This window comes from Poromitra crassiceps, assembly GCF_964638095.1.
Source record: "Poromitra crassiceps genome assembly, chromosome: 16".
NCBI lineage: Eukaryota > Metazoa > Chordata > Actinopteri > Beryciformes > Melamphaidae > Poromitra > Poromitra crassiceps.
In genome coordinates, this window is record NC_139645.1 from 10,000,005 (window position 1) to 10,144,183 (window position 144,179).

The 144,179-nt window shown below is 44.2% G+C and overlaps 3 protein-coding genes across 3 annotated transcripts in view; 2 read left to right on the plus strand and 1 right to left on the minus strand.

Moving 5' to 3' along the window:
- Positions 1-37,109: 37,109 nt before the first annotated feature.
- On the minus strand, positions 37,110-97,915 carry LOC310791289 (CD151 antigen-like). The gene is made up of 8 exons (XM_083652976.1): positions 97,747-97,915; positions 90,631-90,715; positions 83,435-83,626; positions 59,600-59,674; positions 55,872-55,976; positions 43,072-43,230; positions 38,768-38,854; positions 37,110-38,640 (listed from the first exon to the last, which is right to left on the minus strand). Exons 2-8 carry the CDS (start codon positions 90,712-90,714, stop codon positions 38,578-38,580), a joined length of 765 nt encoding a protein of 254 aa, XP_083509102.1. The 5' UTR covers position 90,715; positions 97,747-97,915; the 3' UTR covers positions 37,110-38,577.
- Positions 97,916-102,635: 4,720 nt separating this feature from the next.
- Positions 102,636-110,618, plus strand: LOC310791429 (transmembrane protein 138-like; the record flags this gene model as incomplete). Its single annotated transcript, XM_083653127.1, has 5 exons — positions 102,636-102,667; positions 105,570-105,758; positions 106,322-106,493; positions 108,466-108,541; positions 110,491-110,618. The coding sequence occupies 5 exons, from the start codon at positions 102,636-102,638 to the stop codon at positions 110,616-110,618; spliced, it is 597 nt and encodes a 198-aa protein (XP_083509253.1).
- A 7,089-nt stretch (positions 110,619-117,707) lies between these two features.
- ddb1 (damage-specific DNA binding protein 1) overlaps positions 117,708-144,179 on the plus strand; it is a 57,825-nt gene continuing 31,353 nt past the window's right edge. Inside the window, exons 1-12 of the mRNA XM_083652693.1 lie at positions 117,708-117,832; positions 118,730-118,878; positions 119,003-119,119; positions 122,573-122,794; positions 125,097-125,211; positions 125,822-125,919; positions 130,182-130,340; positions 133,000-133,083; positions 134,214-134,330; positions 140,310-140,412; positions 142,850-142,925; positions 143,030-143,138. Of these exons, the coding sequence (XP_083508819.1) occupies positions 117,772-117,832; positions 118,730-118,878; positions 119,003-119,119; positions 122,573-122,794; positions 125,097-125,211; positions 125,822-125,919; positions 130,182-130,340; positions 133,000-133,083; positions 134,214-134,330; positions 140,310-140,412; positions 142,850-142,925; positions 143,030-143,138 (1,410 nt within the window). The 5' untranslated portion in view covers positions 117,708-117,771. The remainder of the gene's footprint in view (positions 117,833-118,729; positions 118,879-119,002; positions 119,120-122,572; positions 122,795-125,096; positions 125,212-125,821; positions 125,920-130,181; positions 130,341-132,999; positions 133,084-134,213; positions 134,331-140,309; positions 140,413-142,849; positions 142,926-143,029; positions 143,139-144,179) is intronic.

A 144,179-nucleotide genomic window follows, 5' to 3' on the forward strand; every position in this document is an offset into this window, starting at 1 on the left:
CCACCACACCTGATCTGTTGTCACCCCCACCACACCTGATCTGTTGTCACCCCCACCACACCTGATTAAAACCAGTAGTGAAGGGAAAAGACAGGCTAACCTTTGACAAGACTTTCCTTTCTAGATGAATTTCACGCATTTCCCCAAAGGTAACAATAAAGAAAATGTATATCGCAAGTTTTCTATGTGCCTATAACAACAAGTAGCATTATTTATGAATGTACAGAATGTCAAGCAGGACCAAGAAATGCAAAGAAATATACATGACATTAATTACATTATGTCATTTGGCAGACTTACAATATCACATTCTGTCAACAGTAGAGAGATCAACTACTGTATGCAACACAATCTACACACACACAATCTATGACAGCGATGACTTTTTGAACGAATAGATTAGCACTTGTACAAAGTAGTTTGAGAAGGAATATTAGTTGGATTTTTTAAAATAATAATAATATAAATATACCTAATCACAAATGTAACACAACATTGCACGCATGTGCACGCACGCACGCACGCACACACACACACACACACACACACACACACACACACACACACACACACACACACACACACACACACACACACACACACAGTTTAACAGTAACAGTCTTCTTTAGAAAGAGAGGGGGTGTGTGTCAATATTGGCAATTCTTTGCAGACAGACGTAAGCTGAGAAATGGCACCTATAGAGCAGTGTGTTGTTGTGTGGGAGGGAGTGCTGACACACCTTTGGGCCCTTCAGGTCAAACCTCAGATTCCGATCCAACATCTACAGTTACCCGAACGCCTTGCCAAGCCCAGCAGCAGCCTCAGGGGACCACAGGCCAGACCAAATATGATCAGTCTGGCCAATAAAACTGACCCATATCCGTCAGCTGCCAATGTATCATTTGCTGAACGACCAGTACCAGCTATAGTGATGAATGGACCCAGCCTCCTCGGCTCAATATGACGCTGGCAAGAACTTTGTAAACGTCTGCAGTTTGGTAATGTCCTGCTCAATACAGCTACCCCTGAGTTTCACCTATGTGTTGATATATATATATTGTCTTTGGCATTTCAGCTGTGTGTCCATCCAGCGAGATGAGTTTTCACCCTTTGGAGACGGAGAAACAAAATCCAGAGCGATTATTGGGGCCGTGGGGCAAAACGAAATCAATGGCCTTGAATGGGAAGGCTTAGGTATTGGCGCATATCCAGGGCGCTGCAGTTCTCTGACTGCCTTGTTGGTGGTCGGTTAGTAATATTGTACAGCGTGTTCCTGTATTATGTGTCAATAAACTGCTGCTCAAAGTTAAAGAAAATAAACACCCAGGTGTTGCAGCAAGTGGCGCAGGTTTAGGAGCAGTCATCTGAGAAAATCTAATAGAAGCTTTGTGGAAAAGCGATCACATTATTTCTGATGTGTGTTGTTTACCTGTACAATACGTTTGACAACAGTTTCGGCCGTAGCCTTTGTCAAGTCTCTGTGTCTCAACACAGTGCAAGAAAGCCATTATAAAGACAGGTGGGCTGATTGAATGGACAACACCTGTCCTGTGAAAGCACACCTGAGTGTGATTGCACTGACATCATAGGATCAGTCATGCAGTAATAGGCTACATTTAGACAGTAGATTGGTCAAAACATTGATGTCACAGGTAGGCTGTATACCATAATAGATCATGAATCTATGTGAATAAATAGATTTATATAAATAGTAATCACAGCCTAATGCATAGAGATAAAATCCTGAAACAAGATAAAATAAGAAAAGAGCACACAGTATATAGATATAAGGGTGTGTGGACTACACACAGTCTGACCAACTCTAAATACAGAGATGAAAAAAGTTGGTGTAATGTTTTGATTAATCTACTGTCTAAATGTAGCCTATTACTGCATGACTGATCCTATGATGTCATTGTAATCACACTCAGGTGTGCTTTCACAGGACAGGTGTTGTCCATTCAATCAGCCCACCTGTCTTTATAATGGCTGTCTTGCACTGTGTTTGTATGAGACTTGACAATGGCTATGGCTGAAACTGTTGTCAAATAGCGTTAAATTACACTTTCTTGCATCTGGAACCAGAGTGTGCGGCTTCCCCTTCTTCTATGACCATTGGCTCCGTTGCCAGCACCTCACTGACACTTTCTGCGGTGTGCGTTCTCTTCCTCTCCCACCTGTACAATACGGCACGGTGGATGAGTGGTTAGCACTGTCGCCTCACAGCAAAAAAAATAGTCCCTGGTTCGAACCCCGGTCCGTCCCAGCCGGGTCCTTTCTGTGTGGAGTTTGCATGTTCTCCCCGTGTTTGTGTGGGTTTCCTCCGGGTGCTCCGGTTTCCTCCAACCATCAAAGACATGTTATGTTAGGGTTAATACTCCTGTCAGTGGCAATCAAACTGGAGATGGTCCCCTGCTGATTGCTGCTAGTAGAGGATAGGTCAAATGCAGAGGATGAATTTCCCTCAGAGATAATATAGACGGTTTTCACCAGAGCGCAACCCCACAGCACTTCCTTTTTCTCCGCATTCGGCAAACTGCAGAAATATTCACTCGACATCGTTACTTTTGTTTTCGCTGCTCAGCTGTATAGACGGTTTTCACAGAATGGTCAGTCCTGCACTTGAATGTTATTTTTTCTTTTATGTCCATAGCAAACACTGCAACAGGAAGTGAGCGGGGGTTCAATTTACAATGTTTTTGTTGTCAAGTTAAAACCGTCTAAGAATTGATTCTGTGGCTAAAGCATGGCCCATCAAACAGTGAATATTTCTGGTTAGGCCTGCTTTTGGTGTTTTGCTAATCTAATGCGACGCACCGTTTCAGAAGCTCATAAACTCATAATATGATGAAGGGAAGATGAAAAACTGTCAAGTTATTCTCAGTGTCTCTCTCTCTCTCACACACACACACACACACACACACACACACACACACACACACACACACACACACACACACACACACACACACACACACTGCCTAGCATGTGAATTAAAAGGCCATGGTGAGTTTAAGTAGCAGCTATCTCCCCAGACTCAAATATTATGTTGAATCGCTGCGCTCCGCATACTACATAAGAGATCTACAGCGTGCAGTAATGTCGTAATGTATCAGCATAACAGCCCTCATGGGTCTGGTCTCTGGTGTTGAGAGACTACCTGGTTATGCCCGACAAGCCCTTTTCAGCTGCCAGTCTTCAGCTGGTACAAAACGCAGCAGCCAGGCTGACTGGTGGTAGATCTCACATCACTTCTATTTTAGCCTCACTACCACATCGGCTGCCAGTGAAGTTCACGATCGATTTAAGATTCCCGGACTTCTAATCACTTATGAAGGCACTACACCTACACAGCTTAGCTGCCTGCTTACATTACTGAGCTACTAAGCCCGGCCTTACACTACCATGCAGTCACTTACTGTAGGTCAACCAACCAAAACCTGTTGGCCATACAGCGTGCCAATCTAGTGCTAACACAACCAAAACCTGTTGGCCACACAGCGTGCCAATCTAGTGCTAACACAACCAAAACCTGTTGGCCACACAGCGTGCCAATCTAGTGCTAACACAACCAAAACCTGTTGGCCACACAGCGTGCCAATCTAATGCTAACACAACCAAAACCTGTTGGCCATGCAGCGTGCCAATCTAGTGCTAACACAACCAAAGGCAACTGTGCTTTTGCTGTCCTGGCACCCAGACTTTGGAACAATCTCCCCCCTCCCATGAGATCAGCCAAGACCTGCTAATTCAATGTATTTATCCTGGTTGCTGCTCCACCCTCTGCCGATCTGGGGAGAGCCGAAACTGGCTCCATGCTTCCTCCGAGACATGGGCAGTTAGCCAGCCGCTTCTTTTCACCTGACAGGGGAAGCTTCACCGGTAGGACATAGCACGTGGGAGGTTCACGCTATTCCAACCAGTTCCCCTCCCTCCGAACAGGCGCCCTTAACGACCAGAGGAGGAACCACATTAGCAACCAGGATATTGCATGTTTTTGGTGAAGGGGGTTCCTATATGAAGGAAACCCCCGGGAGGCACGGGGAGAACATGCAAACTCCACACAGAAAGGCCCTTTTGACGACCGCACCCGGGCGGTGGGCACTCGAGGACATGCGGACGGGCACGCATTCCTTCAGCGTTCACAGCGTCCCAGGTGGGAATCGAACCCAGGACCTTCGAGCTGTGAGGCGACAGCGCTGACCACTGCACCACCGTACCCCCTTGATCAGCCAAGACAGTTGACTATTGTTGGGTTTTTTTTTTCTGGTTTTACCCCATTTTCAAATGGGGGGGCTCCGCCTGGGGGGCCGCCAGGGGACACTAGTGGGGCCTCAACCAATTAATGGAATTGCTTAAAAAAACATCTTTATGGGGAAGGAAATTATTCCGTTATATGTGTTAATACTACATCATAAATCAAGAATATAATACATTTTTATTATATTTTATAATTATATTTAGTGCAGTATTAACAATAATTGAATACTTTCCTTCCACATGAAAATCATATTTGCTATCCCCATCTGTCTAATTGCCTGTCAGTCAAAACGCCATCAGAATCATTGTCATTTGCCCCTGGTGTGGGTAAACAATGTTTATAACGCAAAACAGAAATATTGAATATGAAGAAATTAGAAAAGATTTGAGATAGAAATGGAATTAGCTTTACATGAATAAAAGTAAGGAAATATATGAGGTTGTATGGATGTGATTTTTGACATTTTCAATTGTATTGTCAATGGGTTTCTTTCTTCTTGCAATGGGGAGGGGGGGGGGCGGTGGCCAAAGGCAAACGCTATTTGGGGGCCTACCTTGGCATGGAAAAAAATCAATACCACGATAATCACAAGTATTTCCCTCCCGACATATAACGAAATGTACATTCATGCACGTGAAATCACATTAACTAGATTAATGTTCACCCCATTAAACCAAATGTTATGTGATGTAAAAAAAAACATATTCACCTCTTACCGCAACAAGTTTTCAAGATTCAAGATATTTATTGTCACTATGTTGTATAAGTATACACGTGTGAAATTCTTATGCTAGGGGGCGCCATTACAAGACAGTGCAAGTAGAGTAGGTAGCTAGTCACTCAGTGATACGTACTGTAAACTGTATGTACATAAGGCAAACAGTGAAAAACACAATAGGAATAGCAATTAGTCGCCTCGGCGCCATCTTGTAGGATCTTGGAGTCTTCCCAGAAACGCCGGCGATGCCCTTATGTGCCCCAGAATCACCATGACACGCTATTAATCACATCCCGTCATTTATTATCTGTCACAGTCTGCCCAAGTGTCACCGAGTCCCTCAACACAGTCACACGGCACCTCTGGCTGTCTCCTCAAGTGTCACCGAGTCCCTCAACACAGTCACACGGCACCTCTGGCTGTCTCCTCAAGTGTCACCGAGTCCCTCAACACAGTCACACGGCACCTCTGGCTGTCTCCTCGCATGACTGTCTCTACCTTCAAACTAAACGCTGCCACATTCGGCTCATTCTGAAAGACATTCTTGACTCACCTCTTCTACTTCAGAGGAGGAGGATGGCACTCATCTGATTTACTTCAGAGCATGATGATGATGATGTCACTCACCTGATTTACTTCAGAGGAGGAGGATGATGTCACTCACCTGATTTACTTCAGAGGAGGATGATGATGATGTCACTCATCTGATTTACTTCAGAGGAGGAGGATGATGATGATGATGTCACTCATCTGATTTACTTCAGAGGAGGATGATGATGATGATGTCACTCATCTGATTTACTTCAGAGGAGGATGATGATGATGTCACTCATCTGATTTACTTCAGAGGAGGATGATGATGGTGTCACTCATCTGATTTACTTCAGAGGAGGATGATGATGATGATGTCACTCATCTGATTTACTTCAGAGGAGGAGGATGATGATGATGTCACTCATTTGATTTACTTCAGAGGAGGATGATGATGATGTCACTCATCTGATTTACTTCAGAGGATGATGATGATCATGTCACTCATCTGATTTACTTCAGAGGAGGATGATGATGATGTCACTCATCTGATTTACTTCAGAGGAGGATGATGATGATGTCACTCATCTGATTTACTTCAGAGGAGGATGATGATGATGTCACTCATCTGATTTACTTCAGAGGAGGATGATGATGATGTCACTCATCTGATTTACTTCAGAGGAGGAGGATGATGATGAAGTCACTCACCTGATTTACTTCAGAGGAGGATGATGATGATGATGTCACTCACCTGATTTACTTCAGAGGAGGATGATGATGATGTCACTCACCTGATTTACTTCAGAGGAGGATGATGATGATGATGTCACTCATCTGATTTACTTCAGAGGAGGAGGATGATGATGATGTCACTCATCTGATTTACTTCAGAGGAGGATGATGATGATGATGTCACTCATCTGATTTACTTCAGAGGAGGAGGATGATGATGTCACTCATCTGATTTACTTCAGAGGAGGAGGATGATTTTAAGGGAAGTGGTGCAGTCTAACACCTGACTAACACAGAGGACTAGTGTGATGGTGTGTGTGTGTGTGTGTGTGTGTGTGTGTGTGTGTGTGTGTGTGTGTGTGTGTGTGTGTGTGTGTATGTGTGTGATGGTGTGTGTGTGTGTGTGTGTGTGTGTGTGTGTGTGTGATGGTGTGTGTGTGTGTGTGTGTGTGTGTGTGTGTGTGTGTGTGTCTCAGCTCTCCTCTAGCTTCCATTCAGTCTCTTTCGCAGCATCAGCACCGATGCAGTTTTTTTCCTCTCTCTCTCTCTCTCTAACAAGGTTATTTTTACAGGCATGCACGTCCATTGGGAAAAGCGATCTGATGTGCACAGTGAACACAGTGGTATTTTCAACAGGAATCAATGCGCCGTGCGTTCATGTGATTCTGGACAGAGGAATATATTGGCCTAAAACGGCAACCGAATTTAGACAAGCACACAGCGTGAAGAGCTCTGCGCCAGGTTAGCTGGGGCCGTTACGCGCATCACTACTAGTGCAATATTTCACACACACACACACACACACACACACACACACACACACACACACACACACACACACACACACACACACGCACGCGTTGGTATTTCCAGAGTTGCGAGGATTTTCATTGACTATATTCATTCTGTAAACCTTTACAGTTAGTCTTACCCCTAACCTTAACCTAAACCTTAACCTAAACCTATCCTACTTCTGGATAAGGGAACACTGCCAATTTTCAACCAGCTTTTGTATCATTACAAAATCAGTAGTATATCTGAAAACTTTGTGCATGATTGAGATCACTGGTCCACAACTGAACTCAAATCAAGTCTCAATGACCGTCAAACTCAATTAATACCTGCAAAACTAGTTCTAGTCTGTGATCGCCTCTACTCTCTAAGTGATTTCCATGAGGGGAATCCCCCAAGGGAAATCTCCCCTTTGAATAAATGCCTTCAAAGCAGAGAGCCGTTTGGATTTCAAAGTGGTTCTTTAACTAATTTAAATCAGCTTCAATAGTAGTGTCTATCTCGTCTATGGCGGCCGCCATTGGCTGAGTTTCCCAACAAAGAAGCTTCTTAAGAGTTAAGAAGCTTCTTAAGGAGTTAAGAAGCTTCTTAAGGAGTTAAGAAGGCTCCAAAGAAGTGTTTCCCAAACGCCTTCTTAACAGAAGAGAAAAATAAAAAAAATAGAAGGCTCTTAAGAAGCATCTTAACTGGAGCGGCTCACTTGATGGCACTCTGAGCCCAGCAGTAAGCCACGACTCAGTGGTTGAGAAACACTGTTAACACCTAATCATGGTCATGTTAAACTTTATTAAACATTATTTATTTCAGACATGGACTGCAGTTCAAATTGCTTTATATACACAGCATACAACAAAACAGAGAAACACTACAGAATTTAAGCGACCTTGGGTTCTGTGAAAGGTGCTATATAAATCCACAACATTATAAAAGGAATCCATTCTGATTAGAGGAATATAGCCTACGGTAAAACATTTAAAACACAAGTAACCATACATACAGGGGAGATTTTCAAGTGTTCCCTAATTTTAAACACTAAAGGGTACATGAAAGAAAGGAAAAAGGGAAAAACACAAGAGGAACAGTGGACACAAGTATCTCCTTTTGCCTGACGTGGCTGGATCTGCCAGTGTTTTGTCATTAAGAAGGTGTTAAGAATGCCCCAGACCCTTCTTACAAAACCTTCTTAACGAAAGATCATCTTAGCGCTAAGAAGCTTTTGGGAAACGCAGCCTTCTTAACGGAAGATAATTGGAAGATAATTTTAGGCTAAGAAGCAATCGGGAAACACGTTGGCTTCGTTGGCTTCTTACGGGAGCCTTAAGAAGGGTCAAAGAAGCTTCTTAGCGCTAAGAAGCTTTTGGGAAACGCATGCCTTCGTAAAGAAGCAATTGGGAAACGCGTTTGCTTCTTAAGGGGGCCTTAAGAAGGGTTAAATTAGCTTCTTAGCGCAAAGAAGCTTTTGGGAAACCCAGCCATTGTTTGTTAGGTCACCGTCTGGCACACTTGACAAGAGCATTAGTCCCGCCCGTTGTGCTGTTTATTGATGCTGATTGGCTAAAAGTTAGTCCCCCTCGATGCTCATTGGACCAGTCATTTTCTCAGCAGAGGAAATCACTGTTGCGTATCACGATGCCAGACCAGGAGCAGCCAAAGCTGGGCAGATACACCCAAGGAAGCCCCTTGTGGAAGTGAGGACCGTCAAAATGTCCTCATATTGGAGGATTTTCCTCGTTGGTCCTCAAGTACAGCACGCACACACGCAAACAACCATCAGATGATATGATTATTTTGATCTGGGATGACTCAAATCTCGACCAAATGTTCATTCAAACACGTCTTCTGTAGCTGCATAAACACTCTTGTGTTTCCCCTTAAAACAAAGTGAGTCACTACCCCTCAATAAAACGTCTGTCTAAAATAGTCCATCATAATTAAATCTATGTATAACTCAACACAAGTCACAGTTTTTTTTTATTATTATCACTTCGGGAGGCTGTTGGCCCGGGGTAAAAGTGAGATGACGTTACATCGGGAAGCAGGTCCCAAACAGGCAGTGCTGTTACATTATGATCCACCAAGAAAGCTTATTATATCATATTATATTATATATTATAAAACGGCTCTCTCAAATCAAGCAATCTGATTGGTTCACAGCCATTGTATAAATCCAGTAACCCACTCCAATAACCCATGGCCATGGGTTATTGGTTGCCATGGCAACTCTCTTACTAAAAGCCTTTGGTTACCTCAAAAAAAACAAATGGCGGAGACAGCTGTCAGATCCTTGTGAATCGATCTTCGCTTATAACTTTACTAATACTTCGCAGAAAATTATGTTTTGTACAAGAATAGATGCGGGCTAATGTCTTCTTTGCAAAAAAAAGGCTGTTAACCCCGCATTTAACCCCGCATTTAACCCCGTAACGTTAGTTGGTGTCGGGCTTTGCAGAAAGCACTCAGCTTCTCAGCAAGCGCTGAGAATGCAGCGCTGCGCTCCAGCTGCGTGTCGGGCTTTCCAGAAAGCTCTCAGCTTCTCAGCAAGCGCCAGGATTGGCCAATGTCAACTTCAGTCTCGAGAACGATCCAATCAAATCACCCGCACGTCTATCTTCTTGCTAGAGGTCCCGCCTTACAGTAGTGTTTCAACTGACTATCAGAATACCATGCCAGTCGGACTTATAGTATTATTATTATATTTATATTATCATATTTGGAAACCGTTTTATAAAAGCAATATAGCACTCGAGCAGCGTGTGTTGTGGCATATATCCCGCTGATCAGTTGTTATCCCACGAGGCCGCAGGCCGAGTGGGATAACAACTGATCAGCGGGATATATTTGCCACAACACACTAGCTCTCATGCTATATTGCTTAATTATATTACATCATTATCATATATATTTTTTTATGTTTCTTCCCCGATTTTTTATCCCATTTTTATCCCCCATTAGTGCTATTTTTAATTTATTTATCCTGGTTGCTGCTCCACTCTCTTGCCAATCTGGGGAGAGCCGAAACTGGCTCCATGCTTCCTCCGAGACATGGGCAGTAGCCAGCCGCTTCTTTTCACCTGACAGGTGAAGCTTCACCGGTAGGACATAGCACGTGGGAGGATCACGCGCTATTCCAACGAGTTCCCCTCCCTCCGAACAGGCGCCCCCTAACGACCAGAGGAGGCACCAACCACTTCAGCGACCAGGATATTGCATGTTTTGGTGAGGGGTTCCTATATGAAGGAAACCCCCAGGGGGCATGGGGAGAACATGCAAACTCCACACAGAAAGGCCCTTTTGACGACCCCGGTGGGCACTCGAGGACATGCGGACGGGCACCCACTCCTTCAGCGCTCACAGCGTCCCAGGTGGGAATCGAACCCAGGACCTTCTAGCTGTGAGGCGACAGCTCTGAGCCACCATGCCCCCCTATAATCATATTATATTAAACGAGAAATATTTTCTCATTTCTAACGTTCCGCACACTGTCCTGTGAGTGAGTGATCACCGTCCTTCGAAAAGGTGCGTTAAACCGAGGTCCTGTGATCAATAAAGATCTCATTGGCACATCATCGGCCTGGCTGAATTTCACACACAGGCCTTGCTTCCACCATGGCCACCTAATCATCCTTAAATGACTCTTTCAAGCCATCTACTCTCCAGTGAGATAGATGATGTGTGCTGAGCGTTCTGGCGGCTGCTGCACATCAGTGGTGGATGACTTACTGAAGGCTAATTGAAAATTGGAGATAGATGCATAAATAAATAGAGCTTATTTAATGTTTGTATTACAAAATGTGTTCCAAACTTATCTCATTATAACATTAAAAATTATACTTACCCACCAGAAATACTGAAAATATAGCCTGACTGACTCACTGGAAGCAGGCTGCGGGGATAAGATCTGTCATTGGCTCTGACCGTTTCAGTCAGAGCAAATTTAAATATCTTCCGCTCCCTGCGTGTCGCTCAAAAATGCCTCCGTCGCTGGTAAACAATGCTAGCTAGCAAGCTAGCAACCTACACGCTGAAAATGGTAAGTTTTGACGAAGATTTGGATTGTGCAATAAAGCAGGCCTGCTTGGTGCTTTCGGTGGATTTTTGTAAAGATAACAGAAACTTTTCCCCCCGCTATACCAGAGTGAGAGTAAGACTCTCTCCTGCGCTGGTACAGCGTGAAACAGAGATAGCCTAGCAAGCAAGACTACTAGAATCCCGGCTCTCTAGCACCTTCCTATCCCTATGGCCCCTTTTCCCTCCCCCCCAAAAACACCACCCATATCTTGACTCTCTAGCACCTTCCTATCCCTATGGCCCCTTTTCCCTCCCCCCCAAAAACACCACCCATATCCTGACTCTCTAGCACCTTCCTATCCCTATGGCCCCTTTTCCCTCCCCCCCAAAAACACCACCCATATCCTGACTCTCTAGCACCTTCCTATCCCTATGGCCCCTGTTCCCTCCCCCCCAAAAACACCACCCATATCCTGACTCTCTAGCACCTTCCTATCCCTATGGCCCCTTTTCCCTCCCCCCCAAAAACACCACCCATATCCTGACTCTCTAGCACCTTCCTATCCCTATGGTCCCTTTTCCCTCCCCTTCAAAAACACCCCCCATATCCTGACTCTCTAGCACCTTCCTATCCCTATGGCCCCTTTTCCCTCCCCCCCAAAAACACCACCCATATCCTGACTCTCTAGCACCTTCCTATCCCTATGGTCCCTTTTCCCTCCCCTTCAAAAACACCCCCCATATCCTGACTCTCTAGCACCTTCCTATCCCTATGGTCCCTTTTCCCTCCCCTTCAAAAACACCACCCATATCCTGACTCTCTAGCACCTTCCTATCCCAAGCTACGGCCATTTTCCATTTTCCCACTAAAGGTCCATGAGTGACTGACTGTCTGGACTTTTCCATCTCATGACCCTGCCATGGTAAAAAAAAAAAAAAAAAGACTAAAAGCAAAGCAAACTGAAATGGAAATAAAAAAAGGTGAAACTATACAAAAATGAAAGACTGATGAAAAATCCAACCCTGTTAATAGAATAACTGTGCTACCGAGCAGTGCTGCAGAGAATAGCGGTATATGAGGAGAAATAGTCGTGAAAGTCCTCAGAGATCATTGTGCAGAGAGAAGAGATGGGCCTCAGCAGTCTTCTAACTATGTGCTCCAGAAGTCACACCCCATTGAGAGTGTCTGTGCAGGCGTTCGCCAAACACCAAAATGGATTTTTTTGCAAACGACAAAGTGGCTGGAACCCACATTGTTCTATCATCATTCATTGTTTCAGAGCCATCCAGATTAATTTGCTCACAGCAGCAGCAGTCAATCTAGCCCTAATGTAGTTGTAATACGGTCGACGACATCATGTCCTATTTCCAACCGCACAAGAATATAGGCAGGGAGGATGCGGGGGGGCAGGGGGGCAGGCAGGAGGTGAGAAGTTTCACCGATCAATACATGCAAGGTGAGGTTTTGGTACAATACTAACAGTGCAATGTTTTTTTTTCAAACCAAACTTGGGAGAATCCATTTCAGGTTTCTTGTATCAAAGTTAGGGGGAGAATGTACATCTACAACTTGCATTCGGTCTCCTCATCCTCTTCTTCAGCAGCAAGGAGATCAATTGCTTTGACCTTTGACCTTATGTAGCAGTATAACTAGTTGAGCTTTAAGCTGAACAGAGATAACTGTACTATGCACTGAATCCATACTCCATAACTGTATTATAGATTGGAAATACAATAACAGGATTGTTTGTTTGCTACAAATGACCTTATGTCTCATCAGAAAGTAAATGCGTTGTTGTACTTTGCTGTCTGCACTCCAGGAGAAAGCAGTGTCCACATAGATGCCCAAATATTTATAGGAGGAAACTGTGTGTTATGGAGAGTAACTACAAATTCAATGGAAGACTGACTTTTTTTTTTTTATAATGGTGTTTTCAGATTCCACCCCCCCCCCCCCCTTTTCTCCACAATTGTGCTTGGCCAATTACCCCTGCTGTCCCGGTCATTGCTCCACCCCCTCTGCTGATCTGGGGAGAGTTGTAGACTAGCACATGCTTCCTCTGATCCATGTGCAGTCGCCAGGTGCTTCTCTTTTCACCTGATAGCAAGTTTCCACCCCCAGGACGTAGCACATGGGAGGATTCGCTCCAGTTCACCTCCCCCCCGAACAGGCGTCCCGACGCCAACCAACCAGAGGAGGTGCTAGTGCAGCGGCCAGGACACATACCCTTAATACAGCTTCCCACCCGCAGACACGGCCAATTGTTGATGATGAATAGAATACTAGGATCATCTTCGGTTCATCTTCATAAGGACCTAAAGGTCCACAATAAAGTGTCCCACCCAGCGCACAGTGAAAAGATCTAGACCCATATCCTCCATCGCTTTGCCACCAGACTCAATGGCTGATCGACCAGGATGTGGGAGATACGTGTGTGTGGAGGTTCGAGTTCCTGCTCTCACTGCCACCTGAGACGAGCCCTGCTGCCTCCATGATGTGACAGAAGGTGGTTGAGCAGACTTGTACATCTCTCCTGGGAAACCACCTGTCCTCTCCAAGAGTTCCACTCCAGCTTAGTATGCTGTGTGACAGTGCTGCGGCTCTCTCTCTATCCTCACCTGATGATTTGAAAAGCATTATAGTGCAGAGGACAGATGCCTACAAGAGGTCAAGTTTAAAATCCTAACTATGCAATTCTCTATATTCGAGGGTCATGAAAATAGTTGACCATTTAGTGATGAATACAGAGAGCGTGAATATACTTCATATTTAACTTGCTCCTGAAACCTGGTATAGCCTTCACAAGTGCATCACGTTGAAGGACGTCTCGGAGCAATTTTTACACTTTGGCAAGTCATGCAGTGGGCCAGATTGGACCCTGGATGACAGCGAGAAGCGAAAAACCTTGATAGACAGATGGTTCATCCAATCACCTGCCAAGTGCTTTTCGAAAGTGCCCGCCCTGTGTTTGGCCGAGCAAGTTCCCAGATGGTTGCATGAAAAAAACCATCTGGCAGCATCAGGTTAACTGAGCATCAGAGGTCTTCACGGTTCCAAAAAGAGTCGTGTCCAAACCCAAAAAGACCTGAAAATGTAGTACCCAGGCCAGAACCGAACCGGACCCGTCTATTATTAGAAAGCTGAGTCCGTACAGAACCGATAAATGTCGGACCCAGAGTCACTTCTTTTGAATGGACCCGAGACCCGACCAGGTCCAGGTCGGAGCCGACCATAGAGACACTGCATGAAATAGGCCACGCCCATCACGGGGGAAAGGCTCCGTTCATTTCCACACACCAGCGTCATTTTCCTTGAATTAAACATAGCTAAAAGCTGTTGTGTGGTGGGCTGCACAGACAACAAATGTAAAAAATCGCCAGTTAAAGTTTTTTTGTACTCCTGAGCAAAACAAGGAAGCCATTGAGAATTGGCGAGAAGAAAAATGTGGATCTAGCTGTCAAGGAAGTAAGTTGGAGTGTTCATCTTCCGTATATACGATCTTTTTGTGCAACACGCAACCATGCACGTGGCATAGGGCGTGGTTTCTGAATGACGCGTTACGCAGTGTCTCTATGTCCGGGTCAGACCCTCGGGTATTCGGGCATATGAAGACCTCTACTGAGCATCCCACTTGTTTGAACTGCATAAATAGTTTATGGATATCTAGGCAAAAACATTTGTGGAGGGTAAATCAATATATAGTAGTATAGTATTATATATAGTATATATAAAGTTTAAAAGTGACTAGTAAAACATCTTCTGGGGTAAATGAGGAAAAATAAAGCATAAAGGTATTGTACACATGGGACTTCTCTGATGCATATTTTTTGATAACTACAGCTGTTCATCCATTCTTTAAATTTGTAATAATAATAATGTATTTACTGCTTTGTGTATGGGCTAATACCTAGCCCCAAAAATGCTATAATAAAGCATAGACACGACATTGAAATTGCGTCTAGTGCTCAGAAGGATAAAGGCCGTTTCACACCGGTGCGGATCTCCGTGCGAATAATCGGCACAGACATTCGCAATTTTCTTTTTTAATTAGTTGTAATTGAAGCTTGCACACCGCGGCCGAACCATAGACATATATAAAGGCTAGATGGCTTACCCGCGCTGCCGGTCAATGGAGAGCGACGTCGTCGCATGGTGGCCATCTTGCTACGGCACCACGGCTTTATATATATCTATGGGTTAAAAAAACGCTAACATTTTATTATTATTTTTGGCTCCAAATTACACCAAACTTAAACTGAAGCATCATCATCATGAGATGAATTCACGCACCTAGTTTCATGCAGTTTCATCCATTTTGCTAGGAGCTATGAGCATCTGTTGTTGGGTTAGTATTATCACATCAGATGATCATAACTCCTAGGGAAATGGATGAAACTGCATGAAACTTTGTGCCTGAATCCCTCTCATGGCATAGATGCTTCGGTATAATTTTGGTGTAATTTGGAGCCCATCAAAAATATAGTGTTTTTAGTGTTTTTTTTGTTGTTGTTGCCATATCTCGGGAACGGAATATGCTTGTAATAAACCAAACCGTTTGTAAATCCGTCAAGATTTCAGCAAGTTATGAGTATTTTTGTCTGTGCACCCTCCAACAGCTACCAGAGAACGTACCAGAAAGCCTGCCGTAGCAAGATGGCGGCGCTTCAACGACGCTGGTGACTCCGCCTTAAGCCATCTAGCCTTATATATGTCTATGGGCCGAACATTCGTGCGGCATTTTATTTTTCCGGATAGACATTGACGTCCGCGGATTTCCGCCTGCGGAAAATACGTTTGACCAATGAAATCCTTTGTTTACAGCTGACGTCATACCTCCACTACTCTTGCCGAACCTCATCAATTTGGTTTCTCAACATCCAATTTTATATGACAAACACCATGACGATCAACACCGAAATTAAGGACAATAGATCTTCAGATCGCCCAGCAGCTGGGATTCACTGAAGATGGTAATGTAGCTGAAACGAATTCCTACTTGCTAACCTTGTAAACCACTGTTGTAAATGGATGGAGCTAATGTTAGCCACTTGTATCCAAATGCTAACTAGCAGTTTAACATCAAAATTGGGGTCCGCTGCTCCTGCCTCCATTTCACTGAAATGGACGGCAATTTCACTGCCTCCAGTTGCTTTTCATGGCTCGTCTCGCTGCTGTGTCTGTCTGTCTGTGTCTGACGTTAGCCGACTGGTAGCTAGCTTGCGCAAGTAGATGGTGCTGTCCTACTAGACGGGAGCCGGGGAGGGACATTAACTACTGGTTACATTGAACACTGTTTTTCCGCTGCGGAAAATTAATGTGGGACTGCGAATAATTCGCACCGGACCTGTGTGTATAGGTTGCAATGTGGAAAATTCGCACGGAATTTCGTACCACATTCCGCCTCTGCATTCGCACCGCATCTGTGTGAAACAGCCTTAACTCTGTCTATTCTTGACCATTTTCAACCTGGACCCTATTTTTCTGTCGTTTTTCATCATATCAATCAATTTCTGACTCAAATCTTGTCAACGGCTTCACTACAGAGCGACTTAACGTCTTGCTTGCCTGGGTGCGGCTCGTCGCCAGCACACTCGTAAGGGACAACAGACGCAAAGCACCAAAAGAAAAGTCTATTTTTTGCTCTGAATTGGACGGTTACCGTAGGCTTCATCAGGTTCAAACAATGATGTCAAGTCCCATCCAGCTCCGTGGCCTTTAGACCTAGCATTGCTGCGACGGAGAGTTTGTAAGGTCAGTTACATCACCGCCCGGCACTCAACCTCATCAAAACTGCCCGAGGAGAAATGGCTCCAGCAGACTAGGGCTCTGCCTGGGTCTGTACATACAGTATCATGTACGAACAGATCAAGAGAAGCACTGTGCTTACATAAGATCTCCAATGTAACAGTTTAAATCACTTAACACGTTAATTGCCAAGAACGAGTTGAGTCGTCAAACACAATCCAGCTGTTCACTGCCAACGACGAGTTGAGTCGTCAAAAAAATGATTTTTTTTTTTTGACCGTGGGATGTGCATCTAACCCTTTTACATCTCTTATATAATTATTGGAGCCACCGAACGTTTACAACCCATTCCACCAACCCACTAAGTGGCAACAGTGCTCTCCTGACTAGAGGAAGGCAAGCATTTTTTTAACTTGTCACGCCATTCTCACCCCAGCCATTCTCATGAAAATGGATGGGGGAAAACGCTTTCGTTTTCGCGCTGATTGCTGGCGATGCGGGATTGCAAATTTACATAATAGATTACAGGTGGAACACACTTTGAAACACGCAGCATAAATATGACCAGAATCGCAAAAGCTTCTCTCAACCAAAACTCCAAGAAGCGAGCGAGTCCATCCAGACTTCCTCAAACAGCGGCCGTGCAGACAGGCACAGGACAGCAGCAAAGCACTGAGACTGGAAACAAGCTTGTGACGGCCGCTGCAGCCAAGAAGAACGCCCACGGAGGGAGGAGTTGAAGCAACTCTCCCTCTCGCTCTCTCCCTCTCTCTCTCTCTCTCTCTCTCTCTCTCCCTCCCTCCCTCCCTCTCTCTCTCTCTCTCTCTCTCTCCCTCTCCCCCTCTCACTAAGATTAAACCTAGTGCGTCTCCCTCCCGAGAGGGAGGGAGAGAGAGAGAGAGGGAGGGAGAGCGAGAGGGAGGGAGAGAGAGAGAGAGAGAGAGAGAGAGGGAGGGAGAGCGAGAGGGAGGGAGAGAGAGAGAGAGAGAGAGCGAGAGGGGGAGGGAGAGAGAGAGAGAGAGAGCCAAAAATGAATGGTTAAAGTGACTGTTCTATCGAATTTCACAAAAAGCCGTTTATCTCTGAATATTTTTTCTGACGCTAAAACCATGCTGTATTCAACTGCTAATGCTTACATAACTACTAACTCTACAAACTAACTCTTTTAGACAGAGAAAGCACACATTCTATTAGTTCTTTTGAGATATTGTGTGTTCACAAAATCTTAGCAGAAAATAATCCTCGGCTGTTGAAAGATGAGCCAGAATCCTCAAAAAACCCCTCTGGCAGAAGCTAACTACAGTAAAAAAAAAAACGTCTGGCAGTGAATGTGTTAAAGGGATACTCCACTTCTTCGGGAGTTTAGCTCATTTGCCACATGCCCCCCCCCCCCCCCCTCACATAACCAAGATACACCATGCCTTACCGGCACTGTCCGCTCAGTTTACAGTGAGCTACAGTTGTGAAGTTAGTTAGTATTGCCATAGAATGGAGGCTAAATCTGAATTTGTTGTTGTTTTTTTGTGTTGGTTATTTGTGAAAAAGAAAATAGAGGGAGACTGTACATTCTGAGTTACTTATTGTTTCATTGGAGATTGTGATTGTCTGATTACAACCAATGTGTACTGTACTCTACCTTGCAAATAAAAACACTTAAATATAAAAATCTGCCAAAACACACATCTCACGGCACCAAAATACATGTTGTGCTTCGGGTACTCACCACACGATGAAATATTAATCCAAAATGCACATAATCTGTCTTTTTGGAAGGAAAAGAGGTAGCTGGCACTACTTTCCAAACATGGCCGCCGACCTCTTATCATATCTATGGCGATACTAACTAACTTCACGACTGTAGCTCAGTGTAAACTGCGCGGACAGTGCCGGTAAGGCATGGTGTATCTTGGTTATATGGGGGGGTGTGTGGCAAATGAGCTAAACTCCCCAAAAAGTGGGAGTATCCCTTTAATTTGCTGTTTCAACACATTCACTTAAATGGCTTTGCAATGGGCATCACCATGTGTCAGAGCTTGTGCCGCAAAGCACCATTTCTGCGTGTACGGTAAAGCACTGGACAAATATTACAGTTAGGAGAACTTCAACTGTCACAACTAAAGTGAGTAGAAAGTACTAAGGCAAATTGCACTCACTGTCATGTGGGGATGATGTTAACGAGCACGTCTGAACGAATAGAAAACGGTCCACCTGCTGATCGACAGCTAGAGCCACGTCACCGAGAATCACAGCGGGCCAGAACAACACTAGCATCTTCTGACGCCTCTCAATTGAGTGACTGATTTAGCCCTAACCCCGTTTCCAAAACGAGCGTCTGGGCAGGAGGACCTTTGGTGTGGCGGCAGATAGGACGACGGCACGGAGACGTGGACAAACGGTGAGGGCAAACAGAAAGAGACAGGGAGAGATAGCCGGGGAGACGGAGGCGGAGGGAGAGGAGGCACCGCGCTGGCTTATAGGCATCTCTGTTGTGGTGCTTTTTGTTTTGCAGCGATGACTTGGCTATGAATCAGCCGGTGACCTACATCCAAAGCACCCGGGCTGAGAGGAAATTGAATAGATATCATTAAGGCGCCTGCTTCCTATCCCACTTGTTCCAAATTACAGCCATTTAATAGTGCTCCTTCAGGGAGGCTCCAGCCTGGCTGTTGAAGGAGAGCGCATGTGTGTGTGTGCGTGTGCGTGTGTGTGTGTGTGTGCACGTGTGTGTGTGTGTGTGTGTGTGTGCGTGCGTGTGTGTGTGTGTGTGTTTGCCTATATATACGGCACCAGTCAAAAGTTTGAACACAGCTTCCCATTCACTTAAATGAGAAAGTGTATCCATACGTTTGACTAGTACTGTACATGCATGTGTGAATGCAAAATATGGATGCAATATCCCACATGCTGATATTCTCAAACTCTTTTGGTCGATTGCCGATATCGATATATGCGATTATGCATGCACCCCCCCCCCCCCCACACACACACACACACACACACACAAGTCAGTACCGTATACGAGGGATCAGCCGAGCAGCATTTTGGTAAACAAACGGCGTCACTGGGTGGAAACGGCAATGGAACCCTATGGAGCCTGAGCTTGAGTGTCTGACTCTAGCCGGCTGACCCTGTTTACATTTTTAAAACGGCGACAGTTCACACAACTTTAACACGACATGCATGTATTATACATCAAACTCTTGAGCTACTTCTGCTCTCACTCAGAATGTCAAAATATAAGCGATGTGATGTCTAGTTTTTGAGATGTTAACGTTTGTTTGGAACGACTCATACTAGTTAACTGCCGCGGGGTTCCGCATTTCTGGGTGGCAAGTGACGTCCCGCTGATTCGTCCTATATCTTAGCAAGTTACAGAACTATAAAAATAAGCACGAGATTCTCATCTTTAATTTAAGACATTTTAGAAAGGCAATTGACCGAGTCAACTGACTGAAATACACTATCTCAGCTTTCCAAATGTCCCTCCATGACTTTCCCTACCCGCTTCCTGTCTAAAATCATGCCAGCAAATAGTTATAATTATAGCTACTTATATTTATCCTCTTCAATTGAGGGCTTGTGGCCGTCTCGTTATCCTCTAAATCCACTGGCCTTTCTAGTGTGTGTGTGTGTGTGTGTGTGTGTGTGTGTGTGTGTGTGTTTTTCTCCCGTCTTGTCCCGGTCGTTGCTCCACCCCCCTCTGCCGCTCTGGGGAGCGTTGTAGACTAACGCTTCCTCCGATACATGTGCACTCGCCTGCTGCTTCTTTTCACCTGACAGCGAGGGGTTTCACCGGCAGGACGCAGTGCGTGGGAGGATCACGCTACTCCTCTGTCCCCCCCTGAACAGGCGTCCCGACTGACCAGAGGAGGCACTAGTGTGCAGCGGCCAGGACTCGTACCCCACCGGCTTCCCACCTGCAGACACGGCCAATAGACCCTTTTCACGGGGGCCATTTTGTGTCGAAAAGGCAGGGTAAACACAGGTGCAAGCAAAACACTAATGGGGGTTTCCAAATTCCAATCATGGAAGTTGGACACCCTCATTAGTGTTTTGCTTGCACTTCTGTTTACCCTGCTTTCTTGACACAAAATGGCCCCCGTGAAAAGAGTCTATCGTGTCTGATCAAGCCGGGAAGAAGCGCTGCTGTGGTAATCGAAGTAGTTGACCCCGGCGGGTCTCCGCGTCGCGGCGGCAGGCGAGTGCTTTTTACCTCGACGCTCCCCAGACGCCCCGACCTTTGACCTCTACACTACCCCCAGACGCCCGAGGCGAGATTAAGTTGACCCCCCGAAAAGATAGTCGCACTCGACCCCCGGGGGTTTGGGTTCATAACAGATAAATAGAAAAATCAAAAGATGTATTAAAGTGCAGGGGGAAAAAGGCACGCTACCCCCTCAGCCTCAGGACCGCAGCGGCACATTTTCATTTCAGGACCAATGAGTGATCATAATGATGCCTCCGTGTGTATGATGATGTGTATGGATGACAAGCATGCTGCCAGCCGACCTGAGGCTCTGTGGAGATACGCTGTGTGTCTTCGTGTGAGTACAGCTTTAGAGTTGACTGAATGATTCTGCATCACGTGCTCTCCTCGAAAGACCACTGGACATGATGGAGGGGAGGCGGCCAACGCTCACAAAGCCCAGTTCAAGCAACACGATAGACCCTTTTCACGGGGGCCATTTTGATGCCGAAAAGGCAGGGTAAACGCGGGTGCAAGCAACACACTAATGAGGGTTTCCAAATTCCAATCGTGGACGTTGGAAACCCTCGTTAGTGTTTTGCTTGCACCTGTGTTTACCCTGCCTTTTCCACACAAAATGGCCCCCGTGAAAAGGGTCTATTGTGCATGAACTAGGGGTGGGAGTCACAGAGTAACTCACGATACGATACTATGACGATACGTCGCCCATGATAACGATGATATCACGATACAGTGATTCTGCGATACTCGATACATTTCAAGACAATTCATCTTACGATACATCACGATATCTGTGTAACTGAAGATGGAAATATATGCCTAAAAAAGGCAAAAAGCAGAAATTATATATTTATTCACAGAATTTGACAACTGAGATGAAACAACGTACAACAACGTGCATAGTCTTATATTAGCTTAGTGGCTCTTTACACACACACACACACACACACACACACACACACACACACACACACACACACACACACACACACACACACACACACACACACACACACACACACACACACACACAGACTGCAACTTGTGCCATTGTTCCAATGTAAAAAAATATGTAAATGTGAATGTCATAAAATGGCAAAAGGCCAAACTGCAGAAAGCAGAACAGTTCTTCAGTTAAAAAGTTTAAAGCAGACAATTATGTTTACCTCAACCCGGACACATTTCAGTGCCTGCATGTTTTAATCAAAAATATCGATATTTGGCACCAGTGTATCGATAATGTATCACGGTATATTCCGGTATCCATATTTTGTCCCACCCCTAACGTGAATATCCATCTAATACAGTGGCTGTAGTTCATTCTGATGAAGGTCTCATGACCGAAGCGTCATTCTAACAAATAAAACTGTGAGTTAAGTGGATGCAGTGTGCGGACTTCACTTCTTTTGCTACTTCAACGTTGTAGTTCAGAGTAAGCCTGTGGTCTGAAGCACAGTGTGGAGTGGAGTCCAGGAATGGATTACAATTAAATTTGGGGCAACTGTGATCAGGTTTCCAGTCCATAGCACCTCCAAACATTAAACTACTGTACCCCTCGATCCAAATATAAACTCACTCCCTCGCCTTCTCTCTCTCTCTTTCAAACCCTACTGCCTTTCTCTTACTCTCATGCATTACACACACATGCCCGCATGCACACACACACGCACACACACACACACGCGCGCACACACACACACACACACACACACTCTCTCTCTCTCTCTCTCTCTCGCTCGCTCTCCTTTGCGCTACATTCAGTCTGAGCCAGGCAGCTTCCAACCCTCCAGCTAGTATAAAGCCACGAGCAAACAACAATAGAGAGCCAAAGTGAACGTTGCTTCAGCACTGTACCAGAGATGTTCTATGGCGTCTCCCGATTCTAAATATAGATTCAAGATTCAAGATTTTTATTGTCACTCCATGGTACAAGTATCACGTGTGAAATTCTTGTGCTGTGGACTCCGTTTACAACATAGTACAAATATAACAGGGCATATGAGTGCAAAAACAACAAGAGACACAACAAGCAATAAGGCAGTAGAGTGATAAGACAAGCCAGAGACAGTGGCATATTCACTGCACATAGGTGCACATGTCATGTGCATACTTTAGACGTGCTTAAACATTTTAAATTCGACGTATTTGACGTACAGGTGCAAATAGCATATACCTAATTAAACATACAATTAAACATTAGACATACATAATGGTAGCAGCTACAGTACGGTACAGTACAGCTACTACACTATTTGTGTATGTTAAGGAGTCTCGTGGCCTGCGGGAAGAAACTGTCCCTCAAGCGATTTGTGCGTGCTTTTGGGACCCTGTATCTCCTCCCTGAGGGTAACAGGGAGAACAGGCTGTTGTGGGGATGGTTTGTGTCTTTGATGATCTTCAGGGACCTCCTGAGGCACCGCTGGTTATACAGTTTACCGTTTGGTGTGACCAAGTAAAACTATTTTTTATAAGTATTTTACAAAATGTCTATGGGAAAATAAATGGCGGATGGAAATCTCTGGTACAGCGCTGAAGCAGGAAGTGACGTTCACTTTGGCTCTCTATGATAACGACACATCTCTGCACATGCAAGCAAGGAGCCTGCCTGTGTCCATTGCAGGCTTCTTTACTGAGTCACATGACACAAGAGCTTCCCTGAAGATACTCATAACCATAACCATAACCATAACCACGCTGGGTTAGACGGGATGTGGTCGGCACTGTGCTGGGTTCCTGAGCTGAAGAGTAATTGACGACTGACTCTGCCCAAACCTCTGCCGACACTGAACAATCCTCCAACTTGCTGTTAAACCCAAAAGAAAGAAAGAAACCCCGAAACACCTTTCCGATCACTCCGATTTGAAGGTGAATTGATCTACGGATTAGGAATCACGTCAAACAAATGGCAGGGATCCCAGATCCAGATCGTCTCCGAAATCTCGTCAATTGTTCCTTGGCCCAAGGCCTATCTGTCCACCAAATCTGAGCGATATCCCTGCTTCAGCGGCTTTTGAGATATCCAAAAGCAAAAGTAAACACTGCCGTAACACAGCAGCAACAGAAGAAAACTGAAGAAAAACGGAAGAAAACTGTGGGTTTGTTTTCACATAACCATCTGGGAAAGAGTTGCTCGGGAAACGGTTTCAAAGGGCAAGCACTTTCAAAAAAATGATTGGCGGGTGATTGGATGAACCATCTGTCATCTGCTCGCTCGTCACACCAAAGCCCGCCCCTAGCTGCCTCAGAGGACGCCGATTGGTGTGAACCACTGGAGGTTCAGATTCAAACCAATAGGATTGGAGCGTGTCAAGATCGATTTGTCGTGTGATCGCGATCTCCTGATCTCACACGAATCCAGCTGCCTCGCAAAGGTTAACTCGCCGCCGTTCACACGAAAAACCCTGCATTTAGAAACCCCCAGACGATCGGTCGGCGTGAGACTACTTTCCAGTTGATGAACAAATGGTAGCAATGCTTCCAGTAGAACCATATATAGGGTTCAGTGATTCGGGGGGAAGATCTTTGTTATTATAAATGTAATTTATTATAACTGTAAAAATGTCATCAATTATTATTTCCTGCTAGATACAAAAAGAGGAGAGCAAGAATAACACATATTGACCTTTGGAAATTAGACTCTCTGAAGCAAACCGCCACCTCCGTAATCCTCACACGAGCAAAGTCAGGATGCGATTGTGAATAAGAGGAACTGAGTTTGCACCCACACACGTCACACACACACAACACACACACACACATACACGCACGCACACACACAATACACACACACACACACACACACACACACACACACACACACACGCACACACACACACACACGTCCTTTTCCACTCCCTCAGTTACGTAACCTTAATGCAAGAGACAGCTTGACTAAGACATCCCAGGCCCTCCTTGTGATGGTCGTTTAATTCAGCATGCTGTGGAATTCAGCCATTCATTACCATGTTGAGCTGATGGCCTGTGTGTCGGGGGGGTGCATCATGTGGAAACTGGCCTAGGGGAGGACCAGTGTAGTGTGTGTGTGTGTGTGTGTGTGTGTGTGTGTAGTGTGTGTGTGTGTGTGTGTAGTGTGCGTGCGTATGTGTGTGTGTGTGTGTGTGTGTGTATGTATGTGTGTGTGTGTGTGTGTGTGTGTGTGTATGTATGTGTGTGTGCGTAGTGTGCGCGCGTGTGTATGTATGTGTGTGTGTGTGTGCGTGTGTGTGTGTGTGTGTGTGTGTGTGTGTGTGTGTGTAGTGTGCGTGCATGTGTGTGTGTGTGTTGGATGCGAGCAGCCCTTTTATATTGACTATTATTCCTGCAAACCCACACACACACACCCTCTCAAATACAATACGAATAGACACTGTGTGTATTCCTGCTAATGCAGTGGTTCTGCTCAACCCTGGGCTCCAGGAAGCACCGGGGGTCCGGCTCGAGGGGCTTCCAGCAAACTGTTAAACTTCAGTTTTATTTAGCCTACATTTACCAGAACACACTATTAGAGAGAATGTAGAAGAATAGGCCCTTTTCACAGCAAACCGTTTCGAGGCGGTAAAGCAGCCAGGAAGTAAAAGCCGGTGTCACCACTAACATTAATGAGGTCCCTGGCTGGCACTGGATGGAACACCGAAATGCAATGGAACCCTCATTAATAATGGTATTGGTTACACCTGCTTTACCGCCTCAAAACGGTTGCTGTGAAATGGGTCTATCGCTATTTTGATCATACTGTAGTTTCACAGTTATCTTACGATACAATGGAATTCTGAACAAAATCATATCTAACAATAACAATGTTCTCAGATTTGAGTCCGAGAGGCCAAATCCAATGAAACGGTGGCTCTGTGGGCCCCATGTAGGCTAAGTTAGGGCTCCTTGATATGAACAAGATCATCTGCATCCATCTCTCTGTTTGCTGTGTGCAGCACTGCATGTACTTTTGTGCAGCGCGTTAACGCAGGTAGATGCTAATTGTGATGCCCCTCCACGGGCGCGCACACAAACCCCGCCCTGTGGCCCCGTGCGTCGGGGGGGAGGGGGGGGATCAACAGGCGCTCAGGTCGCTGCGTGGCAGATGCCCCGCGGTGAGACGCAGGCCTCCCAGAGGCCTTTGCGGCGGCGGCGGCGTGCGGGCGGCGCTGACAGCCGGGCGAGCGAGTCGACTGTGACAAATAGCAGTGGACTTGTTCCGCCCCAGCGACTCGCATCTCCCTCCCTCCCCCCTCCCCCACCCACATCTCCTCTCCACCCCCTCCCCCTCCCCCATCTCCTCTTCTATCTCTTTTCCCCTCAATGACACGTACACAGAGATTGGAGGTGAGCTCCATCGACTGGCTGGAGGAAAAAAATAAAATGCGCACACACACACAAACCTGCAGCAGTATTGTGCACTGTCACTGTCCAGCCTGTCTGGATGTGAGGGAAGGGGTGAAAGTCACGTTGGAGCTAGAGAGAGGTGAAGCGATGTGGAGGTACAGTCCCCTGGCTGTCAATTACAGAGTGCGGTACCAGTTCACTATATCGATCGGTGAACGACCGGGGATTAGATAATTGCAGTGGTTCTCAAACTCAAACTCATGTCAAGGACCCCTAAACTGACACAAATTAGACCACGGGTCAGACCCCCATTTGATCAGATTTTATCCCAGGGTCGTCCATCTGATAATGTTTTGCTTTTATGTTTTATTACAGAAAGTGTTGTGTTATGGATGGAATTATAGTGTAAATTAATTATTCCTCTTTTTTACTAGGGACCCCCTGGAGGTCCCCGGACCCCATTTTGAGAACCACTGTTAAGTGTGTATGTGTGTTGCTGTAGCATTATCTGTGCAATTGAGAGTCAATCCCAATAAGATCAAGACCAAAAATGTCAGAATCCAAATGCAATACCAATTCAAGAAATAGAAAACTCTCAAGAAATAGATCAATCACATTCTGAGGGAGAACGCTCCAGAATACCAAGTTCATTATTTTGCCATTATCGTGGCCCCTTCACAGACGCCATGGGGACTCTGCATCACCGCTGCTCATCAACCAGGAAGATTAGAAAGAGAAGTTCCACCAACAAATAGATTTTTGACCACAAACAGCAGATAGCAGATGAAATGACTGTTATATAACTTTTTAAGTTTAGTTGAGTCATTTCTCAGCTGCAAAGCTTTTCCACAACACCTAAAATCCATTGATGAACATTTTTATGATTTGCTTTAAAAAGCGTTACAAATGTATACGCTCTTAGAAAATAAGGTTCATTAGGGTTCTATATAAAACTTAAGGTTCTATATAATTGACCAAAGAACCCCATGTCTAAAAAGGTTCTATACAATTTCTGTAAGAGAACAAAGAACCCTTCAAAGAACCCTTCTTCTTCTTAAGGTGTCTGCTTGGTGGACCCCAAAGGGTTCTATAATGTTTAAAAAGTGGTTCTATATAGAACCCTGAAATGGTTCTATGTTTAAAAAGTGGTTCTAAATAGAACACCCAAAATAATAATAATAATAATAATAATACATCGGATTTATATAGCGCTTTTCCAAATGCTCAAAGACGCTTGGTTATATATAAATGAAATATGTTATTATATACATGAACCATCTGAAATGGTTCTACATAGAACCATTTGGGGGTTCCAAATACGTACCAAGCTATAGAACCCTTAAAGGTTCCATATAGAACCACTTCTTCTAAGAGTGTACGGTGAATGTAGAAAAGCGTCCCACGATATTTGCAGCAGACATTACCACACATATGAGCACATTACTGAACGCAGCCTGAGGATTGCAGCACGACTCCGGGAGGAAGTCATGGATGGGGTGCGTTCTGACGGAGCGCTCTCTGGTGGGTGGCGGCGTGCTTATTGGCTTTTGATCCACATTTCTCGCTCGGAAATGTACAGAATTCCGGGTCTGTTGGGACATGTACAAATTTACCCGGTCTGTTGGGAAATCTATACATTTCCAGCTTTTCTAAATTTACCGTAACATATATAGCCTACTGTATAATGTACCTTGGGCCCACACACGGTCTAGTTCAGTGATTCCCAAACCAGGGGTACTTGAGCAGCTTGCAGGGGGGACGTTGAAATAAATAAATAAATAATAAATAAATAAATAAATAAATAAATAAATAATTGTGTGTGTATATATATATATATATATATATATATATATATATATATATATATATATTCCCCCCTGGCAGGTGTCGACTGTTACACTACGTTTACACGTGTCAACACTGCGCGCAAACCAACTAGCTAGCAAAGATGGCTCAAAAACATCCAGTTCCTGTCACTCTGGGGAAAGATGCTAGGCCCAAACACAGGCAGTTCAGTGACAAATATATTTTGTATCAGTTTAATAGAACAAATTTAGGGGAATCCTAAAACATAAACATACATAAAACAAAAAAGGTTGGGAACCACTGGTCTGGTCTAGTTGACTTCAACAATATATATCAAGAGAACCACGAGAATTTAAATTATATTTAATACCAGCATATTTGACATATAGGCCTACATAAATTTCTACAAGCACGCGTGCACACACACAGGACGTGAGCTGCCTAATATTCTACCATAACTACCATTATTATTTATTATTATTATATTAATCATAACCAGTTATGCAACTGAAGTCATTCATAAAGCCAATTCATCTATTCATTTGCAAATATTTCTACGTCAACATTCTTGTTTTCACACAACACATGGGTGTATTAATATCAACTCTGTCTGCATCCTAAAGCATCACGGAGATAAGGATGAGGTTACCTCATTAGTATGCAAATGTATGCAGCAAGGTCCTCCAAAATGTAATCAGATCATCTACACACTACAACCTGCGGTGTGTTTAGTTTCTGTCATGTATTATCATGTAAATGTTTAGTTTCAATCATGAGAGACCAGTGGGTAAAATTTGACAAGCAAGCTTTATTCACAAATAGCATGGCAACTAGGTTTTGGCGTAACGACTCCGTGGTAAGATGCCCCTCTTCTTGTGGTGAGAGGGGAGGGCATCTGCTCAGACTAGAATAGAGAATCCCCCATTTCTTCCACATCCTTTGCATAGGGCATGCTACATTAAACTGAGACCACTGATGCTTTTAAAGCACCTGACAGTAGCAGGCTGGTAGCAGGGCACTGCCAAGGTGGCCTTAGGGATCTCAGGGCATTAACGGGCAGAGGGAGGCGCAACGGAGGCCATGGCCTCTGTGTAAATCCCACCCTGGCTATGGCCCCTATTACCTAGCACCGCCCCCTTCACTAAACATTCACGAGTGAGTGTCCTGAGTGGCCAGCTGCCAGCGCCGTGGGAGAAGGTTAGAGGTCAAATAAGATTCTGTTCCTAGTTTCTACCATGTTTTAATTGTGTTCAGAAGACGACCCCGATGTCCCCATGATAAACCATGTACCAAGCTGGTGGGATGGAGAAATATATATCTAGTTGTTGCCCAAGTCACATGCTCCAACCTCACCAACAGCTTTTCGTCTCCCCCCCCTGGTCAAAGCTTCAGATGTGGCCACCCATCTGTGAATGCAACCTGCCTTCAACCACAAAGAGCCACACCCCCCTCCCCCCCCCCCCCCCCGCCCCTTCCTGCCTCAAGATCAACAGAGCAGCTGGCCGAGAAGATCTGAACACCTCCGGACTCACAATCTCCTGTGCCAGAAGGCCGTGACCCGGAACAGGCCACAGGCCAGGACGGGGGAGCCAGATGTTGAGGCGCTATATACGCTTCACGAGGAGGCGAGCGAACGTGAAGCGGGCGAGCGACTGAGTGACGTGCGAGACGTTACGCCGCCGTACCTGCATCATGCACAGAGGGGATAAGAGCCTCCGACGCTCCTGTCAGCACGGGGAGATTTACCCCCCCAAAGTGCATCCTCGGTAGTGGCTCCTCCTCAGCGGCAACCAGTGACATCTTCTAACAGCTGAGACAGGGGGAGGCGAGGCAAGCTCAGTAAGAGGTTTTATTTCATAGCACTCGTGTGGAGCTTCCAGGAGCTTGAAAGCTGCCTGGGCTCAAAGTCTCTCACTTGCGCTGAGCCTGTCACTCTCCAGTTTGGAGAGAAAATGTAAATGACTTTACATAATCAGCAACGCACCCCCCGTCCCTCCCCGAAAAAAACCGTGAAGTCAGCGCTTAATAACAACCTTGATAACTGTGTAAAAATAGCCAAATATAATCAGTCATGTGCAGCAAGTCAATTTACAGTTTGACCGAGTGAGCAGAAGAAAACGGACAATTTATGTATCAGCGTTTGCTGCATAGTCATGTTGTTCCTCGTGTGACTTTGGTTAGTGGCTCCAGTCTTCTCAGTGTGTGGTCGTTCATCAATTTGTGCATATTGTGGATTTCAATATGGTGATTCGTGAAACCCCATTATACTGTAAGCGTATTGTAAAAAAGAAAGTGACCAAGCGTACTATTTGCCAACATATGGATGTGCAAGGACAATAAGTCTTATAGGGGCAGACAGTGAGAAAACCCTCCGGGAGAGAGTATCGATTTATTTCACGATTACAGTAGAGTTTTTATTTTCTCTCCACGCCGGATTTTACAATTAATTTCAATTTCAGCTGGCAGACCATGACAGCCAAAACTAAAGCCCCCTTCCATTTCATTGAGACAGATTGGCCAAGAGTGCTGCTGCCACCTACAGACTGAAGATTACAATGGTCCACACACACACACACACACACACACACACACACACACACACACACACAGACACGCACGCACGCACACACACACACACACACACACACACACACACACACACACACACACACACAGTCATGTAAATAGCCCAGGTCTTGAATGAAAATGAAATGTGGTGGGATTGGGGATTGCAGTGTGCAGTAACGAGACAGTTGAGATGCAGAGTATGTAGAAGCGACGCGGATAAACATGAGAGCAGATTAGATTTGCAGCTGCAGAATCAATGTGGGCACCCAGAGTCTATCTGCCTGACGACTAATACGACTCTGGAACAGACGCCCGTTTACAGTTCGACGACGTGACGTCTCATATTATGCAGCTACCTGTTTATAGAGATTATAGCCGAAATACAGTCTGGATCTAAAACACCCACAATCGGCCTTTTTTCACAGCAGCCATTTTGTGTCTAAAAGGCAGGAAGTAACACAGGTGCACCAAAACATGAATTAGGGTTTCCAACTTCCAGTCCATTCAAGGGCCATTTCTCAATACCAAGAATGCATTCTTGTTCTTGTGTTCTTGGGGAGAACGTTCTTGCTAGTCGTTCTTGGAAGAATGAACTTGCTAGGTCACAAGCACACATGACGCTGTTGGCAGTTTGAGACGATGCGTTCTTGAGGGTATTGCGCAATACCAGCGCAGAGGCAGCCTGCAGTCCTACACAAATAAAAAGCTCAGCTGATGTAGATGCAGCCAAATGTGCTCTGGAACTTTTTGCCATTTTTCGCCATAAATGTTCGTAAAGTGGCACTTATTGAAACCTACTACCCTGCTTGTAGGCATCAAACGTCATCAGAAATTAATTTAGTGATGAAATAAAACTTTAAATTGTAAAAAACTTTCCGGAGCTTATGGCGTCTTCTCTGCTGCGTTCTGCCTCTGCTTATGCCAAAATGCATGCTGGGATATCTGCCTTGCCAAGTTGACACAAGTCACCAACCAGAGCATCCTCGGTAAAGTGGGCGTGTCGAGAACACATCCGGGAATTTTAAGCGTTGTTGGCGAAATGTGAACTTTGTATTGGAACAGTACTTGGGCTGCGACTGATGACGTTTCACAGGGACACAAGAACACAAGAACGCTTATTGAGAAACGGCCAAGGTGTTCCAGTGCTGGGGCCCTAATTAGGGAGTTGGTTGCACCTGTGTTTACTTTACCCTGCCTTTTAGACACAAAATGGCCGCTGTGAAAAAGGCCCATCGATCAACTCCCAACTCCATTCTCGCGTCAATCGGAGTGTAAACAATGGCGGCAGCGCATGGGAGTCTTGGCGTGGACGTCGTCCGCTCTACACCAAGAAACACAGAAAAATCGGCCATCTGTCTTATTAGTCATCGACATGCCCGTAACTACCATTGAGGACACTTTGAGGTCATGACCTCTGTATAAAAAAAAAAAATGCAATCATAAAATCATAAATAACATGATATATGACATAGTTGATCAGAAATGCAAGAATTTGCTTCCTCTCTGTGTGCTATATAGAAGGAAGAGACATAACTCACCACAACGTTCACATTTTGCATTGGGGCTAGATTGGGGCTAGATTGGGGACAGTTCTATTGAAGTGAATGGGTAAGTAACTCCCCTGTAAGTGATGTTTGTGTAGATGGGCCTTTGTATTTAATTGAGCAGTATTCTGCCATATGTGACCTGTATGCAGAATATGAATTATGTTGGGAGACATTTATTTTTGGTATCATTGTAAAGCAACAGCACAGTAAAGAGGATATTAATCTAATATGATGTCTGTAGTTCTTTATAGATCTAGCCTCTTAATTTTGCTCTCAAAGTGCACCAGATTGAAGCCTTTGGTACTTTAAAATGGACAACATTTTCTAACCGTGCTAAAATCACCTCGGTATTTCTCAAACCCTGGCTACGGCCATGGTCATCAAAGTTATGTTTTGATTTGATTTCTATTGATCCTTTATTCATCCAGGAAGGTCCCACACATTGTATTTGAGATACAAGATCTCTTTTTCAGGGGAGTCCTGCTCCAGAATTGGACAGCAGATAAAAAACAACCTCTAAACTCTGTGTGCCCAGAGTGCCGCAGGATTCACCTGTATTGGCTGAATGTCACAGTCGTCGCTGTGAGCATAAGGTTCAGCAGCGCTAATTAAGCATTCTGCACACAGGTTTACCTATAGTCCTTCCCTGACAACACCACACGCGCACACACACACACACACGCGCACACACACACACACACACACACACACACACACACACACACACAACACACACACACACGCTGTACCCTTGCCTTGCTCTGCCTTTGGGGTGACCCTGGGACTGAATGCCTGCGTGTTCCTCCTGTCACCGGCTGCAGACAAACTGTAGGGCCGGTCCCCCTCCTCGCCTGTTTGTCCTGTAGCCACACAAATCAAACCACCTCAAAAGCAGGAAGGTGAAGCGCGTGGAGGGGGGGTCTTTGGGGGCCCCCCCACTCAAAATAGACCCGACCTCTTTGCTCGCCCGGGGGGGCCAGCGTGACCAAGACGCGTCGGGGCGTGTGACATGTGCATCGAGCGGGACAACTGCTGAGCGGGTTATCGGGGGGCGGGGGGGGGGGGGGAAGACATTTCGGAAATGTGCTGGAGCATTTATTAGCGTGCCGCCTGTGTCCGACCGTACGCCAAGTGTCACGGTAAAGCGAGGCGACCCGGCTAAGCTAAGTTGGACAGAGATTTATTAGGCGTTTCACCGGCAGGGACACAATTGCCTCTGACACACCGGGCCCGTTTAGGGCGCTCGTCAATAGTTCTGTCGGCTATTTAAAGGCAAACTCAGGCAAACGAGCAAAAGGCGACGACCGGACGACTTGCATTCCACAGATGTCTGTACCTTGGAAAAGTGCCCTATTAAACTCGCCATGTGTTGAACTACTTTCACTCCGATGGAAATGTTCACCGCTTAACCACCCACCCGACCCCCCCCCCCCCCCCCCCCACACACACCCAAAAAAAAAAAGCGCCCACTCACTGTGCAAGCGGTGACTCAGCGTTCACACGAGGTGCGCTCGCGAAAGCACCTTAAAGGGATACCGTGACTGTTGAGACAAATGTCACCTTAAAGGCATACGGTGACAATAAAAAAATGTGTGTCATTGATTCCACCATACGCCCCGTTACACAGAGGGGACATGTTTTTTTTTACACACTGCCGCTAACCGAGAAAAGCCTCGTCGGCATTTTGAGCGATCCTGCAGGAAGCCAATTAGCAGACCTCACTGTTAATTGGTCAGCCTCAGTTTGGTTTGATTTCCTTCACGGTGGCTATAAATGCTGACAAGCACTAATTCTTAGTTGACTGAACCATAGATCTTTTTGCTACTAAAAGTTAAGTAGCCAAGTGACATTTACCACCGTATGCCTACTCGCAAACACGTTTTCCCTCAATGGATGCCGTCTCCTGGACATTTAGTGGGATGCGACATACTTTCTTTATGCATTTCTGCCATCCTCATTCAGCAACGCAGAGGGAGGGGTTATCCTTACAGGCCTATGGGTCTTCTTCAACACACGCTCTTACCGGCTGTTCTCATCAATGTGCCTCAATGTGAAGACTGTGTAGTGTTGCACTGATGAAAGCCTGGCGGGTGCTGCCTCCCTGTGTTTACACTCAGTAATTGCTGGCAGTACTGACGGGACGCCCCCCTGACGCACAGCTGAGCTCCACAGTACGAGGGCTCAGAGGAGCCTGCTGTCCAGCCTTATAGCAGTCATGGTGTAGGACAGACAGGGGCGTCCACACCTTTTTTCGAATGGGGGCCAGATTAGATAATATGATAATACAGGGGTGCCAGCTGCTTCTCGCATCATATGGGTTTATATACCGGTATATATATATATATATATATATATACTGTCATCGTATATATATACCTCCCTTCCTTCCTGTGGTCTGGTTCGGGATTGGGGAGGCCAGTGGTAATTTATATTATACCCAACCCCCTTCCGTACCCACCCTCACTCCGACCCAACCTCCCTCCCCCGGCTTGCCCCCACCCCTCCCCTCATACCCTCCTACATATACACATACATATCCCGACACACTATGCGTCATGCCCACCCGTCTAACAAGAACCCCCCTCCCCCCAAAAATGGCCGCATGTTTGCACAATCACTGTCTCTCTACATTTGTATGTCTTGCATCTGATTGTTATTAGTTTGTTTTGTATTAAGTCTGTCCTGTTTATGTCTTTGGCTTACTTGTACTATTGTGTTGGCACAGTTTATGTCGTTGACTTATTTGTACTGTTATGTTTGTACCTTAACACGTTGACTGCCACTGACGTATATATACGTCAAAAAAAATCCAGCGGTTCACTGCCATTGACGTATTAATACGTCAAAAAAAAAATTTTTTTTTTACGGTGCTACGTGGATCAATGCCCCCCGCGTCTCCTATGGAGATATTGGAAGTATTGAATGTGTATAATCTATTTTACCAACCAGCTAGGTGGCGACGGTGCCCTCCCGACAGAGAGAAAGTCAACCAAAAGCAGCCGCCTCCCGCGGCTGCTTCCTCCATTCTCGAGGAAATGGCTTGCCGATTTTACAGTCATCAGTCACCAGACTCGCCGCTCTCGGGCCGCGCCAGCAGCAGCACACGGGGGATTGCAAATTTGCATAAGCCTAGAGTCGCACGGGGCTTCATCGGGGCTCTCAAACCCAAGAGACGAGTGAGACCTATCCACACTCGCTGCCAGGGAGGGAGGCTGCTCAAACTCGCTGCCAGGGAGGGAGGCTGCTCGAACTCGCTGCAGCAGCAGCAGCAGCAGACCACTCGCTTGTGACAAACGCAGGCTGAAAGCCACTAGACACGCCCACGGAGGGAGGAGTTGAAGGAGAGGGCGTTCGGAACTATATTGTTTGGATGTCTGATCTCTCACTGATGCCAAAAATAAATGGTTAAAGTGACTGTTCTGCCTGTTTGATTGAATTTCACAAAACTGCGATTATCTCCGCTTTCACTCTCAGACAGCTGAAACCATGCTGTACTCAACGGCTAATATCTACATAACTACTAACTCTACAAACTAACTCTTTTAGACAGAGAAAGCACACATTCTATTAGTACTTTTCTGAACTTTGTGTTCACAAACTCCAAGCAGAAAAGAATCCTCAGCTCTTTTAAAATGAGCCAGAATCCTCAAAAAACGGCCTGGCAGAAGCTACCTACAGCAAAAAAAAAACGGCTGGCAGTCAATGTGTTAATAAAAAAAAAAAAAAAAAAGTGAATGGAAATGATGTGAATTGAACTTGCTTGAATGTGCAATACGTTCCGCGGGCCTAAATCCCCTCCCCCCCCCCCGGGCCGGACTTTGGGTGTGCCTGGTGGTGTAGGTCAGTGGTTCCCAACCTTTTTTGTGTCTTATGTACCCCTTGAGCTGTTTTTCCATGACAATGGTACCCCTCACTCATGCGTGTTGATGATTACATACAAGTAAATCTATACAAAATGTGTTTCACTGAACTGCCGGTGTTTGGGCTTTTTAGTTGTTTTTTTGGCATTATCAGTAGCAGAACAGTGTAGCAGTTGACACTTGCCAGCAGAACTAGTTGCGGCACACACACATCACATTTTAACAATGGGCTTATGAAATGACTTGGAATATACATATATTTATTTATCATTTTGGAGGTAAATTGTATTCACCAATCATTCCAAGTACCCCCTGCAAGCTGCTCAAGTACCCCTGGTTGGGAATCACTGGTGTAGGTGATGCTATCCAACAGCTCCAGCAGCTACTGTGAGGAATATGGCTCTCATCCCAACCCTACAGGAACATTAGGGAATTGACTTTGAGGTAATACACTAATGCACCTGTAAGCTGGTGCCAATTGTATAAGGGCCACTGCTTAGGGGCACAGAGTATTATCCTAACACGATAATTTAGTGTGTGTGTGTGTGTGTGTGTGTGTGTGTGTGTGTGTGTGTGTGTGTGTGTGTGTGTGCATGTGTCAACTGTCATGATGGCAAAACGTGGTCCTGGAGACACCTTTGCCAGGTGTCTCAAATGTGTCTGTCTGTGGACAGATTTTGTTAGCACTACTTTACAGGTATGTTCATCACAATGAAGGCGGAGTTTGAGAATGGGTGTGGTCCTAGCAAGGGGGGCCACATTCGGCTTAAGTCTCCGGTGTCGCGGGCGGCTGTTGTGATCCTATCGCAAGATGGTGTCTCGTTGCAGTTGCATTTGCATTCGCGCAGTGTTGTTGAAATATTCAGTGTATATTTGCCTGCACTTTTACATGAATCTTAATCGCTCGCACTGGTTATGAAATTGTTAAGACGTTGTATCGTCCATTTTGCTAACTGCCACCTGAGAGAACATACTGCATGGGCAACGTATATTGTGTTGAATGATGTTTATTCAAACTAAAATACCTCCTGGATGACCACCAGGACAACAGTTACAGCAGATTGAGTCATTTAGTGGTATCTTCGAGGCACACATGGAAAAGAGTCATACTAATAGTGAGTGACGATCTCCTCCCACTATTGTCAGTTAAATACAATAAAATATTTATGGTCTATAGAAAAGTAAACGGAATCTTCATTTTTTAAAAAGAATCTAAAGAGGTAAAGAAAGACATCCGTAGATATGTGGAAAAGGCTAGAAGGAAAACTCCTTTAGATACAGTAGATCGCTACACAAAGTTACTGTTGACAACTTTGGCATCAGTGGATAAATCCCTTATATAAAAAGACGACGTAAAAATTAAATAGAGGCACCTGCTTATGAACAATATTGGTAGCATTGCTATTTGTATCATTAACACAGTCATATGTAATAAGGCAGAATAACCATCAGCTGACCTTCCTCATAGAAGTTAGCTTGGTGTTTGCTTGTTTAAGTCACTGAACTGGTGGCGTAACTGTACATCGGATAGCAAAGCATTTAACACAAGTCAAACGTCACCAGTATGCCATTGAGCAAGACATTGTGTATCTCTGCTCTCTGGCTGTACTGTTGTTACGCTCATACATGTATTTTGAGTTGCGATATGAAAATGACAAAATATTAAGACGTCACCATGAACACTCATCGGCAATAAAGGCAAGAATAATAGCTCATAAGGAAGCACCTCAAGTGTTACAGGAAGAAAAAAAAACATTTACAAAAACATAAAAACAGTTCAAAATCTTAAGAGCCAGTATAAAACAAAGATTTGAAATGCATGATTGGCTACTTAACATGGAAGTCAAATGTTGTTGTTGTGGTTGCCGTGGGCCCCAGAGGTGGACTCGAGCTCCTTATTAAAGCTACTGGGAAAGGGAAGCTGCTGAATTAGCAATTAATTAATTCGTTAATTAATTGAATTAGCCAGGATTAGCCATTTCTGCAAAGTGCAGTTTTAGCCCACTGATTTTGGCGCCACTCTGTCTGCCTATTGGTTCCACAAACATGAATGTATATCGACAGGATCGGCTAGGGTGGAAGAAAACTACAACGAGGCTGTCCCACACTGATATATGTAGAGAATTTAAATTCATAAATACAATTCAAAATCAGTTTCTCTCAAAGGCTGTTTTCACAGTGCCGCGATCTTGAAGCTGTAGCTGGGACTAATTTTGGTGCCTAATAATTACTTCGAGAAACGTTGTAGTGTGTTTCCACCCCGAGATCCTCAAAGAAATCAACCTAAGGGCTACTTGAGTTAGCCTGGGTAAACCCAGCCTTCAATGTCACAGGCTATGCCTGTAGCGTACGTTTCTTTGTGACCGATAGTACATATAGGTCACGTGGAGGCTGGGTTTACCCAGGCTATACTTGAGTATGGCATGTGGTGGCGAAGAGAAGTTACCTCCCTCATCCACAAACTAGTCTTCTTCTTCTCTTAGTAGGGCTTCTCTGCTTTTAGACTTCGGTATAGGCAGCAGGTGAACACCATCCCTATGATCTGATGGGATGGAGAGCGGAAACGTAGACATCAGTGAGACCGCAATGTGTAAATGTCTGTATCAACTTCATCTTTGTTTATGTGTGAGCAGATTGTTGAAATGATCAAAATAGCGTGCGTTCCTCACCTGTACACAGGCAATCCCGACACCCACCGCGCCGATGATCTTCAGATGATCCAGGATGAAGTTCTCCAGGTTGGTGATGCAACCACCCTAAATGGAAAATGAAAACAAATGAAAGCTATATACATTTCCCCATTAAAATATCTAAAAACGAGTAAACCAATGTTATGTTATGTATGTCATCATCAGTGATGGTATGACATCATTGATGACATCACTATGACATCATCAGTTCCCTCAATTGCTCAATTGAGAGATAAATACCGTTTAAAACTATATATATATATATATATACAGTATATATATATATATATATACAGTATATATATATATATATATATATATATATATTAGTTGTGTTCTTATTATCCCAAATGTTTCCAACAATGTTCAAACCCAGAGATATCCGTATTTTTATTCAAGGAGAGGGAGCATTTGATTTCACTTTAGATTCACTGGCTCACTCACATTTACAAGACCCTCTCTGCCTGACACCCCCCCTACCTGCATCACACATGACCTTCTCTGCCTGACACCCCCCTACCTGCATCACACATGACCTTCTCTGCCTAACACCCCCCCAACCTGCATCACACATGACCTTCTCTGCCTGACACCCCCCAACCTGCATCACACATGACCTTCTCTGCCTGACACCCCCCTACCTGCATCACACATGACCTTCTCTGCCTGACACCCCCCTACCTGCATCACACATGACCTTCTCTGCCTGACACCCCCCTACCTGCATCACACATGACCTTCTCTGCCTGACACCCCCCTACCTGCATCACACATGACCTTCTCTGCCTGACACCCCCCTACCTGCATCACACATGACCTTCTCTGCCTAACACCATCACACATGACCTTCTTGGCCTAACACCCCCCCTACCTGCATCACACATGACCTTCTCTGCCTGACACCCCCCTACCTGCATCACACATGACCTTCTCTGCCTAACACCCCCCCTACCTGCATCACACATGACCTTCTCTGCCTAACACCCCCCCTACCTGCATCACACATGACCTTCTCTGCCTGACACCCCCCTACCTGCATCACACATGACCTTCTCTGCCTAACACCCCCCCTACCTGCATCACACATGACCTTCTCTGCCTGACACCCCCCCTACCTGCATCACACATGACCTTCTCTGCCTAACACCCCCTACCTGCATCACACATGACCTTCTCTGCCTAACACCCCCCTACCTGCATCACACATGACCTTCTCTGCCTGACACCCCCCTACCTGCATCACACATTACCTTCTCTGCCTAACACCCCCCCCTACCTGCATCACACATTACCTTCTCTGCCTAACACCCCCCCCTACCTGCATCACACATGACCTTCTCTACCTGACACCCCCCCTACCTGCATCACACATGACCTTCTCTACCTGACACCCCCCCTACCTGCATCACACATGACCTTCTCTACCTGACACCCCCCTACCTGCATCACACATGACCTTCTCTGCCTGACACCCCCCCTACCTGCATCACACATGACCTTCTCTGCCCTAACACCCCCCCTACCTGCATCACACATGACCTTCTCTACCTGACACCCCCCCTACCTGCATCACACATGACCTTCTTGGCCTAACACCCCCCTACCTGCATCACACATGACCTTCTCTGCCTAACACCCCCCTACCTGCATCACACATGACCTTCTCTACCTGACACCCCCCCTACCTGCATCACACATGACCTTCTCTGCCTAACACCCCCCTACCTGCATCACACATGACCTTCTCTGCCTGACACCCCCCCTACCTGCATCACACATGACCTTCTCTGCCTAACACCCCCCCAACCTGCATCACACATTACCTTCTCTGCCTGACACCCCCCTACCTGCATCACACATGACCTTCTCTGCCTGAAGCTTCTGGCATACTCTTCGCGCCCAGCCAAGCGCATAGGGCGCACGGCGATTATGACGACATCGCACGGGGCGTGTCGGGGGTTGAGGCCTGAGCGCAGCGCGGCGCGTCCATGGAGATTTTTCTATCAGCGCGTCGGTTTTGCTGCCTGTGCCTGAGATCTCCGTGGTAGGCTATCAGCGGATATCTGCTGTGATTGAGTCCTCACCGTCGTAAAGTCGCCTTCAAAGCATGCTGTTCGATTATAACGAACTAGTTGTGTGGCTTAGCCTTCCCAAATGTGGAGGGGTCGTTTTTTATAATTTAATACATAGAATTGGGAACGTTACATTCAATTTCATTCAGACTGCCTGGAGCCTGGAGCTGCGCACTGAGTATGTTCTGTTTTGGCCTGCGCAGAGTGCGCGCGCCCTCCTCTGAGCCCCGCCTCCAGCGCGTGCGCGAAGAGTATGCCAGAAGCTTGACACCCCCCCTACCTGCATCACACATGACCTTCTTGGCCTAACACCCCCCCCTACCTGCATCACACATGACCTTCTCTACCTGACACCCCCCCTACCTGCATCACACATGACCTTCTTGGCCTAACACCCCCCCCCTACCTGCATCACACATGACCTTCTCTGCCTGACACCCCCCTACCTGCATCACACATGACCTTCTTGGCCTAACACCCCCCCCTACCTGCATCACACATGACCTTCTTGGCCTAACACCCCCCTACCTGCATCACACATGACCTTCTCTGCCTAACACCCCCCCTACCTGCATCACACATGACCTTCTTGGCCTAACACCCCCCCTACCTGCATCACACATGACCTTCTTGGCCTAACACCCCCCCTACCTGCATCACACATGACCTTCTCTGCCTAACACCCCCCTACCTGCATCACACATGACCTTCTCTGCCTGACACCCCCCTACCTGCATCACACATGACCTTCTCTGCCTGACACCCCCCTACCTGCATCACACATGACCTTCTCTGCCTAACACCCCCCCTACCTGCATCACACATGACCTTCTCTGCCTAACACCCCCCTACCTGCATCACACATGACCTTCTCTGCCTGACACCCCCCTACCTGCATCACACATGACCTCTGCCTGACACCCCCCCTACCTGCATCACACATGACCTTCTCTGCCTGACACCCCACTACCTGCATCACACATGACCTTCTCTGCCTGACACCCCCCCTACCTGCATCACACATGACCTTCTCTACCTGACACCCCCCTACCTGCATCACACATGACCTTCTCTGCCTAACACCCCCCTACCTGCATCACACATGACCTTCTCTGCCTAACACCCCCCTACCTGCATCACACATGACCTTCTCTGCCTGACACCCCCCTACCTGCATCACTTGTTGCACACACAACACCCAGTGAGGACCTCACTGCATATTTATAAATTCCCAAAACCAACACCTCCCTCTTGCATCATTTCAATCTGCTGCTGCCTGTGACTGGACTGCTCTGCATCAAACCCTCAAACTGGACAAACTCATTCTCATTGCTGCCTTCAAAGACGCCGTCTCAGACATCCTCACTTATTCTGTGAGGACTGAACTGTTTTTCCATCATGTAATATTCCCATAACTCTCTCTCTCTCTCTCTCTCTCTCTCTCTCTCTCTCTCTCTCTCTCTCTCTCTCTCTCTCTCTCTCTCTCTCTCTCTCTCTCTCTCTCTCTCTCTCTCTCTCTCTCTCTCTCTCTCTCTCTCTCTCTCTCTCTCTCTCTCTCCATATTGCATTTGTTGATTTGCTTGCCTGTGTTTGATTGTGCCTATGTTTGTTGTTATTATCAGTGTTGGGGGTAACTCATTACAAAAGTAACATATTACATGTAATATATTACTTTTAGCAGTAACTCAGTAATATTGGTATATAATACCAATAGGATTTCAGTAATATTATACCAGTTACTTTGCGAAGTAACACAAGTTACAAATTTAGTTCAATTTTTTAAAATCAAAGCATATAAAGATACAATCATTTCCTAATCAAACCTACTGTATATGAGAATAACAAAGGAAAATTATAACATTTAGAATTTTCAACGGTTTACACTGGCTTCAAGATGGTTATTGTTCATCGCAGCAGAAAATGACATATTGTACATTTAAACGTGTCTTCATGTTGCATCAGTCATCGAGAGAGCAACGCCAAAGTCTCACAGCAAAAGAATGGGTTTGGATATGACAGCTCTTCCTTCTCTCTCACCTTATACCTTCTCTGTCTGCCTTGATCTTGAAATACTGAGACATGACAGAAATATTGATGGAGCGCGCCCGCCCAGCTGCATTGAAAATTCAACCTTTGGCAACTCCCCCACCCCCACCCCCACCCCCCAACCCCACCCCCACCCACACCCCCAGGGGGGGCGGCGTCCCTCACCTCCACCTTGTAGATGTTGGAGGGGTGGCCCCTGCGGCCGCAGCCCTCGGAGGGGCTCTTACAGCAGCTGTCAGGCACCACTCTGCCCTTCGCCTCGCTGGAGCGGATCCAGGCACTCTCCGCCCAGTCCGATGAGTTGTGGCTCCCACAGCATTTGAACTGACAGGGATACAGTCAGAGACAGAGGAAGATGGGAAAAGTTACAGCTGATAACCGAATGGAATCATCAATTTCATTTGGAGTAAGGGTTGATGATGATGACGACAACTTCTTATGCACAGATGAATGGCAAGGCGAGAAATGTATGCAACCAGGTGGGGGCGCCTGTTCGGGGCGGAAGGGAACTGGTGGGAATAGCGTGAGTCCTCGTCCACGTGAAGCTCCCCGCTGTCAGGTGAAAAGAAGCGGCTGGCAACTGCGCATGTGTCGGAGGAAGCATGGTGCAAAGCAAAGGCTTAGTCTGTGTTCACACCTGGCGCTTAACATGCACAGAACTGAAGCTTGAGGCAGGCTTCAAGCTGAGCCGACGCTCAACCGGTCACACGAGAAGCCTTCTCTTTTCCCTTCAGCGCCTCGCTCGGCACGCCTTGAACCCGCCCACAACTCCCATTGACTTCATGCGTGGCAGCTTCACGGAAAATAGGACTGAATCCTGAACGATCTCTTGAGCGCGGCTTGAGCAAGGCACGGCTGGTGTGAACGGCTTCGCCTGTTAACAAGGACGCCTAAATGAAACTTGTGTGTTGTTCAGCGTAGGTTGAGCTTAGGTTGAGCGTTGCTTCGGCGTATGGTATGAACCATATGGTGTAAGTCATGCCCTCTTCCGGGTTCGGCACATTTCACTCGACCAACACCGTCTTTTTTTCTTCCCAGAGTGAAATGTTTTATGGTCTGTCGTGATTCTGAATATAGTTGAATCGCTTGGTTTGTCCAAGTGAAACTCTTTAAATACGCATTTTAAGAATCGTCTCTAGGGAAATGAATGGAAAATTCACTTCTTCAAGTCCTCCGGGCAATCTGGTGATGGCGAGACATACTGTAGGCACTCTACCCTAAACGAACCACGCCGGTCAACATTCCCTCTGTCTTTTGGATCAAACGAATGGTAGGTGTGATCATTCTTTTTTTTTTTTTTCCAAAATGTTTTTATTTACAGTTTGTTATCTTTACAATACATAGACAAAACAACACCTACAACACAACAACAACACCAACACCCACACCTCTGCTCCTCCAATTTGTACATGGGTAATCTTAAACCACTTTTTTTTTTTTTTTTTTTTGCATCATACAAGTAAAGAAAATAAATAAAAACAATGTATCAAAAATACATTCAAGCTTCTGGAACTGCACTGCCATCACAAAACCTTATTATGCTTCATCTTCTGCTAAATTTAAATTACCAACATAACTTATGAATGGCGTCCAAATATCTTCAAATATATGTTGTTTAGCCTTCAATATGTAAGTAATCTTTTCAAGTGGAAGATTTAACAGCATCTGTCTAATCCATTGGGTTGAGCTTGGTCTGTGAACCATTTTCCACAACAGTGCAATACATTTTTTAGCATTGGGCAAACCGAGATCTATAAATTTCATTTCACTTTTACTATATCTGTGATTCTCTGGGTATAAACCTAGCAGAAAATGTTTAGGGTCCAGTGAGACTGGTTTTGAAATAATCTCCTCGATCATGCTTCTTACCTCTTCCCAAAATAACTGAATTTTCCTACATTGCCACATGCAATGAAAGAGAGTTCCTCTTTCCTCTGTACATTTTGTACATGTGTCAGGTATGTTTTTGTTATATCGATTTAGATCCATTGGGGTCACATACATCCGCATTAACCATTTGTATTGTATCAATTTAAGTCGTGAATTTATAGATAGAGTATGAACTTCCTCACAAGCTGTTTCCCAATCTTCCTCTGAAATTTCAAGTTCTAAGTTTTCCTTCCACGCATTCAGCTTATAACGTGAGTTCTCAGGTGAGCGAGATGTAAGTAGACAATAAAAACCTGATATGATTCCCTTTCTCAGACTGTCGCCTGTCATCATTTCTTCTAAATTTGTTTGTAGAGGTTTGGTCAATATATTGTTTTGATTTGTTCTAACAAAATTTCTAATCTGAAGATATTTGTAAAAATGCCTTCTATTAAGATCAAATTTACTCTCCAGCTCTTCAAAAGACATCATATCATCTGAATCGTGCATATAAAGGTCTTTGATAGTTTTAAGTCCCTTAGAGTCCCATATTTTGAACGTTGCATCTGCCCTTCCTGGTATAAAAAATTGATTCCCCCATATCGGACTAAATTGAGACAACACTTGTGGTTCATTTAGATATTTTTTAACCTCATACCATACCTTTATCATATGTTTTACAATTGGATTTTTAGTTCGTTTTTTTAATTTTTTTACTGTATCTGAATATATATATGAGGGAAGAGGTAACTTTAGACCGTGAGATTCCATCTCAACCCAATGTGGAGAATCATTTGTGGAAAAATAAAACATAATAGATCTCAGCTGCACAGCCCAATAATACCACAGAATGTTTGGACATTTTAACCCCCCCCTATCATACGGAAGATATAATAAAGTCAAGCGGATTCTTGCCCTCCTATTGTTCCATATAAATTTAACAAACAACTTCTTTATAATTGAAAACAGGTCTGAAGGCGGTGGCAATGGAATGTTTTGGAACAGATAAAGTAGCTTTGGTAATACATTCATTTTTAAAACATTGATCCTCCCAATTAAAGATATTGGTAATGACATCCATCTTTCAATTGATTCTTTAATTCCTGCTAATATGGGTTCGTAATTAGCTTCAACAACATGCTCTAACTCAGGCAAGATTTGTACACCCAAATACTTAAACTGCTCCACCACATTGAATTGAATTACTTCTGGAAATGGGTTCCTTCTTTCATTTTCATTTAGAAGTAGTATAGAAGACTTGGTATTATTTACCTTATACCCTGACACTTCACCAAATGTTTTTATCAGCTTTGACAAGGTTGGAATTGATTGCTTTAAATTTGACATGAATAAGATTACATCATCAGCGTACAAGGCAATTCTATGTTCTGTCGGCCCTACCGAAATTCCACGAAATTGTGGATGTGAACGTATTGCTATTGCTAATAGTTCAATGGCTAACGTAAACAATAAAGGTGAAAGTGGACACCCTTGACGGCAACCTTTACTGATCTTTATTGGTTTTGAAATATTCCTGTTGGTTAAGATTTCAGCTGTAGAATTTTTATATATTATTTGAACCCATTTTATGAAGTTATTCCCACATCCAAATCTCTCTAATATTTTGAAAAGATAGGGCCAATGTACTCTATCAAATGCCTTTTCGGCGTCCAATGATAGTAGTGCTGTGTCTGGTGTTCCTCTGTTATAGTGAATAATATTCAATACTCTCCTCACATTGTGAAAACCTTGCCTTCCCATTATAAATCCATTTTGATCTTTATTAATAACAATTGGTAGTACTAATTGTAAACGTCTAGCTAAAACTTTGCATATTATCTTGAGATCAGAATTTAACAAACTTATGGGCCTCATGTTCTCACATTTATTAGATGGCTTGCCTGGCTTTGGCAATAAAGTAATTAGGGCGCCATTCATAGAAGATGGTAAGCTATCATTCTCAAATGCTTCCAGAAACATTTCCAAGAGTGGTGCTAGCAGCTTATTCTTAAATTTCTTATACAAATCAATTGGAAGTCCGTCAGGGCCTGCACTTTTGCCAGACTTCATATTATCAATGGCCCTCCCAAGTTCTTCTACATTAATTTCTAGTTCCATGTTTTCTTTATATTCATTTGGGATATTTGGTATAACTTGTCCATCTAAAAACACATTAAGACTTTGTAAATTAATTTCATTCTCTACCCCATATAATTCTCCATAATATCCTCTAAAGGCATTATTAATTTCGATTGGATCTACAATATTATGCCCATTGGATATAATGGTTGAAATCGACGTTTTAGTTTCTAATTGTTTAATCTGCCACGCTAATAATTTTCCAGATTTATCACCTTGTTCATAAAATGCCTGATTTAATCGTAATAGACTAGCTGCAGCTCTAGAGGTAGATAGCTTATCATATTCAGCCCTTAAAATAAGTAATTCTTTTTCTAATTGCGGGTTTCTGTTCTCATAAATTCTCTCTTGAAAAGCCTTTATCTTATTTTCCAACTTTAATCTCTCTTCTCGTGCCTTTTTTGATTTTGAACCAGTATAGCTAATAATATGTCCCCTAAGGAAAGCCTTAAATGCTTCCCATTTTATGCCTGCAGACGTTTGCGTAGTATTCATTACAAAAAACTCATCAATATGTTTTCCTATATATTCCACAAATTGTTCATCTTGTAACCATCTATGCTGAAAGTGCCATCTACTAGGGTCTTTGGTCAATTTTGCATCCACATATACTAAACAACTAGGTGCATGATCTGAAATCACAATAGCATCATAGAAACAGTTATGTATTTTGGATCGTAACTCTGAAGAAATTAAAAAATAGTCAATTCTGGAAAATGTCTTGAATACACTAGAATAACAAGAAAATGACTTATCTTGTGGTTTCATTTCTCTCCATATATCCATCAACCTTAGTTCTTTAATAAAATTATGAATAACTGCTCTACTCCTATTATGTGATTGATCTATTCCTGTTGATCTGTCCATACTTGGCTTCAGTGTGCAATTAAAGTCACCTGCTATTATATATTGTCCTACCAATGTTGAGAGAGTAAGGAACAGATCCTCAAAAAACCTAGGCTCATCGGTATTGGGGCCATACAAGTTTACTAAATTTAAATTTTCTGAAAGCATAAAACCCTGGACTATTAAATATCTTCCCAATCTGTCTTTAATTACGTTTTTTACCTGAAATGGCACTGTCTTATGGATAAGTGTCATCACTCCCCTGGCCCGAGATGAACATGATGCCATGTATACGCTACCCTGCCACCTCCTCATAATCTTTTTATTATCCTCCTCTAAAAGATGAGTTTCCTGTAAGAACACTATTTTGGAATCCATATCACTTAATTTATTCATGACCTGTTTAACTTTCCTAAGCTGTTGAAGGCCTCTGCAGTTCCAAGAAACAAAATTAAGTTTTACTCCCTGAGACATTTTTAACAAAAAACATTAGATTACCTAGTAATATGAAAATAATAGTAAGATAGAGCAGCCTAACACACATGAATGTTACAACCCACATCCAACACCAACACCCCAAACACAAACTCCCCAATTCCCACCTTCGTGAGAACCCTTCCAAACACATAAACATGTCGACTTCCGTTATCACTATTGACCGTTCCACACCTAGTGAGGATCAGTCAGTCCACTCCTTACTTCCCACTCACCAAACAGTCCCCTCTGCCCCTCCTACTGCAAGGTCAATTTCCTCTCATCTGCAACCTGATCCAATTTTTACTTTAGGTCTGTACCTCATAAAGGCTTCACCTGATTTCCCCAATTTGCATTCCTTCAACCAAGTGCCAGATTTCGCGCTCTTAAAAAATAAAAATAAACTTAAACTCCACTCTATTTAACAACCTGTGCCTTTTTCTTTCTTTTTTACCGTGTTTACCATTCTTTTGCTTTTAAATGTCATATTTTCCCTTCTTAGAAACTCAAATTACACTCTTTTTACAACCCGTTACAGAGAAAAAGGAAGAGAAAAAATAAAATAAAATAATAAAAATCAAATTACACCTTTTTTTTTTTTTTTTTTTACCATGTGTTATTTTGTTCCTTATTTTTTACAGTACTTAAACACACTTTTACTTCAAGATGATATACTCCTTCTTAGAGTGCCAAACAATAACATTCTCAAAGAAAATAATACAAGAAGAAAAATTAGAAAGATAAGCCTTTCTCTAGTGCCAACACTTTTTTTTTTTTTTTTTTTTTACAGTGTAATTTACTTTTTTTTTTTTTTTTGAGTGTAGTATGTCCGTTTTGTAAGTCCGTATACCTATGCATAGACGTATATAGAGTGATAGTAACCTATGTTATATAAACCTCCCCAAAAGTGTAAACAACAACTGCAATTCAACTTAAATTTCAAGGCACAGTGTTACTGAGTTCTGTTGCTAAATAGCCATTAACGTTACCCCTCCTCATTCCGGTGCACCGTCACTTCAGCAGGCTGTCTCCCATGGCCACCGGCGTCCCCCTGAATCTTCTTGACAAAGTCCTCTACCTCGGCTGGGGTGTTGAAAGTGTGGGTCCGCTCCTTGTGTGTCACCAACATTCTCGCTGGATGGATCACTCCGTGTCGGATCCCCATGTTGCGCAGCTCCTGGCGGATCGGGTCGAATCGCTTCCTCAATTGGATTACTCCTGCAGCCAGGTCCGGGTAGAGCCGCACTCGCTGGTCTTTGTACCGAATGTCCCCTTTAGCTTTTGCCGCTTTGACAACCGCATCCTTGTTCTTGCTATTAAGAAACTTCATTATTAGCGTTCTTGGTGGCGCCGTGGTGTCTCTCATCGGGCCGATTGCCCCTCCGGCAATCAAACCTAGCCGATACCTACACCGCCCGGCGTATCGATAGTTCTACTCCCACTGAACTCGCTGATTTGTTATCGGGGCCGCTTTCCTCTCTCCCAGAGCGGATCGACTCCATTAATGAATTCACAAATCAATTTAATTCAATCTTACTCGCCTCGCTGGATTCTATCGCACCTCTACGTACTAAAATCCGTCACCCTAAAAAACCCTCGCCCTGGTATACTGACGATACACGCGCACAAAAATTAATATGCAGAAAACTAGAACGTAAATGGCGATCATCCAAGCTTGAAGTCTTTCGACTAGCTTGGAGTGATAGCCTACTAAAATACAAATGCATGCTCTCCGCTGCAAGAGCCTCCTACCTATCAGATCTTATTAACACTAATAAAAATAATCCTAAATTTCTATTTGACACGGTCGCAAATCTTACTCGCAAACCCTCCCCCAATACAAACTCTCCATTTACAGCTAATGACTTCCTTGACTTCTTTAACCGTAAAATTATCTGTATTAGAGATGAAATTAGCAACTCTCTATTACTCACAAAGGGTGCTAACCCCTCTCCTAGCCCTGTCCTTAGAACCTTAGACGAGAGTACTATACTCTCGAATTTTGAGACTATCTCTCTAAATGCACTTTCAAAAATTGTACTTTCATCTAAATCCACAACCTGTTTATTCGACCCTCTCCCTGCAAAGTTGATTAAGGAACTCCTTCCAATACTAGGCCCCCCCTTACTTAACATTATCAATAGCTCCCTCTCCTCTGGCATTGTCCCTACCTCCTTCAAATCTGCTGTAATCAAACCCCTACTTAAAAAGCCAAACCTTGATTCTGAGGTTCTTAACAACTTCAGGCCAATCTCAAATCTCCCCTTCCTCTCTAAAGTTCTTGAAAAAGTAGTCTCGACACAATTAACTGACTACCTCTCACATAATAAACTTCTCGATCCCTTTCAATCTGGTTTTAGATCACTCCATAGTACTGAAACTGCTCTTACAAAAGTAACCAATGACCTTCTCCTTGCGTCCGACTCTAATTTCTCCTCTCTTCTCATTTTATTAGATTTAAGCGCAGCCTTCGATACAATCGATCATAAGATCCTCCTAGACCGCTTATCTAACTACGTAGGTATCCGGGGCACTGCCCTATCCTGGCTAAAGTCATATTTGTCTGATAGGACACACTGTGTCTCATATAAAAATATCATGTCCACTTTCTCCTCAGTGAAGTTTGGTGTACCGCAGGGATCAGTCCTGGGTCCCTTACTCTTTGGAGTTTACTTACTGCCTCTTGGCGAAATCTTCCGTAGATATGGCATTAACTTTCACTGTTATGCCGATGATACCCAAATTTATATACCAATTAGACCAGACGATCGCTCTAAACTCGCTAATCTTGAATCCTGCTTAATCGCTGTTACAGACTGGATGTCAAATAATTTCTTACGACTAAACGCCAACAAAACTGAACTACTAGTTGTTGGCCCAAAAACCCAACTTCCATTTCTCACTGATCTTAGTCTGAACATTGAGAACTGCGTAATTACTCCAAACTCAAAGGTGAAAAACCTAGGTGTTACCTTTGATCCTACTCTGTCATTCGATGCTCACATTAAGGATATCACTAAAATAGCTTTCTTTCATCTCCGCAATATTTCAAAGATCCGTCCCTTGCTAAATGCAACGGATGCCGAAACCTTAATACACGCCTTTGTTTCATCTAGACTCGACTACTGTAACGTCTTATTCTCTGGCCTTCCACTCTGTAGCACAAATAAATTACAACTCGTGCAAAACGCCGCTGCTAGAATTCTAACTAGAACTAAGAAGTTTGATCATATAACTCCGGTCTTAATCTCCCTCCACTGGCTCCCAATTCAGGCCAGATCAGACTTTAAGGTGCTTCTGTTAACCTATAAATCTTTGCATGGGCTCGCACCTCCGTACTTATCTGAGCTAATTATTCCCTATGTTCCCACGCGTACTCTCCGCTCACAGGACGGTAATTATCTTACCGTCCCTAAAATTAAGAAAAAATCAGCAGGTAGCAGAGCATTTTCTTACCGTGCTCCACATCTCTGGAACCAGCTTCCTCTGTCAGTTAGGGAAGCTGGCTCCATTGAAATCTTCAAAACTAGACTCAAAACCCATTTATTCTCCCAATCATTTGGTTGTGCTTGATAGTTGTGTTTGATGATGTCATTCTCCAGAAATATTTATTAGCTCTTGAGTACATACAATCCTGAATTGCTGAGCGGGCTGTCTCAAGCCAGCAATATCATTATAAACTTATACTTGACCTAATTTAATAATATGGCATCAGTCGACCCAGTAGCTTAGATACAAAATCTAATAGCTGGTGAATAAACCTAGTCCTGAATTGCCGAGCGGGCAATCACAAGCCAGCAGTATCAGTATAAACTTAGACTTGACCTAATTTAGTTTTGTTTGTTGTAGGTCATGATTAACGGTCCGCATCAACAGGGCTGAATCATTGACAGTGGTGTTAGGTGGTACTTAGACCTGAATTAGCAGTATAGTATTAGTCATCCTAAAAAATAAAAATAAATATTTTTCCTAATAAATTTTGTTGTAGGTCATGATTTACGGTCCGCATCAACAGGGCTGAATCATTGACAGTGGTGTTAGGTGGTACTTAGACCTGAATTAGCAGTATAGTATTAGTCATCCTAAAAAAAAAAAAAAAAAAAAAAAAAAAAAAAAAAAAAAAAAATCCTAATAAATTTTGTTGTAGGTCATGATTTACGGTCCGCATCAACAGGGCTGAATCATTGACAGTGGTGTTAGGTGGTACTTAGACCTGAATTAGCAGTATAGTATTAGTCATCCTAAAAAAATAAAAATAAAAATCCTAATAAATTTTGTTTTGACCTAATTTTATTGTTGTCTATAGAGTTAGTTCCACCTCTGCGCAGATTCCCCCGCTCTCTTCTCTCTCTCCCCCTCAGGTGTCCTTCACTGGCCTGACGTACACCCCCGCCGCTGCAGCCCTAGGTCCGGCCGTCATCGCCCTAGCCACCTGCCGCTACTCCTTCTACTGTCTGACACCCCGGGCTCTTCACCACCACCGACCCGTATCCTCATCATCCTGGTCACCTGCCTGCCTAAGGGAAGGGGGGGGGCGCCCCCCCAGCCCCCCCCCGCCGCCTCATCATCACCTCCAACTCCTATCCTCCCCTCCTCTTAATCATCACCTCCGACTCCTATCCTCCCCTCCCCTCCTCTTAATCCATGTCACCAACGCGGACTCATGGATTCCTCAGATCATCCTCATGGAACTCCCAATCTTGTTACCCTTTTTGTCACCTAGTTAATTAACTAGTATTCTCTAAACCTACGAACACTTAAAGACTGCATTTTCTATTTCTTTTTGGACTCTACTTTTTAGATTTTCAACTCCCTTCCCTGATCTTAGGATATTTTAAAAATTACATTTTTATATCCCTTCTGTTGGACTCTTTTTACGTTTTCAATTTTCTGTTCTCTTGTACATTTTATTTCCATATTAAGCCATTCACAGAGTTTCATTATCGGAAACTCTGTGCATGGTTTAGCCCGGCATCTCTCGGCCTGTCTCGGAGGGGAGTCCCCAGACGGGGGTCCGTTGCTGTGGCCTGGTGGGTGGGCCCGTCCCCCGCGTGGCCTGCTCTCACGCTCTCAGTCACTATGCTGGTGGCTGGGGGCTGGGGGGGCGGGTCGCGTGGGGGCTGGGTCCGCCTGGGCCGCAGCAATTGGCCCCTAACACAACGACCTCACAAGGTTCCTCCTCAGCCAAGTCACTGGGGCAATCCATGCGGCGATCCATATGGTGGAAAGGTTTTCTTGCGTTCACTGGGGGTGAGGGGGTGCCGCTGTGTCCCGGCCTGGCCTTCCCTCCCACGCCATATGTGGGCGGGGGCCGGGTCGGGGGGCATCGGTGCTCTTCATCACTGGTCGAGGGCTGCCGGTTGGTTTAGAACAGCTTAGGTAGGCGATAGATTAGCTACAGCCTAAGGCTGACCTGTTAGTGTTCAGGCTAAAATCAGACTAGAGCAGGGTAGGATAGGCCAGATTAGGCTGTAGATTAGCTAGATACTATGTCCCAGTTAGCTCTGGTTAATGCTTAGAGTAGTCAGTTGTCCCCCCTCTCTTTCCCCCTTTCCCCGCTTCTTCCCTTCTTCCCCCTTCTTGTTCTCCTCTCTTTCCATGCTCTTTCCTCCCCCACATCCCACCGCCCCCCCCTCCCTTCTCCTGCTCTCTCCTCATTCTCCCCCCCTCTGCTCCTTCCTCTTCCTCCTCTTCTCCCCTATTTTCCTGAATCCCTGCCACTTCCTGCTCTCCCTTCTCTCACATTCCCCCTGCTCTCCTTCCCCTGCACCCTCCCACCCCTCCTTCTCTGCCTCTCTGTCCTCCCCCCTCTCTCACATTCCCCCTGCTCTCCTCCCCCTGCACCCTCCCACCTCTCCTTCTCTGTCCTCTCCTCCTCCACATTTCCCATTTTCCCCCCACCCTCGCCCTAATCCGGGCCCGTATCCTACTCCCTCCCTCCACCCTAGACCCTACCTCTACTCTCTGTCCTCCCCCCTCTCTCACATTCCCCCTGCTCTTCTTCCCCTGCTCTCCTTCCCCTGCACCTCTACTCTCTGTCCTCCCCCCTCTCTCACATTCCCCCTGCTCTCCTTCCCCTGCACCCTCCCACCTCTCCCTCTCTGTTCTTTCCTCCTCCACATTTCCCATTTTCTCCCCACCCTCGCCCTAATCCGGGCCCGTATCCTACTCCCTCCCTCCACCCTAGACCCTACCTCTACTCTACCTCCCCTGTACCCTCACATTCCCACTGCTCTCCTTCCCCTGCGCCCCCCCACCTCTCCTTCTCTGTTCTCTCCTCCTCTCTGCCCTCTCCTCCCTCTCACATTCCCCCTGCTCTCCCTCCCCTGCACCCTCTCCTTCTCTGTTCTCTCCTCCTCCACATTTCCCATTTCTCCCCACCCTCGCCCTAATCCGGGCCCGTATCCTATTCCCTCCCCTCCCTCAACCCTAGACCCTATCCCTACCCTGGTTCTCCCTCCCCTGCACCCTCATCTCTCCTCCCCTGTTCTCTCCTCCTCCACATTTCCTATTTTCTCCCCACCTCCCCCCTCTCCTCCCTCCCTCCCTCCACCCTAGACCCTACCTCTACTCTACCTCCCCTGTACCCTTCCACCTCTCCTTCTCTGTTCTCTCCTCCTCTCTGTCCTCTCCCCTCTCTCACATTCCCACTGCTCTCCTTCCCCTGCGCCCTCCCACCTCCCCACATTTCCTATTTTCTCCCCACCTCCCCCCTCTCCTCCCTCCTCCCTCTCCCTCCCTCCTCCACTCTCCTGTTTTCTTCAAATGTTCAAATGTTATCTTTATTCTGTATATTCTTGTTATTGTGTGTTAGCTAGAATCAGCTAGACATACTTTCTGTGAAGCCCTCTGAGACATGCTTGTGAATTAGGGCTATATAAATAAACTTGACTTGACTTGACTTGATCCGATGTGCCCTCTCCAACATAACTGCGGTACAGCCCAAAGTTTCTGGGATCCACTTTTCCAGGAAAGCACACGTCTCCCGTCCCTCGGCACCTTCGGGTAAGCCTACCAGTCTCAGATTGTTCATACGGGATCTAGACTCCAAGTCTAAGAGCTTGTCTTCCATTGTTTTGGTTTTTGACTCGAGTGTGATTACTTTAGCCTGCAGGCTCGTTAGCTCGTCTTCAGTGCTTGATACCCGTATTTCTGCCCGTGCCACTCGCTCCATACAGTCACTAATCTCCTTCCTCATGCTGTTTATCGCCGTGCCAATTCCATCAAATCTTAATGAAAAGTCAGCCTTCATGGAGTTTATTGCTGCCAGTATAGCATCGGCCTTTTCGCCAGCTAGCCCTTCTTCTCCAACCCCCGCCATTGCTTCTTTAGCCGTCTGAGCTTCTTCGCTAAATGTAAACTCAGTTAACTTCGGCTGCCTCGTCGTTGGTGGCGATGAGCGTCTATTTCTAGCCCTATTCCTGCCCCTTCTCGCTGACATTACTTTCACGCCAGCTTTTTGATCCTCTTTGTCGCCAATGAGAGTGTTTTCAGTAGTTTTATATTTAGTTAGCAGCAGAGCGGTCTGAGACACGTCCTCTTACGTGGCCGCCATAACCGGAAGCCCAGGTGTGATCATTCTAACACAGGATGTAATCCACAGTTCACGTTTTGTGATCCGGAGAGGAGAGTCTCACCTCCTGCTGCAGCTTGTCCACAGCTCTGGTGATGTGCGCCTGGTCTTTCTGCTGGTACTTCTGGACCATGGTGTCCCTCAGGGTCTGCTTCAGCTCTGCATTCAACTGTTAACAGACACACACACACACAAACACACACGTATGTACTAGCAGCCCGACTACAGAGCATAGAAAAGACCTCAGGTGTGCTACGAACATGAGCACAAATTATAAGCGATAAATTAGTTGTCATACATTTTTTCTTATTTTTTTTTTCCGGATCTAACCTCCCTCCTGACGAGAAACGTCACCAGGGTTGCAAACTCAGATATCAGGGCAGACAAAAAACAAACAAACAATCGGTCATCACCTAGTGGCCTATTTTGGCATTAAAAAGGTGACCGTCACCTAAAGTTGACTAGTCTGCATGCCTGGTCACAGACTGCGGTTGTAAAAAAAAACAGGGGAGCAGCAGAGGAGGAAGTCTGCGTTTTTTCGTTCTGTAGACCAGCAGCAGAATACGCTCACTGGGGGAAAAGATGGCAAAGTCTGCGGGGCTCAGCCTCAGTTTCTATGGCAACAAGCCAGCTGGGAAACCAGGCTAAATCAAAGCATGAAGGAGAGATAAAGGGAATGAATGACAGAAAGATGGAGGGAGGAGAGAGAGAGAGAGAGAGAGAGAGAGAGAGAGAGACGAGAGACAGGAGGTGCATTGTATTCAACGCAAATACATGCAAACTTCAATTCGAGCTTCCATCCATGTGATTCACACCATTCAAAAACATACAACAGCAAAATAGCAGAAGCTCTGGAGATTTCGGGGCAACTTCATTCATAACAGTCCGCAGCAGACAGCGAGGGAGAGGGCTTGAGGTAGGGAGGGAGGGAGATAGAGAGAGATAGAGAGACAGAGAGAGAATGAGAGAGAGAGCTCAGTGGCTATTCATGCTCAGAGGAGTTGTGTATTATGAATGAGGCAGTTATAATGATAGAAGTGCACCTCCAGACTGAGGAGGTATCCTGTTGCCGAGCTACGAGCCACCAGGCCCCGAAGACGTGTCTGGATGGGAGTGACACCGGCGCTGGTGCAAAGCAATGTCATGTAAATGTAATGCCTGCCAACACCAGGAGGGGGAGGAGGGCGGGGGGGGAATAGTCTTCTCATTTGCACCTGCTTGCGATGCAGTCAGCCTAAGTCTCTACACCATTAAAACTGAAAGTGTGAATATATTGAGGTTGAGATTGCCTGGTTCTTTTTTTGGGTACATGAGCCACGTGAGATGAGAAAATAAGTATGTGATCGCCTTTTCCTGACAAAATTGGGTGTATTTATTTTTTTAGAAGTTGAGTCCTGGTAGCTACATTTCACGTTTTTATCCTCTAGTCATTCATCGATGTTTTTAATTTCTTTGTTGGCTGAGGAAAGGAAAGAGAGATAAGGTGTACTATTATTTCACTTGAAAAACATATGAGGTACGTATTGCTAAGACTTTTGAGTGACGCAGTGTCTTTATCCCTGATAATATGTGTGCAACTGGCTATGTATCTATACTAGGCATCTCGTGCGCTATGCGCGCTTGATTCCTAGGCTCGCCCGCTATGCGGGCTCGGTCCCTGCAGCTCGCTGAGCTGGCCCTGCAGCTCACATACGCAGCTCGGCCTCGCCCACAGCTCGGCTGCTGCTCGGCCTCGCCCGCAGCTCGGCCTCGCCCGCAGGTCGGCTGCTGCGTGGCCTCACCTGCCCTATTGCCGCGCACGCAATGTCTCCCTCTCTCTCTCCCTCAGTCTCTCTCGTCCCCTCTCTCTCCCTCTCCCTCAGTCCCTCAAGTCCCCCTCTCCTCTCTCTCGTGTGTGTGTGTCATGATGACATCATCAGGTCATCATTGATGACATCACTGATGACATCATCAGTTGCCCCAATTGCTCAAGTGACATCACTGATGACATGTTCCCTTTTATTATATATATATATATATATATACTGTATAAGAATTTGCAGTAAAGAAATCTGTGGTAGGCTATATGGTAGACTTACTGTATGTCCACTAAACTAGTTTTCAGTCGTTGAGTGGAGTGAAAATCAATTGAGGATACTATTTCAAATGTGCACGCCTCGTCAAAGCCAGCATGTCTGCATACAGCAGAGCAGATCCAGAGCTGACTGTTCATCAACACAACATGAAGAAGGCAGCATGTCTCCATACAGCAGAGCAGATCCAGAGCTGACTGTTCATCAACACAACATGAAGAAGGCAGCATGTCTGTATATAGCAGAGCAGATCCAGAGCTGACTGCTCATCAACACAACATGAAGAAGGCAGCATGTCTGCATATAACAGAGCAGATCCAGAGCTGACTGTTCATCAACACAACATGAAGAAGGCAGCATGTCTGCATATAGCAGAGCAGATCCAGAGCTGACTGCTCATCAACACAACATGAAGAAGGCAGCATGTCTGCATATAGCAGAGCAGATCCAGAGCTGACTGCTCATCAACACAACATGAAGAAGGCAGCATGTCTGCATATAGCAGAGCAGATCCAGAGCTGACTGTTCATCAACACAACATGAAGAAGGCAGCATGTCTGCATATAACAGAGCAGATCCAGAGCTGACTGTTCATCAACACAACATGAAGAAGGCAGCATGTCTGCATATAGCAGAGCAGATCCAGAGCTGACTGTTCATCAACACAACATGAAGAAGGCAGCATGTCTGCATATAGCAGAGCAGATCCAGAGCTGACTGTTCATCAACACAACATGAAGAAGGCAGCATGTCTGCATATAACAGAGCAGATCCAGAGCTGACTGTTCATCAACACAACATGAAGAAGGCAGCATGTCTGCATACAGCAGAGCAGATCCAGAGCTGACTGCTCATCAACACAACATGAAGAAGGCAGCATGTCTGCATATAGCAGAGCAGATCCAGAGCTGACTGTTCATCAACACAACATGAAGAAGGCAGCATGTCTGCATATAACAGAGCAGATCCAGAGCTGACTGCTCATCAACACAACATGAAGAAGGCAGCATGTCTGCATACAGCAGAGCAGATCCAGAGCTGACTGTTCATCAACACAACATGAAGAAGGGGCCAAACGCCTGGGTGTGTGTGTGAAGCTGATCGCTGGTCTACTGAAGTCAAGCTATCTGTCCTTCTACAAATGAACACAATTCATCTCTTATTTTCTGTGAAGGAGCCTCAGCAAAGAAGTCTAGCAGAGAAACTATTAAGGCCAAAACAACATTCATATTAAGTTAACATTTACCTGCAAAGAGGGGAATAAAGAAATTATAGATTGGGGGGAGGGGAAGACAAGAGAAGCTTGGTAACTTAGCTCCCACATAAGATGCTTCTATTACTGAACTAATTGACCCGGACAACATGATAGAGGAAAAACAGAGTCACGCTTCTCTCCCTGTCCAGACAGCAGCATCTGCTATTGAACATCTTTTAATAGCTGAATGGAAAACAAACTAAAAGAGGGGAAGTCAGCTCATATGAGACTTGCTGACTTTTGCATTTTGACAAAAATGCAAAAGTTAAATTAAGACTGTATTTTTCCCCCATTCAGACTAAACTCTTAGTTTCTGTCACTCATTCCACTTCATTCACTTTTTCTGTCATTTGAAATGAAAATCCGCTCATCCCATACACAGTATGTCACTCACTCCCACGGCTTTCTCCAATACACAACGTACCTTTTATCAAATACATTCAAATGAAGCATTTTTTGCATTACCTGCTGGTAGTAGATGTAAGCCAGGACGCCAGCCAGGATCTCCAGCAGGAAGATGCACAGCAGCAGGACAAAGTACTGGTGGGGACACAGACAGGGACAGTTAGAGTGGATGGTAATGTGATGAACGAGACGGATGGCTTCCAATCCTGCCTCTTCGGCACAATCTCTTAACACATTCACTGCCAATGACGTGTTAATACGTCAAAAAAAACGGTGGGACGGTGGGACGTTGATCTAACCCTTTTACATCTCTTATATAAATATTGGAGCCGCCGAACGTGTACAACCCATTCCACCGACCCACTAAGTGGCGACAGTGCTCTCCACACTAGAAAAAGCCAAGCCAAAACTGCAGGGGAACGCGCGATGAAACCATTCTCTCATACTGTAAAATGGATTGGCGAAAACGCTTTCGCTTTCGCGCTGATTGCTGGCGGTGGGGGATTGCAAATTTGCATAATAGATTATGGGTGCAACACACTTTGAAACACGCAGCATAAATAAGACCAGAATCGCAAAAGAAACCCCGTTTCTTGGGGTTTCTCAACCGAAACCCCAAGAAACGAGCGAGCCCATCCTCGCCCAGCGGCCGCCAGCAGACAGGAGCAGCAGCAGCAGCAGCAGAAACGAGCTTGTGACACGCCCGCTGCAGCCAAGAAGAACACACACGGAGGGAGGAGTTTGAAGTAGAGGGGGGTTTCCTGCTGTTATGGAGGAAATTACTGTTCAAAACTATTGTTTAGATGTCTGACGTCTTACTGATGCCAAAAATGAATGGTTAAAGTGACTGTTCTATCGAATTTCACAAAAAGCTATTTATCTCAGCTTAAATTTTCAGACGCTGAAACCATGCTGTATTCAAGTGCTAATGCCTACATAACTACTAACTCTACAAACTAACTCTTTTAGACAGAGAAAGCACACATTCTATTAGTTCTTTTGAGATATTTTGTGTTCACAAAATCTTAGCAGAAAAGAATCCTCGGGTCTTGAAAGATGAGCCAGAATCCTCAAAAAAACCCTCTGGCAGAAGCTACCTACAGTAAAAAAAAAACGGCTGGCAGTGAATGTGTTAAAAGAACAGCTTGGACAAAATAGGATATAAAATTTACATGAAATTGTGCTTTAAATTGTTCCCTTGGTCAATGCTCGCATTCCACTCAACGGAATAAACAGTTTAATTCTAAATAGAAATTGTCCATGGAAGGTTTGCACAGTCATTCAAAAAGAAATGACTGAGGATGAAAACTATATTGTTTCTTAGTCGCACGCTCCTATAATTTCCTGTTGTTTTCAACTATTTCCATGTATATACAGTAGCTCGGCAGCACCTAGTGGTGGTTTTTGGTGCTAAACCGAGCGCACAGCATCACCTGACCTCACATCTCAGGTGTGCTGAAATGAGTTGACTGTGGAAGACACCACGGACATACCACAGTCTTCAACCGCCGCATTTTTTTTTAATTATGATTTTGTTTCGTTTAATCTTAGTTTTACTTGCTGAATTTGTTCATTGCCCACTGGTTTTGATTTATTTAATAAATAAAAAAGGCCTGTTTATTTTGGGGAATGTTTGTTTTGGGGGTGGATCATCAAACGGTTAACCAAAGTACAGCACGTTGTTCATGTCTGTGGGCGTCATGGCGTCTGTGGGCGGCTTAAACATGTTCCCAGAAGAAGAAGAAGCCGCAATACTGTTCATAAATCCATTGCTAAAAAAATGTGGGTTTCCTCCACAAGTCCTCTGATGTTTCTCACATATGGTGCACAGTGTCTAAGGCCAAAAAGACACTGGTAGGAAGGAGGCTTATGAATATTGACAATGGCGTAATTAAGTCGAGCACAGGCATTGAAAGTGGCAAAGAATCACATTAAACTTGGAGCTGAAGGATTTCGCAAACTCAATCACTTTGCCTCCCGAGGCAACAATGGCTGAAGGATTTTGTGCCCTTTGGTTGCAAACACAAGTCCCGCCCCCCCAGACGATTTAAAGGAACACTCCGCCCATTTTCAACCAGCTTTGTATCATTAGAACATCAGTAGTATATCAGAAAACTGTAAACGGTTTTGAAGTCTGTCATTTAATTTGACAGTTATGGAGTGTTAAAGTGTGGACCAGTGACATCACTGGTCCTCATTAACTCAAACCAACTCTCAATAACTGTCAAACTATTCATCATTCATCTAGTTTGACAGTGATTGAGAGTTGATTTGAGTTAGTGAGTTATTAATTCGAGTTAGTGTGGACCGGTGATGTCACTGGTCCACACTTTAACACTCAATAACTGTCAAATTAAATGACAGACTTCAAAACCGTTTACAGTTTTCTGATATACTACTGATGTTCCAATGATACAAAGCTGGTTGAAAATGGGCGGAGTGTTCCTTTAACTGACAAAAACGTACAGTGTACAATACAGATGCTAGTTTGGTGGTTCTCCAGGGCAGTACGTTTGCAGCAGGACAGTAAATGGTTCTGTCATCAGCATAGAGATGATGATGAAGATTTCATGTTGTGGCTGAGAGACTACAGTAATATAGATGGTAAATAAGTAGAAATAAATGAGACTTCTATCATCTGTTTTCCAAGTCAGTCCCTGAACACTGACTGATAAATGTGCCTGGTGTTGGCCAACAAGTCAGTGTAGCCAACTGTGTGTACAGATGGGCGGTATTTACATAAACTCTGCATCCGAAAACAATAAGGAGCGGAGTTATAGTAGTTTCATGAAATTCAGTTTTTTCTTTATTCATTTCCGTTCCTCGCTATATAATACGGGCGATTATTTTCCAGTGCGATTGAAAGGAATCACTGACGACTGAAACAATCCCACAGGCCACTTCAACAACGGCACAATAGCTCACGGACTGACTGTGTCTTTAAGCACCGGGTTTTCTCTCTCTCCCGAGTTTATCTGATCCATGGGAGTTAGGCCCATCAGAGTTAGGGGATGGGGGGGGGGGGGGGGGGTCTGCTTTTCAAGTCAAGCTCTTTCAGAATTAAGGACAAGAAGAGATCTTATCTGCGGAGAGAACCTTGGCCCAAATTCCTCCGGCCCCGTTGCTATCGGGGAGAGAAAATCACCCAGTGAAGTGGACTCGGGCTTTCATTTGATAGCCGGAGCTGATTACATCTTCCCGAGCGGCTCTGGGCCTGAATGCTGAGCGAGCGCGGAGTGTAAAACGCATTCTGATGCAGAGCCCCGGGGCTCGGTGCAGGAGGATGGCAATAAGACGCATAAAGCCACTCGTATATCAAAGTCTGATGAAAGACAGACACGCATAAGCGCACACATATGCACACTTAAGTTTCTCGCAGATCAGAGTCAGACCCCTCCAACAACAAACACACACACACACTTCCGTAACTCCGACCATAATTACAGACTAAAACTGTATTGTTATTTAACCTTTATGTAGACAGGTAATCTCACGACATGGGGTCTCATTCTTAAGAAAAACGTGTGGGACAGACAACAGCAGCAATACAACACAGAGATACAGATCTTCTCTGTTCAATACAGAGAAGATCAAACATAATCATAAAAGTGATAAGTGCAAAAGTGATAACCAGATTTTAACTGCTATTACAAGAGCAAACACGCACAGACGCTCTCTCCAGATTATGTAAAAGTTGTTTAAAATCCCTGATAGTGGAATCATGGCGGAGAACTTCAGTTGCTGCTGTAGCGTGTTCCAGGTTGGGGGGGGCAGGTCTTTTATCAAGTTCTGACAGACTGAGGGGATGGCTGTGGCTCAGGAGGTAGAGCGGGTCGTCCAATCAGAAGGTCGGTGGTTCGATCCCCGGCTCCTCCGCATGTCCGCATGTCGAGGTGTCCTTGGGCATAAGCACACACGCATATGCCACATGTGGCAAGACACTGAACCCCAAATTGCTCCCGATGGCTGTGCCAGCACCCTGCGTGGCAGCTGGCCGCCTTCGGTGTGTGAATGTCTGTGTGAATGGGTGAATGTAGGCACATTGTAAAGTGCTTTGCATAAAAGCGCTATATAAATGCAGTCCATTTACCATGGTTCTCTTGGGTGACACCTATGGCGATGAGTGGTAGTTGCTGGTGAGATCCAAACTGTCAATGGGCTCACTATCAGATAGTGACTTTTTTTTATGAAAATGTTTGAGATTATAACTTTAAATCAGGATTCTGGGAATAAAGGCGGAATTCTGAAAATAAAGTCAGAATTCTCAGATTAAAGTCAGAATTCTGAGGGGGGGAAAGAAGCAAACTGTTACATGTCACATGTAACAGTTTTTAGTCACTGACGATGTCCCTGATGATTATCGACGGTGTACCGGGAATTTGAATGTCTAGGGTCCCTAGACTTTTGTGACGTCCAAATCGGGTCACGAGTCAAAAAAGGTTGGGAACACCTGCTACAGCAGCAGCATTTTCCTGACATAACCGATAAGTGGATAAATAAATGGGCAACAGTCCAAGGATGGATTCATAAAGATATCTTCGCATGGATGATGATGAGCAGATGACTAATGAATACAGAGCACAGTGGTGTGAGAGTTTTGTTTTTTAAATCGGTTAAGAATCTCCAGCGTCCAACAGATGAAGAGAGTGAGCTCAGCTGAGGTCTTCATGCACAAAACATTTCCCGTAGTCCAGGAGAGGCAAGACAGTGTCGGCATCAGGCCATTTCCTTAGCATTAAAAGAGATGAACAGGATTTGTTCCTAATATAAAGAAGGCACATTTTAATTCCAAATTCTTCAAAAGATGATCAAGATGAAAGTTATAAGAAAGGCTTTCATCAATTGTGAAGCCTTAATATTTGTAGGTGGTCGCCGTCAGATAATGTGTCAAACTAAGAGCTGGCTATGTGCCAAACTAAGAGCTGGCTATGTGCCAAACTAAGAGCTGGCTATGTGCCAAACTAAGAGCTGGCTATGTGCCAAACTAAGAGCTGGCTATGTGCCAAACTAAGAGCTGGCTATGTGCCAAACTACGAGCTGGCTATGTGCCAAACTAAGAGCTGGCTATGTGCCAAACTAAGAGCTGGCTATGTGCCAAACTAAGAGCTGGCTATGTGCCAAACTAAGAGCTGGCTATGTGCCAAACTAAGAGCTGGCTATGTGCCAAACTCAGAGCTGGCTATGTGCCAAACTAAGAGCTGGCTATGTGCCAAACTAAGAGCTGGCTATGTGCCAAACTAAGAGCTGGCTATGTGCCAAACTAAGAGCTGGCTATGTGCCAAACTAAGAGCTGGCTATGTGCCAAACTAAGAGCTGGCTATGTGCCAAACTAAGAGCTGGCTATGTGCCAAACTAAGAGCTGGCTATGTGCCAAACTACGAGCTGGCTATGTGCCAAACTCAGAGCTGGCTATGTGCCAAACTAAGAGCTGGATATAAAATGTTTGTCGAAACAATTCAGCATCTGGGGTTTATGGGGAATGGAATCCGCAACAATATTAGGAGGCAGAGTTGGCAGAGAAAGATTTTATAGTTTTTTGCCAAAACCTCCTCGGGTCATTGTGCTCTGTGATAAATAATAATACTGTAATGGCTTTTGGCTTTTCTTTATGGCAGCAGTGCAGCGATTATATCGGCCCAGTCGGCCTCAGAACCAGACTTCCTCACGTAGGAAATTGACTCTTGCAAAGCTTTTGTTGTTGTCGTCTCTGACTATGTTTACATGCACACAATGTTCCTCTATTATTTGGAAAATGACAATATTCTGAATTTGATAAGGGTCATGTAAACCGCATATTCCGGGTTGCATTTTCCGAATTTGGCCTTTTTCCGAATTTAGCATTTTCCGATTAAGACATCTGGGTTATTCCAGTATTATTCGGGTTTTAGGAGGATTCTTTGATCATGTATACAGCGCATTCGGAATATGCGTCTCAATCAGGGTTTTTACTGCAGTTTGCGACGCATGTTGCCTGTTTGTGGTCAACTGATGTGTGCTAGAAAGCTCTAGAAGAGGCCATATAATCATAATAATCCATCATCTCTGGCATGCGAAAAGAAAAGCCAACATTTCTGATCGGGAGGAGATGAGAAACATCGATTTAAAGACAGAGATATTTAAAGAGAGAGTGGTGCCCACGGAAGTCCAAAATGCTTGCGAGCCTGCGAGGTAATAACGTAGGCGACGGGCTCTATTCTCCCACAGGCCATCGGCGCTATTACGGGCCTTAACCGCAAAAAAACGTGCCTTGCGCCTGTTTCGGCAAGATAGCAATAGGCTTTAGGCTGCCAAATGCGCTTTAGGCCGAATGGGCGTGGCGCAGTCCCAAAGTGGGCGTGTCGGCGCTAAATACCAGCCTAGTGATATCTTGGGACCTGGCCTACATTTAGCGCTTTGCGCTTTTGTAAAGCAGGCCTATTCTGTGCCTTCACTGCTTCTTCTCTGTCACCCTTCTCTCTCTCTCTCTCTGAGTTCCCAGCATGCATTGTGTTTCTTCATTTCGCTACTAAATAGCCACCAAATGAGCCAAAATAGATATAAAAGGTAGTTCTAAATTAATGTGTAATGGTAACACAGCCTGCCATTGTCAACATTTCAATATTGGACCAAATAAAACCTCGAAATGAAAACACCACCCTATGTGAAACATATATGTCCTCCTGGGCCTATATATACCCCTTGTCGAGTTAACGTGATTTAGAGAAGTAACAGCGGAACGCGCTTCGGAACGCGCTTCTAATGGCATCTGCTATACTGTGATGTCCCTCCAATAACTTGGCCCTATTTCACATTTAGTTTTACAATAAAAACACATTTATGCAATGACTTGACATAATGTAGGGTATATTTATGTGCATCATCCTTCCTGCAGCAGGCGAGAGAAAATGATATCTTTCTGGACAAACTTTCACCAATCTAATAGGCTATATTTTTCTAGCTGATGCATAGAACATTATTTTCACTTTGATCTTGCTATAGTGTAGCGTATTTACATGCTTGCAGTATTGAAACTGCAGTTAGATTGGTTTGAGAAGCATAATAATATGGAATAATAGCCTATAATGCAGACAGACAGGCTGGATGAAGGGAGGGGGGGGGGGCAGAGCGTTTGGCTTTCGTCTGGTTTTGCGGGATCACTGGAATTGGAGCTAAAAAGGCAAGCGTGCGATTCGTTTATTGCACTTATCCAATGAGCATGACGGTGCATAATTTTACGCCTAAAAGGCGTGGTTGTAATGCTTTGGGCTGCATCTAGCGCCAGCACGACGATATCAAGTGCGCCTTTCCACGCCCACTGCTTTGATCTGCGCCTGCCGCTCGGCCTAGAAACTGCGCCGATGCAACGATAGGGGCCTACTAGCCTACTTTTTATGAAAGACTTTGATGCGCAACGCCAAACTTTCCAGCAGCAAGCTCCTGAAATGGACCAAGTGATGCTGGTAAGAATAGTGCTGCTCTGTCTCTGTCTCCCCCCCCCCTCTCTCTCTCACGTGTCGGGGAGGGGCGAGCTACGACTGCATGTAAACGGGAATATTAGTGGATTATTCATTTAGTCGGAATATTTTCATTTTCCGAATATGGGCAAAAACCAGAATCTTGTGTGCATGTAAACGTAGTCAGTGAGTGCGTTTACATGCAGACAATAAACGGATAACTGAGAATAATCAGTTTATGGCAATAATCTGATTTCTGCGTTTACATGCACTTTAATAATCCGACAATAGGAAAAATCCGGGTTTACATGATTCAGTCAATTAGTCGGATTTCTCTCCAGAAGGCAGCGGTAATTCCGCAATAAAACAACAAAAGAAGTTGCAAAATGCAAAATCACATTTTCATTACTTCTTGTCCGGCTCGGAGGATGGTTTAGGTGAAAATGAGTTTGTATCTCGTTGTCGGGAGGCGTCGCTTTGGAAGTGTGAATCTGTATTTCCAACTTTACCAAGCATAGCGCACAGAGACAGGCAGGCGACTGAAGCACGTCAAATAACATGAACGATACAGATCTTGACCCAACTGAATTTAAATAGCTGTCAGAAAACTGAGATAATTAAGGTCTTTAGTGGCGGATAACTTGTGTTTTGAACAGCTGAGTAGGCTACGTTTTGTTCGTATAAATCTTTTTAATCCGTCATCTGAAAAAACCCGTCACACACAGATCACGGCTTGCACACTTGAGTCCAATGCGTTTTATTAATGCGTCGTTCTATTCGCAATTCGAGACAAATATTCGTCATCTCCTGTATCCACATTACAACATAGCAGTGCAGCAACGGGGAGGCAGCAGGTCGGGAAACGCCTGTTGCAGGAGCTCCGTGCTGCTCACCTTCATCTCATCAAGCCGGCTGTGGTGCGCCATGGCCGGGGAGAAGAAGCCGAAAGGGGGCCAGTGAGTGAGTGAGTGAGTGAGCAGCGCGCGTCTCCAGCTGCCTTTCTCTCCCGCAACGTGTAGGTACATGCGCAGATGTATAAACCCGAAAGAAAGCTGGTTATGCTGTATACATGCAGAGAGAAGACCGATTATTGGCCAGAAACCTAGGTGTGTTTATCGGTTTATTCATAACCCGTTTATGAACATAAACGGATAAAGCTTATCGGTTTATGCTGTTTACATGACCATTTGAATAATCAGGTAACTCAGAAATCCGCTAATAAACAGTTTATTGGTGTGCATGTAAACGCACTCAGTGTGGGTCCTGAGTAGGGCAAGGTTGAGTACCACTGGCTTAGATCATTAGCAAAGACTCCTGTTGCGGTGCAGAATATTTATGCGGCATTCTTGGTAATTAAAAGATGGATAAGATATGATTTGTCTAGACATCTGGGGTTAAGACGTGCAGGGTTTTCAATGACTTGTGTAGAGTCAAAAGACAAACATTAAACATTAAAATCATCAGACACTGGTGAAAGCCAAAAAGGCCACTTAAATAACCCTCAAAGGATGATTTCCTTAAAATTTAACTGAGATAAGAGCTGCATTAAAGTAGCGGTTCTCAAATGGGGGTCCGGGGACCCCCAGGGGTCCTTGAGGGGGTTCCAGGGGGTCCCCAGCCAAAAGGGGGGTCATTTATTTTCGCTATAATTCCATTCATAAGTAACACAATGACTATTTTGGTCATGGGTTTTATACACTTTCTATAATAAAACATCTAAAAGCATCAATCTTATTATCATATGGGGGGCCGTGGGATAAAATCCTATCAAATGGGGGTCCGTGGTCTAATTATTGTCAGTTTAGGGGTCCTTCATGTGAACAAAATGTGAGAACCACTGCATTAAAGAGGGTAATGTGTGTCAGTGGTAGAAGAAGGGGGCCTATAGCAACCGACAATTAACTACTGAGCAGCAAACCAATTAAGAGCTAAGATTTCAAACTGCTTAAAAGCAGATTTGGAGAGCATGACCTGTGCAGCAGGATTGGATTTAACATAAATTTATATGGCCACGCGAGCGCCTTTCCTGCGATCGTCAGAACAATAAATATTGAAGCCATCAATTGCTACATCTTTATAGACTTGGAAAGCCAAGTCTTGCAAATTAAATCAGCAGCACCGCTCGATTTGGCCCAAATTCGCAGCATATCCATTAGGAAGCCGACTGCGAGCATCCATATGTATGATATGATATGCAACCCAGAAATATTCTTCAAATCTGCCTGCAAGTTACATGTAATAACAGCATAATAACAGAGCATTTCTGCTAAATTTCGTTACAGTCAAGTCACTACAGGAGTGAGTATTTTGGCAGAGGGCACATGTACGGTCTTCCTATTTCTCTCCTATTCTCTTTTTCTCTCTCTCTCTCTCTCTCTCACACACACACACACACACACACACACACACACACACACACACACACACACACACACACACACACACACACACACACCATCTCGGCAGGTATTCTTATCGAGGACGACTTAAGGCCCGGGTCTAAGCTGTGAGGTGGAAAATGATTTCAGCAGGTTCGTACGGACTGCAGGGAAACAGAAGTCCCCGCATTTCAGACTCCAGTGCACAGACTTCCTGCCCGTCTGCGATTGGTCCAAAATATCAAGTTGTGTTTCCCCCCGATTTTTTATCACATCTTTATCCCCCATGCTAATTTTAATTTATTTATCCTGGTTGCTGCTCCACCCTCGGTCGATCTGGGGAGAGCTCCAAAACTAGCTCCATGCTTCCTCCGAGACATGGGCAGTTAGCCAGCCGCTTCTTTTCACCTGACAGGGGAAGCTTCACCGGTAGGACATAGCACGTGTGGGAGGACCACGCTATTCCAACGAGTTCCCCTCCCTCCGAACTAGGGGTGGGGGAAAAAATCGATACACCACAGTATCGCGATATTTTGCCTGACGATATTGTATCGATATTTGGACGCCAAGTATCGATATTGCAACAAAACAAAAAAAAAAAAAAAAAAAAAATTTTTTTTTTTTTTTTTGCAACTCATGCCAGGCCACCGGGCTACTATAAACTTTAGTTCCAAGGCCAGCAGTAAACAAACGGTAGCATATTTTCATTTTGTTTTAACAGTAACAGTTTTGTCATAACAGTAATTTACAAATTCCCCAGTTACTGAATGGGCTGCACAAGATGTTTTGTGCAAGTGAAGTGAAGTTGCATTGTTCAAAAACTACATAAGTACAGTAGTCCACACACACATCCAGTTAAGGTGGACTGTAAGTAGACTGTAACAAACAGTTCAGTTTGTCAGGTGCATGCAACTATGACATGACTTTATGAAAGTTGTTGGTCTGTCTACTTGACAATGTTGCTGCAATAAAATGGTTGAAGTCAGATGTACAGACTGAAAAATTGTTCTTATATAAACCAGATGTTGACAAAGTTTTCCTTTGGGGACATCATTTGCAGTTGAAAAAGTAAGAAATCGCAAAATATCGAAATATCGCAATATTCAATATATCGCAATATCGATATATCGAAAATATCGCAGTATCGCAATACTATCGTATCGTGACTCAAGTATCGTTTCAGTATCGTATCGTGGGCATCTGGTGATTCCCACCCCTACTCCGAACAGGCGCCCCCGAACGACCAGAGGAGGCACCACTTCAGCGACCAGGATATTGCATGTTTTGGTGAAGGGCTTCCTATATGAAGGAACCCCCCAGGGGGCACGGGGAGAACATGCAAACTCCACACAGAAAGGCCCTTAAATATCAAGTTGAGTTGCCTTGTGGAAAAGCTTCACCATTTCCTTTTCCGGTTAATCGCCTTGGTTTTACATCTCTAACATCTGTCAAACTCTTCAATACGAAGCGTTTTTCAGACTCGGCTTGCTGAGCTTGTTAGAAGATGTCTGCGCCTTTATGACAGATTCAATGTTTTCTTCTACAGCCTCTTTCTCACTCAGTCATATTCCGCCTTTGTTGTTGATTTTGTCACTGTCATACCCTTTGATCTCCACTGATATGGAGCAGGAATAAACAATACGCAAATCTGTATGCAGCGTCGTGTTTCTATTTTAAGTTTGACTTTCTAAGAATATCGCCAGCCACACTTGCAGGGGTTCAGTCAGTGTCACGCTATAGGTGACTTTGACTGGACAGATGGTCTTAGCTGGTGCCAACCACACTTTACTACATGCTGCATTCAATTCATGTTGGATTTACTGTAAATATGAGCATCAAACTGGGGGGGAGGGGAGTCAGTCTCCTAGTGGTAATTACAAGTAGGACAAGTGCACTGTTTTAGCTGCGACCAGCAGTTCTATAGGTCACTCTGTCGGTCGGTTGGTCCATAAAAATGACTCCACTCTCTGGTGGCCACAGCTTTTGCCCTACGAGGCTGAAATTTGAGTTGGAAGTTTTTCCACAAACAAGGACCACAATGGAAACAAGTCATGGACTTTATTGTGTTTTAATTCCTCTGCAATTTTGATACTGGTGTATGGCTTTTTATATGTCCATTGTGTATTTTGAACAACTGTCACGAATAAATTAATTTGTTCATTGTATAGGCTCCGATATTTTCCACTTGGCATCATCATCATGTTGCGTAAGTCACACAAGCAGCAAACACTGCAGCAAATCCACCGATCCAAGATAATCATAATCATAACCATAATAATACAGCTATATTATCACTAACGTATCACTGCAGTTCATTTACGGTTGATTTTAAAATGGCTAAATAAAACATATTTTGGAGGTGAGCGTTCCCAACAAGTTAAACACTTGTGGTGTTGAGATCATCCCTTTCTTTCGCTTCTTCCAATATGCTGTGAACGCAGCATAGCAAACAAACACACTCTCTCTCTCTCTCTCTCTCACACACACACACACACACACACACACACACACACACACACACACACACACACACACACACGCGCGCGCGCACGCACAACTCCATTATTTCCCCCTCTTTTGTAATCTGTTGCCAGCCTCCTTCGCTCCTGACAAGTTCATTTCTTCAGCGTGATTCATTGCTGTAATCTTAAGTCTTCAGGACGCTCCGTGCATCCCCACAGCACACAAGACACAAAGAAGGTGTGCACAGATGCCGATCTAAACGCCGGTACGGCGCGCGGTGCTATAAATCAAACACCCCGGACCAATTTCCAAAACATGATGGACCCATTTCCTCAACGTTGTCATTCATATTCCGACGTATATACACAAACACTCACGGGCATGTGTGCACAAATGCAATAAGTAAGAAAGGGTTACGTGTTTTTCATTCCATATAAAATGATCCTCAGCCTAGCTATTTTTGATGCTATCAAACACCGGGTGGAAATGAATAGAAATGAGCCAGAGCGCTTTTCAATATCCGCTTTGTCAAGAAACTGGTTAATTATTCATGGCGCAACACTGTGTTAGCAACTTTTTGTTTAGCCTTTGTGCCCTCGCTGAAGCCCCGAGGGTTGTTTTAAGAAACTGTCTGCCGTGCCGCTGAATAACCGCTGGCTGTTGACGCGTGGACGGTCATAACTAAGTCATGAAAGACTCAGCTGAATAACCGCTGGCTGTTGAGACGAGGGACGCTCATAACTAAGTCATGAAAGACTCAACTGAATAACTGCTGGCTGTTGAGACGAGGGACGGTCATAACTAAGTAATGAAAGACTCAACTGAATAACTGATGGCTGTTGACGAGGATCGTTCATAACTAAGTCATGAAAGACTCAACTGAATAACTGATGGCTGTTGACGAGGGACAGTCATAACTGAGTCATGAAAGACTCAACTGAATAACTGCTGGCTGTTGAGACGAGGGACGGTCATAACTAAGTCATGAAAGACTCAACTGAATAACTGATGGCTGTTGACGAGGATCTTTCATAACTAAGTCATGAAAGACTCAACTGAATAACTGATGCCTGTTGACGAGGATCGTTCATAACTAAGTCATGAAAGACTCAACTGAATAACTGATGGCTGTTGACGAGGGACGGTCATAACTGAGTCATGAAAGACTCAACTGAATAACTGCTGGCTGTTGACGAGGGACGGTCATAACTAAGTCATGAAAGACTCAACTGAATAACTGCTGGCTGTTGATGAGGGACGCTCATAACTAAGTCATGAAAGACTTAGCAGAATAACTGCTGGCTGTTGACGAGGATCTTTCATAACTAAGTCATGAAAGACTCAACTGAATAACTGCTGGCTGTTGACGAGGATCGTTCATAACTAACTAAGTCATGAAAGACTTAGCAGAATAACTGCTGGCTGTTGACGAGGGACGGTCATAACTAAGTCATGAAAGACTTAGCAGAATAACTGCTGGCTGTTGACGAGGGACGGTCATAACTGAGTCACGAAAGACTCAGCTGAATAACTGCTGGCTGTTGACGAGGGACGGTCATAACTGAGTCATGAAAGACTCCGCTGAATAACTGATGGCTGTTGACGAGGATCGTTCATAACTAAGTAATGAAAGACTCAACTGAATAACTGCTGGCTGTTGACGTGTGGACGGTCATAACTAAGTTATGAAAGACTCAACTGAATAACTGATGGCTGTTGACGAGGGACGGTCATAACTAAGTCATGAAAGACTCAACTGAATAACTGCTGGCTGTTGACGAGGATCGTTCATAACTAAGTCATGAAAGACTCAACTGAATAACTGCTGGCTGTTGACGAGGGACGGTCATAACTGAGTCATGAAAGACTCAACTGAATAACTGCTGGCTGTTGACGAGGGACGGTCATAACTAAGTCATGAAAGACTCAACTGAATAACTGCTGGCTGTTGATGAGGGACGCTCATAACTAAGTCATGAAAGACTTAGCAGAATAACTGATGGCTGTTGACGAGGATCTTTCATAACTAAGTCATGAAAGACTCAACTGAATAACTGCTGGCTGTTGACGAGGATCGTTCATAACTAACTAAGTCATGAAAGACTTAGCAGAATAACTGCTGGCTGTTGACGAGGGACGGTCATAACTAAGTCATGAAAGACTTAGCAGAATAACTGCTGGCTGTTAACGAGGGACGCTCATAACTAAGTCATGAAAGACTCCGCTGAATAACTGATGGCTGTTGACGAGGATCGTTCATAACTAACTACCGTAAGTCATGAAAGACTCAACTGAATAACTGCTGGCTGTTGACGAGGGACGCTCATAACTAAGGCATGAAAGACTTAGCAGAATAACTGCTGGCTGTTGACGAGGGACAGTCATAACTAAGTCATGAAAGACTTAGCAGAATAACTGCTGGCTGTTAACGAGGGACGGTTATAACTAAGTCATGAAAGACTCATCAGAATAACTGCTGGCTGTTAACGAGGGACGGTCTTAACTAAGTCATGAAAGACTCATCAGGTTGCAGGACAAGCAGACAGCACTGCAGCATAAATGAACCATGAATCTTGCAGCGAGCGCATGAATCTTTGCAGCTCTGTCAGCCTGTTTGTTGCCTGACAGAAATAAATTGCAGCAGAGAGACAGAGAAAAAAGAGAAGTATGGCGAGACGTCAGGGCGGGGGAAACAAATAGAGAGAGAGAGAGAGAGAGAATAAGAGACAAACAGAAAGAGACAGACACCAAAAGAATGAACTTGTGCTACACTTTGATAGAGAGAGAGAGAGCGTTGAACCCTGAAATCATTCCCCGCACTCGGCTCATCACATGGTTTCAAATCAAAAGACCAGAATAGAGCAAAGAGAAGAAAATCAGTCAGTCAACATAATCTGTAATTGGAGCAGTGGAGAAATGAAAGAACGGCCTATAGTAGACTCAGTAGTGCAATTCGGGCCTAAACTGAAGACAAATTGAAGAGTGCTCCGTCAGAGCTACGGGCCGAGACTAATCCTGAACAAACACAGGCTCAGTGATGCCCGACTGGCTATAGAACAAGTGCAAACTTGAAGATTTAAAGTTTAAGCCCACGGCGCCACTCCCCCTACACCCCCCCCCACCAAACACCACCCATATCCCCTAACTACTCCACCTACCCACCCCTCGAATCCAGACTCTCTACCACCTTCCTAACCCTATGCACCCCCCCCCCCCCCAAAAAAAAACACCCATATCCCCCTAGCCATTAACCCTACCCACACCTCGAATCCTGACTCTCTAGCACCTTCCTATCCCAAGCTATGGCCATTTTCCCACTAAACTCACTAAACGTCCGTGACTGACAGACTCTGACTGAGTGTCCTGACTTTTCCATCTGATCCAGCACCATGGGGGTGACAAAGACAAAAAGACATAAAAAAGACGTAAAAAAGACATCAAAAGACATGGCTACCATAAAAATGGTAAATGGGGTCACTGCGTGTCAGGAGAGTTACAAAGCGAAATGCACCTCCTCCTCCTCCTGCAGGAAACAATCCAAGATGGAATTCAGAAATTATACGCTATTGCCCGAATTTCCTCATTTAAGTGACGAAGGAAAGTTCATTATCTTCAGGGGTGAAGGATAAACTGCCAGTTCATCATCAATAATATGAACCAGTTCATCATTCTAAGTTTCAGTTTGACAAGATAAACATTCTAAATTGACCCTAGCTTATTTCCTGTTGCAGTGTTTGCTAATAGCTGGCCAGAAGTAAACTAGGGTTCAAACTGTTCCCTAGCAACATAATTCCAGTGAAGCGGTCTATACCTGTTTGTATACTATAGGTTGAGGCGATGTCTCGTCATAGACGCTGGGTTAGCTGGCTGGGGGCGTGGTCAGGGTGGGGTAAATCCCCCATTCTATCCATTCAGCAAAGTTAGAATTTAGCTGATAGCCCAGCCCAGGCAGACACGATCGGGGATTTAACTACCGCAGTAAACGCACATCTGAGCAGACGTCTTGTGTTCTGCTCTAGAATCCCCAAAACTGTCGTTTAGAGCCGCAGCACCTTCCTTTCATGAGTCAGCCCATTGAGATACAGTATATGGGCAGTTTTACACCACTCGCGCGCCAGCTGTATGACATTTTGTGGGCGTTCCCAGACATGCCGACTGTCTCTATCCCTTGGAAATTAGCTAATAGCTAAATCTGGCACGAATCATCTTTTCTCTTTCTGAGATTAATATTTTATTGTGCATGGTCATTGTTTAATAAAAACTAAAGACTACTATATTTTGACCCACTGTCATTCTAGAATCAATATACAGTACACAATAAACTACTGTCACTCTGTATAAGTGACCTGTCATAACCAAAAGTTGCATTCTTTACCCATTATTTATTATTTAAACTCTGCGTTGAAAATTGTATTATTGTTTTATACAGTACCTCAGCACTTTAGCAATATTGTTAGTTTCATGCCAATAAAGCTCACTGGAGGGAGAGAGAGAGACGAGAGAGAGACGAGAGACAGAGAGAGAGAGAGAGAGAGCGAGAGAGAGCCTTGTAATGGGGCCAGTGGAAGTACATGAAGTCAGTTTCTCCACAGGTGGGTCCAGCCAGCCTCTCTGGACGCGCTGCTTTCCATTTGGCATGGCGTCTGGAAGCAAAAGGCTTTTTCCCTCCCCTCCCGGCACAGAAGTGCTACACTGTTCTGTCACTTTTCCCCCTCCAAAAAACAATGGAGCCGTGTGTTTGCCGAAGCGTACCGCACACCTCCCGCCCACGGGAGGGACGAGAACCTTCTTCTTCCTCGATCTTACCGACGTTAATCACGCTTTTCACGGGCATCGGAAAAGACCTTCAGAAAAATCTGATATGGTTTTATATTGGAAAAAATAATAATCAATATAATAATCAAATCAAATCTTATCAACCGTGTGCAGACATAGATGCCGTAGTGCACAGCCAGGCATTGCTCAAATTGACCACACACGCTTTCCACACAGGGATGGATCCGCCCTTGCGGGGTTCGAACCTGTGACCTTGAGTGTACAGGACAGCCTCTGTCTCGAAGCACTGCTGACCCTGTATTATTCTCTCAGCAGGTGCCCAAACAGTCGCACCAATCTCGCTCTCACACAAACACAAACCCTGTTCTAATAATCTCCCAATAGCAACTCTCCCCCCCAGCTCCCCCCCCCAGACAAGTTCATTCCTACGCTGTGATTCATCGCCCACATAACGCCCTGTTAAGTCTTCAGGATGCGCCGCGCATTCCCGAGCAGGCCAGGCTCAGATAGCGGTCCACAGGTCTCTCCATGTACAACAAGAAAAACCACACTAAAACCCACATGTCAAATCACTTGGATTCCTTTCTAAAAAAAAAACAAGGGACTTTCACAGATAGTTCACTTTGAATGTTTTAATGCCTCAAAATGAGCGCTCAATGTTACACATCGGCTGCCCCTGGGAATCTGCAGACAACACCCATAACACACGAAATAATAAAACTATATATCTGCGCGTTGCATGGATGTCGTTATTAGTGGGATTCTTCTGACTATACAATTTTAAAATGAAAGCAAAAGCACATCACTATTGGTGGTTATCTGGTCTTGAGCTTACATACGTCGGGGGATGCGTGCTAAAAAAAGATGACAATTGAAAGTCGGTGGTGAAAGAAAAAAAAAAAAAAAAACGTTTTACTGAAGTGAAATGTTGATTTAAATGAAGTTTAGTTGGTGATGAAATTATATTTACGGATCATTTTGCACATAGAAAACATTAGAAAAAGCAAATAAAGTATGTCACAATGAATTAGAAAGTAGCATAACACTGACAATAATATAGAGTAAGAGTATTTTTCTTACCTTCCAAGACACTTAAGGGGAAACTTAAAAAGGAAATTAAGTGCCTCGTCGTAACTTTATTTATGTGACACTAACCTCGTCATCGGGTAATTATTTGTTACTTGATGAATGCTGCACATCAAAGAAAACGCCTGCTGGGCACTGTAAACCTTACATCCTCTGCTGGGCACTGTAAACCTTACATCCTCTGCTGGGCACTGTAAACCGTACATCCTCTGCCCTCTGCTGGGCACTGTAAACCCTCTGCCGGGCACAGTAAACCTTACGGCCTCTGCCCTCTGCTGGGCACTGTAAACCGTACATCCTCTGCCCTCTGCTGGGCACTGTAAACCCTCTGCCGGGCACAGTAAACCGTACGGCCTCTGCCCTCTGCTGGGCACAGTAAACCGTACGGCCTCTGCTGGGCACTGTAAACCGTACGGCTCTGCCCTCTGCTGGGCACTGTAAACCTTACGGCCTCTGCCCTCTGCTGGGCACTGTAAACCTTACGGCCTCTGCCCTCTGCTGGGCACTGTAAACCTTGCGGCCACTGCCCTCTGCTGGGCACTGTAAACCTTATGGCCTTTGCCCTCTGCTGGGCAATGTAAACCTTACATCCTCTGCCCTCTGCTGGGTACTGTAAACCTTACGCCCTCTGCCCTCTGCTGGACACTGTAAACCTTACATCCTCTGCCCTCTGCTGGACACTGTAAACCTTACATCCTCTGCCCTCTGCTGGGCACTGTAAACCTTACGCCCTCTGCCCTCTGCTGGGCACTGTAAACCTTACGGCCTTTGCCCTCTGCTGGGCAATGTAAACCTTACATCCTCTGCCCTCTGCTGGGCACTGTAAACCTTACGCCCTCTGCCCTCTGCTGGGCACTGTAAACCTTACATCCTCTGCCCTCTGCTGGACACTGTAAACCTTACATCCTCTGCCCTCTGCCCTCTGCTGGACACTGTAAACCTTACATCCTCTGCCCTCTGCTGGACACTGTAAACCTTACGCCCTCTGCCCTCTGCTGGGCAGTGTAAACCTTACGGCCTCTGCCCTCTGCTGGACACTGTAAACCTTACATCCTCTGCCCTCTGCTGGGCACTGTAAACCTTACGCCCTCTGCCCTCTGCTGGGCAGTGTAAACCTTACGGCCTCTGCCCTCTGCTGGGCAGTGTAAACCTTACGGCCTCTGCCCTCTGCTGGACACTGTAAACCTTACGCCCTCTGCCCTCTGCTGGGCAGTGTAAACCTTACGGCCTCTGCCCTCTGCTGGACACTGTAAACCTTACATCCTCTGCCCTCTGCTGGGCACTGTAAACCTTACGCCCTCTGCCCTCTGCTGGGCAGTGTAAACCTTACGGCCTCTGCCCTCTGCTGGGCAGTGTAAACCTTACGGCCTTTGCCCTCTGCTGGGCACTGTAAACCTTACGCCCTCTGCCCTCTGCTGGGCAGTGTAAACCTTACGGCCTCTGCCCTCTGCTGGACACTGTAAACCTTACATCCTCTGCCCTCTGCTGGGCACTGTAAACCTTACACCCTCTGCCCTCTGCTGGGCAGTGTAAACCTTACGGCCTCTGCCCTCTGCTGGGCAGTGTAAACCTTACGGCCTTTGCCCTCTGCTGGGCACTGTAAACCTTACGCCCTCTGCCCTCTGCTGGGCAGTGTAAACCTTACGCCCTCTGCCCTCTGCTGGGCACTGTAAACCTTACGCCCTCTGCCCTCTGCTGGGCAGTGTAAACCTTACGGCCTTTGCCCTCTGCTGGGCAATGTAAACCTTACATCCTCTGCCCTCTGCTGGGCACTGTAAACCTTACGCCCTCTGCCCTCTGCTGGGCACTGTAAACCTTACATCCTCTGCCCTCTGCTGGACACTGTAAACCTTACATCCTCTGCCCTCTGCCCTCTGCTGGACACTGTAAACCTTACATCCTCTGCCCTCTGCTGGACACTGTAAACCTTACGCCCTCTGCCCTCTGCTGGGCAGTGTAAACCTTACGGCCTCTGCCCTCTGCTGGACACTGTAAACCTTACATCCTCTGCCCTCTGCTGGGCACTGTAAACCTTACGCCCTCTGCCCTCTGCTGGGCAGTGTAAACCTTACGGCCTCTGCCCTCTGCTGGGCAGTGTAAACCTTACGGCCTCTGCCCTCTGCTGGACACTGTAAACCTTACGCCCTCTGCCCTCTGCTGGGCAGTGTAAACCTTACGGCCTCTGCCCTCTGCTGGACACTGTAAACCTTACATCCTCTGCCCTCTGCTGGGCACTGTAAACCTTACGCCCTCTGCCCTCTGCTGGGCAGTGTAAACCTTACGGCCTCTGCCCTCTGCTGGGCAGTGTAAACCTTACGGCCTTTGCCCTCTGCTGGGCACTGTAAACCTTACGCCCTCTGCCCTCTGCTGGGCAGTGTAAACCTTACGCCCTCTGCCCTCTGCTGGGCACTGTAAACCTTACGCCCTCTGCCCTCTGCTGGGCACTGTAAACCTTACGGCCTCTGCCCTCTGCTGGGCAGTGTAAACCTTACGGCCTCTGCTGGGCAGTGTAAACCTTACGGCCTCTGCCCTCTGCTGGACACTGTAAACCTTACGCCCTCTGCCCTCTGCTGGGCACTGTAAACCTTACGGCCTCTGCCCTCTGCTGGGCAGTGTAAACCTTACGGCCTCTGCCCTCTGCTGGGCACTGTAAACCTTACGCCCTCTGCCCTCTGCTGGGCACTGTAAACCTTACGCCCTCTGCCCTCTGCTGGGCACTGTAAACCTTACGGCCTCTGCCCTCTGCTGGGCAGTGTAAACCTTACGGCCTCTGCTGGGCAGTGTAAACCTTACGCCCTCTGCCCTCTGCTGGGCACTGTAAACCTTACGCCCGCTGCCCTCTGCTGGGCACTGTAAACCTTACGTCCTCTGCCCTCTGCTGGGCACTGTAAACCTTACGGCCTCTGCCCTCTCTCAAACTGAGAATATTGGGCTATATTATAAGAATGGGCTATAATATTGCACTGAAAAGCAGATAATGCCAAAGATGAGGCATGAATCAGCATAGATAATGAGACACAAACATCTGAGTTCTGCATACAATAGTAGTACGCCTGCATATGTTTCCCATGTGCGAATGCCTGGACCTGTAGGATCTGTGCCATGCAGGTGTCTCTGTCAGCACAGGCCCCGGCTGTGTCTGTGTCTGTGGACACATCTGCCAAATCAGCCATGGGCACATGCTCCTATGAAAGGGTTTGTTTTGTGCCTGGCTTCATGCATGGGGCACCTGGGCTGTTGCAGTGGGGCAATAGGGATACTGATGACCATGCTGAGGAAATGTATGCCCCTAAGGTTTGTTGACTAATATGCCTTTTGTGGCTCTCGGTCTCTCAACTGTATGAATATTTTATGCTTTGATTTCACACGGCTCTGGTTTTAAAACAGGGTTTTGTTGCAATCGATAAAACTGCTAACAAATAAACATTTGTAAGAATATATGACACAGCAGCTGTTGTTTTAGGGTTGGGCGATAGGAGGAATATATCAGCTATCTGCGATTGGCTAAGTCCATTGATTTTGTTGGGGGGGGGGGATTTTTGTCATTTTAATTTTCTAATTTGATGGTCTAATTTAAAAGTAACTAATGACCCTGTAAAGCACAATTCAAAGTGTGCACACAGAGAGGGAGGAGGGTGGGGGTGGGGGTGCTGATATTAAACTTCTTTTTTACAGCTTGGGGGAGATTATTACACACACTCAAAAGAATGCAGGGGCAGAAACAAGCATTCACCTGGGGAGTAGCCTACTGTACGACAGCACCACCTAGAGGCAGGATGACGGGCATAGGCCTATTTTTAGCTGCATTTGAAAACCCCATATAAGCTGTAATTTTGATGTGAAAAAAAAAGGTATTACGGTAGTTTGCAGTTTTATCGTTTGCAACAAACTTTTAAAACTCGTGAAAGTAGGGTTATGATAGCCAATTAACACTATCACGGTAGTGACTAAAAGCCATCATTTCAATTAGAGATGTGTACCAAGGCAATAATTGATCTGTAAATAATGTATGGAGTTTGATTGAGTTGTGGATGTTTGTCCTAGTCGGAATAATGGTGCTGGTGGGACAAGAGCAGTGTTGGGCAAGTTACTTTCAAAATGTAATATACTACATATTACTAGTTACTTTCATTTGAAAGTAATAAGTTACTTTACAATATTACTTTCTGTGTAGAGTAACTCGTTACTTATTACACTACTTTTGCATTACTTTTACCAAAACAACAGCAGCAGCCGAACCATCCCGAATAATTATTTCAACCGCCTTGAAGTCAGTGTAAACAACCCAAAATTCTAAATGTTATTCTTTTCCTTTGTTATTGTCATCTATAGTGGTTATTTGCATAAAAACACAGTTTGATTAGGAAATGATTGTATCTTTATTATGTGCTTTGATTTAATAAAATGTAACTCAATTTGTAACTTGAGTTACTTGACAAAGTAACTGGTATAATATTACTGAAATCCTATAAGTAATAAGTTATATTACTGAGTTACTGCTAAAAGTAATATATTACATGTAATATGTTACTTTTGTAATGAGTTACTCCCAACACTGGACAAGAGTCACTGTCTATCTTCATGTTCTCTGTGTGCCACTGCAATGTTATTCTAGCCATTCATTTTGAGAGGTGTCCAAGTGAGCTTTCTGGCTCACCTACCAAGGGTTGGTTAATTAACAATATTGTACCTGCTCAGAGTCATTTAGAAATATGTCATCCTACCCGTTTTCAATGGCATTCTGTCGACCGAATCGAGGTACTGTCTGAATACATTTAGTTTTAATTGGAAACTCGCTCCCTCACTTCTACAACGAGATGGGATGTTTGGAGGGGGAAGTCCTGGCCTTCATCTGTCTTTATTAGTAGCCTCACAGCTGCTGCGTGTCGCCACATGGGAATAACGTCGTGTTTATGCAAACATTAGGCTGGTTGAGCATCTGGCACAAGGGAAACAGGACAGGTAGATCGCAGAATTTTAGCCGCTACTGCTACTTTTTATACAACAGTTGGTTCGGGTCGAGCAATTTGATTGGACAAGAGGCATTCCCATGTGTGCCGATATTCAGCACGGGACGCTTCACTGTATATAATGTACTGTACATCACTCCGCTTCACAGCTGTTCTAATGTAACCTTGATGATTAGTTAGGGAGTGTTGCGGGGTAGCGATATGAACACATTTGAACTTGAGTGAGCTGGAATCATAGGTGATAACCTCAAAGTAGCTAACGTTAGCTTAGCGAGCTTGCAGTCAGGAAATTGCAAGTGCAGCAAGTTGACCTGTTGCTTGGCAACACTTGGTAGTCAATCCTGAGGGAAGAGAGACAAATAACAGACAGAAATAATCTGCTGTCTGAAATTACTGAAAAAAAATGCTATTATTACTTGATGAATAGCTTTGTTTATGCAACTGTATAAAAGCAATATCACACTCGAGGTCGCGCTGCTGCTACTGGATATCAGCGGGGCTGGGATTATCTCCTGCACTTGGCCTTGTGCCTACGACTGAAACGCAGCGGTGCTGCTGATATACAGTACAACAGCACTCCCTCTGGTGTGCTATCAGCACAGCAGCCTGTGGAATACAGAGACATCGGTTTTGCTTTGCACACGGTCAGAGGGAATGTACGGTGGCCGGCGGGGACAACGTTTGAGGACAGGCAAAGAGCAAATACTATTATTGAACCGAGAAATGTTATCTTCTCAAATAGAAGTAATAGCGTCTATCGTCTCGTCTCGCACGGACACGATCGCTCACCACTCGCAGCAGCCTCCTCTGCTCCTTGAAGGTGGCGCAGCAGCCCAGCACGCCGGTTACCATGACGATGGCTCCAGCCAGGACCAGGATGTAGGCGGAGGCGGCGTAGCTCTTGGAGGAGAGTAGGCTGATGTAGTCGCTCTTCGCCACCAAGGTCCAAACGCCCACGGCCATCACCACACCTCCTGCCAACTGAGAGAAGAAGACATGAGGAGAGTCACATCTCTGCTCGTCGTGTCTGGCCTGGACTCTGAGGAAACACTGCTAATGTAGGACTTAAGGGAGACAAAAGCGAAAAGAAACGATAAACGGGTTTCAATTATTAAATCTAGTCATAGTCCACTGGCTGCACTCAAAGAGAAGCCAGGCCAACCATAATTTATAACATTACTTTATTAAGACAGATAAAAACTGGCGAACAGCACATTTCAGCCAAGGCTTTCATCAGCTTTTGATTTCAATTAGGTCCATTATTCATGACTCTTTTAAGTAATAATGGAGAAGTCTGGAATGAGTTTTGAATGGTGGAGCCGAGCGTGGCCTCAGGAATTTACTATTCTCTTCTATATCAATTCTGGGATCGGTCGACGCTGCAGGATCATCGCGAACGAGATGATCCGAGAGCGGCTCTGGTCACTGATCCTCCATCGTTCATCATCTGCTACTTTGACAGGCTCGAGAAAGATAAAGCTTGGTTCCGTTTTTTTTCCCCTAGTGAATGAGGACTTTTGTAAAAAGTTTGTCAAGATGAATGATGTAAAGTTTGATGCATTGTTTAAAGACCACAGGTTTGATGGATGCACGACATCAAAACCAACAAGATAACGGCGCATACTAGCATGAATTCAGCGTGGCTGTATTTGATGCCATACTGCAAACAGAATATATTCCATCTTCTTCTTTTTTTATCCCATTTTTTATCCCCCATTAGTGCTAATTTTAATTTATTTATCCTGGTTGCTGCTCCACCCTCTGCCGATCTGGGGAGAGCCGAAACTGGCTCCATGCTTCCTCCGAGACATGGGCAGTTAGCCAGCCGCTTCTTTTCACCTGACAGGTGAAGCTTCACCGGTAGGACATAGCACATGGGAGGATCACGCTATTCCAACGAGTTCCCCTCCCTCCGAACAGGCGCCCCGAACGACCAGAGGAGGCACCACTTCAGCGACCAGGATATTGCATGATTTTGGTGAGGGGTTACTATATGAAGGAAACCCCCAGGGGGCACGGGGAGAACATGCAAACTCCACACAGAAAGGCCCTTTTGACGACCCCACCCGGGCGGTGGGCACTCGAGGACATGCGGACGGGCACGCACTCCTTTGGCGCTCACAGCGTCCCCGGTGGGAATCGAACCCAGGACCTTCTAGCTGTGAGGCGTCAGCGATACCACTGCACCACCATGCCCCCCCGTCTTCAATCTTCTTCAACATCCTCTACTGGTTAAAGAGAATGACGAGGGGTGATTAAATCAATACAATCCACTGTAGCCATGATGACGAGTCAGCAGATGGTGCAGCACTGCAACAAAAACTTGTCACCGCGCCAAACCAATCAATCTAACAGCCCACCTAATTTAGAGTTAATTTACAAGGGATGAAGTTGGCGATGGCTACAGATGCTAAGAGAGGCAGGCAGGCTGGAAGTGCGGGGTGCAGGACTGAACTGAACCACACCCAGAGACAGTCTGCCATCAAAACACAAAACAATACCATTCAATGCAGTATGCAAGAATGCATTGCATATTTGACACCATGCATATGTATAAATATTATTATACGCTAATCAGATTCATAGATTTACATTCTTATACACATAGACATACAATATTGTTGTGCCCTGCAGTCAGAACCCCTGGAATATGGGACTCCTGCGCTACTTGAAAACGGCACTAGACGACTTTACAACTGGTTACAAATTAAAAAGTTAAGAGCCATAACATGCTTTTATTTTGTGTTTTCTTGATGGCAATTTTTCCTGTGTGTTCTAATTCTTTCCACTTTGATAGGAGGAGAGAGTGCTTTTTGTAGATCTGCCAACTAAAATGCATCATGCCCTAGGTCTGTTCATTTTCTCTTAGCATTCCAGGCTGCGTGAACCCACCTGTAATGTGATGCCCCCAAACAGAAAGGGAGAAATGAAATCCACCTGGCACTGCCACCATCGCAAGGAGATGGTGTCGCTCCTGGAGCCCGCCAAAGATTTCACTTATTCATGTTTAGTAATAACTTCTCTTTGAATCAAATCCTATCAAATCTATATCAAAGGGGAAATGGGACACTGTGATGTATGTTCAGTGTTGGGGGTCGTTAACTCAAAAAAGTAATTACCCATTACTTTAAAAAGTAATGCCTTACTTTACTTAATTACTTATTTACTTATTAAAAAGTTATTTGGTAGTTAACAATCTAACATGAAACCTTATATATGCCCATATCAGCACACATCCCTATCCCAATAAGGTAGGGATGTCACGATACACTCAGTTCATGATACGATACGATACACGATATTGGGTTCACGATAACGATACGATATTTTAACAATATTTTTTTGTGATCGATTTGTAAGTTGAGGGGGCATCCTCCACGCTAATTTGAGTAATTTCACCATTTTCATCCTCCGTGTCTGCAACGTCCCTCGTCTGTTCAAACAAAGCAATGAAAAGGAGAGCGAGCATGCAATCAGATGCAGATCAGTGCCACCATGTTCAGCTTCTTTTTCTCGCGATATGAGATTTCATCTCAACGATACATATTGTCACATTTTGATATCGCGATATATTGTGGGACGATATATTGTGACATCCCTACAATAAGGACATACACAAGATCTCACTCCTCCCCGTCCCTCCAGCCCATCCAATCTAGTTGTTGTGTTGCGTAAATGAGTGCATGAAAAAGCACCGCACGTTTTGTGTTTTTTCCTCCATAATCCTGCAGATTCAATCCTGATCCTGATGATAACTGAAGAACTTATGTAACGCAAGTAATGCCATAAGTGTTTGAATAGTAACTGTAATGTGATTACTGGATTTAGGGACTGTAATGCCCTACACTACTCGTGACAGACAAATGTAATGTGATTACAGTAATGCGTTACTTTGTAATGTGTTACCGCCCCCCCCAACACTGTGTATGTTACTTCTAAGGTAAACGGCCAGCTGCCATTCAACACACTACTGTCACAAAGCACAGTGGGTGTAGTATGTATGATTGGGCATCTTTGTTGGGGCATTTTGGTCTCTGGAGTCATTCTAGTAATATTTTGTACTTGCCTGCTGAAATGCATTACGGGCAGCATCGTTGGATTGTGTGTGTTCCTACATTAAATATTAAAATATCACTACTAAACTAGGACCCTCCGATCATAAAAGTCCCTTGCGCTGTTCCTCACTGAAATGCTTTTTTCCCTCCAAACTGCCTGTCTGATTTCATAGTCGCACGGGGCCCGTACGCTCTCCAATTTAGCCGCGACGTTCACGTTCTCTAGTTGGACGGCAAATAGCCTCTTTCACAAAGGTTTCCCTGGGGAAATAACGGCAAGGCAGGCCAACGTCGACGGATTTAATTTGGTCCCCGAAACTTTCACACGGTCGTAACTCCGGTATTTATTTGGCACTCAGAGCAGACGGCCCAGGAGTGTTTGTCAGCCAATTTGAGAGAAATCAGATCCTTTGGCAGACAGATGATTATCACATATGGGCAAACGCAGACAGAGAGAGTGCGAGTTCACACACTAGTGAGAAGGAGACAGACGTGCCCTCCCTCTCCATATGCTGAGGCTGCCACGCTGCTGCTGCTCAAACTCCCATGTTGGCTAGCACATCCAATTTGTGAAGTCGCTTATTTATTCCCTGAAACGCCAGGTTTTTGGTCACTGGAAAGTTTTCTGTAATGAGGTTTTCAATGAATCGTCTGTGTCCTCTGTATTTAAAAAATAAATAAAAGCAGTTGCCTTTAATTCTATGAACTGGAATGGCGGGAGGTATTTTGCTGCTGCCCCCGAATAAAAAGGCCATTATTGAAGGCTTCGTACAAAATTTTGTCATAGTTTTTTTTTTTTTTATGTAAAAAGTCTGTTATTCACCGGCATATGTGCACATCTGTGATGGTAGTGTATGTAAAAAGTCTTATTCTGAGGCATATGTGCACATCTGTGATGGTAGTGTATGTCAAAAGTCTGTTATTCACAGGCATATGTGCACATCTGTGATGGTAGTGTATGTAAAAAAGTCTGTTATTCACAGGCATATGTGCACATCTGTGATGGTAGTGTATGTAAAAAAGTCTGTTATTCACAGGCATATGTGCACATCTGTGATGGTAGTGTATGTCAAAAGTCTGTTATTCACAGGCATATGTGCACATCTGTGATGGTAATGTATGTCAAAAGTCTGTTATTCACAGGCATATGTGCACATCTGTGATGGTAGTGTATGTAAAAAAGTCTGTTATTCACAGGCATATGTGCACATCTGTGATGGTAGTGTATGTCAAAAGTCTGTTATTCACAGGCATATGTGCACATCTGTGATGGTAGTGTATGTCAAAAGTCTGTTATTCACAGGCATATGTGCACATCTGTGATGGTAATGTATGTCAAAAGTCTGTTATTCACAGGCATATGTGCACATCTGTGATGGTAGTGTATGTAAAAAAGTCTGTTATTCACAGGCATATGTGCACATCTGTGATGGTAGTGTATGTCAAAAGTCTGTTATTCACAGGCATATGTGCACATCTGTGATGGTAGTGTATGTCAAAAGTCTGTTATTCACAGGCATATGTGCACATCTGTGATGGTAGTGTATGTCAAAAGTCTGAGGCATATGTGCACATCTGTGATGGTAGTGTATGTCAAAAGTCTGAGGCATATGTGCACATCTGTGATGGTAGTGTATGTAAAAAGTCAGAGGCATTATGTGCACATCTGTGATGGTAATGTATGTCAAAAGTCTGAGGCATTATGTGCACATCTGTGATGGTAATGTATGTCAAAAGTCTGAGGCATTATGTGCACATCTGTGATGGTAATGTATGTCAAAAGTCTGAGGCATTATGTGCACATCTGTGATGGTAGTGTATGTAAAAAGTCAGAGGCATTATGTGCACATCTGTGATGGTAATGTATGTCAAAAGTCTGTTATTCACAGGCATATGTGCACATCTGTGATGGTAGTGTATGTCAAAAGTCTGTTATTCACAGGCATATGTGCACATCTGTGATGGTAATGTATGTCAAAAGTCTGAGGCATTATGTGCACATCTGTGATGGTAATGTATGTCAAAAGTCTGAGGCATATGTGCACATCTGTGATGGTAGTGTATGTCAAAAGTCTGAGGCATATGTGCACATCTGTGATGGTAGTGTATGTAAAAAGTCAGAGGCATTATGTGCACATCTGTGATGGTAATGTATGTCAAAAGTCTGAGGCATTATGTGCACATCTGTGATGGTAATGTATGTCAAAAGTCTGAGGCATTATGTGCACATCTGTGATGGTAATGTATGTCAAAAGTCTGAGGCATTATGTGCACATCTGTGATGGTAGTGTATGTCAAAAGTCAGAGGCATTATGTGCACATCTGTGATGGTAATGTATGTCAAAAGTCAGAGGCATTATGTGCACATCTGTGATGGTAATGTATGTCAAAAGTCTGAGGCATATGTGCACATCTGTGATGGTAATGTATGTCAAAAGTCTGAGGCATATGTGCACATCTGTGATGGTAGTGTATGTAAAAAGTCTGAGGCATTATGTGCACATCTGTGATGGTAGTGTATGTAAAAAGTCTGAGGCATTATGTGCACATCTGTGATGGTAGTGTATGTAAAAAGTCTGAGGCATTATGTGCACATCTGTGATGGTAGTGTATGTAAAAAGTCTGAGGCATTATGTGCACATCTGTGATGGTAATGTATGTAAAAAGTCTGAGGCATTATGTGCACATCTGTGATGGTAGTGTATGTAAAAAGTCTGAGGCATATGTGCACATCTGTGATGGTAGTGTATGTCAAAAGTCTGAGGCATTATGTGCACATCTGTGATGGTAATGTATGTCAAAAGTCTGAGGCATATGTGCACATCTGTGATGGTAGTGTATGTAAAAAGTCTGAGGCATTGTGTGCACATCTGTGATGGTAGTATATGTCAAAAAAAAGTATGTTATTCAGAGGCATATGTGCACATCTGTGATGGTAATGTATGTCAAAAGTCTGAGGCATATTTGCACATCTGTGATGGCAGTGTATGTCAAAAGTCTGAGGCATATTTGCACATCTGTGATGGTCGTGTATGATGGCCTTTCTTTTGTGTATGAACGTGAAAGGAGGCATTGTATTTTAGGTCCTTAATCTGTTTTGATCTTTCCCCAGAAAGCAGCTTTTCTGAATGGTGTCTCGCTTATCAAGAAATACTCACTAGCTCAATTAAGCCTGCTGGGGGGCTGATCTGGGCCTATTGTTTCTGACCCGCTTGGCTAGTTTCATTTGAATACTGTTTTAATTAGATTTAAGTAGAGGACTTACTCGGCACACAAGAGAGACATTCGTGCAGATAGTCCAACGCAACACAGACACACAGATATGCAAATGAAGGAGTATTTTTCATCCTCGGTGATCTGCATCAAGCTACTGATAGCCTGAGGCCATCTATAAAATCACTTGCAATGATTAGTTTATTTATCGAACCCAGAATGGAATGAAATGTCATCTGCATGATAATCTCCAGAGTAACAGATCAACAGAGGATTTATCTAGTTATTCTAGCCTTCTTTACTGTGTAATTAGTTCCTTTGATAGACCAGATTCCCCCCCCCCCCCCCCCCCCCCCAGATTTTCTGGGAAACAGAAGGTCGGATCGCAATGCTCATGAAGGACTATGTATTTTTTCACCCCGAATCCAACGCCTACATCCATGAGTCTCTACGAGTGCCGGTTGTGGAGATACGTCCGCCCTGCCTGCAGGACTACAGGAGAGAGATAGAGGACAGGAGATACGTCCCTTCCTGCCTGCAGGACTACAGGAGAGAGATAGAGGACAGCTTCCAAGTTGGGGCTTCCAAGTCACTGACCAAACACTCTATTTCAGTGATTGCTGTCAGAATATAGAGAGCCATTTAACACTTATTTTAACACAAAAACATCGCTGAATTCACCTTTAACTCTGAATCGCAGCCTCGATGGAGACTTACCCAGAAAAGAAAGTTGAAGGTAAAAAGGAGATACTTCAGGCAGATGGTTCCACAGGTTTCCTTCTTCTCTTCGTACGCCCCCATGCTGTAACAGATCAAGAGTGTTTCACAACAATTACCACAATTATAGGAGTCACTTTCTGGTGTATTATTATACCACTCAATAAATAAATAAATATGTATATATTCTTCAGTCTAGTCAATATATTGAACTTCTCCACCTGTGATGTGAAGTAAATTCTGACAGAGTGCTGTAAACTGTGCTCTTCTGGGGATAATTGTTAGGCGGGAGTCAAGTGGATTAATTCGCAGACACTTGCAAAATCGATCGGAAATTGAATTTAACGCCCGGATACCGAGGGCTGGCAGAGCTGACTCTTATTAGCTCACGAACATGACGTTTGTGTTATGACATCATCAGTGAGATATGACATCACTATAGTAGTGACCTGGCCACCAGGCAGAGCCTTCTTGAACTGCATGACATCATCGACGATTTATGACATCATCAGTGGAATCATCGAGGATGACATTATCATAAACTATGTACTACTGTGAGGCCATTTACACCTGGCGTTAACATGTGTTTTCTGCGATCAGATTGCAATCACATTGTGTTTTATAACTTGAAGGTACAGGTGTAAACACCCCCAAAACGCATTGAAGACGGATTGCAATCTGATCGGCCAAACCACCTCCGGAGGTGGTCAGGGGATGCATTGTGTACACATTGAACACAAGTGTAAATGCAATGTGTCCTCTCAATCTGGATACAGCAACTGTATGCGGATTGAGAGGACCCCCATTTCTGCCATCAGATTGCAATCGGATTGCAATCGGATTGCAATCTGATGGCAGAAAACACATGTTAACGCCAGGTGTAAATGGAATCAGTTTAATGTGGTCAAGTACAATCTGATTGCAAATCTGATGGCAGAAAACGCATGTTAATGCCAGGTGTAAATGGCCTGTGTAGACTACCTCTAACAGCTCCACCTGTATATGGGGAATCAAACATTTAAACTAGTACACAAAGCAGGCTCGTGGCACCGTTGGCGTAACGTTATGGGATATATAGCGGACGGAATAACAGCGAGCTAACCTTCCTTTAGTTGTCAGGGGCCCGTTAGCAAATGAGAAGCTACAGGGCTAATGCAGACTGTGGGGGAGTTTCATATGAGATCAGCAGTGTAGGCAGAGTCTGTGAAGCAAAGCCAAGCTATTACATGTGTATGCAGAGAGAGACCCATGACTAAGCACTGAGGAGGAGTGAATAGACGGCCAAAAGCCTGGGGAATTAGAACTACCCACATCCAACGCTTCTACAGCCCAAGAGACATCTGCTGTTAAAACAGTGACATGAATATTTCAACAAGGATGTGTTTCATCAATCAAATAATAAGGGAGCTACAGTTGAAAAACACATCATGTGCTTGTTGCATTATAAAGCTTAAAAACATTAGCGGTTAGTAAAAGAATGAAAAGTGTTATTCTAACACTGGTTCTCAAATTTTTTCACAACCCCTAAATTGACACAACTAGGGATGCACCGATATGAAAATTTTGGCCGATGCCGATAACCGATATTAACATTGCTGTTATGGCCGATAACCGATATTTACCGATGTCGATATGATCTGTATAAAACCACATTTTTATGATCATCACATTTTGTACATACTGAAAAACACATGTTAACACGTTCACTGCCATTGACGAGTTATCTCGGCTTACAGAATCCAACGGTTCACTGCCAATGACGAGTTATCTCGGCTTAAAAAAAAAAAAAAAAAATTGATGGTGGGACGTGGATCAACGCTCCCCACATCTCCTATAAAAATATTGGAGTCAGCGAACATGTACAACCCATTCCACGGACCCACTAAGTGGCGACAGTGCTCTCCACACTAGGAAAAGCAGAGCCAAAACTGTAGGGTAACGCGCGAGGAAACCATTCTCTACTGTAAAATGGATTGGCGAAAACGCTTTCACTTTCGCGCATTATAGCGCTGGGAGCTGGCGGTGGGGGATTCCAAAAATAGACTGTGTGGAAAACACACTTTGAAACACGCAGCATAAAGCCTAGAATCGCACAAAGCTTCATCAAAGCTCTCAAACCCAAGAAACAAGTGAGCCCTATCCACACTCGCTGCCAGGGAGGGAGGCTGCTCAAACTCGCAGCAGCAGCAGCAGCAGCAGAACACTCGCTTGTGACAAAAGCTGCTGAAAGCCACCAGACACGCCCACGGAGGGAGGAGTTTGAAGGAGAGGGCGTTCAGAACTATATTGTTTAGATGTCTGATCTCTCACTGATGCCAAAAATAAATGGTTAAAGTGACTGTTCTGCCTGTTTGATTGAATTTCACAAAACTGCGATTATCTCAGCTTTCACTCTCAGACGCTGAAACCATGCTGTACTCAACGGCTAATATCTACATAACTACTAACTCTACAAACTAACTCTTTTAGACAGAGAAAGCACACATTCTATTAGTACTTTTGTGAAGTTTGTGTTCACAAAGTCCAAGCAGAAAATAATCCTCGGCTCTTGTAAAATGAGCCAGAATCCTCAAAAAAAACCTCTGGCAGAACCTACCTACAGTAAAAAAAAAAAGGCTGGCAGTGAATGTGTTAACACTGAATTTGAAAAAGTTATGCATTTCTTTATTTGCAAAGCCTTTGGAAAAGCCCATAAATCGTAGATTTACTGCATTATTTCATATCAATGTGAAGAATTTGGCTGATAATGATAACCGATATTAACATTGCAACATCTGACCGATACCGATATGACCGATATGTTAAAAAATGACTAACATCGGCCGATACCGATATGATTGCCGATATATCGTGCATCCCTAGACACAACTTAGACCACGGACCCCCATTTGATAGCATTTTGTCCCAGGGTCCCCCCATCTGATAAGATGTTCGCTTTGGTTTAGGTCCTATGACTCCACCCTGATGGGTTACCTCCTTGAGCTGGGTTGTGAGTCATACACCAAAGCAAAGGTTAAAGCAATAATTTATTCAATTTATTAAGTAAAACTAAGGGGAAATAACTGGACACAAACTACATTAAAGAAAAGAACAGAACAAAAAGACCATCTGTGAGGAGGGAGAGTGACTGAATGGTCTGAAGGTTTCTTAAGGACCGTGTCCAAACTTTTTTGAATGGGGACCAGATTAGATCATGTGAAAATACCTGTGGGCCAGCTGTTTCTCACATCATAAGGGTTATTCAATAAATCACATACAATACAATTGTACTCTAAGGATGTTTTTCAGTGCCATAATATTAGTCCTTAAATCAATAGTTCAATAGGCTGTTTCACTTTATCCACCTATTGACTGCCCGACAATCGCTGGTATGAATTATGCAGCTTTAGTCTCATAAATGTCTCTCTTCACATTGATTGAACTCTATCATAACAGCGACGGTCTCTGGGCGAATGAGACAAACTGTTTCAGCGCTTTCAGTGACAAAGTATTCAACTTTCCAGCGCTTCTGAAAGCGGCGACCTTTCGCTATCAACTTTACACTTCTTTGCTGTGGCCATGTCTGACTGCCACCCAGTGGGAAGTGTCTGTTGCTAGGTAACCGTTTGTTTGCTCTTTACTGTCTGAAAACATTAGTTCCGCCTGCGTTGTTCGTACTTGGCGCTTGTCTACAAGGTGTATGATAGTGCTGTCACCGCTGGGTGAACGGAAAACCGCAAAGTGAACGTATATTTTGAGAGACAAGCCGCAAATGGCCTCCGGGCTAGACTTTAAACATGGCTGTTGTTAAGCCCAATGAGTGCACTGGACCCAGGTGCACTCAATCCTAACGACCTCGACACCAGACTCCTGCCAGACAGGGCCAGGAGAGGGGGAGGGTCATCACACTTTTAGATGTCTCATTACAGAGAAGGTGTATTAAACCCCTGACCAAAATAGTCATATATTCTGTCATTTTGTCAGTTATGGTTGGAATTCTAGTTAAACATAGATTATTATTACCCTTTTTGATTGGGAACCCCCGGAACCCCCCAAGGACCCCTGGGGGTCCCCGGACCCCACTTTGAGAACAGCTAGTGTTCAAACAGTCCCGGTATTTTAAACCACAGTAGCCTACGTGAGACTAGATTTCAGTGTGTGACAGTGTGTTTTCACCACAGGCAGACAAACGTGACTCCCGTGTCGACGGTGGAGTTTTGAAGTTTGTCTGAAAGATTTATAGAGCACATCGGAGAACAACAGTGCCTTCATGTACTCTTTGTTCCCCGAGTGTAACATCCTTTTTTCTACCCCGCTATTTTCTCGGCTCGCTTGCCAATCAAGTCCGGGCTCGCCTTCCTCTGTCTGCCTCTGTTCCCCTCCACCTTCTCGCGTCAGCTCCCCCTCTCTCCCGTACACAACACAGCTATGTCAATTCAGATGTGTGCATGTGTGCGTGTGTGTGTGTGTGTGTGTGTGTGCGTGTGTGTGTGCCTGTCTGTTGACCATCTGTTGGGGTGGGCCTCTTTAGTGTGTTCCTGTTAATTAAATTCAAACAAGGCTTAATTGACAACTCCTTATTCTACCTTTTAGACCCTGACAAAGCAGACAGCTGACTCAAGGCGATCAATTATGATCTAAGATCAAAAATTGAAAACAACACAATGAGAAATATGTTCCTTTGGTCGCCAGATCTTTGGAGAACAACCGATTTCCACAATTACTGATCTCACTAAGCCTGCAATGAACAATGCATTTCTCTTCAAACTTAATTGATTAAATCGTGGGTACAGTTTTCAGGGTTTTCCATAAGCGCCAGCTGTCAGCCGGATGGCCGGACATGAAAACATTTCCAGGCTTTCTTACTGTCACAATAATCACAATATTGCAATATTAATAGACCGTGGCCACACTGATCCGTCAGAAAATGCACCGAATTATAAACGGATAGATGTATGTCCGTTATCAGGTGGCGGTAAGCACCTTGAAGGTGTCAGCGACCTGCCTATATAAACCGAGAGAAGATGAAAGCTGCCGTCAGCTAGCTGTTAGCTCTGTGAGCTACGTTACTTATGTGGCAATAAAACGCCACTGAATGAGTAGTTTGATACAATGGTCAACCAGTTGTTCGAGCCATTCTCTTTCCATAAAGCCCCCCAGCTTTGATATCTGTTGGCTAGTTGTTGATATTTATAACATTATCGTGGCTTTAAAATTGTGTTTTTATCGATGCAGACAGACTGCCATGGGGGTGACTTCCGCTCCTCCAAGAAATCTTGGAACACCTCCTCGACTCCGATTGGCTAAACGGATGGTGACTATCCGTCCATCCGTCCATCCCGTACGCCCATCCAGAAAAGGTTCAGCCCTCGTGAACTTTCTGTCGATACGTACGCTTCATCAGTGCTCCGGACAGATGGACATTTGTTTTTGAAAATGAATGGAAGTGAACAGAGAAACTAACACAGGTGCAAGCAGGAAGTGAACAGAGAATAGAGATGCCAACTGTGATGGATGGCAAGCAACCGCCACAATCGCGTTTCTCTCACGTTTTTCCATTTTTCCCGCGGTGCATCCGGCCGAGGGCATCAGACGCCAATTTCAGGTCATGCAGTAACTCAGAGACGGTGTCGCTTTGTGAGACAGCCTCTAGTTTCCCGGCTGGGCGGTGTTTGGACCTTTGGGCCACCACGGTGCTTAAACACAGCCAACTCCACTCAGCCGGGACGCCAGGTGACTTTAAACGAATGCACATTCAAACGACAAGCAGACATTTTACTGAGCCGTGGAGCTGACAGGTGGTGGTTTGAAAATTTCGATAAAAAAATAAACTATAGGACGAATGAGCGTGACGTCACTTGCCACCCAGAAATGCGGAACCCCGCGGCAGTTAATAGTATGAGTTGTGCCAAACAAACGTTAATATCTCAAAAACTATACATCACATCGCTTATATTTTGACATTCTGAGTGTGAGCAAAATTAGCTCAAGAGTTTGATGTATAATATATGTATGTCGTGTTAAAGTTGTGTGAACTGTCGCAGTTTTAAAAATGTAAACAGAGTTAGTCGGCTAGAGTCAGACACTCACGCCTCGCGCCACTTGGGCTCCATATGGTTCCATTGCCGTTGCCACCCAGTGTTGCCACCCAGTGACGCGGTTTGTTTACCAAAATGCTGCTCGGCTGATCTCTGTATACATAATTTTTCATTTGCAACCCAATGACATTTCTTATACATCAAACCTTGCAGCGAGCTACTGCTCTCACTCACAATGTCAAAATATAAGCAATGTGAATGATGTATAGTTTGAGATATTAACGTTTGTTTGCTTTTCAGCTATATTTCACACTACTTTCTGCTGCTCTATGATGCGTTATCCACCCGGAAGTAAGTTATTTGTTATTGTGTGATGTCACGGGCGTCAGGGATGCAGAATTCGGCATAACACCGGTATTCATGCGCTAACCGAAAATCACTGCTAATAACCACGTTATTTAGCTGTCATTCTGCTTTGAGGGAAGAATAACAATTGATTATTATCTTATATCATTAATATTATCATTACTTGCGTCTTTAACGGCATTTAACACGGATTAAAGGGGATTTGAGCACATTCATTGCAAAAAACGTCTTCTATTAGCTATTATATAAATCAATGTAAAGTGCTATGACGTCCTCTCGTGGCTAAAAGGTTTTGAGTTCACCTAGCTGTTAATAACTGCCTCTTTTATTCAATAATGTTAGAGTACCCCTGGGCCACTCAAACTAAAAATCCTATGTTTGACTGTTTGCTAGACAAAACTGAACTAGAAAAACAGCGTTGTGTGATTTACAAATAGCCTACAGCGCATCTTCGCTTGGCTAAACCGCCGGGTAACGTTATGAGTGTAACGTTAACGTTACTCTTGGTTGTCCTCTGTGCTGCTAACCAGCGCTACCATTGCCATTGGGGAGAAACTAGAAACGTGTTTCTTTGAAACAATCCGAAGCTGAAACATGTTAATGACTACAACGATGAAAGAATAGACACGGCGATGCTTGCTAAGCAATGCGGCGCACCGCAGCGGCCCCAAACCCACCACAGCGAGTTGAGAAGTGTCGAGTTAAGCGTTACCCACTTCCTGCTTTGACTTACCTGTCGTTTCTGTGAGCTTCTGCCGATAGATAGATAGAAAAAGTAGACTTAAATATAGCTTGTTTTCATTCCCAATTGACTGGATAAAGGCTCCCGGGACATCCGTATGAAGCAGGAGTGGAGAGAGGCGGAAAGGCTGTGTTCACAACAATCACGGTTCACGAACAGTGACTGGAGGGTCTGGGATCTGGCTCCACCCCAGGCCACCTTGTCTGTTTCTTGTGGGGGGGAAATTCCTGTCCTGGGGCATCATCTCTCTGCCTGCCTCCATGTGATGCCAGCAGTCGTGAGAGGCGAGGTAGGAACATGGTGAAGTAAAGTGGAATGATTTTAAAAGAGGTTTTATTTACATTGGTACTTTGTGGCCTGGTTCTGGCTGATGATGGGCTCTCTTCATCCCTCGATTTGGCTCAGAGAAATTCAGTTCACACAGTCCATCAGCATGGATTTTGTCTGTAGTAGGCTAGTTTTCTGACTGACACAACTTCTTTCTCAGACTATTACATCATTCACATTGTTTCATGAGGCTCATTCATTCATTCTTTCATTCTGTAATGTATTCAAAACCAAATTAACAGTTAGAATTAATTAATTGATTGATTGATTGATTGATTGATTGATTGATTGATTGATTGATTGATTGATTGATTGATTGATTGATTGATTGGATGCTTTTATTTGAGTGCCATGCACCTTACAAGACACTATATAATATGTTATAGCCAGGATGGCCACATGACAAATCACAATATTCATTTACAGAATCAAGAAAAAAAAGCACTTCAACAAAACATTCACCTGATGGCAGTATTCATTTGAAGCTAATATCTTGGGCATCCTAAGAAAGTTAAAGAGGACATACAACATTTGATCATATGACTCTACTACTTCATTTGCATTTAACCTCAGACAAGACAGGACACTGCTTTCAAGTCTGAAATTTACCTAGATTTGCTAGAAAGATGAACAACATTTCAGCTTTTCTCCAAGTAGGGCGCTGCTAGCTAGATGATGTCACTAGGTTGACTGTACAGTACAGTAGTAAGGATTTTGAACAAGTCAGAAACACAACAGCATACTATGCTGTGACCCTGTTAGAATTCAAAATCCTTACTACCAACACTTTACTATAGCCTGTACTCCACTACTGTACTATACTGTACTGGACTGTACTGTACTGTGCTGTACTGTCAACCTACTGACATGATCTAGCAGTGCCCTAGTTGGCGAAAAGGTGAAATGTTAATATTTCTAGCAAATCTACATTTGAGACTTGAAAGCAGTGTCCTGTCTTGTCTGAAGTGAAATGCAAATGAACTAGATATCAAATGTTTTCATGTCCTAGCTGTCAAGGATCCTTCCAGGGTGTTCCAAGATAGAACACAGAGTTTATAGGCTAAATGTACTCACACATTAGCCAGTAAAAGGGAACAGTTACTAGGCCTACTGTAATGTCAGATGTTTGTGATGTGTTCCGGGAAATCTCCACAAAACCCATGGATAGGGTGGACAATGGAGTACAAAATTGGTAAAAAATCACTGTGATATTCCTTGGTAGGCTACTTATAGTGAGCATGCCATAGATCCATATAGTTGAGTGTAGTCACATTATCGTACTTTACTTTCGTATTTTGAATCTCATATATGGCAATCCTATATTATGTTCCTATAGATGTATATATAAATAATAAATGTTGACATTTTGCTGCAGTCAGGGTTCCCACGGGTCCCTGAAATCCTTGAAAGTTTGTGAATCTGAAAAAGGCCTTAATTTTTTTTGAAAATAGACATGGGTCCTTGAAAGTGCATGAATTTAACGTAGCATATGTCTCCATGTTTGTTTGTTTTCTGTGCTGAGAAGGTAAGAGACCACATAGCCTGCCATCACTAACACAGCACAGTTGAGAAGTGTTGTTTACACATTCAAGCCTATCTCTTTTTAATTGTCTGCGAGCTTCTGCTAGTTCTTATCATATCTTATATATCAAAATTCCTATTGTTGTAACAGTAATGAACCTTGATCCGTGTCTCAAACTAGGCCGTGTTGGATCCTTGAATTTGTGGAAAAGGTCATTGAAAGTCTTTGAAATGTCCTTCAATTTGATGTTGAGGAAGGTGTGGGAACCCTGTGCAGTGTCCCTCTAAAATCTATTTCAGGAATACCATAATTCATTTCCATACCTGGACACAACCAACTGTTCTCAGGTGGGCCTCCCATAAATCTCTTTGACAAGTTTGAAAACATCTAGGCTTTGAAAATGGGCCTTAAAATATGTCAAGCTTTCTGCATATTAATTCATTTTTTGGTTTAATTGTTTATTGGTTTAAAGGCAATTAGCACAGTCAAGACCATTGCACACATATTCAAACATTTACAGTATACACACTGTCCATGAATGACAAAGATGGGAGAAAAGAAGAAAGAGAAAATGGTGGTGGGTGTGACTTATAGCAGGGCGCCACCTGAAGCCTCAAGTTATGTGTTGTTTCTTTCATAGTAGTATGGAGTAGCCACAAGCACTCTATCCATGATTGGAATGTAAATTGGGACAGTGTGTTTTAATCAGTTTACAGTGATGCCTTTCATGGCTGCTAGGAGAATCTAGAGAAGATATGTATGGGTTCTGCATGTCGTTAACCCCCAGGAAAACAACCAATGGTTCTTGTAGGATTTGATTTTCAAAAATAGATTTGAGAGCTAGACTATATAAAGCTCGTCCAGACCCAGTATCACTTAAGTTTGTTGCATGACCAAAAAGTATGGACAAAGTTGGAAATCTGCTTCCCTACAATTCCTCCAGCAGATGGAAGTTGTAAAATAGTTCCGTATTATCTATATAAAGCTACTATCATTCAGTCTGACCTCTTCATGAAAGCCTATACTGGCACAGTATTGGTGTGTGTGTGTGTGTGTGTGTGTGTGTGTGTGTGTGTGTGTGTGTGTGTGTGTGTGTGTGTGTGTGTGTGTGTGTGTGTGTGTGTGTGTGTGTGTGTGCGCGCGCGTGTGTGTGCGTGCGTGCGTGCATGTGTGTGCTGTAGTAATACAGATTAACCACTAGGTGCCACCGTGCCACTGGTTCCCCTCTGGCTCTGGACTGTCTGGTGCACTTCCAGGCAGACTTCCTAGAAACATTACCATAATAATAACAACCTTGAAATGAAATAAGACTGAAAAAGGCCAGCATCCACCGATTACCTGTCATAATTCGCTCATATGTAGCTATAGTTGTCATGTGTGATTTAAAAAATCACTCCACAGTGAACAACTTTTACTCTTTAAAAAAATGTATTAATTAACAATTTATTAACAATTTATTATTCACTATAGGCCTACATTTAAACTACACTTATACTCTGTCCATGAAGGTGTACATAATGGTTAAATATGAAAAGCTCATCATATCTCATGGCAAAAACATTGTGCCCCTCTATTAGGCACATGGTGGTATGAAAGCTGTCACCTTGGCAGACATGAGCTGCAGAGCTGTGTGCGCACAGCCTTGTGTCTGGATACTCATGAGCGCGGGTAGTTTGGAGAGATCTACGCCAAGACACTTCAGCCTCTGAACTCAATCTTCATTTCACAGACAATCTCAGGTACACATCATCTGTTTTGACAATAGTTTGACGGTTGTTGTCGTCGATATTCTGGAACACTACAGTATATTGGTCAGGATATCACTCCTGTGAAGTGCAACAAGCTGTTAGGGGGTTATTAAGAAGATTAAGTCAGGCAGTAGCCTACTAAGAACCACAAGATGGTGGCAGAATAACAACCACAATTACTGGACGTCTTATTTAGATCCCCTTTGTGGTCAAACAAAGGGTTAATTACTGATAGACTGGTACATTTTGCATTGAACTGAATAGAAGGAGAGAGGGGGAAACTGATGACTGTCTGTGATGCAACATCTTTTTTCCTCCCTCCTGTGCCATGATGTGTAGCTACACATCATGGCACTGGAAAAACCTTATTCAAGATACAGTGTTTCACCGGTTTTAACGCACAATCCTCTCTCTCATTCTCTTGGATTATTTCTCTTTATTTCTACACACACTGATCATCATCCTGTTTTCACCAGCAGCTTCAAGTAAGGCAGCATTCAGTCTCCTCGCTCAGAGGTTTTCAAAGTTGGGAGGCGGGGCCTCCCCAGGGGGCGCTCCAGTCCAAACGGTTTCAGGGGGCTCAGTGAATTGAAGTGAAAAATATTCCATTAGTTATCAAAAGGAGATCACATAGAATAGCCTAAATGTGTGTGACTCCCCGAGTCAGAAACAAAGAAATGCCTTCAGACAAACCTTTTTTTAATGGATTTGATGTAGTCTAAAGACAAACAGCAATGTCAGGCTATCTTGGCTCATTATTATTGAGGTGTATATATGGTTCAAATAAAAGTAAAAGTAAATAAATGTAAACGACTTTGGCCGAGGGGAGGCCCGCAGTGTCAGACTTTGACCCACAGGCAGTAGCGGAGCGTACACCGGGGCAGAGGGTGCGCCCGCCCCGGGCCCTCGCAATTCAATCAATAGACAATAACATTGGTGTGTTTAAAATGAGATATTCCACTAAATATGGCTAAAACAGATTCAAACATGCAAAAAAGGCAAAATTTTCTTCGCCGCCGGCCTTATTTAGATTTGGGGGGGGGCCCTAAGAGCTTCGCCCCCCGTGGGCTGATAGGGTCACTCCGCCCCTGCCCACAGGGGTCCTTGAGGGGGTTCCAGGGGGGTCACCAGCGAATAACAACAACACTGAATCATTTTTTTCCCACTATAATTCCATCCATAAGTAACAATGACATCATGTATATGGGTTTTATACACTTTCTGACATCTGAAAGCAAATCAGATGCGGGACCCTGGGACAAAATCTGATCAAACGGGGGTCCATGGTCAGCGTCAGGGTCCTTGATGTGAAAAGGTGTGCAAAACGCTGTCCTATAGCTGACCCTCTCCAGTGCTCCTCAGTGTTTAAAATGGCTCCTAATCGTGCTCACACCTGCCGTGCCAAGCGCTATAAATACCTCTGCAGTATGTGTCTGGCGTCATAATAGGATTGACTGTGAAGGAGCCTGTGGCATAGTGAGCCTGGCTGCCAGGTTGCCCTCGGAGCCAGGTTGAACTCAGGTTATACCTGCTTATCTAAGACGTCCAGCGGGGGCAGCAGTAATGTCGTGAAAGGGGCTTGTTTTCTTTTCAAGGTGGACGAATGCTTTCTATTGTGTCTTGGATGAGGATAACTTGAAGGGACACCTCAGTGGCTGTTTTTGCTTGGTGGGATATCATGCAGCCATCATCGTAACAGGATGTCCTCTCCAGGGAGAAGCTGTCGGTGAATTGTCAAAATTGCACTGCTGGTAAACATTGATTTCATAGAGTTAGCTGTAATGTAACCCAATTCAGTGGTGGGGATAATTTGGAAGTTTTGTGTTTGACTGTGATATATCTGGACATGGGGGAGGGGCGGGGGTTGTCAATGTAGGGTAATATGAATAATTAATAATAATGAATCATTAAAAGTAAATGTCGTTAAAGGAGAACTTAACCGAAAATTAATGCTGATTCATTTTGCACATGCATGATCTCACACATATCCAAAAGCTGCAAACAGTTGAGCCGTTCATTTAGTTGGACAGTTATTGAGTTGATTAGTTTACCAGTGATCAGTCATTTGTGCACGAATAACATCACTGGTCGTGGTCCACAACCTAACTCAACTCAACTCTCAATAACTATCAAACTACGGTAAACGAATGTCTGCAAAACTGTTTACCGTTTTCAGATATGTGTGAGATCATGTGCAAAAATAAATCAGCATTGTTTTTCGGTGAAGTTCTCCTTTAACGTTTGTTATGCGTATTTGTCAAAAGCATAACTCACAAACAAACAAACAAACAAACAAACAGCACATTTCTAGTGCTGACACTGTGTAAACTGTAGTCCTGTTATAGGTTTGGTGTTGTGCCACAAAATAACATTTTGTGGAATAGGCGAGTGCTTGTTCAAAAGTGTCAAATTTGCATGAAAAATATTGCATATTGAGGAATACAGCAACTCATAAGAATAGACTACCACTGCAAACAGGCTATTCCTTTTTAATTCCTGTCCTCTGCTCAGTTTGAAACAATAAAGACATTATGCAAAAGAAAGGAATATATTATAGTGGTAGTCTGGGAGTTGCTGTCTTCCTCACTATGGTGAGATTTTCCATACTATATATTATATCAGTGGTTCTCAAATGGGGGTCCGGGAAGCCCCAGGGGTCCTTGAGGAGGTTCCAGGGGGTCCCCAGCCAAAAGGGGGGTAATTTATTTTCACTATAATTCCATTCATAAGTAACACAATGACTATTGTGGTCATGGGTTTTATACACTTTCTGCAATAAAAGACAAATTCCTCATAACGTGCATATTACTGTGGCAATAAAAGTGATTCTGATTCTGATTGATAAAACATCTAAAAGCATCAATCTTATTATCGTATGGGGGACCGTGGGACAACAAAATCCTATCAAATGGGGGTCTGTGATCTAATCTTTGTCAGTTTAGGGGTCCTTCATGTGAAAAAAATGGAGAACCACTGTATTATATAGTATGAATAAGTATAGTAGTATGAATTTTTATTTGATCTTATTTAACCTTTATTTAACCATGTTGTTTATATAGTATATAAACTGCATTCATTCATTCATTCATTCATTCATTCATCACCTCCCCCCAGTCTAACTATGACTCCATGTTTTGTGGTTCTGTTAGAGAATAGAGAAATGCAGGTTACTCATGATAGCTCAGTCACTGTTGGTGTTGGACAAAGCAGTTGCTAGAAACACTGGGGCAGTATCCCAGGTCTCTGCCTCTACATAATCCTCCCGCTGGTATAAACCGCACAGAGAATAACAGTGATTCAACAAGGCAGGAGGTTATTTGCTCATCCAGTTCCAGGAATTCCTTGGTAAACGGGTGACAAAATAATGTGATGCTAGGGCAAAGTTATTCAGCAGTTTTCTCATTAGAAGCTACATGCATTTATGATTTTGTTTTTTTGTGTGTTTTAAGTGTTTTGTTTTTCAGTGAACCCACTGTGCTTGCGGGGGCCGTTCACATCAAGGTCCAGAAAATGGATTGTTCCACGTGGAATAATGTTGCTGCAGCTAGTTTGGCGCCTCCTCTCTCCATTAAAGATTAATATTACTGTCCCAAAGTTTCTCTCGCAATAGCTGGAAGTGAATCAGGAGAAGTTATACGATGTTTCTGGGCGAGTTTGTTTGGAATATGCAGATTACGCCTTTAGCTTCAGATAGATGCGTCCAAGACGTTTTGGGGGCATGTCAGTCTGGCACGGACTGCGAGTTAATATTACACTGTAAAAACTCGCTTTCCTCCCAGGCAAACAAGAGTCAGCGTGATGCGTTTCAACCAGAATAGTTGTCTAATGCGTTTCTCTTATCTCTTTACACAGAATCTCTGTTGGATTTTACTTTTGGAACGGATGTCTCCCAATTACTAATATGATGCCTGGAGGAAACGCAGTATAACACCCTTCGCTGTCACAGCCTGCCAATGCTGAAGACTATCACCATGACATAAATTATCATGTGCCACCACATCTCTTCCAGTTGGAACCGTGGAAGTCAACATTCTCACCGAGCTGGCATCGACAATTCCCATCCCCCCAGAAACCCAGCTCTGTGTCTCTCTCTCACTTTGAATTAAAGCACGTCACCACTTTGGAATAAACTTGAGCGCCTCACGGTGGAGACCCCACGCAGCGCGCACCGCCGTGCGCGGCTTGGTGTTTCCGGTGTAACGTGCGTGTGAGTGCAGCGCAGCCTTGGAGCCGCCGTGGAGCCACAGTCCGTACGGGCGCGCGGCCTTCGGGTCGGAGTCGCTGCAGACCAGCAACTACTCCCTGGTGCTGCTCATCCAGCTGAGCCTGCTGACCTTTGACCTGTTCGTCAACTCCTTCAGCGAGCTGCTGCGCGCCCAGCCCGCCGTGCAGCTGGTGCTCTTCATGTAAGTGCCGCACAGTGCTTCCCAAACTGGCGTACGCGTACCCCTAGGGGTACATGGAGGTACTACAGGGGGTACTTTGAGAGACAGGGGGAAATGGAAAAATGTACGAATAAATCATGTAAATAAATGAAACATTAAAATAAATCTGCTCAGCACAGCAGGCACTAATTGCAGCTCTTTCACTCCATTTCTTATTTTGTAATGTTATATTTTTCAAAAGGTGGGTTATTCATTCATTGCATTGCTATAGTTTTCTCTTGCAGTTTTCTAAGCAAAAGGTTGTAGTCTGGTAATTCTTGGATTCAGAAATCAGGGAAAGGGGGTACTGCAGCCTAAACAGTTATGGAACCACTAGAGTACAGTATTGCCAAAGCACATTGTACAAGTACTGGTAAAATAAGTATAATACAATACTATCACATTGTGCCTCTCCTCTCCTCTCCTCTCCTCTCCTCTCCTCTCCTCTCCTCTCCTCTCCTCTCCTCTCCTCTCCTCTCCTCTCCTCTCCTCTCCTCTCCTCTCCTCTCTTCTCTCTCTCTGTCATTCCCTGTTTCCTCTGACAGTATCCAGGACATTTGCATCCTGTTCAACCTGATCATCATCCTGTTGATGCTGTTTAACACCTACGTGTTCCAGGTGGGCCTGGTGGCCATATTGCTGGAGCGATTCAGAGCTCTGCTAATGTTCTCCGCACTATACTTGACCCTAAGCATCATCCTCCACACCTGGATTACGGTATGTGCAGAGATGGGCTAACATACATTACTGTCAAATGTGTCTTGTTAAGAAATATTTCCATGTAAATAAATGTGTGTTAAGTCACTATCTATCTATCTGATAGTGAGTTAACACAATGGTGATTGAGCGTATGGTCCATTGATGGAAGCCTTTGTATTTTCAGTATTGCAGCATTTCTTGGTGTCTGTGGTGACACAGGGTGGGCGGAGCTAACACAATAGTCTCACTCTGTAGGTTACTGTAGGTTCACAGGGTGGGCGGAGCTAACACAATACACTCACTCTGTAGGTTACTGTAGGTTCACAGGGTGGGCGGAGCTAACACAATAGACTCACTCTGTAGGTTACTGTAGGTTCACAGGGTGGGTGGAGCTAACACAATAGACTCACTCTGTAGGTTACTGTAGGTTCACAGGGTGGGCGGAGCTAACACAATAGACTCACTCTGTAGGTTACTGTAGGTTCACAGGGTGGGCGGAGCTAACACAATAGACTCACTCTGTAGGTTACTGTAGGTTCACAGGGTGGGCGGAGCTAACACAATAGACTCACTCTGTAGGTTACTGTAGGTTCACAGGGTGGGCGGAGCTAACACAATACACACTCTGTAGGTTACTGTAGGTTCACAGGGTGGGCGGAGCTAACACAATAGTCTCACTCTGTAGGTTACTGTAGGTTCACAGGGTGGGCGGAGCTAACACAATACACTCACTCTGTAGGTTACTGTAGGTTCACAGGGTGGGCGGAGCTAACACAATACACTCACTCTGTAGGTTACTGTAGGTTCACAGGGTGGGCGGAGCTAACACAATAGTCTCACTCTGTAGGTTACTGTAGGTTCACAGGGTGGGCGGAGCTAACACAATAGTCTCACTCTGTAGGTTACTGTAGGTTCACAGGGTGGGCGGAGCTAACACAATAGTCTCACTCTGTAGGTTACTGTAGGTTCACAGGGTGGGCGGAGCTAACACAATACACTCACTCTGTAGGTTACTGTAGGTTCACAGGGTGGGCGGAGCTAACACAATAGTCTCACTCTGTAGGTTACTGTAGGTTCACAGGGTGGGCGGAGCTAACACAATACACTCACTCTGTAGGTTACTGTAGGTTCACAGGGTGGGCGGAGCTAACACAATAGTCTCACTCTGTAGGTTACTGTAGGTTCACAGGGTGGGCGGAGCTAACACAATAGACTCACTCTGTAGGTTACTGTAGGTTCACAGGGTGGGTGGAGCTAACACAATAGACTCACTCTGTAGGTTACTGTAGGTTCACAGGGTGGGCGGAGCTAACACAATAGTCTCACTCTGTAGGTTACTGTAGGTTCACAGGGTGGGCGGAGCTAACACAATAGTCTCACTCTGTAGGTTACTGTAGTGAAGTAGGATAACAAGCTACTTTTTTCCAGTCTCTGCTAGCATTACGGGTGGTTACTCTGGCCAAACAAACTGACTAATCTCACATGCAAGTTTGTATCTCACCTGCAATTACCACTCATCGCCATAGGTGTCACCCAAGAGAACAAAACTGTAATCTTATCGATTATAACTTTAAATAAAAAATACAATTTTATTTTCAAAACACTCAAAAGACAGCCAAGATATGACAGTGGGATAATTACACAAACTGCCAGATGTCCAATTTCCTATTCCTGGCTAGGATAGAAAAAGTGTCTGAAGGCCCTCAAACACAACATCTCTTAACATCTTTTTCTGCAGTCTGATTCCAGCAATTAAATCAGAGGCTATAGCCATGATCAATTATTTATTTACTTACACTAGAATACCATCATCAGTCCACTATCACAGCGTTGAGCTGTTCAGTATGTTCAAGATTCATGTATAGTGAGAGAGTTAATTGGTTTACATTTATTAATACAGTAAATTACACAATCTAGTATTCATATAAATTGATGATTGATTGTATGAAAAGCAAAGTGGCCTTTAATGTTGTCTTTATCGTCTTTACAGAATCTCCGCTGGTTAAACACTAACAGATTTATTTGGACAGATGGACTTGAAGTGCTGTTTGCCTTCCAAAGAATTGGTAAGATTTCGTGTTAAAACCCATTTCTTCTTAATGACAACAAAAACATTTATTTTCAATCTATTTTCACCTTATTTAAGCACAATACCTGTTCGGTTTATATTGTCTTTCTTGAGCTTTGCTAGAGACAATCTTGTGCAGATCTGATTACAAAATACTCTGATGTCAATGTTTCAGAAAAAGCACAGTTGTTGTAATCTATGTATCATTATATTCTCGTTTACGCGTGACTTATTTATTCTGTTCACATCTTCCCTCACTTGGATCAAATGAGAGAAGTAATCAAGAAGAGATTTTAGAGACCAACAATATTGAAGATTCGTTTTTGACGGCAGATAAATGTCATGTTCTCAGTGTAGGAGATGCAAAACTGAGAGATGAGAGAGAGAAATAACTTTGATCAGCAAACAACAGAGCTTTTTTCCATTTGGACCATTTTATTTGTCCTTAGTTGCATTTCCGAACTAAGAGAGAAAGTCTGCTGTGGCCTCATTTTAGTTTTTCCCATGGGCAAATATGTTTAGAAGAAGTGGGCTGCGAATCATCTTGAATTCTGCTTAAGTATACAGGCTACACAGATTATAGGCTACATAATTCTTATTAAATATAAGGACAGCTGTATCAAGTTCCATCCATCTTGATTTTCCCTTCACTCGTTCATAATGTTATTGCAATTCAGCATTTCACCAACAGGCTCCATGCAATGATCTCAGATAAGCTCATTAGTGGATAAAAGGATTTTGTCTGGTTGCTGCTGTTGTTCTCTGCAGTTGACTTATTAGGTCTTATTATCCAAAGGAAAGTAGCCATGTTCTTATGTTTTGTTTGTTTTGTCTCTGTATTCCCTCTGTAGCAAATTCAGACACACCCAGACTGTTGCTCAGTGTTTATAATGTTGTGAGAGATGATTCGGTGTTGCATCACAATCGGCAGTCAACACCTCATTCATTTTGAAACTCCACTACATTATGCCACTGGTTGGTTGTATTTATTTTTATTTTGCACATAATTGCAAATGCTGGTAAAGGTTGCCCATCTTTCCCTGTTTTTGCTTGTTTTCTTCATTATCTTAACAAGTCCAACTACATGACCTTTCATTCAACCTAGCGACCTCGTTCAAGACCATAACAAGTAATGGAGCTATTCACTGTGAAATAGGGCTGTCAAAATTGCCCCAAAATCATATTCGAATATTCCCTATAAGCAAAACATATTCATTCGAATATATTCAAATACTTAAAAAAAAAAAAAAAAATTTAATATTAATTTTCATATTTGAATAGTCTGTTAATCTTTATATTCGAATGTGAGCGTGTGTGTGAATGTGTCTGTGAGCTCTGAAGGAGTGCGTGTCCATCCGCATGTCCTCGAGGGCCCACCGCCCGGGTGGGGTCGTAAAAAGGGCCTTTCTGTGTGGAGTTTGTATGTTCTCCCCATGCCCCCTGGGGGTTTCCTTCATATAGGAACCCCTCACCAAAACATGCAATATCCTGGTCGCTGAAGTGGTGCCTCCTCTGGTCGTTCGGGGCGCCTGTTCGGAGGGAGGGGAACTCGTTGGAATAGCATGATCCTCCCACGTGCTATGTCCTGAAGCTTCCTCTATCAGGTGAAAAGAAGTGGCTGGCTACTGCCCATGTCTCGGAGGAAGCATGGAGCTAGTTTCGGCTCTCCCCAGATCGGCAGAGGGTGGAGCAGCAACCAGGATAAATTAAAATACTAATGGGGGATAAAAATGGGATAAAAAATCTGACCAAGTAATCGTGAAGTCATTCAACAACCCTAGCAACTCCCTGCAGTTATGGTCATTTTTTGCTGCGGGGCAGTACAAATATTACTTTATACACCTTTAAAATGAGAGAAATAACGCTAAGTGAAGACAAGTGTATTTTTCTTTCGTTTTTTTTTTGTGTTTGTATCAAAACCTCTTGAAATATTTTCCCTCTTCACAGCTTCTGTGTTGTACTACTACTTCTACAAGCGGACCTCGGAGTACCTGGGCGACCCTCGCCTCTACCAGGATTCACCGTGGCTCAGAGAGGTCTTCGCCCGGACCAGGAGTCAGAGTGTTCACCACTGAAGCACTCACTATCTGCTGTACAGTACAGGTCAGAACTAGCGAGGCACAGAGGATGGCTTGATGGATCGTTGAAGACAGTGCCAAGACCGGGCAAGTAGGACAGGTGAAGACGCCTGCTACTGTGAAGGTCTGTAAAGGACATGATGATTTATGCTTTCGACATGCCCTCTTTGCTTTTTCTTTGTAAATACTGTACATTCAAGAAGTTATTGAGATTCTTTCCTACAAGTTAAAGACTCCAAGTTGTGTCCAGTGTGTTTGCCTTGTCTGCACTGACCAGGTTCAGCTGTGTCATGGCCTGGCTGGCTGGCTGGCTGGCTTAACTCAGTCTGTAAATCTCATGTAAATCCAACGTAAATTCATATTTATCATCCACAGAACACTTCACCACTCATGTACATATTGTATATATTGACTCGATTGATTTGATTTGATTTTACTTGCAACCTTGCGATTGCCGTTAGTTATCTTCCTACTTCTTATCCCTGTATATTGATGTAACCGCTACGCTGCATACAGACACTAAGACAAATTCCTCATTATGTAACTTGCATACTGTGGCAATAAAAGTGATTCTGATTCTGATTCTGATTACATCCAGCATGTCGACTGTCTGTAAGATGTGACTCAACTTGTGTGATGTGCATCTGCAGTGCAAAACTGGCTGAAAACTGCCATACAATACAACCGTTTTTTTTTTAATCTCCAAAAATGCATTCCGTTACAATTAAGGTCATATTTTATAATGCTAAATATTTGGATAAGAATAACTATGAAATTTCCAGCTGCCTTCTGTTTCGACATGATCTTGCAGTAGTGTTGGAAATCATTCTGATTCATAAAATGCAGGTAGCTGGCTAATCAACGGAGACCAAAGCATATGAAGCCATGGCTCGTTCCAGCATAATGGACGCAAGGCACTTTTGGTTTTACAACCAAAGAAAAAAGCTGGAAAACGAGGAGGGTCAATTTCCTTGTCGGCTTTTACTGTGTACATATCAAGATCTGGGCCCAGTTGCACAAAGCACCTTAGGTTAAGATTTCCCTTAGAGTCAGAGTTAAGGTGTCCATAAAATAGAATCGGCTGCACAAAACACCCTTAAATCTTGTGCTTATGTTTTCCTTTAAAGGTTTAACCTTAAGGAGAAGATTTAATGGTGTTTTGTGCAGCCGATTCTATTTTATGGACAGCTTAACTCTGACTCTAAGGGAAATCTTAACCTAATGTGCTTTGTTCAACTGGGCCCTGGCACTTCAGTCATAGAAATGTAAAGTTCCTCTCAACGTTGAAACTCAAGAAACTGTGGCGTGCGTAGCTTCAGCCCAGTTTAAGATTGGACCTGGACCTCAGAGATGTCAGGCTTAACTCTTAGATTTTTGGAGGTACAGCCACATGGTCATGTAGAATATAGCAGGAGAAATATCCACGGGCAGAAGAAAGGCACCACACTCCATCTCTCAGCCTCTGTTTGATGAAAATCATCATTGCAGAAACTCATTTGACTCAATCTAACTTTGGGCTCGGGAGTGTGGGAGAGTGGTGCCTGTTTGTTGTCTGTACCATTAGTCATTTATTTCACCGATGTTCTTTCATTCACATGTTATGTCTTTTGTGTTTTCTGAAAAGATTGGATTTGTGTTATCAGACAGAATGCCTTGTGAAAGTTTTGAAATGTATCTTGTGTGAAATGTTGTGTGTACACAAATGTTTTAAATTGTTTTTGTACAATAAAGGAAACCAGAACGGCGTGTTACACACTGTGTTGTTTCTCAGTGTTTCCACACCAGAAGATAACATCCTGTTACATGTTGAATGCATTCAGCCTTTCTCACAACCAGTATTTCAATTTCTGCAAGACTCCCAAACTCCATTTTGTAATCAAATGTTTTATTAAACAGGCAAATAATTTACATTGTACATATATATATATATTTTACCATGTACATTTCCAAAGGTAATTCTGGGCTGGCATGTCATGTTCTGTACCTGAAGATCTGGAATTTAATCAGATTAAAGTATCAACTGCCTACTGATACTTCAGAGCAGTGTTTCCCCAACTTTATTTCTGGGCACCCACTTTTCTTAAATGACAAACCATTGCGACCCGATTCACAATAATATAATATAAGATGTGGCACTCTATAAATCCAGTCCATTTATTTACCATTTATCTATAAAATGTGAGAAGAGCCAATTTGTGCATGAACATTCCTGACCATTTTTATTGCCATTTCCACATCACCTTATCAGAGTTTGCTAGTAGTCAATATGTGGTCACTGCAGGAGGTCTATAGCTCTCCCAATGTTTTAGGGTCACCTGTCACTTCTACAAAGTTGTCTGTCATTTTCAAAAGAGCTTAGTGCTGTCTGCATAGTAATACAGTACTCCCATAGTTGCAGTACATTCTATAATAAAATAAACATCCGCTCAGTATACTGTCGAGGTGCCCTTGAGCAAGGCATAACCCCAACTGCTCCAATGTGAAGGTGTGTACCCCGGATACAAAATGTCTCATTTTTGGGGGAAATGGGGTTCATTGTGGTTGTAATTAGCGTTATGGGTAATCTTCAGTTTTCTCAGTTGTCTTTTCCTTTGGCTCCAAGGTAGAAACCTGCCTGGCAGAAGACTCAGCTACAACTAGGAACATATCTGTGGTGACAAAATGCCAATGTCAGCTCTTTCTCTCTGATTATAGGTCATTAGCCCCCTGCTGTTTGATTTGGCATGACTTGTGGTTATGATCTGTAAAGAGCACAATCTAGCTACCTGCTGTGGTCTTCTGGACCATCAGCCGGTCTTGTCCTGAAGAGTCTGAAGTCTCATCCAGAGCAGCAGGAGATAGGAGAAACCAGGACCCATCTAAAACCTAATATATAAATATGACAATCCCTATGATGGGTCAGAAAATAGCTCCATGTTATTCTGCTGTAGTAACCACAAATGAGATGTTTGACCATCAGTTCCACAAGCTCTCATCCAAACTAATATTTTCTATGCAATGACATTTTTACATTGTGGTTTACTTTCTAGCACTGCAATGCCAAGATGTATGGCTGAGAAATAAACAATTCTGCAGTCACTTTGCTCTCAAACTTTTATTTACAGCTGCATTTAAAATCACAATAGAATATATAAAACAATTTACAGACAATACATTGAGTGCGTTTTCAGGTTACTTGACTGAAGCTGCTCCCACATTGCTCACACCTAGGGTTTCTCTCCAGCGTGGATCTTTTGGTGTCTTTTCAGGTTACCCAACTGACTGAAGCCGCTCCCACATTTCTCACAGCTGTAGGGTTTCTCTCCAGCGTGGATCTGTTGGTGTCTTTTTAGGTTACCTAACTGAGTGAAGCTGCGCCCACATTGATCACAGGTGTAGGGTTTCTCCCCAGTGTGGATGCGTTGGTGTGCCGTTAGGGTACCTAAGTGACTGAAGCTGCTCCCACATTGGTCACACATGTAGGGTTTTGCTCCAGTGTGGATCCGTTGGTGTATTGTTAGGTTAGATAACTGACTGAAGCTGCTCCCACATTGCTCACACCTGTAGGGTTTCTCTCCAGTGTGGATCCGTTGGTGCGCTGTTAGGTTAGATAACTGACTGAAGCTGCTCCCACATTGGTCACACCTGTAGGGTTTTGCTCCAGTGTGGATCCGTTGGTGTGCTGTTAGTTTAGATAATTGACTGAAGCTGCTGCCACATTGGTCACACCTGTAGGGTTTAGCTCCAGCGTGGATCAGTTGGTGTGTTGTTAGGGCATCTGAGCGACTGAAACCGCTCCCACATTGTTCACACCTGTAGGGTTTAGCTCCCGTGTGGATGTGTCTGTGTGTTGTTAGGGTACTTAAGTGACTGAAGCTGCTGCCACATTGGTCACACCTGTACGGTTTAGCGCCAGTGTGAATGCGTTTGTGCGCGTTTAGGTTACCTAACTGACTGAAACTGCTCCCGCATTGGTCACAGCTGTAGGGTTTCTCTTCAGTGTGGATGCGTCGGTGGCTTGTTAGGTGGTCTGAGCGACTGAACCTGCTCCCACATTGGTCACAGCTGTAGGGTTTCTCTTCAGTGTGGATACGTCGGTGACTTGTTAGGTGTTCCGAGCGGCTGAAAGAGTGTCCACAGTCCTGACAGGAGTAAAGCTTCTCCCCCAAGTGAAGTCTCTGATGCCTCTTTAAGTTTTGGAGTTTTGTGAATGATTTGTCGCACTGCTGACAGCGGTGACCTCTGGGTCCACTGGTGTCTTTCTGTTTGCATATAGAGACATAAAGAGAGAATCAGGACAGAGAGAGAAAGTGTGTGTTTATGTGTGTGCATGTGTGTGGGAGGGAGGGCGGGTGGATGTGTTGCAACATGAGTGATAGTGATATTTTTCCTCACCTCTTCTAAAGAATTCATATCGACCACGTTCCTCTCCTCTGACAAAGGTCTGCCAATCAGCCAATCAGCTCTGACATCAAACAGACAGTCGGTAAGACAGGGAACACCCAAAAAAACAGCAATAATAATAAGACTAGGCAAGTCTAGTTAAGCCGGACCCAGACTGCTGCAGCACCCGGAACGGGCCGGCCAGGAAATGTCCCAGGAGCTGACTGACTGATGTTGAAACAGTGTTGAGCAGCAGCGGCAACAATCCAGATCCAGCTTAATTAGGCTTGCCTAGGCTGCATGCGTGTTTCAACAATGGGAGTCAGTCCGAGACATTTGTTGGCCAGCCCGTTCCAGATCTGGCAATAATCCTATGATGAGAATGCGAAGTCTGTGTGTGTGAGCGAGTGAGTAACTGTTCGGCCACAGCTATGCCATTTTACATGTGATCGCGCTGAATTTTTCAGAAGTGTAAAGAGCACACCTGTGGGTGACCTAACAGAGCCAAATTTTGGAATGAACGGAAAAACGGTAAAAGTGCTGCTGCCCAACAGACAGCATTTCATACAATTCATTTTCTTCAGATTAAAAAAACCAAAAGGCTTTCATGCTGTTCATCTTGAAACTGAGCACCTGTTGATTGATCACACATGGGCAGGTCTAATTGATGATTAAGCTGGGTGACCGTGACAAAGTGGGTGAGAACACACCATTTGTCCCCATTTTAAATCATACTGCTAATAACCATGCGGACCCATGATTCCAACATTAATCTGTAACTTGCACATGCATACTATCCCGGGTTTGTTTGTGTTTTGCATTGTTTGGTAAAAGTTAACATAGCCTACCATCACCAACACCATCTGGTTAAAGTAAGACATAAGCATTGTTAAGTTTAATTGCGGCTTATTGGTTCAGTTCTTCATTACATAAATTAAGCATTTTCTTCTTTGTTACTTACCATTACCATGTGGTCGAGGGTCAAAAGGAGGAAGCACTCAGCCACTTCCTGTATTTATAGGCTGACATCAACAGTGAGATTATTGGATGAGACCAAGTATGGGGGTGGTAAATGATGTTAATTGAGTTATGTTGATTGATCTGTTATGTAAGATTGCTAATCAATGTTTAATGGTAAACTATGTGTGAAGGTTTCTATGTAACAGTGGATCATCATAACTTTGTCACCTGTTTAGAATATTTATAATCTAATATTGTGCCAATGATTTTAAAGAATCAACCAACTCCATGAAGCTAATTAGCATGTCAATGACACTCTGTCTAGCCTATCCATTGCTGCGGAATTGTTACAAAACATTCTAAATTGTAGAATGTTTTGGTGCAGAGATTAAATGAGTTAATGCACTCACTTTTGGAATAACCTCTACAATTAATCCAGTTTCAATTTCTCGGTCAGACAAGACCTGCAATGGGAGATCAGTTATGCGGTGGAAACCATTATGAAAGATTTCACTCTTCACAGACATTTGATTTTGAATATGTTTAAGTCAGAATTTTATACTGTTGAAATCTTTCGCATCAGTCAGGAGAAAATTAGTGATACTGAGTGAAACTCTAATTTGACCTCTTACTGTTGGAGGGAACAAAGAAGTAGAAGAAATCGCAATTATTTCACCGATTTCAAGAAATGCAAAGCAGCACCTCTCATACCACTTTTAGGAAATCACAGTGAATACATCTTATGAATAGATGCATCAGTAGATCAACAGGGGTCACTATACTCAAAGGAAACTTCAGGAGAAAAAAACCCAATATCAGAATAACAAAGGGGAAATGATAAATAGGCTTAATCATTACGGATAAGATGTTGCCAATGCATTTTGATGAATATTTATGGTACAAGCTGTAAATCTCAGGGCTTTTTGATCATGTAGAAAAACGGTTTCTGTTCCTTAAAAAATAAACTGGGATTTTATTTGAGATTACCTCCTAAAGCTGTTGATGGCACAACACTTAATATTGTGTATACTGTTGTTGTTGTTGTTGTTGTTGTTGTTGTTGTTGTTGTTGTTGTTGTTGTTGTTGTTGTTGTTGTTGTTGTTGTTGGATTCAGTGTCTCAAAAGGCAAAAAAAAAAAGAAAAAAAAAAGATAACCCTTCAACCTTGCACTCATTGGTCTGTGGGTAACTTTTAAGGACAAAGGTCCAAAAGTGTTTAAGAAGTTTTTTTTTTAAAGGAACTGAACCTGCACTTTCTCCAGACCATGAGCTGATATTACAATCTGACTTTTGCATTGAAGTCATATAAATATTTGTATGTTTGATGCATTGCTACACTTCCCTGAACAAGAGATGATGAGAGTAAAGTATACAACAATGTATTAAAATATCACATTCAATGAGTGAAATTGTGTAATATATATTATATAGCCTAGGCTATAATAAGATGATTACCGGTATATGTAGCCTACTGTATAACTTTCAAATAGTCACAACAACACGTCACTGTATTTATAGTATGCATTGATATTTGCTGTATTTGTTTTACAGTATTTTTCCTGATTTCTTGAAAACTAACATATTTTCATTACACATTCTCTCAAATAATTACTGTATACTTTGCACACTGGACTTTTAAACCAGCGGCCCTCCAGCACCACAGGCGGCGCTGTGAGAAATAACGTTAATCCTGATCTTGAACTGCGGCTGCCTAGCTAGCTAGCTGCTCAGCTAACTACTTCCGGGGTTCTTAATATCAATGGTGTTTTCACTTGTGCAACAAAACTAAAACACTCCTTCGGGGTTCAGTTTCTGTTTTTCCAACAAAAATGTCGTACAACTACGTGGTAACAGCTCAGAAACCCACGGCAGTCAATGCCTGCGTCACAGGTAAATAACATTTTGTGCAGCGACAAAACATCGCATCAATATCGCCTGCATGCTAGCTAGCTAAGCTCCCGCGCTGGAAGTCGAGCTGTTCCCGACAGGCCCACACAGGCTGCTAGCTTTTGTTTTGCTAATGTTTTATAGCCAGGATAAGGCCTTTTTGTAGACGTGCACATTAGCTAACGTTTTATTACACGTATATATACCGCCCCTGTTTTGTCACTTACGTCATGATGCTAAACGTTAAGCAGTTTTGGACCCAGTAACGTTAACTGTAACGGTCTCTAACCTTAAACGCTATAACATAAAACCCCATACCCGTAACTTTGCCATGTCAGACGTATTTACTATGGCTTGTCTATGTCAAGCAACTCCAACGTCTATCTGCCTAGTAGACCTAATACTATTACTTTACTAACTAATTACTACTAACGCATAACATTAAGTCCACCTAAAGATGCCAAGAGCTACACTTTCTGTATCAATTTCCAATTCTGTGTGATTGTGTTACAACAACTTGCGATGTTGTAACCTACTTGTCAACTATGACTGGTAGCGAATGTTTGCTGGATGTTATCACCTTTTCTTAGTCACATTTCCCTGTACTCCCCTTTCTCTCCCCTAACCTTGCGGTGTAAAGATAATGTTAAAGTGTTCATCTATCCCACTGTGTGACACCACCTCTTCACCTCAGAAAAGAGTAGATTCCAGCAGCACTTAAAGTACAGAGGACGCATTTGTTATTAAATCCAATGTGCATTTGTGATGAGACTGCAAGTGTTGCTGGAATTTCCTTGTTTCCAGTGTTAGACGTAATTCCATACCATACACCTTCACCTTGTCAGCGGGTGAAGTTATGTCGGAAATGTTTTTTCATCGTCTGCCCCCTCACCTCCACAGGCCACTTCACCTCTGCAGAGGACCTGAACCTGCTCATAGCTAAAAACACCCGGTTGGAGATCTATGTCGTCACAGCAGAGGGGCTGCGGCCCGTCAAGGAGGTGGGCATGTACGGCAAGATCGCTGTCATGGAGCTCTTCAGGCCCAAGGTGGGTGGAGTAAATTTTGTGTGTAGTAAATATATGGTGGTGGAGGAAAATCATTTGTGAAATGAGACCGAAGCACCGTAGTGTGCTTTGTCTGTGATCTCAATATCTGTTTTGCCATGTGCAGGGCGAGAGCAAGGACCTGCTGTTCATTCTCACATCCAAGTACAACGCCTGCATCCTCGAGTACAAACAGAATGGAGATAGCATTGACATCATTACCCGCGCCCACGGGAATGTGCAGGTGAGTGCAAGTGCCAGCAGAGACGGGCATTATTTAAAATACGTATTTCAAATACATTTGTGTATTTTGTAATTTGTATTTGGCTGGACCGAGAAAAATAAGATGTAATTTGTATCAAAATACTTTCAGACCTTGTATTTTGTGTATTTTAAATACATAAAATACTTTTTTCTTTAATTCTATGTCATTTTATTCTCAAATTGACACAGTTTTAACATTGACACAGGTTTAAACTATGGAGAAAAAAACACAATGTGACATGTCACTTCTACTACACCTCTGATTGGCTTACCCTCAGAACAAACTCAACCACAAATCAGAGGCAGAGTAGGGTGGGTCTTGATTCAGACTTAAAGTCCCTGGAAACCAGAAATATTTCTTTATTATTTAGCATTTTGAGTTAATCACATCACAGGACCCTATGTTAATAAGCCACCAGCCAAATTTGAACGATGATGAACGTCGCAAAGTATATAAATTTAGGTTTGACAGCCATGGCAAAACTCATGAGATTTCATTATTTTTTAGAGTGTATTTTTCCCGCGGAATGTGTGGGCGTGTCCCATCTACAGCAGGGAAATTTCTGTCTCTCGGAGAGCGCGAGAGAGGGGGGAGGGAAACGGAGAAAGAGAGATGAGTGCACACACCGTGTGTGTGTGTGTGTGTGTGTGTGTGTGTGTGTGTGTGCGCGCGTGTGTGTGTGTGTGTGCGTGTGTGTGTGTGTGTGTGTTGCTCCGCGGCTCGGAAGAGATCTCTGTCCGTTCTTTGCCAGAGAGAGAGAGAGAGAGAGAGAGAGAGAGAGAGAGAGAGAGAGAGAGAGAGAGAGAGAGAGAGAGAGGAGCGCATGGCTGAAACCCGACACCTTGCTAATCTCACAAGCACAGCGCTTGGCAGAGGCACACAGGGAGGGAGACGGACAGCGAGGGAGCGCTGTCACTGGGGGCAAAGAACGGACTTGCCATAGGTGGGTGGGATTGCGTGCGTGTACAAAGGTTATATAGAGCTTATGACGTCATAAGCTCCTGCGTTTTAGCACCTCGCGCACTGCTGTCTTCAATGAGGAAGTACTTTGTAGAATCTTGTAGAAAAGTGGCGATTTTAAGGCTTTGGGTTGAAAATAATGTATAATAATTTCGGAGGCACAAAATTACTAACATAAGACCCTAAATAACATAGTTAGAACGTTTTTGTGGATTTTGGTTTCCAGGGACTTTAAATTCTTTGTCTAATGAAGCCTCGTATTGGTGGAAATTACCCCAGAGATAAATTAGTAATATAAATTGATGAAATTGAAATGAAATGGTTTACTGCATATTCACACTGTTGGGGGGATCACACTGCCACCTAGCGACCTGGCATGTACATTACGGCATTTTAAAAATTCAACAGCGCTCATGTCAACAGGGAGAAGGTGTGAAGGAAACGCTATTGTGTCATTTCTTCCAGAAACTGTCCTCGTGTAAAGGGCCCCTAAGTCAAAAGCCCTCACAGAAGGTGATTAACAGCTGAAGTGAGGGAGAAATTAGCTGTGCTGAAAAACAGCTAAAACTGAAATGGAAGAACTGTAATGTGTTAGAGGGTACACAAAGGATAATACTGTCACAGAGGACTAAAGAGATGATTTATGATTAATAGACAATCAAAATAGGCAATTAATGTAATATTTGGCAATACATTGATGAATTGACTAATTGTAGCAGCTCTTTTATCAGTTTTTATAAAATGTATTTTTATGTATTTTCAAAATACGTATTTGTATTTGAAATACATTTTTCAGACCAGTATTTTGTATTTGTATTGTGAAACTTTTTTTGAGCAAGTATTTGTAATTTGTATCAAAATACTTTATGATGTATTTTCACCCATCTCTGAGTGCCAGTGGAAAAAACATTCCTGACATAGAGAGCCGCAGGAATGAGTCCGGAAGTATACTTCCGGGTTCTTGAGAGGAAACGTCTATGGGATTTAACATGGGGGTTTCACTTCAATGCATAAAATAATCAAATTAGGTTAACAAAATAAAATGTGGTTAACAAAAGTTTATGGGACTGCGAATTTGCGTTCCGCATGATAATCTTCACAAACGTGAATCATTTCTATGTTGTCATAATTTCAGTCTGTACAGTCTGTCACTAATTTCAATTCAACTTCTCGCTTGTAAGTAGCATGACCCACCGCCTCTGGGTACTCCCAAAACTCCTGTACAAACTTTTTATACTATCCATTGTCGATGTGAAACGAAGACCGATTCCGCAACTGCATGGCTGATTTCTTGGCTCAAATGTTTTCATGCAGTGAGGATTCACTCATCAGAAACAGTCAGTTCAGTCTGGGGATCAATATACACATAGATACAGACGAGGAAAACCAGCCAATCACCAATCAATAGGAAACTCTCTCCCGAGTCTGAGCAGTCATCCGTCATCTCACTGGGGGATCGGTAGAGATCAACAGCCAATCACTATCCTGGATTGTTGAATCATGTTGGTTCAAAATAAATATCCAAATCACAACATGGAACACCGGGACCGGCAGGATCAATCTGGCTGGGGAAAGTGAAAAGGCAGCGCTTGTCCCTCCCCCATTACCACCACTGAGGTGCCCTTGAGCAAGGCCCTTAACCCCAACCGCTCCAGTGGAGCTGCTCAGTGGCCAGCAGATCAGACTGTGGTTGGACTGGTCAGCTTCCAGGTGTGAATGTGAACAGGGCACTCCTGAAAAAGAGAGCATTGATCTACTCCCCCTGTATAAATAAAGGTTAAATAAAAAAATAAAATAAAAACACTGGCCATTTAGTCAGGCCTCGCTCACAGAGTTGGCATGCAGTCTCTCCTCTCTCTCCCCCAGAGGGGTTTCCACTTCACTGGCTGATTCCAACTCCGCTCACCTGTGTGCTGCTGCTTCAGAGTTCACTGGCTGATTCAAACTCTGCTCACCGGTGTGCTGCTTTACTCTGGAGCTCTCCATGGTGCTGAACCTGTGTTGATTGGCATTTTGAGTGACCACTAATTACTTGAACAGTTTTCATTGACTAGAACTAGACTAAAATAGTTAGTAAAATGGTTTCCTTTGACTAAGATGAGACTAAAATGCTCAGACCTTTAGTCAACTAAAACCAGACTAAACAAAAACAGGATGATGTTGAGTAAATATGATAAAAACTAACAAGGACTTTGGAGACAGGACTAAGATGAAATAAAAAATTTAAATAGCTGACAACATTAACACAAACCACAGTCAGCATTTCACTTGCTGTCTAGAGCTCTGCCTGGTTTCCCATTAAATCTGTTCAAACCGTTCATAATCCACATGGGGAATGCCTACATATACTCTGCTGGGTCTGCATTTTTCTCCTCTTAATCCATTTGTAAAATCTATCCAAATCAAATGCTAATATGCTATTGGCTGCTTTCAAATGCTGATATGCTATTGGATGCTTTTCAACATTGGCAGGATCGTATTGGGCGTCCATCGGAGACGGGGATCATTGGCATCGTAGACCCAGAGTGCCGCATGATTGGCCTGCGGCTGTACGATGGGCTGTTCAAGGTCATCCCGTTAGACCGTGAGAACCGGGAACTCAAAGCCTTCAACATCCGCCTGGAGGAGCTGCAGGTCATCGACGTTCACTTCCTCTACGGCTGCCAGGCCCCCACCGTCTGCTTCATCTACCAGGTAGGGGAGTGGTAGGGCGTCCATACAGGCACAATCGGCCGTGTCTGCGGGTGGGAACTAGTCGGATTAAGGGTATGTGTCCTGGTCGCTGCACTAGTGCCTCCTCTGGTCCGTCGGGGGGGGCGGGGGGCACCTGTTCGGGGGGAGGGGAACTGGGGGAGTAGCGTGATCCTCTCACGCGCTACGTCCTGCCGGTGAAAGTCCTCGCCATCAGGTGAAAAGAAGTGGCTGGCGACTGCACATGTATCGGAGGAAGCATGCGTTAGTCTACAACTCTCCCAGGATCGACAGAGGGGGTGGAGCAACGACCAGGACAGCAGGGGGAATTGGCCAAGTACTACTGGGGAGAAAATGGGCTATCTTGATTTGTTATGTTCTAACCAGTGATGGAAATAGCATTTTTAATTGCATGTTTGTTTAAACAAAAGTAATCTAAGTTAAGTACTGAAGTAATGCTGATTAGGGATGTCGAAAATCATAATTTTTCTTGACCGACAACCGACACTCATTAGCCGACAACTGTCGGTTAACCGAGAAGATTAAAATGCGCTATTTTACTGTCTGTGCCCCATTAAACCATTAGGCTACTAAATGCTTGATTTTTTTTTCAGTAGAAAGCGTTTATTTTTACATCTACAAGCAGAAAAAAACACATTAACAACACGAGAAGACAAGTTGAACCCTCCAGCCATCTAAACAAAAACATTCCTCCGATAGGCTATACTGCTTAGAGCTGCACGCTTTGCATATTAAGGACACGTCAATTGACACGCAGCCGCCCCGTGAAGTACTGTTTGAGCGGACGACAGCCCAGGCTGCAGGGCGCACTGACAAAGTGCACATCACTACAGTATCTTCTCTTTTAGCAATAGTCTCACTAATCCCACAGTGGTTTACCTGCTTTTGAGATCTGCAAAACATAGTTTGCTTCTGTCACCCGTTCGCTCTCTCTCTTCACACACGCGACGAGGGCTGTGCTCTCTGTGTCTGGCAGGGCAACATTATAAAAACGAGTCCGCACTCCGCACGCAGTCTCTTGTGAAACAATTTATCCGAACTGCCATGTGTTGGACAGTAACGTTAACGTTAATTGATACTTTTCAATCGTCAATTCGACCGCTTCATGTCATTTTTGTAACACGGTAAAAACTACTGTTTCATCATTGAGTGCGAGCGTATGCATGCGTGTGCCTGAACATGCACTGCAGAGAGGGAGGGAGAGAGTTGCCAGCCGCAGCAAGCACGCCACGCACACGCACACGCCACGCACATGCAAGATGTGTTTCCCGGCCGTAACAGACCGAATGAGACAGTGAAGAAAAAGTAGGCTAATGACAGCACACACGGAGTTAACAAAACTATAGAACATGTATGAGCTGATTGTTTTGCTGGGTGTATTAATCATTCTGAAATGGTCACAGAGCACATCTGAGCTGTGTGCTCAAGACAGGAGCAGCAGAGGGGCGGGGCAGTCAGTGCGCTCACTTCACTTCTGTGGCTGCAGCAGGTGTTCAGCTGTGTGCGTGCTTCGCTGCGGAATGCGTTTGATCAGACATCAGGTAGATAAAATCAACATGAACCATGTGTTTATTTCCAAATCTAGCTTGATTAATACTTGCCCCATCATTTAATATACTTATGTTACATTGCTGACCACGAAGGAGGGGGGGGAATCGCCACATTGGCAACACTGTTATATGCAAATTAATATGGAAATTGACCGTTTAACCGACATGCTTAACCGACCAAAGACGTTCTCGGCGGTTAACCGGTTAACGGTTAACCGTCGACATCCCTAATGCTGATGTTTTATTTTATTTTATCAAAACGTCTTTACCATGTACAGCGCTGAATTCACTCTCGCTCACTCGACAGGACTTCACTCACCATAATCAAAAGATATTGCTTGTATTTGCATTATATTTATGATGAAACTATAAACGTGAAACTTCATTGACAGTTACATAAATATATTTTGACCTCGAACTATCACAACACGTCTTGCCGTCGGTTAAATTCTCCATTTCCTTGTTCTCACAGTCACAGTCGGTCCTTGTCACAGCCGGAAATGTTTTGATCTCTTGTCAGGGATGGAATTGTGTGCTTTTGTTTGTGTTTGACTTTGGATTATGGATTTGGTTTTTAATCAGTTTGGGCAGCAGCACAGAGTTTGGGTCCATATTAATACATTTTGTGGTGGGCTTTGCACTAAATCAGTTCTCACAAATGTAGATTAAGGTAATGTTGTCTGCATACAAGATGTTTTTGAATGTCAAATGTGGTGTGCTGTTTCGTACTTCAGGACCCACAGGGCCGCCATGTGAAGACCTACGAGGTTTCCCTCAGGGAGAAGGAGTTCAACAAGGGGCCCTGGAAGCAGGAGAATGTGGAGGCCGAGGCTTCCATGGTCATCCCAGGTGAGCAGAGATGAAGTGATGCAATTATGGGTGCATGAGCATGAGAAAAATAATCTGGCCGACTGTCAAAAATAACTGCATTCACTGGGGCCAGACTGGGCGCTAGAGCTGCACAATTAATAATAATAATAATAATAATAATAATAATAATAATAATAATAATAATAATAATAATAATAATAATGATAATTATAATAATGATATAAAAAAATCTGAATCGCAATGTGAGACTTGTGCAATTTCCAAATCACAGTGGATTCCTGGTGTCAAAATCACTTTTCTTTTTTAAAATCATTACAAGAATAATTTGGGATTATATGAGTCACTGTTAAAATCGCAATTGCAATATTCTGTCAATTAAGCACAATTAGATTTCTTGTCAATATCTTTCACATTGGAGTAGAACTGTGTGAGACAGAAAGCCAGATTTGAACTGACTTTTCTGGCATCATCATTTATCGTCTAGTTCTAAATCTGAATCAAAACAGGACTTCAATCATAGCCTTTGAGTGGTGTATACAATATTAACTTGTTTACAATTAGAAGTTACAGATTGAGTGTGAATTGTGTATCTTTATAATGTGATCCACCATTTTTGCCTGTCTTTCAGTGCCAGAGCCATTTGGGGGCGCTATAATCATAGGACAAGAATCCATCACCTACCACAATGGGGACAAATACTTGGCTATTGCACCGCCCACCATCAAGGTAATCACGTCAAACGATTGATCGCCGCTGTCTGTTTTTGTTACCGTCTCTTTCAGAAGCAGCACATTTTTGCTTGTTGTTGGATTTTTCTGACCTGTTCCATTTTTGTCGAGTAGCGCTACAACATTTTTGCAGACATGCACCCTAATCCAATGCCCAATTAAAATCACTTGCACTGCAGTATATCATTGCTTTACACTGTGTGTAGTAAAACACTAAAAAAAGTACATTATTACCATAGTGTGAAAATATTGAATCGGGAGCAGTGACATCTCTTGGGAAGTAAAGCAGAAAGAGAGCTCATTAGCCACATTTCGTATGCTACGAGCTATGCTAATACGGCTGTTCAGTACATAGTGACAAGAAGGCTACGTGATCTTAATTTAAGCTGAAGACGTGGTAACGCATCCCTGCCTCATTTTTAGCCCGGTTTTTGCATAAATGCTTTGGGTAGGGTACAAATGTGTGTATTATGTGGAAACCAGAATACAATTACAAACTAGTGTGAAGCAGGGCTGCCACTAACGGTTATTTTCATAACCGATTAATCCGTCGATAATTTTCTCGATTTTCTCGATTCGTTGTTTGGTCTATAAAATGTCAGAAAATGGTAGCAAATGACCATCAGTGTTTCCCAAAGTCCCAGATGACTCGCTCAAATGTCTTGTTTTGTCCACAACTCAAAGATAATATCAGTTTACTGTCATACAGGAGTAAAGAAAGCAGAAAGTATTCACATTTAAGAAGCTGGAATCAGAGAATTTAGACGTTTTCTCTTAAAATTGTACTCAAAACGATTAATCGATTATCAAAATAGTTGTCGATTAATTTTCTGTCTATCGACTAATCGATTAATCGTTGCAGCTCTACTCCAGGTTAGTGATGATGGTCACTCCCTGAAGTCGAGCAGCAGAAATAATACTGGCCCATTTTTGGGTGAACTAAATACACTGACTGTTTCTAACACAGGGCGTTTATCCTTTGCTGGATGGGCTGCTTGTTATACCCACCTCTCCAGGCACCACTGGACACACGGACACACACACACACACACACACACACACACACACACACACACACACACACGTATAGCATTGCACAACTGCGCACAGCACTCGTAACGTTGAATGAAGAGCGAGTGAGTGAGAGTTTGTGTGTGTATAGCCCCTTTTAAGTGTGTGTGTGTGTGTGAGAGAGAGAGAGAGAGAGAGAGAGAGAGAGAGAGAGAGAGAGAGAGAGAAAGGGGTGGTGTTGATGGGAGAGAGAGAGATATAGAGAGTGAGGGGGTAGAGGGAGGGGGTGCGAGCCGAGCGGCTGCCAACAGGTTACGTGCGTGAGTCAGAGTGAAAATTGCCTCTCTTTGTCATCTCAGGGGGGAACAACGTCAAGACCTTTCACTAAACCTGCTTTCCACCTGGCCATTGCAACTTCCTGCATTCAACGAAGTCTCTTTTGCCCTGCGCGCAGGGCTACTCCTATTGGCCAATGCTGATGGGAGGTGCGCTTCATTATATCCTGCGGAGCGTTCCAGTTCGTGCGTGACGGGGTGGAGCATTAATATCTCTGCTTTGGCGGGACCAAATTGCTCCAAATTAGAAAGTTGGCACTGCACTCCGTAAGGTTCCCCACAGCACAGTCGCCAAGTTTAAAGTCGATCAGACAAACGGGTCTCCAGATATGCGAAGGCCACACATGCACGCACGCGCACACACACACACACACACACACACACACACACACACACACACACACACACACACACACACACACACACACACACACACACACACACACACACACACACACACACAGAAAGAATCTGGCTTTATAGTGTAGATATCTTCATGCAAAATTCATGCTGTATTTTAGATTCCATGTAATGACTCTAAAGCACTAAATTCCAATATAAAGAGGTGTGTCCTATTTGTCCAGTGTAGTAATATTTCCTGGTATAGAGAGGCAAAGTGACCGCCTACTTCCTGCTTCAGCACTGTACCAGAGATTTTCATCCGCCATTTATTTTCCCATAGACATTTTGTTAAATGCTTATAAAAATAGTTTTACTTGTTCAAACCAAACGGTTCAGATATATTTAGAAACAGGAGAGACCACATAACATTTCACTCGGACCAAAACGTAACAAAATTGCTGATTTAAAGAAAATATGCTTTCGATGTAGTTTTTTAAAGTTTTGGTCCGAGTTCTATGGTCTCTCCCGATTCTAAATATAGCTGAGCCGTTTGGTTTGACGAAGTAAAACTATTTTTATAAGCATTTTACAAAGTGTCTATGGGAAAATAAAGGGCGAATAAAAATCTCTGGTACAGTGCTGAAGCAGGAAGTAGGCGGTCACTTTGCCTCTCTATAGATTCAGTGTCATCGCCTCACATTACATGGAAATTCTATTATGGATCCTTGAAAAGTCACGGAAAAGTTTGTATGTAAATGTTCTCCATGGACATGTGTGGGAACTCTGCACATGATAGAAAATTCACTTAATTCACACTTATGCTTCAGGTTCCCCATATAGAATGTGATGAATTAGATTAGATTTATTTGCATCTTGCTGTATAAATCTGCATATTAATAAAGAAAAACATTTTTTTTTAACAACTGTACCTCCTTAATTTGTTAGGTATAAACTATTCTTTTTGCATTAATTAGCTTAATTAATTACCTCATTAGTATCTAAGACTATTATGTTTAATATATCATGCTAATTATGGAGGGACGTCAGGCAGCTCATGTGCATTCTGTTGGTGCGACAGTGCCATATGTTGCAGATGAATAGGTATGAAATGCTCCCAAACCCCTGTTGCTGTTGTTTGATCCTGCGAAGAAAAACTCATATATGTGTTGCGCTTGTTCTGCCTTTCTTTACATCTCCAAAGTTAGCAGACGTACAATTGTCTTGCAAGCTGTCACGTTGTTGTTATTATGACTCTGTATCCACACACAGCTAGCATTAGTAGTAGTAGTCGCTGCTCAGCAGATGCTTGAGGGAAGCGGTCGTTGTGGCTGCTGTTGTCGCTATGCAACCATTCATCTCTAAATGAAGTTTGTTTTGTTTTTGTTGCGTTCTGTTATGCGCCATGCGTGACATTAGTTTTCAGCTGAAACATGCTCTCTTTTCAGCGGTGTCAGAAAACACAATAGTGTGTCGGTGGTGTCCTTTCATTCTACGACGCCATTTCTGGCAACTCATTAATAAATTGTCACTCTTGAGCACAGCAGGGGGAAAGCGGGTCATCGATATCTAAAGTGCGCCACCAGCACGGGGGTGGTGTGCTGAAGGTGCACGAGCACGTCGCATGCTGTTGTTTGTAGACCGGGTTTACACTTGGTGGGCCAAGCCAAGTGGATTCCACCCCCCCCTAGCATCTAACGAGCTAATTACCTGCCATTTCAAACCAGAGGGATGTTAGAACTTTGCCAAGCCGTGAAAGTGGAAGCACCGTTTGGAGCTGGAAAATCCAATGTAAACAATGCCACAGGCGGGATGATTGTGAAGATAGGTTTTGCCAAGGTTTGATCAAGTGAGAAATTGTTTGTTTGGCTTGTAGAGTAGATAGAGATAACGATGCTGTCTGTTTGAGTGAAAATTATAATGTTAAAGGAACACTCCGCCCATTTTCTACCAGCTTTGTATCATTAGAACATCAGTAGTATATCTGTAAACTGTTTTGAAGTCTTTCATTTAATTTGACAGTTATTGAGTGTTAAAGTGTGGACCAGTGACATCAAATGAATAACTCATTAACTCAAATCAACTCTCAATAACTGTCAAACATTCTGTCATTCATTTAGTTTGACAGTTATTGAGAGTTGATTTGAGTTAATGAGTTATTAATTTGAGTTAGTGTGGACCAGTGATGTCACTGGTCCGCACTTTAACACTCAATAACTGTCAAATTAAATGACAGACTTCAAAACAGTTTACAGTTTTCTGATATACTACTGATGTTCTAATGATACAAAGCTGGTTGAAAATGGGCAGAGTGTTCCTTTAACGACCAAAGGCTAAATCACACTAGACAATTTCAACTATTTGGTGCAGTTGGGGGAGAGCATAACTTCCGTTAATTTGACTTGTTAGAGACCGGTCTCACCACCGTTCAAACTACTATTTTTGACAAGAAGTTCCCAGATGATTGGTAGGCGGAGCTCTCCAACTGTCTGCAAGCCCGAGACTACTTTGAGCCTTTAACTCTAACGTGGGGCTTGATGTATTTAATGTAATTGTGTTGTGTTTTCCATGGCAGCAAAGCACCATCGTCTGTCACAACCGGGTAGACCCCAACGGCTCGCGCTACCTGCTGGGCGACATGGAGGGCCGCCTGTTCATGCTGCTGCTGGAGAAGGAGGAGCTCATGGACGGCGCCGTGGTGCTGAAGGACCTGCACGTGGAGCTGCTTGGAGAGGTGCTCTCTCTCTCTGTGTCTGTGTGTCTCTCTCTCTGTCTGTCTCTGTCTCTGTCTCTCTCTCTGTGTCTCTCTCTCTCTCTCTCTCTGGACTCTGTTGCTCCACCTGCCTTTCCTCTGGCGGTTCTCCTCTCGCTCACTTGGCTTAACAGCCCTCTCTCTGTCTCTCGCTCGTTGATTTTCTCCTGCTGTGTTGTTCCCCTCAGCATCCTCTGTCTGTTACCACCACTGACTTTTCAATGGTATAGCTTTGCCTCCAGCTAATGGATCAGTCCACACTCGTTTAGATGATGGAAAGAAAAGATCTCACCTCTTTGGTTGTTGTTCGCCTCTCCGTGTCAAGTTGATCTAGACACCGTATAAGAATATAACAAAATCCCATTTTAAAAGTAGACCGTTCCTAATGACTTGTAAAATCAATGTTTTCCTGAAGGTCTGCTGAGTGACGTTGGAACTAGTTAGCAGTTATTGATCGAGCAGATTTGGAGTGCTCAGCTAAGAGAGAGAGATTGCTTTTCAATCATTATAAAGCAGATTGTTGGGGGGAATGTGCTCAGTCATCAGGGAGCAGCGCCTCTCTACGTTAAAGGCTGGAAACACACCGACCCAACTTCAAAGGACCAGCGGCAACGAACGCCACCTGTTGCAGCATCGCTTAAACGTATCGTGTGTCGGGGCCAAAACGTTGCACTGGAACACACCGCAAAGACTATAGCCAACGAGCACGTACGTTCTGCACCTGTGTGAGACCTACAGTAGGGCTGTGGCTATACAAACCAGATACATGAAACAAAGCAGCGTTTGCCTACCATTTTCACATCACTTTCACTCACCCCTTAAATGTTTCATGATATATATCTCTACATATATATAAATCTCTACATCTCTACAACATCTACAACATCCGCAAAATCCGTCCCTTCCTCACAAGAGAAGCGACTCAACTCCTGGTCCAGTCACTTATCGTCCCTCGCCTGGACTACTGCAACGTGCTCCTGGCTGGCCTACCTGCCACCGACATCCGACCGCTTCAGCTCATTCAGAACGCTGCAGCCCGTCTGGTATTCAACCAACCCAAATTCTCTCATGTCACTCCCCTCTTCCGGGACCTCCACTGGCTTCCCATCTCAGCTCGCATCAAATTCAAGACACTGGTACTGGCCTACAGGGCAGTACACCAGTCAGCTCCCCTGTACCTGCAATCTATGGTCAGGTTCCAAACCTCTCACCGCTCCCTTCGCTCCTCCACCAGTGCAGGGCGCCTCGCTCCTCCTTCGCTACGGGGGCTCAAAAGTCGCTCATCCCGATCTCGACTCTTCTCCTCCCTGGCACCCCAATGGTGGAACGAGCTGCCACCTTCGGTCAGGACTGCTGAATCACTGCCGATCTTTCGGAAAAGACTAAAGACTCACCTTTTCAGGCTCCACCTGGGCCCTTCTTGATCTAACTTCTTTCTCTCTCTTTCTAAAAAAAAAAAAAAACCCTAAACTAAAAATCCTAAACTAAAAATCGTACCACTGTTCCTACAGGATTTGTAGTTGTCATAGACTGTGCTCCATAGTTGATTGCTCTATTGCTGACAAAAAGTGTGTTATTGTAAGTCGCTTTGGATAAAAGCGTCTGCCAAATGACGTAATGTAAATGTAAATGTAATAAATCCATTTGCACCTGGCGTTAACATGTGTTTTCTGTGATCAGATTGCAATCAGATTGTGTTTTATCACTTGAAATGCCAGGTGTAAACACCCCCAAAATGCATTGAAGATGGATTGCAATCTGATCGGCCAAACCACCTTCCAGAGGTGATCAGGGATGCATTGTGTACCCATTGAACACAAGTGTAAATGCAATGTGTCCTCTCAATCTGGATACAGCAACTTTATGCGGATTGATCTGATTGCAACCTGATGGCAGAAACCACATGTTAACGCCAGGTGTAAATGGCCTTATCTAGTCTGATAAAAAGTTGCAAATGGCCCCGGCGTGGTCAGCCTTCACCTGGTCTTTTGCTTGTGGAAGAAGAAAGGAAGAGGTGTAGGCGAAAATCGAGGAGAACCCGCACTAGGGCTGACACCTGGTCGGTTGGTCGATATGCTCATGTCCGGCCAAATTCTCATTGGTCGGACAATCGCTGGTGTAATATTTGTATACAGTCTTATATGTTTCATAAAGAGAAAAGCGCTCTGACGTGCCGCGGAAGTAACACAGACCTTTTCTCTAAGCGCACACAGGAGCAGTTTGGCAGGCAGCAGGCTACCAGGCGAACACATTTAGCATGCATAACGCTGGGTTATGGATATTGAAGCTGGTGGGAGTATTTATTGGAGTCGGGAAGGTTAGTGTAGCTAAGTACAAAATGTTATGTTGCGTTGCGGTGGAGGGACCGTTGACTGTAACGTTATGTGTTCACCGTAGTGGGTAACCAACATGTTGAATCGGCCGAAAAAGCCGCAGACAAGGCTGACTAGTCCCAACGGTGCAGGACACCCCGCAGAAACTAGGGCAACAGACGCTCACCAAACAGCCCAGACGTTGCCGACAACCGACTTTCTGCTTGGTGTGTCTGGGGCCTAACTGGCCAGATGAAAAACTGACTGTCTCTTCATTGTATGTCAATAAAACCCTGGTGTAAGAAATGTTGTGTGTCTCTCCCTGATAGACATCCATTGCTGAGTGTTTGACCTACCTGGACAACGGGGTGGTGTTTGTCGGCTCCAGGCTGGGTGACTCTCAACTGGTCAAGGTAAGCAGCACGAGATCGTACGGATGCTCACTGCCTTGGATCCTTGGAGTAATTTGGGAAAATTAAATGACGTTGGAGAATATTATGGAATCTGACAAAATGGGACTACAGGAGGTTAAATCTTTTTATTAACTTTTCCCCTCCTCCTTTATTTATTTTATCATCTCATTTGACATCTTTTGTTTGCCAGAAACATGTTTTTATCAGGGAAATTCTTTAGTGTAGTCGTGATGAAATCAAGGTTCAAGCTTCCTTTATTCGTCCCCCGGAGGTCAAATTTGTTGCGCAGACAGGAAGTTCAGCAGTCCAGAGTTAAAACAAGACATCACAGCAACACAGATTCCCAAGACATGAAGACAAACACTTCAAACAAGCATCATTACAATATCAAAAACAACAACACTATCATCAGATAAGATAAAGATACTAAAACTCCTAATATGGGCCATGGCAAAGTGCTTCTACACACGCGCACGCACACACACACACACACACACACACACACACACACACACACACACACACACACACACACACACACACACACACACACACACACAGACACACACACAGCTTAGATCAGTGGTTCTCAAATTCTTTCACATGAAGGACCCCTAAACTGACAAAGATTAGACCACAGACCCCCATTTGATAGGATTTTGTCCCACGGTCCCCCATATGATAATAAGATTGATGCTTTTAGATGTTTTATTACAGAAAGTGTATAAAATCCATGACCAAAATAGTCATTGTGTTACTTATGAATGGAATTATAGTGAAAATAAATGACCCCCTTTTTGCCTGGGGGCCCCCTGGAACCTCCTCAAGGACCCCTGGGGGTCCCCGGACCCCCATTTGAGAACCACTGGCTTAGAGTACCATGCATGGGCAAAGTAGATCTTCTTGTATCTCATCATGGAAAAGTCTTCATAATGTATGAGAAATGATTATATTTACCTGTTTTTCCACCTCAAATAATTACTTCAGCGTTTGTGGTCTGATGTCTTAATTTTCAAGAGAAGTTGATCCAAAAAATGTGCCGATAATAAATGAGATGCAGACCCTCTCACTACACTTTTCATACAGCCACCATGGTTTTGTAATGAGGTTTTCATCTGTCTTTTCTCTAGCTCAACGTGGACAGTAACGACCAGGGCTCCTATGTGGGCGTGATGGAGACCTTCACCAATCTGGGGCCCATTGTGGACATGTGTGTGGTGGACCTGGAGAGGCAGGGCCAGGGTCAGGTAAACATCGCCAGCTTGAAATGGAACACTTTATCAATCTCATACGGGAAACCCATTTTTGCCACCAGCAAAACAGGAAATGCACAACACACACAATAACGGTTAGCTATAATGAAATGAAAGCAAAGCAGTCGGATTGGAAAAGTGATAAGACAAAGCGATTACTTACAGTCGCTGAAAACACTTTATATAGAGGACGGTCTTGTCCATAATGGTGTTTGTTTTCATCTTTATCATCCTCTTTGTCACATCCTCCAGGGAGTCTGGGCGTGAAACCACTGATGGCTCTGCCTTTCTTCACTTTTGTTAATGCAGTTTCTGTCAGCAGAATTACGGATGCAGTGTAAACCTGCCACTGGCCAGAATAGCTGAGTAGAAAAGTCTATTCAGGAGATCCCCGCTGACATCAAACACACCCGTTTCCTGTGGCTTTTTATAGACCCACACACCGCTGTTCTCCTTTTCATTCTACTCTAGTTCATTGTATGTGGCCGCCCAGTGTACACCTGCTGGCATTAACATGCGTCTCCTATCCCAGTTGTGTCTGGGTATGATTTAGCTGCACTACATTTACGCCTGACGTTCAAATACATCTCCGGCACACACATTTAAATTGGATTTCTGGTTCTCTTGCCAAAACACAGATTGTCACGCATGTTGTTTACTCAATATTTTGATTCTTTAAGTTGACAGTTAAGGCGCCGCTTGTTTCTTATCTATGAGTAGACCTGTGATAATTCCGTCATCTTTAACGTTAGCACTTCTGCGCGCCAAAGTGTTTATTGACCTTTTAGCAGGAAGCACAATCTGTAGTGTGAACGCAGTCTGATCACCCACCATGCAAGTTATTGCGAGGTGTAAATGGTGTGGGTGTGGATGACTAAATGCTAAATGAATGCACAATTTCTACTCTGTGCCTGTTGACGAGGAAATGGCTTGATTTCTTCTTTCTGAAATATACATTCTTTTGTATATCAGTGTGTAATTGAAAGCAATTACCAAATTAATTTGTCTAATGTCGGTGGGTTCCTTGACAGATTACCTTAACATGCAGAAAACTGCATAGTGTCATCAATAATGAAATAAAATAATTGTTTGAATTCGATTTTCAATTTATTGATTTCAGTGATGCATTGGGAATTAAGTCATTTTTAGGGCGAGGCCACTTTGGCTTTTGCAAATACAAATTTATTGGGACGTGCTGCATCCCGGCCAAAATGTAGGCCACCTGGGCCAAAACCAATGCTTATTAAAATCCTTTTTTCAGTCATTTTTCCTCAACAAAATACATGATCCTAAAAACTGTGCTACAGCAGATATGTAAGATGGCTCAGACTGTAGTCGCTGTAGCTCAGGAGGTAGAGCGGGTCGTCCACTAATCGCTTTGGATAAAAGAGGTCGGTGGTTCGATTCCCGCCTCCTCCAGTCTGCATGTCGAAGTGTCCTTGGGCAAGACACTGAACCCCAAATTGATCCTGATGGTGTGCCAGCACCCTGCGTGGTAACCTGCCGCCATCGGTGTGTGAATGGGTGAATGAACCTACTGATTGTAAAGCGCTTTGGATAAAAGCACTATATAAATGCAGGCCATATAGTCACATGTCCAGTAACACAGGATAACACCTACAATTTACAGAGGTTCCCTAAATGCCTCATATGCCGGCTACTGATACTGATCATTGTTTTTGTTTATTTGCTGTGTCGCAGCAGCATGCCGTTTTTAAATGAGGAAATCCACAACTTGATGTTAAGGGCCAGTTGAAAACAGGGCATGCCAAAGTGGCCGTGTGGGGAGTTAATTTTAGACGGGGCATCACGGACACACTCCAGGGCATCCCGGGCACTGGCCTGTTGGACTTGGTGTAATGCCCTGGCCTGCCCCGGGCCTGGGACTGACTGATCCTCTACAGAAGGTGTTTGTTGGCAGCGTTTGAGACTAGACCTCAGGGTTCTTGATCTGCTTCCAAAGGCAGCGGCCCACTTGAGTGCTGAACCGTCCTTTGGTTACAGACCAACACACACACACACACACACACACTTAGTACTGAGTCTTGTTCAACCACCCTCAGAATATCACTTAGTACTGAGTCATAGGGCCTGTGTCCACCTAGCGTCTTTTTCCGACTGTTAAACGCTGGGAGTGCACTGTGGAGCACTGATCCCAGCACACAATATACAAGGAGGCACTCTGAAACTAACGTTAGTTCAGTGCGGTAGTAGCTTGATAGCTGACAGCTAGCAAGCTAACAACACAGGTAGGCTACATTATTAAAAGCAGTAAGCACAACACTCACCAGAAATATTAAGTGTTTAGCCAATCTGCTCCCACAATTGAGCCTTTCTGTCTCTGTTGCGATAGTTTCTCCATATGATTAGTTGCCAGAAAAGGAGCACCCGACACCAGCGTCTTTCTGAAAAGTTCAATTATTCTCAGCTGGAAGCGCTGGGAGCCGGCGCACAAGAACGACGGAGCGCTCTGAAAATATACGCCGGGTGCAGGCAGCGCACTTAGTCTAGACATCCGTGTGCGCTCGCATATGTCTCCCCCCATTGGAAACAACTGAAAAAAGACGCTGGACCTGAGGAAAAGATGCAAGGTGGACACAGGCCCTTAGGGTGCTTTCTCACTGGGAACGATTGCTTTCGTTCCGTTCCGCACCCGGGAACGATTGTCCCCTCTCCCCCGCTGGTCAACTTTCACATTACAACATTTCTTCCGCGCTCGGAAACGGAACGGAGTGCACTTGCGTCATCAACTATGCCTGGAGTTTATCCTCGCCCGTGTGTTGTCTATGAGGTTCGGAACGGTTGGCTTTCGCGCTCGCAAGTGTTCCGTGCCCGGGCACGCCAAAGCGCCCTCCTCCAGACCACCTTTTCAAGTGGATCCTGTCACGGTTCCCTGTTGCACGCCCGGGCGCAGAACGGAACGGAACGCAACGTTCACACTCTTCGAACGTTCCGAAACTGGGGTCAATTTGGGGACAAGTGTGCTCGGGAACGGTACCGGGGCGCCAGTGAGAAAGCAACCTTATTCAACCACCCTCCCAATATCACTTAGTACTGAGTCTTATTCAACCACCGTCCCAATTATCATTCCAGTCTGTTGAAGACCAGGTCTGATTCAATCTAGTCACAATTTGCTTTAATTGGACCTGTGCCGCAAATTCACAATGCACAAAGCGTTTGCCCTGCTTAATTGGTGCGAACACGTTGCAAGGCAATTAACACAGAGTGGGAGTGATGACAGAATGTAACATCTAACGTAACATGGATCTTGCGTACGTGCAGACAAGCAGTACTGAATGACAGCAGACTGACTGTATACTTGTAGTGTGTTTACGTTCAAAGCCGGAGACTTATTGCAGTGTTAATAGCAGCAGCACCGGCGTGCATACAGTATTCACACAAATGAGCAAAAGTACATGTCGGTTGATGAATGGCAAAATATGCATAAATGACAGATGTGGAAAATTCATCTTAGCTTGATTGATGACCTGAATATCTTATCAGTGTCCATGTGCAGATTAGATTAGCTTGATTCAGCCCATCTGTGTGTGTGTGTGTGTGTGTGTGTGCGTGCGTGCGTGCGTGTGTGTGTGTGTGTGTGTGTGTGTGTGTGTGTGTGTGTGTGTGTGTGTGTGTGTGTGTGTGTGTGTGTGTGTGTGTGTGTGTGTGAGAGAGTGAGTGTTTTGGGAACGTGCTTCGGGGTGTTGGGTGGGTTGCCAGGCTTGGGAGGGGGATTTCCATTGGGTACAGAGTAGACTAGGGCTGCTCAATCGTCCCTATTTTCATATCGTCCAACCGTGGTCATTAGAGATTGGCGATTGATGATCAAATCGCCATAATCTATTATTTGGCCGTCATTTTAATTATTATGATTATTTATGATAAAGAGACCTATTCCTATTTAAGGGCATTAATCATTTGGAGGGGTAAAACAATCGATCATATTATTGATTACAGCGGGCCTGTAGATCAAGCGTAGAATGATGATGCATTTATAAGAGAAAAGATGAAAGAGAGACGGACCATGCATGCATTCTGAAGCCGCCTCACGCTTGCTGAAACTCTTCATGACTTTTTATGCCTCCGCCGGCGATAGCCAGGCCGGAGGCATTATGGATCCGGGTTGTCCGTCCGTCCGTCCGTCCGTCCGTCCGATGTTCATTAACGCGATATCTGAGGAATGCCTTGACAGAATTTCATCAAATTTGCCTCAAACATCGACTTGGACTCGAGGATGGACTGATTAGATTTTGATGGTTAAAGGTCAAAGTTCAAGGTCACTGTGACCTCACACACCCAATTTCCAAGCTCTGTAATGCAACATCTCAGGAGTGCCTTGACGGAATTTCTTCCAATTTGCCTCAAATGGCGACTTGGACTCAAGAATGAACTAATGGCGGAGGCATAAAACCGCGGTGCGGTCGTTCTAGTTTCCTGCTGCCTCCTTGTTCATGTTCATTTGGATGATTTAACACCGGCTGTAAGGTCATGTAACTGTTGCACTCTTCAGGCTGGAGTCAACTTCTGAATGAGATAGCCATGTTATTCACAGGTGCGTGTACGGCTCCATATAGCTCAGTGGTACGGCTGCAGAGAGAACATGGCGAACAACACAACCACTTCCCTTTCTAGCCTTAAAAATAAAAGCACACAGTGTAAAATAAACTTAAATCACTCATAGCCTTAACTACGAGCAACCTCCATAAAATAGGTTACACACCAAGAAGACTGCTTGTAATGTTACGATTACATTTGGAGTGAAACTAGTCTAAAAGCACGACTCAAAAGTTATATTAAGTTTAACCTTACGTTCATTTTGAAAGCCCGCTGCGGAAGACATACTTTTACATTCTGGCTAACTTGACGGTGCTCGTTGAGGAAACAGGAGAGGAGCAGAGGATGGGGTAATCTGCTGTGTTATGATAGGCTGATGAGTGATGACTAGAGCAGGGGTAATCTGCTGTGTTATGATAGGCTGATGACTAGAGCAGGGGTAATCTGCTGTGTTCTGATAGGCTGATGACTAGAGCAGGGGTAATCTGCTGTGTTATGATAGGCTGATGACTAGAGCAGGGGTAATCTGCTGTGTTATGATAGGCTGATGACTAGAGCAGGGGTAATCTGCTGTGTTATGATAGGCTGATGACTAGATCAGGTGTAATCTGCTGTGTTATGATAGGCTGATGACTAGAGCAGGTGTAATCTGCTGTGTTATGATAGGCTGATGACTAGATCAGGTGTAATCTGCTGTGTTGTGATAGGCTGATGACTAGAGCAGGTGTAATCTGCTGTGTTGTGATAGGCTGATGACTAGAGCAGGTGTAATCTGCTGTGTTATGATAGGCTGATGACTAGAGCAGGTGTAATCTGCTGTGTTCTGATAGGCTGATGACTAGAACAGGTGTAATCTGCTGTGTTATGATAGGCTGATGACTAGATCAGGTGTAATCTGCTGTGTAAAGTCAAAGTTTTTAATGAGTTTGATCAGGTCTAGATTATGGAGAAGCGTGCGTCTGTCCGTCCTTCTGTCTTTGTTTATTTTTTATGCCTCTTGTTGTCATCCCGCCGCGTGCGTGGTATCGAAAATGGTATCAAGTATATTTTCCTGGGTATCGGTATCGAAGTAGAAATTCTAGTATCGTGACATCCCTAATGTGGACGACTACTACTACGAACTATGACTATTGAATACTACTACTACTACTAATAATGATCATCATCATCATCATCATGAATGTATAGTTTATGTAATAAACACTTTCTCATAGTTCACAAAGTGTTTTAACCATCAAAGCAAAGTAGATATGAGAATGTACCACAACATGGAAAGATAAGACAAGAGGGAATAAACAACACAGTGGTAAAAAAAATAAGGATAAAACACATCAAACCAAGTCGATAAACAGCCCTCATGTGTCAGCTCTCTGTATTTCTCTCCTTATCTCTCACTTATTTCCCCTGTGCTGCCTTCAGCTGGTGACATGCTCGGGCGCGTTCAAGGAAGGCTCCCTCCGAATCATCCGCAACGGCATCGGGATTCACGAGCACGCCAGCATCGACCTGCCCGGAATAAAAGGTTTGTGTTTGTGTCGTATCTCATGCGGCATCTGTCTCGTCGCCCGCCTCCACCTCCACCTCCTCCTCCTCCTCCTTCTCAAAGCCTGACGTGATGTCGACCTTCATCCTGTACCATGAAATGACAGTAGAGCTACAATCCACCGCATCTGTTTGCCTGGCCTCGCCAAGACGCCAGTCGTCGTTGCCAGTTCCCCTCTGAGCAGATGGGTTAGGCGCACATATGTCTTGGCTCGGTTCTTTCCCGACCCCCTTTGGGGAAATCGCCGTGGTCGAAGTTAGGCAGCGTTTTGTTTTCATTTAGCAACACGAAAGCATCGGTTGAGGAATGCCGTCAGGTATGAACACTGGCAAGTCTCGCTTTAATCTCTGAAAATTAGACTCCTCTCTCCCAAGGCTCCGGTGCTTGAGTGAGACACAGAGGCCAGTTAAGGTCCGCTTGCACTTGTTAAGCTTCAGTTGTTTATTGACCAGCGCTGCCCCGAAAGTGTCAGCCGCTGCCTCCTACCTCAAGCCTCTTGATGGGAGGCAATTATTATTCACTTAACCAATCAATGGACCGCGCAGAGAGAGAGAGCGAGAGAGAGAGAGCGTGCAACTCTAACATCTACCATCTACCAACACATTAACATTTGACAGATGGAATAGGTAACGCTCATTCGGGATGTTTATGGAATATTTTCCTCTTCTAGCTGTGTAGAATGATGTAGATGTAGGGATGCAGCGGTATACCCAGGTTTGAAAACATCAGGGTATCAAAACCACTAAGATTTGCCGTCATACCTTCTCCCACGGTATCAGCTGTTTCCCCAAAACAAAGTGCCCAGGTCGCTTGTAGAGTGCAGCTTACGTGGCCCCTCCCCCTGGCTGCATGCCTACCTAGACTAGAGCACAGTAGAGAGGAGCTGTCTGTCCCTGACTGTGTTTACAACCGTGTGTGTGATCATGGCTGAAGCAGGAGAACGCAAGGACCCCCCTGAACTTTCCTCCATCTAAAAAGACGACGTCGGCGGCATGGGAATATTTTGGCTATTGTAAAAACACAAATGGTCTGCGAAACTGTGGTATTTTTGTCCAAGGTTATCATACTGTCAAAAACTCATACCGCTTCATCCCTAATGTAGAGTCACTTAATTTTTTAAATATAAGTTTCACATCTTCACAAATTGATACACGACATAATACACACACACACACACACACACACACACACACACACACACACACACACACACACACACACACACACACACACACACACACACACACACAACATAACCCATACTTAACATACACATGTTAAAAAGAAGATGAAAGGTGGGTGGGTACAAAATAGCACAGTGTTTCTCAACCACTGGGCCGTGGCCCGCTGGTGGGCCTCAGAGCGCCATCTAGTGGGCTGGGGATGACCTCTCACATCAAGATATCACAATGATAGCCTATCATTTATTTGGGAAGGTGGTCCTCGGAAATGTTTTAACAATTCAGAAGTGTGCCTTGAAGTTACTAGAAAAGGTTGAGTTCCCCTGCAACATGGAAGTTGTAAAAAGGACAACTACTACATTTATAAAATCCCACCTTATTTTTGAATGTCCCACTGTAAAAAATAATTGTGGGTACAAGGTCCGGTTTAACATGAATTATTGTTGCAGCTTGCCATTTCCTTTGTTATACTCGGCTGCAGACCCGAATTATAAACCGGAAACTGGAGTCCGTTATAAAAGTTATAAATATAGTCACGTTATAAACAACAAACCAACGCTGGGGGTCCGTATGGAAACAGTGTTACTCGAAATGGTTAAAAGTGAAATCAATTTGGTCATTCAGTGGCGTTTTACTGCCATGTAAAGTAACTATTACGCTAGCCGCTAGCATTAGCCACAGTAGCCGACTACCCGCAATGCATTACGTTATCACAGCACCCGAACGACACAGCCGAATGTTTACCAGCAGAATGGCTCTGCTGTAAAATCCTCATAGATGTTTTTTTTTCCAAGTTAAAACCAAACAGTCTATTACACCGGAAGCGGAAGAAGCACCCATCAGGCATCATGGCAGCTAGAAATAAGGTGGATACATGCCATATATCGAGTGCAAGAGTACAGTTATCAAAGCGTTAAAACAATTTCCATATCATTGTAAGATAGAGCCGCCCAGCATGAGATTTTCTATGTAGAAGATAAAGGGTTTTCATATCTTATCAAAATGTTTTAATCCTGTTCTTCATGAGATATGTTATCTTCTCTAACAGGGATACAGTTGCTGATCTACAGTATAACCAATAACCACATTTCAGTTGTGACGGGTGTATCTGATTTCAGATTCTGGTTTCGTTGCTGCACACTTTTACAAATAGCTAAGAAATAAAGTGTTTCTGCACGTTTAGAGACTAGTAACTTCTCTCTCTTACGGCATCTCTCTTTGTTTCTCTCTCCCAGGTCTGTGGCCGCTGCGCTCCGAGGCAGGCAGAGAGACAGACGACATGCTGGTGCTGTCTTTCGTGGGTCAAACACGGTGAGTGCTCACTTGCTGTGCGCTGTTGAACCAGAACCGTGTCTCGAGTCGACTCTGAATGCCTGATCTCAAGAGTGTGTGTGTGTGTGTGTGTCCCCTCACAGAGTGTTGATGCTGAATGGAGAGGAGGTTGAGGAGACTGAGCTTCCAGGCTTCGTGGACAACCAGCAGACATTTTACTGTGGCAACGTGGCGCACCAACAGCTCATCCAAGTATATATATACACACACACACACACACACACACACACACACACACACACACAAACAACCACAACCACAACCACACAACCTTCTACCATCACCGTCAAATTTGTTCAATCTGTCGCCACCAGGACACCTTTTGGCTAGTTTAAAGCAACAGCTCACCCTAAAATCCAAAATACATATATTCCCTCTCACCTGTAGGGCTATTTATCCATCTATATCATTTTGTGTTAGTTGCCTGAGTTTTGGAGATATCGGCCGCAGAGTTTCTGCCTTCTCTCCAATACAATGGAACTGGATGGCACTCGGCTTGTGGTGCTCAAAGTGCCCCAAAGAAATACATTTGATCAACTCAACAGCAATGTCTCTTTCCAGAAATCATGAGACAAGAGACAATGCTGTTGAGTTTTTCGAATGTATTCTTTTGGTGCTTCGAGCACTACAAACCGAGTGCCATCCAGTTCCATTGTATTCAAGAGAAGGCAGACATCTCTGCTGCCGATATCTCCAAAACTCAGGCAACTATCCCAAAACGCTATAGATGGATAAATAGCACTACGGGTGAGAGGAAAAATATGTATTTCGGATCTTAGGGTGAGCTGTCCCTTTAACATTGAAGTTCTGTTGTTAGTTTTTGAGCCTACTCTCCCACAGATTGATGACTTGCGGCATTCAAAGATCCTCATTCAAAGCATGAATATTGGCGAATTAATTTCAGTTTCCAAACAATAATTTAGCTCTGGCCTTTTTCCTTTTAATAAGATTACTCTGCCGGAGCTGTGCCATACATTATTGAATGAGGCCGTCTTAAATATGATGAGCGTAAAATGACTTTTGTCTCATATCTTTTACACTTTGTTCCAGGTGAATATTTCACTTGATTTAACCCTCGGGGGGGTTTGGCGATGTCATATTGTGACATCAAAAAGATTCTCTGAGTGTTCCATTGAATATCTCTGGAACACTATGGCCGGTTCACTTCCTGTGTTTTTTCCCCTCTGAAAGATAAGGGCTGGAACATTAGTAGGAGGGCTCTCGTGGGATTGC

Coding starts and splice junctions, on each gene's coding strand:
- LOC310791289 (XM_083652976.1), bottom strand. CDS start 90,714: ATGGGGGCGTACGAAGAGAAGAAGGAAACCTGTGGAACCATCTGCCTG. Junction 55,977..59,599: donor CTTACATCTACTACCAGCAG/GTAATGCAAAAA, acceptor GTCTGTTAACAG/TTGAATGCAGAGCTGAAGCA. Junction 43,231..55,871: donor TGGACAAGCTGCAGCAGGAG/GTGAGACTCTCC, acceptor TATCCCTGTCAG/TTCAAATGCTGTGGGAGCCA.